This window comes from Trachypithecus francoisi, unplaced genomic scaffold (genome assembly GCF_009764315.1).
Source record: "Trachypithecus francoisi isolate TF-2019V2 unplaced genomic scaffold, Tfra_2.0 Lachesis_group3, whole genome shotgun sequence".
NCBI classification, from domain to species: Eukaryota; Metazoa; Chordata; class Mammalia; order Primates; family Cercopithecidae; genus Trachypithecus; species Trachypithecus francoisi.
In genome coordinates, this window is record NW_022681468.1 from 161329502 (window position 1) to 161473680 (window position 144179).

Below are 144179 nucleotides of genomic sequence, written 5' to 3' on the forward strand. Positions count from 1 at the left end.
TTCCAATCATGGTGGAAGGCAAAGGGGGAGCCGCCAAAGCAGGATGAAGAGAGGGAGTGGAGTGCTATACTTTTAAGCAACCAGACCTTGTGAGAACTCGCTCTCAGGAGAACACCACCAGTTGTGCTAAACCATTTATGAAAACTCACCCTCAGGATCCAATCACCTCCCACAAGATCCCCCCGCAAACACTGCAGATTATAATTTGACATGAGATTTGGTGGGGACAAAGATCCAATTTATTTTAGCGATGAAGTTGTATTATGTTCTCTTCTATGGATTTGGTCTGTTTGGCTCCTATACTTAGATGCATTGTTAATTTGAGTCAATCATGCATATGGTGCTAGGGAGGAGATAGCTTGCACATTGGTGTCCATTTGTCCCAGCAACACTGTGTGAGGAAATATTTCTTTATATTGCATTGATTTGGCAACCGTGTAAAATTGTTTTACCATGCATGTAAGAATTAATTTTTGACATTTGATTCTATTCCATTGATCTATATGTCTCTCCTTCTCACATAGTAGATACACACACACACACACACACACACACACACACACACACGGTACATGATATGTTTTGGTACGGGCATGTAATATGAAATAAGCACACATCATGGAGAATTGGACATCTGTCTCCACAAGCATTTATCCTTTGAGTTACAAACCATTCAATTATGCTTTTTAAGTTTTGTAAAAATAGACAATTATTATTGGCTTTTCTGGTTACCCTGTTATGCTATCAAATAGTATGTTTTCTTCATTCTTTGTCTTTGTTTTGTAACCAATAAACATCCCTACCTTCCCCCAGCCCCTGCTACCCTTCCCAGCCTCTGGTAACCATCCTTCTCCTCTCTGTGTCCATGAGTTCAATTGTTTTTATTTTTAGAAGCCATAAATAAGTAACAACGTGATATTTGTCTTTCTGTGCCTGGTTTATTTCACTGAAGATAGTGATCTCCAGTTTTATCCTTGTTGTTGCAAATGACTGGGTCTCTATTTTCTATGGCTTAATAGTACTCCACTGTTTATATGCACCGTATTTTCTTTATCCAACCATCTGTTGATGGACACCTAGATTGCTTCCAAATCTTAGCTGTTGTAAACAGTGCTGCAACAAGCATAGGCGTGCAGATATCTCTTTGATATACTGATTTCCTTTCTTTGGGGTATATATCCAGCAGCCTACTACTGGGTATGTTTGGTAGCTCAATTTTAGTTTTTTGAGGAACCTCCAAACTGTTCCCCATAGTGGTTGTACTAATTTGCATTCCCACCAACAGTGTACAAGGGTTGCTTTTCTCCACATCCTCACCAGCATTTGTTATTGCCTGTCTTTTGGATAAAAGCCATTTTATCTGGGGTGAGATGATGTCTCATTGTAGTTTTGCTTTGCATTTCTCTGATGATTAATGATTTTGAGCACCTTTTCATATGCTTATTTGCCATTTGTATGTCTTTGAGAAATGTTTATTCAAATATTTTGTCCTTTTTGGTTTGATTATTTGATTTTTTTCCCATACGGTTGTTTGAGCTGCCTATACATTCTAGTTATTAATCCATCAGATGGGTAGTTTTCAAATATTTTTTCACATTCTGTGGGTTGTCTCTTCACTTCGTCGATTATATCCTATCCTGCAGGAGCTTTTTAACTTGATATGATCTCATTTGCCCATTTTTGCATTGGTTGCCTATGCTTGTGGGATATTGGTCAAGAAATTTTCTCCTAGATCAACATACTAGAGAGTTTCCCTAATGTTTTCTTGTAGTAGTTTCATAGTTGGAGGTCTTCGATTTAAGTCTTTAATCCATTTTGATTTGATTTTTTGCATACAGTGAGAGACAGAGGTCTAGTTTCATTCTTCTGGATATGGATAACCAGTTTTCCCAGCACCATTTATTCAAGGGACTGGCTTTTTCTCCAGTTAATGTTCTTGGCAACTTTGTGAAAAACGAGATAACTGTAGGGTTGTGGATTTGTTCCTTGGTTCTCTATTCTGTTCCATAGGTCTATATGGGTATTTTTATGCCAGTACCATGCTGTTTCATTTACTATAGCTTTGTAGTATAATTTGAAGTCAGGTAATGTAATTCCTCTAGTTTTGTTCTTTCTGCTTAGGATAGCTATGGATATTCTGGGTCTTTAGTGGTTCCATATCCTTAACATAATTTTGATTACTATTACATTGTAGTAAGTTTTGAAATCAGAAAGTATGATTTTACTACACACGATTTGTTCTTTCTCAAAATTATTTTGTCTGTTCTGGAATTCTATTGCATTATATATGAATTTTAGAGTAAGATTGCCAATTTAGGAAGAAAATGTCACCTAGGATTTAGCTAGGGATTGCATTAGATCTATTTGGAAAGTATTACCAACCTAAAGATACTAAGCTTTCTGATCAATGAAAGCTCAATGTATTTAATTTATAATTTTATTAATTTTTTTGATATGTTTTGTAGTTCTCAATATGCATATCTTATACTTATTTTATTAAATTAATTAATAGGTATTTAACTTTTATGCCATTTTAAATGAAATGGTTTTTGAAATTTTGTTTTTAGATTGTTAAATGCTAATAAATAAAAATATAATTGATTTTGTATATTGACCTGTAGTAAGCTCTACTACAAGCTTGCTTAACCCTTTTTTCATTTTTTGTTATGTTTTATTAGAGTTTTTATGACGTGTATAGTTAGGATCATGTCATTTGTAGACATAATTTGACTTTCCATCCAATCTTACTGCTTCATATTTATTTTCTACACCAATTACCTTGGCCGCATCCTCCAATACAGTGTTGAATAAAACTGTGAAAGTGATATCCTTCTCTTGTTTCTAATTTTACAAGAAAGTTTTTGAGCTTCTCAGAAAATTTAGGACATCATGTGAGGTTTTTTATGCTTTCATGGTGAGGAAATTTCCCTTATTTGCCTAACTTGTTGCATGTTTTTATAATGAATGAAATTTGAATTTGGCAAGTGCTTATTGCTCATCTTTTAAGATGACCATGTGTATTGTTTCCCTTATTTCTTAATGTAGTTTATGGCACTAATTCTTTTTGTATGTTTAACAAAATTTGCATTCCTAAGATATATACCTTGGTCAAAATTTGTAAATTTTTACATGTCTGTTATTTGTTTTGATAGTATTTCCTTGAATTTTTGTGTTTATGTTCATAAGTCATATTGATCATAGTTTTTCTTTCTTGAGTAACTTTGTCTAGCTGTGGTATAAGGCTAACTGATAATTCACGTTGGAAAGTGATCTATTCTTTGTGTTGTTCTTACTTTTTTTATGTGAAAGATCTAATTTTATTTAGCACAGAGAGAACTGAACACATAGAAAGGAGAAAAAATGTACATTTTTTCAAGATAATTTTCAGACGTTGCAAACAGTTATATTGTATCAGTGAGTAAAACCAAATCAGATTAGTAAAGAGATGTAATTGGGCTACATAGATGGAGATCTACAATACACTAGAAAGGGAGAGAGGAAGGTGGGTGATAAATTACTGTTTTTAATATGATTTTCACTATTTTGCATATTTCTTTCTTTAGATGCACTACACACAAGTATAGACACAAAAATATGGATTTACAAACAGGTGTTCATTATTTAGAAGAAATAAAAAATTTTAATTCTGGTATTTCTTTAAGGTCAGTTTAGTTTGTATGCTCAGGAGACCTAACATGTAGACATTTGAAGGGACACATTTTGTGAGCCTTTATAAATATCTATAAAAAATAGAATATCAGAGTTTTTAAAAACTTAAAAGTTGAACAAAACAAGGATTTAAATATTATTATTAAAGTTGTCACCTATTCCCAGATGAGGACTTAGAGAAACAAACAGTTGGCAAGCCAGTGTAGCAGGTGTCTTCCATGAAGCCAGATGCACACCCTGGGAACTGGGCTGTTGCTGGAGCTGACACTGCTGTGCTGCATGTCTGGCTGCCACCAGTTGCCTCTCTCTCTGGGAAGTGGAATTTGAATTGCAGGTGCTGATGGCTGGTGGAAGAGGGACAAGACCACATTATCTGAAAATTCTTGACTGGATTGCTTGCTCCTCATTTCACTGCTGGGTGCCACAGGCTTGGGGTTAACTGTTTGTTTTCTGAAAAATATATGATAAATTGGTATGAATTATTTGAAGAGGTAAAATCATTCACTGGTAGTGTCTTCTTGACCAAGTCAGGGATTTTTTTTTTTCAGAGACAGAGTCTCACTCTGCATCCAGGCTGGAGCACAGTGGCATGAATGTAGCTCATTGCTACTTGAACTCCTTTTGCCTCAGCCACTTGAGTAGCTGGGGCCACCAGCACATGCCACCATATCTGGCAAATCTTTTTTCTTCTTTTCTTTTTTCTTCTCTTTTCTTTTCTTTTCTTTCTTTCTTTTTTTGTAGAAACAGGTTCTCACTATGTTGCCCAAGCTGGTCCTGAACCCCTAGCCTCAAGTAATCCTCCTGCCTTAACCTACCAAAGCATTGGGATTATAAGTTTGAGCCACCGTGATCAGTCCAGGGTAGGAAATGGAATCTTAACAACTGTCACATGAGCTTTGAGGGGATCCTTCTCCAGATGAGCCTTCACTTGAGACCTCAGCCTTGGACATCATCTACATCTGGATTCCTGACCCAGAGCAGCTGTAAGTAATGTGTGTATGGTTTTGAGCCAGCACACTGTGTGGTAATTTGTTGTGCAGCAACTGATAACTAAAACAAAAGATAGTACATTTAATTTATAATACTACCCTGGATTAGATTCTGGAACAGAAAAATGGCATTACTAGAAAACCTGGTAAACTCTGAAGAAAGTCTGTAGTTCAGTTAATAGTTTTGTACCACTGTCAATTTATTAGTTTTCATAAATACACTACGGGTATATAAGTAAGATGTTAACATTCTAGTAAACTCCTGGGTATGTAAAACTAGCTGTACTATGTTTGCATCTTTATGTATATGTAAAATTATTTTAAAATGAAATCTTTGATTTTTTATTTTTATTTTTAATTATAAAAGACAGGCATGCATATGTTATACCAGCTTCTGGGGAGGCTGACTTGGGAGGATTGCTTGAACCCAAGAGTTCCATGTTGAAGTGAGCCATGATTGTGTAACTGCACTCCATCTTGGGAATCCGAGTGAGATCATGACTCAAAAAAAAAAAAAAATGGCCTCAGGGATGAATGGACATATAGGAAAAAAATAGCCAAGCACATTTCCTCTTATGTTTACCCTTCCGTACATAAATGCATCCACTTCAGGAAGCCACCATCAAACTCAAGGAACGCTTGTCTGTATTGGACCTCCCCATCACACTCTTCATTTCCAAGTAACTTGTTTGAGTGTCAGTAACCTCTCTTTTCAGAGATACTTGCTTATGCCTCACATATCCCAGAAAGGGCCACTTTCAGATATCATTTAGGAGCATATCTGCAGGATCCCACTGAACACATTTTGTCAGACAAAGTTTCTGGATGCCAGAGACCAAGATTGAGAAATATTAGTGACAAGAAATATAAATTATATTTTCATGTTATGATTTTTTATTAATACAGGCTTAGTTTTCTAAAGATAACTCGCCTTCAAGCCTTGTTGGAATCCTGTGATAATTTCTTTTCACTCCACGTTCTCCATCAAGAATTCTGTGGAACTTTGTATTCTGTTGAATACCAGAATTATATCAGCAATTCCCAAGCCCCAAAGTCACCAAATGGGCATCATCATTGATATCAGGTGGGTGGAATACAAAAAATACATAACCATATATAGTGGTTGGTGGTTGTGACAGTTTCTACTTATCTGGACTTGGACAAAAAAATCTTTTCACACCAGATTTTTGGCAGCTGAGATTCAAAATAGGTTTTGCACAGGTGTGGAACACCTGATAGAGGCAAAACAACAGGCCAGGTGTGGTGGCTTATGCCTGTAATGCCAGCATATTGGGAGGCCAAAGTGGGTGGATTGCTTGAGTCCAGGAGTTCAAGACCAGTCTGGGAAACATGGAGAAACTGTCTCTACAAAAAATTAGAAAAATTAGCTTGGTATAATGGCACGCACCTGTGGTCCCAGCTACTCAGGAGGCTGAGGCGGGTGGATGGATTGAGCCCAAGAGGTCAAGGCTGCAGTGAGCCATGATTGTGTGACTGCACTGCAGCCTGAGCAATAAAGCAAGACCCTCTCAAGAAAGAAGAGCGAGAGAGAGAGAAAGGAAAGAGGGAAAGAAGGAAGTAAAGGAAGGAAGGAAGAAAATACAACATATCTCCAACCCTCCAGCAGTGATCTAAGAGATAGACACAGGCTGAGTGGTGATTCTGCGTATGTGCTGGTTAAACAAAAAATCCCACAGCAGGAAGGACTCTCCACTCACCCCACACACAAGTTCCTGTTCAACACACTGCTACACAGCACCAGGGTTGTTCCCAGGGACCATGCCTAAAAACCCACAAAGACATCAGACTTCATTCTGAACACCCATGGCCATGTATAATGTTGACTTGTTTTTTTGGTCTATAAAAATGGGGTGTATTGTCTACACCACAGTAATAGTGACAGTGAGAAAATGAGCTCCTGAGACCTAGAGACTTGGAAGAGACATTGAGCTTCATGGATATTGTTTCTCATTCTTAGATGAGGATAACTGTTCCTTAGGTGCTGTTATTTGAGCATTTGTAATTCAAGAAAACTAACTTCTTTAAGCTCATACTTTATTACTTAAGACATGAGAGCTTCATTTAAGATTCTCATTTTAAAACATGGTGGGTGCTTCCATTTATTTCATTTGAACTGAAGATACTATCATACTTAGGTGACTTCCCTAAGTTCCCCATGTTCAAATCCCTTTTTATCTTCATTTTGATGCATGCTTTCTAATCTATCATGATAAAGAGCGTGAACATTGTGCTTCACCAAACCAGGAAGCAACTGAAAAACAAAAAGCTAGAATGGCAAGCCATAAGTTAGACATAAGTAAATGCATACAACGTGTAACCCATCTCAATGTGGCATATCAGGGTGATGGAGACTGGAGAGATGAGGTTTAAAAGAAAACAGGCGGCCGGGCACGGTGGCTCAAGCCTGTAATCCCAGCACTTTGGGAGGCCGAGATGGGCGGATCACGAGGTCAGGAGATCGAGACCATCCTGGCTAACATGGTGAAACCCCATCTCTACTAAAAAATACAAAAAACTAGCCGGGCGAGGTGGAGGGCGCCAGAAGTCCCAGCTACTCGGGAGGCTGAGGCAGGAGAATGGCGTGAACCCGGGAGGCGGAGCTTGCAGTGAGCTGAGATCCCGGCCACTGCACTCCAGCCTGGGTGACAGAGCGAGACTCCGTCTCAAAAAAAAAAAAAAAAGAAAACAGGCACTAAACTCAAAGCTGTGCTAAATGATGTCACAGGCACAGATGTCATCCTGTGGGGCTCCAAGTTCCCAAACAACCTCTCTGACAGCACAAAAAATATGATTTCCCGTAATATACTAAGCTACCAGGTTTCAGAGTGGCTGTCCTGGACACTACAATTTTCAAAAAACTATCATTGCAAACAAGCCAAATTCTTAGACCTCTTCATGAGGCAAGTACCCAACACTCTTTCTCCATCCACACTTTAGAGTTAGAGTTCAATGGATGGATGGCTCATATATTTGAAATCATGATTTCATGTTCACTTTTTTTAGTCTCTCTGAAGCCTTAAATCTAGGTCAGGGAAACATTCATGTAACTCATTACAATTATGCCTCCTCCTCAATGGATTTCTAGGACCATCAGGTTTTTTTTTTTTTTTTTTTTTGAGACGGAGTCTCGCTCTGTCACCCAGGCTGGAGTGCAGTGGTGCGATCTTGGCTCACTGCAAGCTCCGCCTCCCGAGTTCACGCCATTCTCCTGCCTCAGCCCCCCAAGTAGCTGGGACTACAGACACCCGCCACCATGCCCGGCTAATTTTTTGTATTTTTAGTAGAGACAGGATTTCACCATGTTAGCCAGGATGGTCTTGATCTCCTGACCTCATGATCTGCCCACCTCGGCCCGCCAAAGTGCTGGGATTACAGGCGTGAGCCACCACGCCCGGCCAGGACCATCATTTTAAAAATTGCTTCAACATACGTAAAATAGGGATTTCAGTACTCTAGTAAAAGCTCTCCATTTTTAATAGTTAGCATTCCATGGAGGGCAGGTCTTTGGATACCTACCACCAAAATATGAGGAAGCCAAACAGCTGAAGATAGAGGCTGATATAACTAGTCTCTGAGAAAGAAACACTTAGTAGGGGTTTATGAAGAGATGTTAGAGTCACACGTAAGACTTGTATACCATGGGGAAGGAATATGTAGGAAAGCTGAAGTCTACCTGTCAGGGAAAGGCAGAAACACCATGTGAATCTAAGCACAGGATTTATAGTTGTGGTGGTTCTGACCTAAGGGCAGGATTGACAGAAAAATCATAATTTTCACAAGGAACAGTAGATACAATAGAAATTTTATCCCCTAGTATGCATATAAAGGGAAAAAAATTATACAGAAAGCTTAAGAGGCAGTCCCAGAACTGGGGAAAATCAGAAGTCAACATGGTGAATTAGCTTGCAAGATTGAGTTGTTTTTGCCTCCACTGCTAGGTAGAGGGTAAATGGAGTTGGTCAGCTAATGTGAAAGTGTAAGTCTGTTTCCTCAGTAATATATCGTAATAGAGAAGATGAGGCACCCCTGTTTCCAAATAGTCATTGGCAGTCGGAGAAAAGTGCCATATTCCCTTCCTCCTGTGGTACACGTGGAACTGAGTGCAGGTCTGGCTGATCTATGCATGCAAAAGCAATGACAAGGAGAACATGCAGGGTGAAAGGAAAGTGACTTTATTTTCCAAATCCAGCAGTGGGGAAATGACTGGATTATACCTCTATATACCAGTTTGGGCTGAGGGCACAGGTTTAAAGAAAGGGAAGCATGACATGGGAGGCATGCAGGAGTTGTGCAGATTCAGGGAGTCTATGTCTTACTCCAATGTGTATCTTGAGTTGTGGTCGACCTGGAGCCGCAGACTGATACCATCTCAATAGTGCCAGGTCATAGATACCCATCCTGAGGCAGTCTTCAGGGGAGAGACAGTTCCACAGCTGGGCCTTTATGTTTGGTTCATTTTAAATGAGCCTCTGGTATTTTGCTGACAGGCATATAGTTAGATAATTACGCATGGTGTGAGCTTAGCCAGCGAGGTAAATGTGTATAAGGCATGGACGTGCACAGTGGGAAACCGAAGGGGGTGTGGTTCCAAAGTATATTTCAAGGTTCTACTTGAAGACTAAGGCAATGGTTTCTGCAGTTTGCTTCAAGGTTACATCTCGAGACTGGGAAGAAAATAAAGAGAAAGAAAAAACTTAAATGTATTTTGAAGCTAAACGACTCGATTATAATCCTTCGCCATAAAAATCCATTCCATTTCCATGGAAAGTGGGCAACAGCATTCCATCTAGCTTCTTCCTGCTGAGAAGGGGCACAGTTAGAGGGTATCAGATTGGAATCTGTTTACCTGGAGTCAGAAATATTCGTGGGTTCCCAGACTAATACGAGAATGTGTTGGAACGTTATAGTGTGGGGACACAAAAGTTTCTGAAAAAGTTTTTCCTGCATCTCCATACAGTTTTGAAAAGCAACAAAACTGCAGCAACCAAACAGAACAGGGAGTAGAATACCAACTATACCATATATGAGAGTCTTCCATGGACCTGGAAGTCGACCAAACCATGACATTGTGGGATCCTGGTAGAGGACATTTATAGCAGAAATATGAGTATTCAGTGCATGCATAGCTTGGGTTATATTGTGAGAATAATCCGGTGTGTATACGCACCATTCAGTCTTAATGCACAAGTGTCACACTGGGCTATCTAAGGCCAAAGGGTTCTGTAGAGTCACTTGTCTAATCTGCGAGTTTTTTCAGTGAGAAGGGTAATGTTGGGTTAGGTGTTATGACAGGCAGCAGCTCTATACTTAGGATCTCTACTTATAATTCTACATCCACGTTTGCTGTCTGGGAGGAAAAGACGGTTAGTGAGTAGAACCAACAGGGTGCCCATTTTTGATGGTGTTGTCTGGCCTTCACATTTTCCCAGTTGTCAGAGAGAGAGTCCACATGGGACAGGATATGTCCTGGTAGGTAAGGGCTCCCCCAGGTGTACCTGCCGGTCCGGTGGTAAGGTAAGTAATACCAGCTATGACTGCCTCAGACCCATAGCTAACTCCAGGAGAAAGGATAGGCTCCACCATGTAGCTTGACGCTATTTTGCCATCCTAGCCACGTATTATTAGTTGATGGGTTTAGCCACGTTGCTAAGAGGTAACCATTCCGTAGCCTGGCTGCTAGTGTGGGGTGTGTTGCTCTCATGTTTTGGGATGCACAGAGGTGCAAGACACATTGCCTGAATTTGCACCATCATCAGTCATCCTGTGTTGTCATGTACAGCATAGTCTATAGAGGGGGTGACATTAACCTGCTTACGAGCCAGATGGAAGATAGGTTTCCGGGTTTCCCCAAACGTGGAGCACTCATGGTGAGTGGTACTATAATCATAGATGGGAAATGGGTGAGAATTTTTACTCTTGTCCTACATGTAAACATAACTCCAAGTGCTCGAGGTGGTAGCTTGGATGTGCTTGGATGTGCAATGGCAAGTCAGCAGGGGTACCTCCCCACAGAAAGGGGTACCTACCCCACAGACCCAGCAGTCTGTTTTGTTTTGGAGGAAAGCCACAGTCTACACCCATTCATGTAGTTTCAGCAAGATCACTATGTGCCAATTACTCTAGAATTAACTGAGAACTTCATGTTAACAAAAATGTATTGCTTATCTCTCCTCCTTTTTCTCTTAATTACTTCAGATCTTTCCTTGGCTCACATAACCAGGTAGGCATCTGAGTGAAGCCCACCTTTCAGTCTTTGAAGGGACTCAGCCCTTTGTACTACATCCTGTTAGGAGGGCTGCATTCTGTCCTGGGATCGTTTGTAGTGCACAAGATGCATCCTTGTGTAATTTTCTGAATGATATTTTGGAAGTGTGGGCTACTGAGATATGGTTGCACTAGGTTGGCGAGGGCATCTCTCCCATAGTGCGTTTCTTTATGTAGATGTTTTAAGACTGGATAAACCAAGGCCTTGGGGAGTATCATCATCCTGTAGCTGTCAGTTTTCCAGGGAAATTGGAATCTCTTTTCTCAAACCCCTGGTTCGGGCACGTTTGGAATCTTGTTCAGTGTAATGAGGTTTAAAATCTAGTAATTCCAAATGGAATATTCATGTCCCAGAATCTGTGCCACCCAAGCAGCTCATTTTGCAGCTTTGCCAGCTGCCTGGTAACCTTTGGTCGTGAATTATCTCTCTGGTGTTGGGGAAGTGCATGATGGAAGCCTGGGCCGGCAAGGCAATTGCCTCTACTAGGGACAGAATTTCTCTTGGGTGTTTAATATCTGTGTTTTCTGATTGCAAGCAGCCTCCTCTGTGTTTCCACATCACCCAATGGGCGTGCATTTCCAGGGATGCATATATGGAGTCAGAATAAATGTTTACTCCCTTTTCCTGGGACAGTTCTAGAGACTCTGGTAAGAGCAATTAACTCAACTCTTTGTGCAGAGGTAGCTGCAGGGAGGGCACGGTCTTCTATTACCCTTTTGGTAGTCACCGTGGCACATCCGGCTCTGGGCACATCTTTCATTAAGCTGCTCCCATCAGTGTAGTTCAAGTCCAGAACACTCATTGTCTGGTCTGACAGGTTCAGCTCGAATAAGCTGCATCGAGGATGTACAGTCCTGCTTTACCCAGGGTTGTGTTCAGTGGCTGAGAGCAGTGTGGCAGGGTTTAGAACCATGGTGGTTTGTAGGGAGATATTTGGATCATGTAAGAGGATGGCCTGGTATCTGCCCATTCACCCCACAGTGAGCCAGTAGCCTCCCTTTTGTTCTAGCAAAGTCAGCACCTGATGGGGCACAAACACGGTAACTGGCTGTCTCAGAGTAAATTTTTCTACTTCCTGTAGGACGTCACAGTGGGCACTTTTGCCCAGACTCAGGGGGCCATCCCTTCATCTTTGGCCTAATTGTTTAGAGAAATAGGCCACGGATTGTGGGGCATCTCCCAGCATTTAGATTAGCACGCCCAGACCTATGTTTTGTTTGTCTTGGATGCAGAATTTGAACAGCTTTTGGGAATTTGGTATCCCAGTGCAGGGGCTGATACCAGCTTTTCTTTGATGGTATAAAATGTTTGTTGGCCTTTAGATGTCCAGAGAAGGGCCTCGGAGTCTAGTCCCTTTAGGGATTCATAGAGGGTTTTAGTCATTAGTTCAAACTTAGGAATCCAAATCTGGCAGAATCTAACCCTTTATAAGAATCTCCGCGGTTGCCCCCATTCTCTGGGGCTTTATGGCTGCTATTGCCTGTTTTTGACCAGACCAGGTTCCTTTGGCCTTGTTTTAACCTAAAGCCAAGACAGGTTACCTCCTACTTACATATTTGGGCCTTCTTGGGAATACTTTGTATCCCTATTGTACCAGGTGATTTAGGACTAAGATGACCTCAGCTAAGCATTTCCTTTAGTTGTGGCTGGTATTAATTATCTGTGTGTTGTAGCCAGACTCCTTAATCTTGTTGTAGGTCTCCTAAGTCTTTTGCCAGTATTTCCCCAAAAATTGTTGGTGCGTTTTTTTTTTTAACACATTGAGGCCCCACTGTCCAACAGTATTGAGAGGTTGTTTTAGTCTCTGGGTTCTGTCATTTAAAAAAACAATAATAATTGTTGGGTCTTTTCTTCAATTGGAGGGCAGAAAAAAGCATCTTTTAGATCTAGCACTGAAAAGCATTCATAATATCTATATATAGCAGTCAGTAGAGTGTATGGGTTAGACACCATTGGATGAATATCCAAGACTGTTTTATTAACGGCTCCCACGTCTTGGGCAAATAGATGTTTGTTGAAGTGTAGCTTCCTTGCAGGCACAATAGGGCTATGATATGGGGATCTGCAAGGATGAATCAATCCATCTACTCAAATTTTTGCAAGACTGCCTTTATTCCTTCTAAGGGTTCCTTTATTAATGTATACTGATTGTTTTTTATTTGCCTCCCCCCAACCCCCACCCGGGGCACAGTAGCCCCTTCTATTTTTTTCTATATGCACTCACTGTGTGTTTCTTGTTTTTCCTGGGATTCTATCTGCCTATTCACAATTACCCATTCTCTCATAGACTTCTGAGGGAAAATTCTTTCTTCTTAAGGCAAGTGCATAACATCTTAGTTGCATCTTAGTTGCTTGCTCTAGCAGGACCTGTGGCCATAGTTATTTCTCTGGGGAGAAATTACTTGAGTATTTAATTTGCATAATAGGTCTTTTCCCAGCAAGGGAATTGGGCATTCTGGCATATGGAAATAGCAATGCCTTAGGTCCAAACGTTTTAGTTGGCATGCTAAAGGTTGTAGGAACGCCTTTTGTTGCATTCTTCTTGCAACTCCTGTCACAGGTACAATCATTTTGGTGCTTTTTGCTCCTAAGGTGTTAAGAACTGAATAGTTTGCCCAGTATCAGGCAGGAAATCAAATCACTTTTCCTCACTGTCAGTCATACCCAGGGTTCCTGTGGGGAAATTTTAATTGTCCCTGAGGGATTCAGAAGAGCCCCCAGGCATCCCTGTCCGTGGTCAGAGCAGTGACCCTGCTCCATTATTTGCCTGTGGACTTTTTCTTGGTCATATTCCTCCTTTTTCTGGCCCCTCTTCTGGGACAGTCATCCTTTCAGTGACCTTTCTCCTTACACTAGGCTCACTGGCTGTGTTCCAGAGGCTTGCTTCAGTTTTTCTGATGCAGAGGCTTCCTTGTTCTTTCCACATTTATGGTTGCATCTTCTGTTTCTTTGTCTCTCCAGCTGGGGAGGGGTCATTCCTAGTGAGGCTTCCTGTTTTGGTGCCCCCTTCCTGAGTCTAATCAGGATGAATGTTTGTGAATATTCCAGATGGGCCATGTCCCTTTATCAATTGGAGCCCCAATTAGGGTTTGCATCCAGAATGGTCCCTTCAGGTTTGGGGTATTTGGATTCGTTCCATGGAGGCACCAAGACTCTTGATCTTCTTTTGTCTGCAGTCAGAGGCGTATTTAGGAGAGACTGCACATCTGCTCAAGTACACTGGTGGGTAGCACAGACAGACACATAGAGATCAGTCATTTTCTGGGGATCCATTCTGTAAGGTGGAGATTTTCCGTTTCACAAGTTAGATGTTGAAAAATGGGCTGGAGGTCCGGTAATGTGTGACCGGTTGCCCACTGGCATCCAGGCCACCCATGGCCATCCTGGTCAATGGGAATTCCCTTGCTCCTGCCATGGCACTTCTTGCTAAACCATGTACCCTGACAAGCACTGGAGAGAGAGGTCATCTCTGTTCTCCCATTATACTGAGGTGGCAGAGTAGCTCCCTCTTATTAGTCTGATGCCTCACTTAGTAGCATCAAGGTCAATGTAGAGGCCAGCGCTAAAGGCCTCGTATGGCAGTACCGCAGTGGGAGCTGTTAGGGGTGGAGCAGAGGCCAGGTGCATTCTGGCTGTGGTGGTTGGAGCTGCTAAAACAGCTGGGTGTAGGACATTTAAAAGTCCTAATTCTTCTTCATTCCTTTCTGCCTGAGTTTGGCTCTCTGGCTTGTAAAGAGCCTTTTTTCCATTCTGTCCTTTGGTACAGCTAGCAGCTGGCATCTTCCCTCATGGTATGAATCCTGATTTTCGAAAAGCATGAAGGCTTGGACATATGGTATTTTTTTTTTTCTAATTTTCCAGACCTCTGACAAAATGAGTCTAACTGCATTAAAGACTAGTATTGGTTACATCCATTCAGAGGTCGAAATTTATAACCTAACTTGTGCATAGTCCAAACAGCGCTGCAATAATAGACCATTTTTCTCTTAGTCATGGGCTCATAGCTCTAGGCTCTACGGTTAGCTAGGATATGCTCCAGGGGCTTCCCAGAGGGGAGAGACGCCTCGTTTCCCCTCCTGGCTTGGTTTCTATGTCCACACTGCTCACCCCCGTTGGAACAGTGATGACAGCTTTTATTGGTTGTCTCTCTTCTGTTCTGCACTGCTCATAGCCTTCAACCAGAACTCCAGGGTCGGAAAGACTTTTCTAGCTTCATGTAAGCAGTGCACTTAATACCACCCATGGTCCTAAAAGGAACACTTGTGCAAATCTCACCACACAGCTGGGACAGCCAAAGAGATCAGAGAAGAAACTCCCTGGGCAGGCTGGTGATTAGCAGCAGCTAGCACAGCATTCCCCCGCCACCGACCCCCTACCCCGGTCCACCAGCCCATCAACTTCATCCCCAGTCCACATTCTGCTGTGCTTAGTACCCTAGTAGAGGGTCACCACATGGCAACCAATTAAATGGTAAATTAGGCAGACAAAAAGGGCAGAGGGGTTGGAGTCAGGACTGCCTACACACTTATTCCGTATGCTGGTAAGCTTTTTGTTTCACATAAACAACATTAAGCACCATGAGCATGGTGGCAAGCTCTTTAGATAACCTATGGCATAGTTCACATGCTTCCTTTCTCCATAAAAACTGGCACAGTTGTGAGAAGTACTCCAGGGTCCTAAGAAGAGTGACCCCTGCGAGGGCAGTGGAGGCTGTTTTCCTCCAGGGCTGGATCCTGGATGGAGTGGGGCTTCCGCAGATCACCTTGCAGAGGAAAGAAGGAGGAGGAGAGAGAGACAGACATGAGGGCCTGCATGTAGATTTTGCACACTTTGACAGTTGCAGATTCAGACTGCACAGGCCTGAGCAGATCCTCACCAATGGGCTGGGTCCAAGTCCTGAAACCTCATCTCAATTTCAGATGCCCTCCCGCCAATCAGCTGACTCCAAGTGGAGCAAAGCCCAGGTCTTGACTTAGCTACAGATACTATACACACCCAGATGACACCACAATCAGCTGTGTCTAAACAGAGCAGAGTTCAGGTGACATCACAGAACAGGTGGAGGCAGTTCAGGATGTATTCTGGTTGCCTTACCCAGCTCTGCAGGCTGTCAGCCTCTTCAGTTGTCACTTGCCCTGTGGTGGAGAGTATAGCAGGCAGCTGGTGCAGTGGCAAGAAGAGAAAGGAAGTTCCCCAAGACAAAGACATCGCGGCAGGTAAAGGGAAATTCCCTAGAGCCCCAGTCATGGGATCAGCTCGCTGGAAGCAGGTGGCATTTCTGGGTAGTTTCTTTCCCTTCCAGTGGCCTGAACGGTGAAGCCTTGGTGTGCTTGTGTGTCTGATTGCCCCATTCATCGGAAACCTGACCGATGGTTTCAGGAACTCTGAGTGTGTCGTTCCCCTCTATGTGTCCATGTGTTCTCATCATTTGGCTCCCACTTGTAAGTGAGAACATGCAGTATTTGGTTTTCTGTTCCTGTGTTACCTTGCTAAGGATAATGGAGTGCAGCTCCATTCGTGTCCCTGCAAAGGACATCATCTGGTTCTTCTTTATAGCTGCATGGTATTCCATGGTGTATATGTACCATATTTTCTTTATACAGTCTGTCGTTGATGGACGATTTAGGTTGATTGCATGTTTTTTCTATTGTGACTAGTGCTGCAGTGAACATATGTGTTCCTGTGTCTTTATAACAGAATCATTTATATTCCTTTGGATATATACTTAGAAATGGAATTGTTGGGTCAAATGGAAGTTCTGTCTTTAGGTCTTTTAGGAATCACCACACTGTCTTCCACAATGGTTGAACTAATTTACACTCCCACCAACCGTGTATAAGTGTTCCTTTTTCTCCACAATCTTGTCAGCCTCTGTTACTTGTTTGACTATTTGTTATTTGTTATTTTATGACTTTTTAAAATAGCCATTCTGACTGGTGTTAGATGATATTTCATTTTGGTTTTGATTTGCGTTACTCTAATAATGAGTGATGCTGAGAAGATTCAAATAAATGCAATCAGAAACAACAATGGTGATATTACCACCAACCCCACAGAAATATAAGCAACCATCAGAGAATATTATGAACACCTCCATGGACATAAACTGGAAAATCTAGAAGCAATGGAAAATTCCTGCACAAATACACCCTGCCAAGACTGAACCAGGGAGGAACTGAATCCTTGAACAGACCAAGAATGGCTCTGAAATTGAGGCAGTAATAAATAGTCTCAGTGACAAATTTTTTAAATGCCACTTAGAAAAATGTACACATAATTTTGGTCTATTCAGCACATATATTTAACAATCACTTTTAGGAAGGATGTTAAAATATTTTATTATTTTTTCTCATTTAGCTTAATATTTTAAAAATATTTTTCTGCTGGCAACTATTTAGATCTCCATTTTCATTGACATAGTCAATAATTTACTCACCTTTCTATTACATAATAGCAGATCAACTGATGTGTATTATACTGAACTTTGGGACTCTTGACATAATTCATATATGCATAGTCATCTGAATGTCTTGGCCAGTGAAGACGGGATTCATCAGCCAAGGTTGAACAGGAATTTGCTCACTTGAAAGCAGCAAGCAATACAAAAGCAAGAAAAGGGTAGAAGAAATTTAGGAGTCTCACAAGCAGTTGAGGATTTATTTAGGGCCTGAGAAGGTACAGGGACCCCTCATAGGGGCCTGTGGACCACCCCAAGCACGGAAATAAAAGAAAATCTTGAGTCTATTCACAGAAATCCCAGGCACCTCTCTACCTCTGAGAAGTACATGAGCCACTTGATAAGCAAGAAGGTAATAGTAAGTTAAAACGGTAGCAAGGAATTGAGAGTCATGAGAATATGGGGTTCCCTATAGAAACTAAAAATCAAAGCTTAACATATGTCCCTGAGTTTTTCAGAAACCTGCCCCTCTACCAAATGGATCCACTGGCACATAGACCTCAGATAAGAGGGATTTATGAAATGAACTCTGCCATTCTTTATTCTGAATTTCTTCTTGAGGGGTCTACAGGATGTTATGTCTATGAGCCAGACTTACCATTATTTTCTGCTGATCCCAAAATTTTCTGACGAATTTTAGTTCTTAAGTAATTACAAATCAGAAAATCTTTGAATCCCCCTATGACCTATAAGCTTCCACTTCAAGATACTTCATCCTTTTAGGCTAAAACCAATGTGTAACCTCAATATATTAATTTACGACTATGTCTAACCCCTGCCTCTGTGTCTTTAAAATCCCCTACCTGTAAACTGGTAGTTTTGGTCTTTATTTTATTTTATTTTTGAGATGGAGGTTTGCTCTTGTAGCCCAGGCTGGAGCACAATGGCTCCATCTCAGCTCGCTGCAACCTCTGCCTCCTGAGTTCAAGCGATTCTCCTGCCTCAGCCTCCTGAGTAGCCAGGATTACAGGTGGGTGCCACCATGCCCAGCTAATTTTTGCATTTTAGTAGAGATGGGGTTTCCCCATGTTGGCCAGGTTGGTCTCAAACTCCTAACCTCAAGTGATCCGCCCTCCTCAGCCTCCCATAGTGTCGGGATAACAGGTGTTAGCCATCATGCCCAGCCTGTCTGCGTATCTTCTTAAATGTTCTTTGACACTCCCATGCAAACTTCATGATGTTCTTGTGTTTCTCAAATTGTACCATGAATTTATTCTTTCTACCCCATCCCCCCGCCCTTGTTTTTTTTGATGCATTCTGTTCTTTAAGTAGTACATTTAGAACACTGACATTTGGCCGGGTGTGGTGGCTCACGCCTGTAATCCCAGCACTTTGGGAGGCCGAGGTGGGCGGATCACAAAATCAGGAGATCGAGACCATCCTGGCTAACACCGTGAAACCCCGTCTCTACTAAAAATACAAAAAATTAGCCGGGTGTGGCGGTGGGCACCTGTAGTCCCAGCTGCTGGGGAGGCTGAGGCCAGAGAATGGCGTGAAACCAGGAGGCAGAGCTTGCAGTGAGCCGAGATGGCACCACTGCACTCCAGCCTGGGTGACAGAGCGAGACTCCATCTCAAAAAAAGAAAAAAACCTTGACATTTAAAGTGATTATTGATATAGCTGGATTAAAAATCTACCAAAATTTATTACTAACTTTATTTGTTGATTTGTCTTTGTTCCTATTGTTGTATTTCACTCATTTTCTACCTTTTGTTGTTTTGAGCACTTTATATCAGTTCATCTTGTTTCTTAGCGTATCTTTTTTTTTTTTTTTTACCTTTTTAGTGGCTAATCTAGGTAATTTTATTCTCAATCTAACAAATATAACAGCTTGTTAAACACAATAGTAGTGTGAATATATTTGATTAGGTATGGTTAAATATGTATCATTGTGTGTACGTATATGTATTATATATATGTATATATGCATATATTATATATACATACGAATATATATATTATATATGTGTATATATGTGTGTATATGTGTATATATATTATATATATACATGCAAACATGCATTTATGCTTAAGTGAATAACTGCAATGAGTGACAGAAGGAAAGAATTAGGGTTATTCTGTTACTGTAAGGTGTTCATACTACATCTTAAGTGATGTTGTTACTTGAAAGGGGGCTTGGATTAGTTAGAAATGTGAATTGCAAACTGTAGGGCAGCCTCAGTTCCTTGCTGGCTATTGACCAGAGGCTGCATTCAGTTTCTTCCCACGTTGACTTCTCCCACATGGCAGAATGCTGTATCAAAGCCATCAAGTCAAAGAGCTAACAAGACAAAAAAAAAAAATCGCAAATTTACATCACATAATCGTGTGACATCTGATATTCTTGTATTTTTGTGTTGTATGAAAGCAAGTCACATTTCATGCCCATAGTCACAGGGAGAGGATTACAATACATGGCCATGCACCCTGGCAGGTGGGGATCACTGGGCACCATCTTAAGGTCTACCAACCACGTCAGGTCCTGTCTGATGTGCAGCAGTTTCCCAGTCTTCATTTATCCTGAAGAATCTTAGCCCTTATGAAAAGAACTGGTCAGGTATTTTATAGGAAGCATCACAGTGTGGATTCACCTGATGATTTCTCAATATTTGAATAGAATTATAGACTTATTTTGAACACCTTTATCTTAATTTGAAGACAATAAAAACGGAACAATATATTATTTAGAAATATAAACCTAGACATAAAAATAATATAAAAAGGAAATGACAAATAGGAAACTGAAAATAATAGTAACCTTCATGGGGGTAAAAAATGCCATGAAATGGTGGAGATGCACATTTGGGGCATCAACAATATTGGTAGTATTCAGTTTGTTAAGGTCAGCAGTGAATTTAAGAAAAAGAAAAGCTTTTCTATTTTACGTTAGCTTTGGACTTACAGAACAGTTGCATAGTCAGCATGGAGAGTTAACATGCAACCAACACAGAGTTTCCGTTATTATTCACCTCTTATATTAGCATGGTTATTTGTCACAATTAACACACTAACGTTATGCATTCTCATTCACTGATATCCACATATTATTCAGATTTCTTTTTTTCCTACTTAATGTCTGTTTTCTGTTCTAGGATCTCTTCCAGGACAACACATTTAGGTATCATATCTCCTTAAGCGTTTTTTGTCTCTGCAGTTTCTCTGAATGTCCATGTTTTTCATGGCATTGACATCCTCCATTTGGGATTTCTGTGATTGTTTTTACTAACAATTAGACTGAAGTTGTAGATGTGGAAGAAGAGACAGGGGTGAGTGTAATACTCATTATACCATGGGCATATATTATCAAAGTGCTTTTTATCACTGTTGATACTAATTTGAGCACCTCGATGAGGCAGTGTGGGTCCAGTTTCTCCACTGTGAAATTAATTTTTCCCCCTTTCCATGTCGCACTTTTTGAAAAAACATCACTATGCACAGCGCATACTTAACGAGTGGGGAATTACTCTTCACCTCCTCAGGGCAGAACTTCTGGAGTATCGTTTGTATTTCATTACCATAGGCAATGTATCTGTTCTCCAGCATTTATTTTACATTTAATTAATCAGTTATTTATATTATGTAGAATATTAGGCAAATAATAAATCTCTATTTCCACTGTAATTAGACTAGTTCATTGTAGTGTTCGAATTGCTCTGGTGCTGGTCATTAGAAGGCCATTCAGTCAGCTGCTTTACTACTTTGAAATACCCATTTTATTGCTATTTGATTTGGCTTGTATAGTGTGTTGGTTGGTTGTGTTGTTTAACTTTTCCTTACTTTCTGGCACTACAAGGTACTTAATAATGTTGATTCCCTGCCCAACCCTACCATGAACCATTTTCCCCCAAATTCCTAGTTCCTTTTTTGGTGAATTACATTAGAAACAAAGTTCTCGGCAGTGGTGTTCTCATTTCTGCTAGGCGTCTGTTAATTCCATGCTTTGTCATCTGACACAGCAAAGGATTATATGTATGTATGTAACTCACACTCACATATGTATGTGCATTTCTACATTTCTCCGTTTATAGCTATGTAAAGTTCAGCATGAATTCCTTTTCTTTTTTTTGAGACAGAATCTCACTCTTTTGCCCAGGCTGGAGTGCAGTGGCACGATCTCGGCTCACTGCAAGCTCTGCCTCCCAGGTTCACGCCATTCTCCTGCCTCAGCCTCCTGAGTAGCTGGGACTACAGGCGCCCACCACCATGCCCGGCTAATTTTTTATATTTTTAGTAGAGATGGGGTTTCACTGTGTCAGCCAGGATGGTCTCAATCTCCTGACCTTGTGATCCACCCACCTCAGCCTCCCAAAGTGCTGGGATTACAGGTGTGAGCCACCGTAATCCCTGGCCAGCATGAATTCTTATTAATGTTTCCAGCACCCATGATTTAATTCAAGACTACATGAATCAGTTTCCCCATTCCCACTACTTGTATGTAATCTCCCACACTAGCAGTGAGACAGTTGGCCTCCTTTAGTCAGTGAGTCCAAAATACATGCAGAGTAGTTTTAGAATTGGTAATTCATACCCCCATGGGAAAGAATGTTTCTAACTAAAGTAGAGAATGTACGTACAAATACTTTGACATTTAAACTAAGAATCTCTCCTTATTTTTTATATTTCTTAGGTTGGTCCCCTTTGTCCCCAAATGTCTATTTCTTTTTGACAGTATTTTAAATGGAATGGTTTTCTATGTTTTATTTTAGATTAATTGACAATATATACAAATACAATTGATTTTTATTGTCCTAGTATACTAAAGTGTCACTGAACTCAATTTTTGGTTCTAATCTTATTTTAGTGATTTCTTTAGAATTTTCTATACACAGGATTATGTCATTTATGAATAGAGAGAGCTTAACTTCATCCTTTTCATTCTAGAAGTCTTATATTTATGTTGCCTGCCTAATTACCCTGGCTGTATGTTCCAGTACAATACTGAATAAAAGCAGCAAGAGCATATATCCTTGTCCTGTTGCTCATTTTTTGAAGAAATTACTGAAACATTCATAATATGGTATGTTGTTGTGTGAGTTTTTCATAGATACCCTTTATCACTTAAGAAAATTTCCTTCTATGCCTAATTTGCTCAGCCTTGTTATCGTGAATGTGTTTTGGATTTTTCAACTGCTTATTCTGTATCTTTAGAAATAATTATGAAGCGTTTGTCCTTCATTCTATTAATATAATGTATTACACTAATCGTTTTGTATGTTTAACAAAACATATTTCAGGGACAAATCACCTTGCTCATAATGTACATTTTTATTAGGTTACTGGTTTATTTTGAAAATATTTCCTTCAGAATTTTTGCCTCGGTTTCATGGGGCATATTTTGTCTGTCATTTTCCTTTCTTGAAATCTCTTTGTCCAGTTGTGCTGTCAGGGAAAATGGGCTTCATGTGGTGCATTGGGAAGTGTTCTCTATTCCTCTGTTTTTATTTTTTTCTTGAAAGAATAATTAATAAAGGATTGTTATTAATTCTCAAAGGGGTTAGAGTAATTCACCAGCGACGTCATCTCAACCTAGAAAAAAACTGAATCCTACCAACACTAACATGAGCTGGGACAGGGATCCTTCCCCAGGGCAGGCTTCACTTGAAAACTCAGCCTGGGTCATCTGACCCAGGGAAACTGTTAACTAATGTTTATGTGTGGGTTTGAACATCTAAGCTGTACGGTTATATGTTATACAGCAATCAATAGGTAATATGCCAGACAGTAAATGTAATGAGGGTATCTTGTATTAGATCCTAGAACAGAAAATGACATTAGTGGAAAATCTGACAAAATATTAAGAAACTCTGTATTTTAGTTAATAGTTTTGTACCACTGTCAGTTTCTGAGTTTTCATAAATATATTATGGTTACATAAGTTATTAACATTTTGGGAAGCTGTAGATTATATAAAACTGCATTATGTTTGCAACTTTCTGTAAAACTAAAATTATTTTCAAGTAAAAGTTTTCTTAAAATGTATTATTTAGGAACAAAAAAAATACCAACACAGATGGACATAAACAACAAGAATCTTTGGCTCAGAGGATGAGTGGAGATGCAGGGAGTGACAGGCAAAGTAGCTTGCCTTATTATCCCCTGCACCTACACAGGGCACCTGCTTCAGAAAGACACCATCAACTCCAGGGACTCTCAGTCATTTTCTTCTTGCCCATCATGTGCTCCATTACATTGTCACCAACTCATACATCAGTAACCACTTTTTCAAAGAAAGGTACCTGCCCTACATATGTTAGCAGGCCCTATTTTCAGGTGCTTTGTGGTAGTGTCTTTGTAGGATCTCACTAAAGACATTTTGGAAGACATGACTTCCAGACAAGACTGAGAAACACTAGTGATGGGGAACATAAAATTCCCGTATTGGGAGTGTTTTCTTAGTTCAGAGATCGTTGTTTTCAAGTGTTAAAGTTTTTTTAAAGCCTTGGAGAATACCCTATGATAATTAAGTTCTCTTTCTGCAGACTCCATCGTGAATTTATGGCACCACACAGTCCCCTGACGCTCACATCGTGGATTTATTTTGTCCAATGAGATGCCCAAAAGCTGCAGCATAGACAATATCATCGTGTAGAAGGTTAACTCGGTATGAAAATAAAAGCTTATAATCATGGGGTTGTTGGCTAATTCCTGCTTACAGAGACCTGAAATGAACCTTTAGACACCAGGCATATGAAGGTGAGGCATGTTAGTGATACAGAGTCTGTTGTGCAGAGGTGGAAATAGCCTAATAGAAAAAAGGAAAAACAGCACAATACAATGTACACCAGCCCACCATGCAGCGATCTAAGAGATGGACACGGGCTGAGTGCTGACTCTGCATCTGTGCTGGCTAAACAAAGACCCCCACAGCAGGGAGGACTGTCCCCTCATCCTCCACACAGCTCCCCGTTCACTGGCCACACCGCTTCACGGGAGAGCACCAGGGTTGTTCCAGGAATGATGCTCACAAAGCTTACTAAGCCATGGGACTGCATACCACACTCCCAAGGACATCCACAAAGTCAGGACTTTTTGTTTTTCAGACCGTGATCACGGGCTACATTCTCCATACCAACTTCATAGCTCCAGTGAGAAACTCCTGCATCCAGGAGGCGTGGAGTAAGAGACACAGCTGACCTTGACCATATTCCTTACTTCCACGAAGATTGTAGCAGTAATTCAGGTACTATTATTTGGGGGCATTTATAATTCAATAAACGTTCTTACCCCTCTGAGCTTACAATTCACCCCATAGGAAGGACAGCCTCATTTACATTGACAATCTTAGGCCGGGCGCGGTGACTCATGCCTGTATTCCCAGTGCTTTGGGAGGCTGAGGTGGGCGGATCACGAGGTCAGGAGATGGAGACCATCCTGGCTAACACGGTGAAACCCCATCTCTAGTAAAAATACAAAAAATTAATTGGGCGTGGTGGCAGGCGCCTGTAATTCCAGCTACTCGGGAGGCTGAGGCAGGAGAATCGCTTGAACCCAAGAGGCAGAGGTTGCAGTGAGTTGAGATCATGCTACTGCACTCCAGCCTGGGCAACCATACGAGACTGTTTCAAAAAAAGAAAAAAAAAGTGGCAATCTTATTACATGGAAGTTTGCTCTTTTCATTTCATTATAAGAGGAGTTTCTATAAGGTATGTGACTTGTCAAATCCCATTTTTTCTATTCATTTCAATGCATACATACAGCCCGTTATGTGTGCTGTGAAGACCATTCATGACCAAATTATTTAGGAAAAAAAAATAATCACCAAGTGGCAGGCCATGAAGGAGATGGAAGTAACTGTGTAGAAGGAGATACTCATCTCTAGGAGGCAAGAGGGTCAATGAGTTCTGAGTGCCCAGGGTTAAGATAGGAAAGGTAAGAGGCACAAAACTGTGCTACCATGATATCCCAGGCACAGAGGACACAGTGCTGAGCACCGAGCTCCCAGACACTACCACCATAGCATGGAAGTTATAATTTCTCACAATATAGTAAACCACCTGTGACTACATTGTGCTGAGGCTGGATTGGCCACTAGAATTCTCAAAAAGATGCTATTGAAGACATCTCATTGTCTGACCACATCATGAGGCCTGAACCCAACCCTGTCTCCACCCTCTACCCTGAATAGAGAATACAGTTTAAAAAGAACATGACTCCTGTATTTGAAATTAGGGCTTCCTATTCACTGAATGGAGCCCTCACAGAAGCTGAAAAACTCTCAGTGCAAATATGCTCAGCATTCTAAATTATAAATTGTATGAGTTTCTTCTTCATGCAGTACAGTCTTCAGGGAACACCAAGGCCTGTTTCATTTTCCAAGTTATCAGCAAGTGGAGTTGACAAGAGAAACAAGTGTTCAGAGCAAAGCATTTCATGGCGACTGTAATGTGCCTGCGTCAGCAGCAGCTGCTTCCAGTGAGATTCACACGGCCGTCATTCATGAGATAGGAAGAATAAAAGGAGAGGGAGAAAAAGATAGGTAGTTGATCTAAATGAAGAATTGGATTTAGAAAGCAACTTAGAATAGTCTCTGCTTGTATTTCTGAGATTAAGGCAAACAGTCTCAAGATAAGTATTTCTGTCTTCAGAGAGCTGCACTCTGCAACTCGGCAAACTTTCAAGTAACACTTTACCATTTCTATCTTCCTTCTCCATGGGATCTTTGAGCCGTGATTTACAAAATTACCTCTACATCTATGTTGTATTTTTGTAGTATCTAATATTCTCTTGAGGTCTCTCTTGGGACAATGGCTTCAAATTATAACACTGCCCAGCAGGACTCCGGGAAATTAGTCCCGGAGGTTTACAGTGCACCTTTCATGGGATACTTCATTTATCCTGCAGATGACTCAATGCCTAATTGTCCAATCCTTGACCAGGCATCCTTCTTACTGTAATTTTTTTATTTCCATAGGTTATTGGGGAACAGGTGGTTTGGGTTACATGAGTAAGTTATTTAGTGGTGATTTGTGAGATTTTGGTGCACCCATCACCCAAGCAATATACACTGCACCCTATTTGTAGTTTTTTTATCCCTCACCCCCTTCCCACCCTTTTCTCCTGAGTCTCCAGAGTCCATTGTGTCATTCTTATGCCTTTGCATCCTCATAGCTTAGCTCCCACTTATGAGTGAGACCATATGATATTTGGTGTTCTATTCCTGAATTACTTCACTTAGAATAATAGTCTCTAATCTCACTCAGGTCGCTGCAAAAGCCATTAACTCATTCCTTTTTATGGTTGAGTGGTAGTGATATATATATATATATCTATATATATATACACATACACACACACACCCCACAGTTTTTTTATCCACTCATTGATATCAATCAATACAGTTTTATCAATTGTATCAATCCAATTGTATCAATCCAATACAGTTGGATTGGATTACTGTAAACTTCTAAAATACTGTCAGATGCCCTTATGGTACTTTTCAGACCTGTGACCACTACATTTCGTATCAAGACAACCACTTTCTAGGAGAACTCTGAATTGGAAAAATGTTAAGTTCAGGTGTGTTGGTCAAGTGAGACACAGAGGAGGTCACTCACCAAAGCACTTGAAATAACGTAAGCAGTGTATGTCTTACAGGTAAGGTTCACTGGACACCATCTTAGGGTCTACCTGACACATCAGGTATTCTCCAATCTGCAGATTTCTCAGTCTTCACTTATTTTTTGTGAACTTGACTTTTTTGAAAAGTGCAGGTCAGATATTTTGTAGGTTTTCCCACAATATGAATTTCCCATGATTTCTCATGATTAAACTAGGGACATAAATACATTAAACCCGTGCATATACGTTTGAAGGCAAGAAAATAAACATTATAGATATTAGAAATATAAACATAGAGGTAAATACAATCAACACAAATTAGAGAATAGCGAATAATTCACAGTAATAGCTACCTTCAGTGATTAGGGAAGGTGATGAAGCTAAGGAGAGGCACTAAGGGCCATCAAAAATATTGCCCATGTTGTTTTATAAGATCAGCCGTGACTTTAAAGATGAAGAAACCTTAGAAACTGAAGAATGGTTTCAGGTTTACAGAACAGTTGTAAATGTGGTATATCGAATTTCCATATATCCCATGAAGTTTCCATTTTTATTAAATTCTTACATTAATGTAGGACATTTGTCACAACCAATCAATTTTATAGCACTATCATTAACTCCTCTTCATACTTCATTCATTTTTTTTTTAAGTCTTCACTTAATGTCCTGTTTCTATTCCAGGATCTCATCCAGGATACCTCATCACAGGTACATGTCATGTCTCCTTACAATTCTCTGACTGTCACAGTTTCTCAGAGTTTCCTTATTTTTGCTGACATTAATATTACTAATGTGGGACTCGTCTGATGTTTCTCTCATGATAAGATGGGATTTGTGGGTGTAGGGGAGGAAGATCACAGAGGGAAAGTGTCATTTTTATTTATTTATTTAATTTTGAGACAGTGTCTCACTCTCTCACCCAGGCTGGAGTGCAGTGTCATGAGCTTGGCTCACTACAGCCTCCATCTTCTGGGCTTAAGGATCCTCCCTTCTCAACCTCCAGGGTGGCTGAGGCTACAGGTATGTGCCACCATTCTGGGCTAATTCATTGTTGTTGTTTGTTAGTTTTTTTGGCAGAGGCAAGGTTTCACCATGTTGCCCAGGCCAGGGTCAAACTCCTGGGCTCAAGGGATATTTATTTTTTTATAGAGATGGGGTCTCAGTATGGTAGCCAGGCTGGTCTGGGATTACAGGCGTGAGCCACTGTGCCTGGCCAAAAAGTGCCATTCTCATATCATATCATATCATATACTAAGAGTGCGAACTATCAACAAGAGTAGACATTCATTATTGGCAGAATGTCTACAAATTTCTTTAAATTTTCACCATAAATGTGTCTATTCTCTTCCAATTATTTTATGTGTATTTATTCATTTATATATGCATCATTTGTTTATATCATTGCCTAAATATGGATATTTATTTTACACTGCATATGTGCTATTTTGTTTTTGTTTTTGTTTTTTGTTTTGTTTTGAGACAGAGACTTGCTCTGTTGCCCCGGCTGGAGTGCAATGGCGTGATCTCGGCTCATTGAAACCTCTGCCCGTTGGGTTCAAGCGATTCTCGTGCCTCAGCCTCCCAAGCGGCTGGGATTACAGGCATGAGACGCTACACCTGGCTAAGTTTTGTATTTTTAGTAGAGACAGGGTTTCACCATGTTGGCCAGGCTGGTCTCAAACTGCATACCTCAGATGATCCACCCTCCTTGGCCTCCCAAAGTGCTGGGATTACAGGCATGAGCCACGGTGCTTGGACGGTATTTTTTTTTTTAATTGCACAAACTGCTCCAGTGTTGGCTAGTGGAAGGTTTTTAAGTTGTCTCTTGTATCCTTTTGAAATTCCTCCATAATGAAAGTTTGATGTTGTTGTGTGGTTGGTTGGTTTTGTTGTTGTTTGGCATTTTCTTTTGTTCAGTCACTACTATATGCTCCAGTCTGTGTGTTTAATTGTGCTCCAGGCTAATTGGGTAATTTTATAATTTCTACTAATGTTTCCAACATCAGGTGACCTAATCCAGCACCATCTCAATGGATCCACTCATTCTCCGTTGTATGTAATCTAGCACTCTCCCTGCAAGCAAGCTGACGTTGTTAATTTAATCATACTTCCTGAACGAGGTATGTTGCTATGTAAGAAAATACAAGTTGAAAAGGTCAAAATACTGTGTAATTCCATGTATATGACTCTCTTGAAAAGGAAAATGTGTAGTGATAGTAAAGAGTTCAGTGGTAACAAGGGGCTTGGGAGAGAGAAAGGTGAAATCAGTAAACTACCGAAGATTTCTTTTGGGCAGTGGAATTACTCTCCTTGATACTGTAATGGTGAATACATAATCATGTTTTCCAAATCCTGAAGAACTTTGTAACACAAAGAGTGTACCTAAATTACACAAATTAAAAACTCTATTTAGTCGGTAACAGGTTTGCCTTTTCACAGTATTTTACCTTTTCCAACTTATATTTTTTCACAATATGCTTTTTAGATTTTTGAAGTATACCTCATGGTTTTTAGATGTGCTTTCACCTAATTTTTGTAGGACAGGTGAGTCACAGAATTGGGGGTTATCCTGAGAGGGTTATTAGCTTTGTCCAGGAAAGAATTTAAGGGCAAGTGGGTGATGTTAGACTGCAATATTTTATTGAATGGTACTGCTCCTAGCAGAGCAGGGCTAACTCTTAATCAGTGTGTTCAGAGTTGGCAACATATAGGCCTCTTGGCAACTGTGTTTATATGCATTCAAACCCACTTTTAATTATATGCAAATTGAAGGGCAGGTCAATGCAAATTGAGGCAGGAAAGGGACAGTGACTTCTAGGTTGTCTGCATGGAAAGGGGAAGTAACATCTGAGTTGTGGCCATGGAATTTGTAAACAGTTATGTGGTTGGTAGGAGTGTCTTATGTGAGTGACAAATGAAGACTGCCAGGGATCACATTTGCCATGATGTACTGGCTTCTGCCAGTTTTTTCACTTGATCCTGTCTGGAGCAGATCTTGTTTTGGTCATCAAGGTTGTGAAACTGGAAAACAAGTCCTTCCAGTCTCCTACCTCATAATGACGAAAGACATTGGGCATATTTTCATGTGATTTTGGATATGACTATGGCTTTCTTTTGAGAATTGGCTTTTTAAGATTTTGCCATTTTTGTTTGGGATATTTGCCTTTTTAATTTTGAATTGTAAGACATTGCATATTCTGGATAGTAGACCATTATCACCTATGAAATTTGCAATTTTCAGATATTTTCTGCCATTCTTTTTTTTTTTTTTTTTTTTTTTTTTTGAGACGGCGTCTCGCTCTGTCGCCCAGGCTGGAGTGCAGTGGCCGGATCTCAGCTCACTGAAAGCTCCGCCTCCTGGGTTTATGCCATTCTCTCGCCTCAGCCTCCCGAGTAGCTGGGACTACAGGCGCCCGCCACATCGCCCGGCTATATTTTCTGCCATTCTTTGGGTGCCTGTTTATATTTGTTGGTGGACTTTAAATTGCAAAAGTTTAATTCTAATGAAGTTTAGTATTTCTATATTTTCTTCTTTCCTTTGTGCTTTCAGTGTCATATCTTAAAACATTGTTTAACCAGAGACCACAAAGACGTATTCCTATGTTCCTTTTTATGGGTGGGGCCTGTTTAGCTCTTATATTTAGATGGATGATCATTTTGAGTCTATTATGTTTCTGGTGTGAAGCAAGAGTCTAACTTGCATGCGGAGATGCACTTGCCCCAGAAACATTTGACAATAAAATTTTGCTTCATACCTAATTTATTTGGCCACATTATAAAAGCATTTCACCGTAAATGTAAGGATTCATTTTTGAGCATTATATTCTACTCCGTTGATCAATACATATAACCCTATACTAGTACCACAAGTCGTGATTACTATTACTTTGTAGTAAGTTTTGAAATCAGGAAGCATATGTCTACTATGGAAACCCTTTTTGTCCTTCTCAAGAGTATTTTGACTGCTCAGGATCTATATTATATATAATTTTAGGATGACCTTCTAAATTTAGGGGAAGGTAATGCCACCTGAGGTTTTGAGAGAAGTTGCATTAATTCTATAGATCCATTTGGAAAATACCACCTAGCTAACAATATTAACCCTTCTAAGCAATGAGCATTCAAAGATTTTCTTTTATTTTGTTCAATATGCGTTCTACAGTTTTTAGTGTACATATTTTGCGCTTAATTTGATAAGCTTATTCCTAAGTATTTTTGATGCCATCTCAATTGGAACGGTTTTCTGAGTTTTGTTTTTAGATTGTTAATTGCTAGCATCAAGACATTTAAAATATTTTATATTAACATTATATACTGCAAACTTTTTTGAACTCATCTTTAAATTCTAAACATATTTGATTAGAGTCCTTTGGACTTTTAATACATAAGATCATGTCATTTGCAAATAGAGTTTGACTTCCTTTCCATCCTAGAAACATTATATTTATTTTTTGAATGAATTGCCCTGTCTACATTCTCCAGTACAATGTTGCAAACAAGTGTCAACAGTGGAAATATTTGACTTGTTTCTAATATCAAAGAAATTAGTGAAGCTTTCAGATACTTATGATGATATGTGAGTTTTTCACAGATGCTCTTTGAAATGAAGGAAGTTCTCTTACCTGCCTAATTTGCTGCATGTTTTTATAATACTGAATCTGGGAATTTTCAAGTGCTTGTTTCACACGTTTACCGTCACCTAATTTTTTTGGACAGGTGAGTCACAGAACTGGGGTTTTTCCTGAGAGGGTTATTAGCTTCTCACATTAAGCTTTGAGATGATTGTGTAGTTTTTATTCTTTATTAATATAGTGTATGACATTAATTGTATCATATGTTGAACCAAATTTGCATTCCTGAGGTAAATACCCTTTGCCATAGTGTATAATACTTTCTACATGTTGCTGATTTCATTTGATATTTCCCTGGTGATTTTTGTCTCTATATTTATAAGGCATATTGGTCTTCATTTTCCTTATTTGAAATGTCTTTGTCTAGTTGTTCAATCAGGGTAAACTAATCCATAATATACAATGGTAAGTGATCTGTTTTCTACTTATTTATTATTGTTGTATTGTTTTGAAATATGTTTGATAAATTAGTATTAATTTTAAGTGATTTTAATAGCACACCAGTGAGTTCCTGATGAGGACGGGGAAGTGAATCCTAAGAACAATCATGTGAGTTTGGAAGGAGACCCTTCCCCAGCTGAGCCTTAGCCTGGGCCATCACCTACATCTGGACCGAAGACCCAGAGAAACTGTGAGTAGTATGTGTGTGGTTTTGAACCACTAAGGTATGTAGTAATTTGTTATGCACCAAGTAGTAAGTAATATACCTGACAGTAATTGTAAGGTGGTATTCTGGATTAGATCCTGGAACAGTTAAGTATATCATTATTAGAAAACCTGGTAAAATATGAAGGAAGTTTGTAGATCACTTAATAGTCTTGAAAAACAGTTAAATTCTGCTTTCATGAATATGCTATGTTATAACAGATATTAGCATTCTAGTTAGCTGAATGGTATATCAAACTGTCTGTACTTACCTATGTGCCTTTGTGTAAATCTGCAGTTATTTCAAAATAAATATGTTTTTAAGATTATTATTTTTTTTTTTAAAAAAGTAAGCAAGTAAAGACATAAGCAAAAAACTTTTGCCTCCAGATACAAGTGGGCATCTAGGGAGAGAATAGCAAACTAGCTTTTCTTATCTAGGCAGCATTTGAAACCCAGGCACCACTGCTTCAGGAAGGTACCATTAAGCTCCAAGAACTCTTATCCTCCTTCTCCTTCCCCACTACCCAGTCATTAGTGTCAGCATCCAGTTCTTCAAAGAAAGATGCCTGTTTTTCACGTATCCCAGAAAGCCCCATTTTAGGACATTATTTAGCAGAGTATATTCAGGATCCCACTAACCTTTTCAGAAGACATGACTTCCAGATGATATAAGGGAAAAATAAGAAATTTCAGTGACAGGGAACATAAATCGTATGTCTGCATTCAGGATCATGTTTTCTTGGTACGGAGATTTCTTCTTCAAGTTATCAAAAGATAACTTTACTTTCAAACCTTTCAGAAAACCTGTTCTAATTTAGTTCTCTTCATTCTACATTTTCCATCAGGAATTGTTCAGGACCATGCACTCTGTTGATACTCACATGGTGGAATTATGTTTCTCTTGGCCAACCCTAAAGGTATCAAAATAGCAGGTAAGCAGAGTACAAAAAATATTTCTAATAAGTTAGTTTAGGTCAGTCCCTGCTTCCAGAGGCCTGGGAATAAATCTTTACAACAGGTTTTTTTTTGCAGGTGAATGCCGCTGAGTGATATATACATGTTGTGCACAAGAAGAGAAATCTCAGTAGGCAAAAAAAAAAAAAAAAAAAACAGTGTACGGCATATCTCCAACCCTCCATGCAGTGATCTGAGAGACAGAAACAGGCTGGCTGATGACTCTGCGTGTGTACTGGCTGCCCACTAATTCTCCACACAGCTTCCTATTAAGAGGCATAATAGCAGCAGAGTTGTTTTCAGAAACCATGCCTAAAGGCCTCCAAAGCCATAGAACTACGTATTGAACTCCCATTGACATCCACAAATCTTGAATAGCATGATGTCACAGGCACAGATGACAAAGTGCTGAACACTGAGTCCCCAGACAAACTTTAACTGCATGGAAGATATGATTTCACCTAGTATCCTAAATCAACAGTTTTATAGAGGCTGGCTTGGACACCACAAGGCTACAAAAGATGCTATTGTAAGCAAACCAAATTTTTAGACCACATCATGAGGCAAATCCAATGCTCTGTCTCCACACTCTAACCTGATAAGAAGATTGAGTTCAAGGAAGGAATGTCTCATATATGTGATGGCATGACTTTGTGTTTACTTAATTCAACCTTCCTGGAGTCTAAAACTCTAGGTGAAATTTCAGTCAACCCCCTTAACTATGACCGTATGAGTTTTTTCTTCACTCAGTGTATTCATGAGGAGACACCAAAACCGATTCCAATATCCAAGTACCCAAAGTGGAGTTGACCAGAGTAGCAAAGGGACAGATCAAAATACCTTATAAAGACCATTATGCATTCACTTCTGCAGTGACTAATCATAAAGTGATTTCTGCAATCACCAGTCATATGATTAAAAGGACAAATGTGAATGAAGAAAAAGATACGCAAATGTTACAGCTGAAAGAATGGACTTTGTAATGAAGTTTACAGGAAGCATTGCTCATATTTCTAAGATTATAGTTTAAAGTTTCAAAATACAGCTTTTCCTAGGTCTTTAGAGAGCTACCATTCCGTGAATTTTTCAGATAACTCTTTACAATTTTCATCTTTGTCCTCAATGGATTTCTTAAACCATGGTTCATAGAACTATATTTCCGTGTATGACGTAAGAATTCTAGTACTCCACTAATAACTCTAATTTGTCTAAAAAATAGGTAGAATATAAATGCCATTTATAAATTTATGTGATAAGATTTAAGCATATTTCCTCAGTAACAAGAATATAGCCAATGAGCCACCATAATTTAACACTGAGAAACGAACAGTCACAGAGAAAACAGTGTATTCCATTCATCGTAGAGTGCACATTTTCACATCTATGAAACACAGATGCATCTTAAATTTGATAGTGTTGAAACACTATTGACGAGAAGGCAGTCGTCATGTGATTGTCCTCGTTTACCTGTATATGAGCTTGGTCTGCAGACCTCCTGTCGACATTTTTGGGCGATATCATCAACATCCACATCAAATCTTGCATAGGAGGATTCAGAAGGTTGAAAATATAAACTCGCAGGAGCAACATAGGAATCTCACAGGAAATGCAGCATCACCCAAGCTTCAGATTGGCACAGATGATGATAACATGGGGAACATCATGAGCAAGATGAAATGAAGAGTGATTCACGAGAGTTGGATCTGGATGAGCAAAAATTTAGGAAAACCTTTGTTGGTGTATTTTCCTCATATGTTCCATCCCGTGTAATCATAGGAGTGACAAAAGACAAGAAAAATATCCACATGTGTATGTCTTGAAGACAGCTTTTTTCCCCCAATAATTATGGTATAATGATGATATTATTATACAGTGTATTTCCACATGATAAAAGTATTAGTTTCATTGTTAGTGGTTTTGTTCTTTTATTCTGATATAGGAAATAGTGACACGTTACAACTGATGCCATCAATACATGTCACAGTTTATTAGAATATTTCTTTTTCAGGGTTAGTGTAGGCTTGGTAATATACTACATGCTTTATATGTTATCATTTCATACAATCCACCTGCCATCTCAGGAAGTAAGCACTATTCCCGCTCCTGTGATCCATTTCTAAATCTGAGGTAACTCTCAACAGGAGAGGCCGGAAGGAACCTTGAGTTTGATTCTGTATGCCCCCAGAGTCTTTGCTCGTATCAACTACGTAGAATAAGTTTTGTCTTATATGGTAAATGCTTTTCAGGTCTAGTTTCAGACAGCTTAGCCTACCTCGTAGTCTTGAAGTTATTTTCCTGAATTGTGTTCTGTATACTATAAATACTTTTATATTTTTGTCTATGAACCAACTATAATTTTGTGTGTAATGTCAGGTCATAGGTCAGACTTTAATTTCTCCCTGCGGATATTCAAGACCCTGGAACATTTTAATAAAAATCTATGTTTCCCCCATGCATCCACTTAAATATATGCTTGTATATGCATATGTCTGTTTTCATTTTTAAGTTATTGGTTGTTTATTATATATCTGTGCAAATACCACATTCTTATTATTAAGAGAGTCTATTTAGCCCAAGAATTTTCTCTCTAGCAATTGTTCAGTTTTTCTTTTTTAAGAGATAATTTTGTTTGTCACGCCAACTGGGGTACAGTGGCACACACATAGAACACATTCTCTGAGCTGCTGAACTCAAGAGATCCTCCCCGCTCAACCTCCTGAGTAGCTGGGACTACAGGTGCAAGCACCATGCATGGCTAGTTTTTAAATATTTTTGGTAGAGAGAAGGTCTCTCTTTGTTGCCCAGGCTGATCTAGAACTCCTGGCAATCCACCCTCCTTAGTCTCCCAAAGCATAGGGATTGCAAGCGTGATCCATTGTGCCTGGCCCAGGGCCTGTTGTTTTAACCACTGAGCTGCTCTATAATGAGGTGAAAAATGTTCAGACCTGCGTGCCTTGCACCTGCACCAGTACTTTCAGCTGTACCTTGAATAAGGCTGTGGATATACAACTTTAGAACATTGCTGTTGACTCTTAAATCTCTAATGTCCTTGTGATCTTAGGCAATCTCCTAACACCACTACCCACTTTATGTATTTAATATCTTTGACAACAGCCAGTGGTGTTGAAAACCTGGAGAGGCAGCCCTGACTGCCTCCTGCCCTGCTGTAGATGATCCTGTGAACAGGGTCCCCCTCCAGACCACGCCCAACAAAGGCAGGTTCACAGGGGAGCCTCTGAGCTCAGAGCCTCTCTGGGGGCTCTGCACGCACAAGGACAGCAGCTCCCAGCCTTGGCTGTGGGGTGAGATAGGGAATTCAAGTCTTTTTAAAAAGACTTGAGTTTGTTCAAAAACGATTCTGCTTGCTTACCAATGACACCTTAAGACTTTAGATTTTATATTGTGCTATTTCTCCTTTGTTTTGATTTAATTTGTTGTGCAAATGTCTTAAATGCTTGTGTATAAATATTCTGGGTTGTTTTGGTCATATAAACATCCTCTAAAGCCAAATGTTTATTTTTGTATTGTGTATTTAAGGCCTTTATTTTTCTGTTTTAAAGATGCATTTATAATTATTTTTCAATGAACCATATCAACTATTTTCATCTTTACTCCTGTTTCCCTTTCATAAATTGAGTGTTAATATCACTTTTATTAGCAACGACAGACGTTACACATTCTCTGCTTTATGATTTTCCAGAAATTTCCTCTTAAATAGCTCTGGTTAGAAAGAAGGACAGAAAACTATTCTGTAAGCCACAAGGCAAAATTGTCCCACATTAAAAAGATCTTCTTATGCTTAAAAAGATCTGTCAGACTTTCTATTCTATGGCTTAGTTTGCTGTACATGTGAGAGGTTAACAAGGTGTTGATTTGTGTGGCAGTAAAGTTAGACTTCACATCTGAACACAAAGAGCAACCTCTTCTTAACTATGCAGGTATGAACTTCATGATGCTGTTTCATTTTCTCCTTGTACAAAAGATTTAGACATTGACTGGACTCCATAATTCCTTCCACCTCACCTCCATGTACGTGTACGTGACAGTTCTCTGTACGGATCACCCATTCTATTAGATATGAGTTATTTTCTTATTTCTGATGAGTGATTATTAAACTCGTTTTTAGTTCTCAGTGATATAAAAAATACCAGTTAGGGGCCGGGCGCGGTGGCTCAAGCCTGTAATCCCAGCACTTTGGGAGGCCGAGACGGGCAGATCACGAGGTCAGGAGATCGAGACCATCCTGGCTAACACGGTGAAACCCCGTCTCTACTAAAAATACAAAAACTAGCCGGGCGAGGTGGCGGGCGCCTGTAGTCCCAGCTACTTGGAAGGCTGAGGCAGGAGAATGGCATAAACCCGGGAGGCGGAGCTTGCAGTGAGCTGAGATCTGGCCACTCCAGTCCGGGCGACAGAGCGAGACTCCGTCTCAAAAAAAAAAAAAATACCAGTTAGAAAACGTGTACATCATGTGCTGTAATCAGAAAATAGTTTTGTGCCATTAGCTTATAAAAAAGGAATTTCAGTCTTTTATTTATTATAATTTTCATCCAACTTAATAGTCTCAAAAGGTTTTCATACTTGTGCATTTTTTAGATTTTACTTTTGTTGTCTTAGTCAAAACTTAGGCAAAGATTGGAGACATTTGTTCAAGATGTGTGAGACATGAGCAATCAACAGAGCAAAAGCACTGATATTGTATGGGGACTTTTGTTCTATATTAATAGATGGGCACTTGTTCTGCTAGGTATAGCTGCAGTCAAAGTCTATAGGCTTTAATAGTGTAAACAGAAAATTTCATTTACAGATCCTGGTTTAAAAAAAAAAAAAGAAGTGCCCCTCATCTGTTATATTATAGTCTGGTACCATTTTGCTACAGAATGTAGGTTCCGCAGTGGCCACTTGTAAAATCAAATAATAAACAGAAGGGTGGGAAAAAGAAAGTGACTTTATTCCAGATTTTAGCAATGGGGAAGAGCTAGATTCATATCTCAAGAAGCCACTTCAGTTTTCATGGCAGAAAGCAGGATTGTAAGGAGAAATTTTGGTATACAGGACATGCAGAAGGAATGTGGAGGTGCAGGGTCTACATGACTTGCTAGAGGACTTATCTGTAATCATGGGTCATCCATTAGCCTGGCCAGCGTCATTCAAGACAGAGTCGGGTTGTGGATTAACTGATGTCTTGAGACAATCTGAAGCATGCCTGTTTTGGTTCAACATTTGGTAATTTCTAAGCAAACACATACTTAGATAAGCTGGCAATGCTTGCTGGTGGTCTCCCTGGTGGAAAGGACGGAGAGGAAAAGGTTATATTTGCATTTCTTAAGGAGCTAAATAACAGGTGAACATACAGGGGAAGAAAAAGACAAAGATGCTTTTTAGAAAAATGGGGTACTCAGTTACAATTTAACTTAATTTCACTGCATATAGAGAGTAACCCTATACTACATAGCCTGTGGCATGTACATAGTGAAAAGCAGAGAAAAATATTTCTCTAATGTTAAAGAAACTGGGTATTTTTAAGGGAAACCGATAAAGGTGGAAAACTTTATTGGTTTCTCCTACTTTAGGTGATGAACATGCTCTACTCTTGTAAGTAGAAAGCTATATTTTAATTGTTTTATAGTGCAGTGATTTTACCAGCAACAACTAACCAGGTAACATAGGAAAGACAGGTTGGTGTCCACATAGGGTGATTGAATCTACTTAACGCATCATTTGCTTCATTTCTAAGCAATAGCCATCCCTTCATCCTTGGACTTGTAAGATCACTGAGTCATGAAAAGCCTTGTCTTTTTGCAGTAGGAAATTAGATGAAAGGGTGAAGGTAAAGTTCATTCAAATTACTTCTCTTCGTATCTTTGCTTTGTGTTTCTGTACCGCTCCCGTACTCCTGTGAACCATGTCCCAGTGGAATAATGATGGCACCATAGTCCAGCCTGCATGGGTGTAGGCATGAGTGCTCTCTCCTGTTCTTACCACTGCACGTGGAGAATGGCTTTGTGAAATTAAGCCACTTTGTTCCTCAGACTCTCAATTCCATCTTCTCATTCAGGGTATTTTCTAGAGTCTGTGCCACACCATAGCCTGGAAATTCTTCCCAGGCAGTAACCTGAGGCAATAGTAACGCTTATATCATTGTTTCGCATCTCTCAGATGTCATTGTTTGACGTGCGCCGTCTTGCAGTCCATCATTCCAGATAAAGTGTCCATTTTTACGTGTGATAAGCCATATCTAATCCCAATAAATTTTTCCACAACATTTTGTTTCGTTCTTCGAGCAGTTCCTCTATCATTACTGGACCACCCTCTATGGATCTCGTTGCCCATATGAAGCTGAATAAGGAACAATGTGCGTCACACTCACAGAGAAAGATGGACAAGTGAGCTGGCCTTTGTATCACTAAAGGGAAAGTCAGATTGGTGAATACATAATGTCTGTAGTGTCTCGTTGGGAACATTCACTGTATGTCAATGAATCAAAGACGTAGAAGGATCTCAAAGAATAATATCTCCGTCAAACTATTATACACATAAAAGACTTATTTATACTTACTGAAAAAGTCCTTTTAGAATTTTGCATTTACAAGTTTTATTCATATAAAAATGAAAGTAATATTGAAATTATAAATTAAGTCGCACATATTTTGGTATTCTGATTATGGTTATTCTGAATTAGCTTTTTACCCAGAGCTACAGAAACCTTAACAACACCCTGTGTACCTGGAGAGATATGGGAAAGGCACACTTTTTCATAAAAACAGAGGCTGTACCATGGTAGGATTTGCACCTTTCTTATTGATACCCATTCTGGTAATTTTGATGATGGTGATCTTATGAGAAGTTGACGATATAAAATTTCAGGATGTATTCATCCATGTGCTGAAAAGTTGAATCATGTCATGGCTCACGCAAGTCTAGCAGTGACAGTGATGAAAAGCAGCAAACAAACAAAAAATCTCGCACACATAGTAACACATAGTAAAATTGATGAAATATGGTAACTAATAAAGATTTTGCAGTATTCACCAAAGGAGCCATATAAATAGAGCTAAATCTTGGTGAACAAGAATATTTTATTTAAACTAAGAGGGCAACACTGTCCAGAAGGACCAAAGAAGTACGGATAAGCCAAGAGGAGCAGGTCCCCTGAGAGGGTCTCTAGAGTGGATTGAGGATGGGGAGGCGGGAGAAGAAGCTTGGTGGTGGGGGAGGACTCAGGACTCACATCCTGTCATGAGAACAGAAGAGAGCAAAAGAAACGTGGTCATCTTCATGTTCAAACCTACTTCAAATTGAGAGAGAGAGTTTCTTGGGAAGTAGACAAGATTATAGGTGAGAGGTGTTTGAGAGGCATTAAATCCATTGGTGAAATTCAGTATGAAGGAGAATCTTCTGTGTTACTTATTGTCTACTACATGCGTGGGGCTCACAGGGGAATGACATAGACAACATTTCCAAAATCTCCAATATTTAAACCTAGTGGGGATTCAGAAAACTTAACAGAAACTAAACTGCAAGTGGAAGAGTTGCGCTTGGGACCTCACAGGACAGGCATCAGACCTAGGATGAGATGGACAATGGGGGCTTCCAGGAGGAGGATCATTTGGAGGAGATGCTGGAGAGTGAGGTGCAGTGAGTCCACCAGACAGGGGAGGGAAAGGGAAGAGGAAAACGTGTGTGTGGCACAGGCCAGGGCAAGAGAAGACGACAGTGGACTGGAAGGAACACTGGGATCAATAATACATGAGGAGGCAGGAGCAGGAAGGGCTGACCATGGAGGGACTGGTAATGATCGAGGGGCAACTTTTCTCCCTGGACATTACACATGTTCACATGCCTGTCTCTGCATGTTCTCTTACATGTTCTTTGATATTCTCATACAAAGTTCATGATGTCCTCATGTCTCTTGAGATTGTAACATGTGATATATATGAATTTATTCCCATATATATGTATATATGGGAGTGTGTGTGTGTGTGTGTGTGTGTGTGTGTGTTTGAGATGGGAGTTTCTCTCTTGTTGGCCAGGCAGGAGTGCAATGGTACAATCTCAGCTCACTAAACCTCCACCTTCCGGGTTAAAAGGATTCTCCCACCTCAGCCTCCTGAGTAGCTGGGATTACAGGCGCCCGCCACCACGCCCAGCTAATTTTTGTATTTTTAGTAGAGATGGGGTTTCACCATGTTGGCCAGGTTGGTCTCAAACTCTTGACCTCAGGTGATCTGCCCGCTTGGCCTCCCAAAGTAAGTGCTGGGATTACAGGCGTGAGTCACTTTCCCGAGCCCCCTTTTATATTTATAGCAATTGTTATCAACCTGAATATTTAGTGGTGGATTGTTTACATTAATATATTTAAAACTTAGTAAATAAAATCACTTAGTATGCCTTTATTTCATCACGTTTCAAAGCATCTGCTCATTTTAAGGGAGAGTCATGTCTGCAAGCAAGCATTGTGTCAGGGCTATTGTGTTTTCTTTATTAATTTTGGATACTTCTATGTTCTGGAAACTATTAAGCTATCAGTATTCTTTTAAACAATATTGTTGCTTCATCTTTTACTTTGTTTTTACTTATCTTGCAATAGTATGTCTTTTTTGCTGCTTGTTTTCCGTTTGATTTTCTCTCGTTCTCCTTTCCTATGCTGGAAACTTAGATGATGAAATTTAGTCTTTCTTTCAAACATACGTCTTCAATAGAATCTCCTTTAAACTCTACCTCTGTTACATCTATTAATTTTGTTAAGTTTTTTTCATTGCTATTTGGGTCAAAATATTTTTAATAAATCTTGAGATACCTTCTTTGGGCCATGTTGTGTATCGAAGTGTGTTGTTTAATCTCCATGTATTTGGGGATATTTCAGTTACCTTTCCGTTACTTACTTCTAGATTAATTTTCTCTTGGTCTGAGAGCAATCATTGTGTGATTCCTATTCTTTTAAATTTAATAAGTGGTGTTCTAAGTCCTATAATATGGTCAGTCTTGCCAGTCTTGCAGAGGGATCCTTATGGGCTAGGGAAGTATGTATATTATTCACATCATTGGAGTTAGTAGTTTAAAGATATAAGTTATATTGAGTTGACTGATTGTATAGTTGAGTGATAATTTGCCCTTGCTTGTATTTTACCTGCTGAATGTGTTGATTTTTGATAGAGAGGGTTGATGTCTCCAACAATAGTAGTGGACTCATCTCTTTCTTCTTCACATTCCCCCATCACCTAATTTAACACACCATTTTTAGGCTTATACCTATTGAGGAGAGTTATATTTTCTTAGAGAATCACCCCTTTTATCCTTAACTTATGCCTGTCTTTATTCTTCATCATTTTATTTGCTTTAAAGTCTGCTCTGTTGGAAATTAGTATCTGTGCACTTATTTTCTTTGATTAGTGGAGTATGTTATGTTTATCTCTTCATTGTTAATCCATGTGTGTCTTTATATTTAAATTGGCTTTCTTATGTAGTTGGGCCCTGTTTTTACATCTACTCTATCTGTGTTTTATAACTGGTACCTTAAGAACCCTGACATTCAAAGTGATTATTGGTATAGTTGGAATCATGTCCACTGTATTTGTTACTATCTTCTAGTTCTTGTACTGCCTTTGTTTCTATTTTTCTCATCCACTCGTTTTCTTCCTTGTGTGGTTTTCATTCAGCATTTCATATGATTTCATCTTTTTTTCTTTCTTAGCATGTAGGACATATTTCTTTTACACTATTTTATTGGTTACCCAAGGTAATAAAAACTTTTATTTTGTATATTCTTAATTGATCTTACATATAACACTGTTTGTTTGTTTGTTTGTTTTGTTCTGTTTTGGGACAGAGTCTCACTCTGTCGCCCAAGCTGGAGTGCAGTGGTGCCATCTCAGCTCACTGCAACCTCCGCCTCCCGGGTTCACACCATTCTCCTGCTTCAGCCTCCCGAGTGGCTGAGACTACAGGCGCCCACCACCACGCCCAGCTAATTTTTTGTATTTTTAGTAGAGATGGGGTTTCACGGTATTAGCCAGGATGGTCTCGATCTCTTGACCTCATGATCCACCCGCCTCGGCCTCCCAAAGTGCTGGGATTTGATTACATGCATGAGCCACCACGCCCAGCCATAACAGCTTAAAATAAAAATAGCATATGTATATGATTATATATGCATAAGTATAAGGTATACATATACATACATATATGCACAAGTCTTTTTACATGTAAGTGAAATGAAAGATAAAGATACAAGGGACAAAAGAAAGAAATACAAGAAAAAGGAGGAAATAATTAGGACTCTTCTGTTAATACAAGGTTGTCACTCGACTTCTGAAGTGATACACTCCTAAATGAAAGGGGCTCAGATTAGTGCTAACTGTAGATCGCAACCACCGGGGAAAGCTACTGAACCAAGGGCATCAATTCCTTGCTGCCTGTTGGACTGAGGCTGCATTCAGTTCCTTCCCACGCTGGCTTCTCCCTCATGGCAGAATGTGCCATCAAAGCCACCAAGGGAGAGGTTTTGCAGCAAGACAGAAATCACAGTCTTGGGGAACATGATCATCCAAGTGACATCCATCACATTGTAGTATTCTTTTGGCTCAAAGCAAGTCTCAGGTTCTCCCTAAATTCCCAAGGAAAGGATTGGAATACCGGGTTGTGTACACCAAGTCATGAGGATCACTGTGCACCATCTTAGAGCCTGCCTCCAACATTAGGTCCTGCCCAATCTGTAACAGGCGCTCAGTCTTCACTTATTTTGCTGACCTTGACCTTCGTGAGAACAGGTCACATATTTTGTACAATGTGTCAGTCTGGATTTCTCTGAAGTTTTCTCATAATTTTGATGAGCAGAATAGATAGACAAACACATTATTATCTACTTGTGAAGACAAGAAACACTGAACAAGATATTATTTGCAAATGCAAATTTAGAGAAAAAAACTTGAACAATTTGTGAATGGAAAAATGAAAACTTAAAACCTTCACCAGGATAAAAAAAAGAAGAGGATAGATATGGGAGATGCGTACATGGGACACAATATTGATAACCTTCTACTTATTAAACTCAATGGTGTACTTTAAAATACCTATTTTAGAATAGTTTTGCATTTACAGAACAGTTAGAAATAAATACAGTGAGATTATTTATACCCAACACACAGTTTCCCTTTTATTTAATTCTTATATTAGTATGGGACATTTGTCACAATTAATGAATCAATATTGTACATTATAATTCATCAACATCCACAATTAATCAGATGTCCTTTTTTCACTTAATGTACATATTCTGTTCCAGGATTATGTTCAGGACACCACACATTTAGGTATTGTGTGCTCCTTTTGGGCCTGCCAGTTTCTCAGATTTTTCTTGTTTCTAATGTAATTGAAATCTCTCCTTTGGGATTCATCTGATGTTTCGCTCATGATTAGGTGGCTGTTCTGGGGTTTGTGGAGGAAGACCGCTAAGGGAAAGTTTTATTCTCATGAAGTTGTTATATATTATGGGCATGCAATATTTCTTCCCTCCCCTCCCCTCCCCTCTCCTCCCCTCCCCGCTCCTCCCCGCTTCTCCCCTCCCCGCTTCTCCCCTCTCCTCTCTTTTTGACACAGTCTCCCTGTGTTGCCCAGGCTGGAGTGCAGTGGTGCAATCTAGGCTCACTGCAACCTCCACCTCCCGGGTTCAAACAATTCTCCTGCCTCAGCCTGCCGAGTAGCTGGGACTATAGCACATGCTACCACACTTTGGCTAATACATTTTTATTTTTTTGTAGAGGTGTAATGTCCCTATTTCCCAGCCTGGTTTCCAAGTCCTGACTTCAAATAATTCTCCCACCTTGGCATCCCAAGGTGCTGGGATTACAGTGACCCAGCCACTTTATCACTGTTAACGTTAGTTTTATTATCTGGATGAAGTAGTTTAGTTCGGTTTTCTCTACTACAAAAGTAGTAATTTTTCTCCCTCTTCATGATGTACTTGTTTGATAAAAAGTCACTATGAAAAGCACATACTTAAGAAGTAGAGAATCATCCTCCATCTCTGTAAGGGCAGAACTTTTGCAAATACCATTTGTAGTTTTTAAACAATTTTAGTGTTCTTTTGGCTGACCTGGATCAATTGCATTTTCCTGTACATGTTAAAATCAGTGATCCAATTATTTCAAAAAATTTTTTAAAAAAGTGCAAGCTAGAATTTCTGCAGGGACTATATTGAATCTGCAGATACATTTGGAAAGTATTAGCATCTTGGTTAATACTTAATAGCATTTTGATCAATGAAAATCTAATGTTTTATCATTTATTTAGGATTTCTTTAATACTTAAATATCTTTTTAAAGTTGCAGTGTATATATCTCACAGTTGTTATGTTAAATTTATTTTCAAATGTATTTCCTTTCTGCTGCTATGTTAAATGAAATCATGTTCTGAGTTTTATTTTTTGATTCCTTTGTATTGTGTAAGACCGTAGTTTTTTACATTGATCTTGCATACTACTGCATTACTGAACTTTTTGTTTTTGTTGTTATTTCAACCTTATTTTAGTGGATTCCTTAAGATTTTCCATGTACTAGATTATGTCACTGGCCAATAGAGATAGTTTGACTTCTTCCTTTTCAATCTGGAAGACTTATATTTATTTTCCTAGCCTCATTTTCTCAATTACATCCTCAAGCATAATGTTTAATAAAATTCACAGGAGTCAATAACTGTTTAGTGTTTCTAATCTTGGGGAAATTACTAAAAGTTACTTGATACCTTTTGGTGTTATGTGAGATTTTCATAGATGCCCTTTTTAGATAAAGAACATTCCCTTCTATGCAAAACTTAATGAGTATTTTTACTGTGAATGGGTCTTGGATCTGGATTTGTCAAGTGCTTATTCTGCATCTTTAGATGTGATAATGAGGCTTTTGTCATATAGTTTTTTTTTTTTAATATAGTGTATTACACTAATTCTTTTTATATGCTGTACCAAACTTGTGATCCTGAGTAAATAAATATCTTTGGTATTAGTATATAATCCTGTTTCATGATTCTGACTTACGTTGAAAGTATTTGCTTGAGGATTATTGCCTGGGTATCTATAAAGCATATTAGTTTATAGTTTTCCTTTTTTGGACTGTCTTTTTCTGGTTGTGGCATCAGAGGAAACTGCTTCATAGAAGGCATTGCACACCGATCTCTGTGGTTTGTATTTTTGTGGAGAACAGTTAGTGAAAATTGCTGTTGATATTTTAAAGGTTTGGAATAATACAATGGTGAAGTCTTCTTGAGCTGAGCAGTCATGTGAGCTTGGAAGAGGATCCTTCCCCAGCTGATCCTTCAGGTCAGACCTCAGACTTGGTCATCATCTACATCTGGATTCCTGACCCAGAGAAACTGTGAGTAATATGTGCGTGCTTTTGAGCCACTAAGCTACATGGTAATAGGCTATGCTGCAATAAACAATAGTACACTTGATGATAAATGTAATATGTTATCCTGAATTAGATCCAAAAACAGAAAAATGGAATTAGTGGAAAACCTGGAAAAATATGAAGACAGACAATACTTTAGTTAATAGTTTTGTACGTTTATCAATTTCTGAGTTTTCATAGATATTCTATGGTTATGTATAATATTAATATTATAGGAAATTGAAGGATGTATAAAACTTTATGTAAGAGCTTAGCACTGCTCTATAAATTTGAAATTATTTTAGAATAAATAGGAAGTGTAGACATGCTCATATATTTGAGGTCAGGACTTGCTGTTACTTAAATGAGCTTTTGTGGAACCCGAAACTTACGATGCAAGTGCAGTATCATTATTAAATATAAGTAATATGAGTTTCTATTTTATTCATTCTGTTCTTCTGGGAACAGCAAAGCCCATCTCTTTTCTCAAGTAGTATCCAAAAGTAGAATTGAGTCTAGTAACAAGTAAACAGCACAGAAGATTGTATGGAAACTATAATTCGTTTACATTTGCAGTAACTAATCATAAAATGACTTGCAGGATTATCATCACATTATTAGAATGACCATGGGAAAGACAAAAAAAATAGAAATGCAACTTTCTGAATTTAGAAACTGTATCTGAGCAAGTGTGGTGGCACACACCTATAGTTCCAGCTACTAGGGAGAGTGGGTAGAATGATCTCTTGACACCAGGAGTTTGAGGCTGTAATACACAAAGATTGTGCTTGTGTGGCCGGGCGCGGTGGCTCAAGCCTGTAATCCCAGCACTTTGGGAGGCCGAGACGGGCGGATCACGAGGTCAGGAGATGGAGACCATCCTGGCGAACACTGTGAAACCCCGTCTCTACTAAAAAATACAAAAAACTAGCCGGGCGAGGTGGCGGGCGTCTGTAATCCCAGCTACTCGGGAGGCTGAGGCAGGAGAATGGCATGAACCCGGGAGGCGGAGCTTGCAGTGAGCTGAGATCCGGCCACTGCACTCCAGCCCCGGTGACAGAGCAAGACTCCGTCTCAAAAAAAAAAAAAAGATTGTGCTTGTGAACAGCTACTGCACTCCAGCCTGGACAATACAGTAAGGCATCATCTCTTAAATAAATAAATACGTAATTGGATTTCTATTACAAGTTTCAGAGATTGTTGTTTATATTTCTATGATTAGGGCTGAAATTATCTAGATTTTTCTGTTTTCAGAGAGCTGCCATGATATGGTTTCGCTCTGTGTCCTCACCCAAGTCTCATCTCAAAGTGTAATCCTCATGTGTTGGAGGAGGGGCCTGGTGGGAGGTAAATGGATCGTGGGAGCAGATTTCCCCCTCGCTGTTCTTTTGATAGTGGATGAGTTCTCATGAGATTGGATGGTTTTGAAGTATGGCACCTCCCCCACAACTCCACCCCTCTCTCTCTTGCTGTGTGCCTTACTTCCCCTTTGCCTTCGGCCATGAGGCCATGACTGTTAAGTTTCCTGAGGCCTCCCCAGCCATGCAGTAATGTAAGTCACTTACACCTTTTCACTTCATGAATTACCCAGTCTCAGGTAGTTCTTTACAGCAGTGTGAAAATGGACTGCTAGAGAAAATTGGTTCGGAGAGAGTGGGGTACTGCTATGAAGATAACTGAAAATGTAGAAGCAACTTTTGAACTGGTAGCAGGCAGAGGTTGGAAGTTTTCAGAGCTCAGAAGAGGATAGGAAGATATGGGAAAGTTTGGAACAACCTAGATACTTGTGGAATGGTTTTGACCATGTGAACCCCAAATATCTGAGACAGGTCTCAGTCAATTTAGAAAGTTTATTTTACCAAGTTAAGGATACACCCATGACACAGCCTTAGGAAGTCTTGAGACATGTGCCCAAGGTGGTCAGGAGTACAGCTTGCTTTTACATTTTATACATTTTAGGGAGATATGAGACATCAATCAATATGTGTAAGGTACATTGGTTTGGTCCTGTAAGGTAGGACAACTCGAAGTAGGGGCTTCCAGGTTAGAAGTAGATAAGAGACAAAAAGGTTGCATTATTTTGAGTCCTTGATCAGCCTTCTGCTGAATACACAATTTAGTCTGACTCCGTGAATCTGTACTTTTACATAAACAATAGTCGAGAGGAAGCAATCAGATATGCATTTGTCTCAGGTAAGCCTCAAAGGGATGACTTTGAATAGAATGGGAGGCAGGTTTGCCCTAAGCAGTTCCCACCGTGACTTTTCCCTTTACCTTAGTCATTTTGGGGTGCCAAGATTTATTTTCCTGTCACAATCAAAGTGTTGATAGTGATATGGACAGTGAAGTACAGGCTGAATGGACTCAGATGGAGATGAGGAACTTATTGGGAACCAGAGAAAACGTCACTCTTGCTATGTGACTGGTGGCATTTTGCCCTGCCCTAAAGATCTGTGGAACTTTGAACTTAAGAGAGATGATTTAGGGTATCTGGCAGGAGACATTTCCAAGCAGCAGAGCATTTGACACGTGACCTGGCTGTTGCTAAAGTTGTATGTTCCTGTGCGTGAACAAAGAGATTACCTGAAACTGAAATATATTTCAAAGGGAAGCAAAGCATAAAACTGGAAAATTTGCAGCCCAACCAGTCCCCATTTTTATTGAAGACAAATTATAGTAGGACACAATTATCATCAAATTAAGTTTTAGTCTTATTATACTTAGCCTGATTATTTCCATAGAAAACGACCAGAATAATTATTTGCCATATAGGCTGTTTCTAATTTGGCTTTGCTGGAACCTTGTTCTATAAGGAATCTCTGATTGGCCTTTTTTTTTTTTTTTTTTTTTTTTTGAGACAGAGCCTCACTCTGTCACCCAGGCTGGAGTGCAATGACATGATCTTGGATCGCTGCAACCTCCACCTCCCAGGTTCAAGCAATTCTCCTGCCTCAGCCTCCTGAGTAGCTGGGATTACAAGCACCCACAACCATGCCCGGCTAATTTTTGTATTTTTAGTAGAGATGAATTTTCATCATGTTGGCCAGGCTGGCCTTGAATTCCTGACCTCAGGTGATCCACCCACCTTCACCTCCTAAAGTGCTGGAATTGCAGGCCTGAGTCCCCACGCCTAGCCGATTAAAAGCCTTGAGTCCACCTATGGATTTATTGGTGCCTACAAATACCTGTATAGATTGAGTGAATTCCTCTTTTCTTAAGGTCCCAAGATAAATTTAGGATTTTTAGAAAGTGATTTTTTACTTACCGCCAGTCAGGAACCCCATAAAAGAACTGTGTAGACAAGTTATGAGGGCAGTTTCCACAAGGAACTTTTGTCATTGTCATCTCTATAAGCGAGCTAATTCCTTAAGGCATCCCGTTTATATCTGAAAGTATGCCAGTCTGTGGGTAAAATACAACCATATCTTTGGTAAAATAACCGTTGCCTCTGCTTGTGTTCTGTTATAAAAGAAAAGAGATAAACAGATTCTTTTTTTTTTTGAGACAGAAAAAATGATTTACTCATTAACATAGATGCAAAAATCCTTTAAAAATATTGGCAAACAATCCAAGAATATATGAAAAATATAACACACCATGATAAATTTGCATTCATCCTATAAATGCAAAATATATTTTGCATTATAAGATCTAGCTTAATTCATGAAATTAACAAACTAAATAATTATTTCAATAGTATTAGATAAACTTTAAACATATGTGGTCTCCTATCTCTCCAAAGACCTCATACTAAAAGAATACTTTTTTTTTTTTTAAGAAGAATATTTTCTTTTTATTTTATTTTATTTTGTTTTTTTTTTTACTTTAAGTTCTAGGGTACATGTGCACAACATGCAGGTTTGTTACATATGTATACATGTGCCATGTTGGTGTGCTGCACCCATTAACTCGTCATTTACATTAGGTATATCTCCTAATGCTATCCCTCCCCCACTCCCTCCCCACAATAGGACCCAGTGTGTGATGTTCCCCTTCCTGTGTCCAAGTGATCTCATTGTTCAGTTCCCACCTATGAGTGAGAACATGCGGTATTTGGTGTTCTGTTCTTGCAATAGTTTGCTGAGAATGATGGTTTCCAGCTGCATCCATGTCCCTACAAAGGACACAAACTCATCCTTTTTTATGGCTGCATAGTATTCCATGGTGTATATGTGCCACATTTTCTTAATCCAGTCTGTCACTGATGGACATTTGGGTTGATTCCAAGTCTTTGCTATTGTGAATAGTGCAGCAATAAACATACATGTGCATGTGTCTTTATAGCAGCATGACTTATAATCCTTTGGGTATATCCCCAGTAATGGGATGGCTGGGTCAAATGGTATTTCTAGTTGTAGATCCTTGAGGAATCACCACACTGTTTTCCACAATGGTTGAACTAGTTTACAATCCCACCAACAGTGTAAAAGTGTTCCTATTTCTCCACATCCTCTCCAGCACCTGTTGTTGCCTGATTTTTTAATGATTGTCATTCTAACTGGTGTGAGATGGTATCTCATTGTGGTTTTGATTTGCATTTCTCTGATGGCGAGTGATGATGAGCATTTTTTCATGTGTCTGTTGGCTGTATGAATGTCTTCTTTTGAGAAGTGTCTGTTCATATCCTTTGCCCACTTTTTGATGGGGTTGTTTGTTTTTTTTCTTGTAAATTTGATTGAGTTCTTTATAGGTTCTGGATATTAGCCCTTCGTCAGATGAGTAGATTGCAAAAATTTTCTCACATTCTGTAGGTTGCCTGTTCACTCTGATGGTAGTTTCTTTTGCTGTGCAGAAACTCTTTAGTTTAATTTGATCCCGTTTGTCAATTTTGGCTTTTGTTGCCATTGCTTTTGGTGTTTTAGACATGAAGTTCTTGCCCATGCCTATGTCCTGAATGGTATTACCTAGGTTTTCTTCTAGGGTTTTTATGGTTTTAGGTCTAACATTTAAGTCTGTAATTCATCTTGAATTAATTTTCATATAAGGAAAAAGGAAAACATCCAGTTTCAGCTTTCTATTTATGGCTAGCCAATTTTCCCAGCACCATTTATTAAATAGGGAATCCTTTCCCCATTTCTTGTTTTTGTCAGGTTTGTCAAAGATTAGATGGCTATAGATGTGTGGTATTATTTCTGGGGGCTCTGTTCTGTTCCATTGGTCTATATCTGTGTTTTGGTACCAGTACCATGCTGTTTTGGTTACTGTAGCCTTGTAGTATAGTCTGAAGTCAGGTAGCGTGATGCCTCCAGCTTTGTTCTTTTGGCTTAGGATTGTGTTGGCAATGCAGGATTCTTTTTTGGTTCCATATGAACTTTAAAGCAGTTTTTTCCAATTCTGTGAAGAAACTCATTGGTAGCTTAATGGGGATGGCATTGAATCTATAAATTACCTTGGGCAGTATGGCCATTTTCACAATATTGATTCTTCCTATCCATGAGCATGGTATGTTCTTCATTTGTTTGTGTCCTCTTTTATTTCACTGAGCAGTGGTTTATAGTTCTCTTTGAAGAGGTCCTTTACATCCCTTGTAAGTTGAATTCCTAGGTATTTTATTCTCTTTGAAGCTATTGTGAATGGGAGTTCATTCATGATTTGGCTCTCTGTTTGTCTGTTACTGGTGTATAAGAATGCTTGTGATTTTTGCACATTGATTTTGTATCCTGAGACTTTGCTGAAGTTGCTTATCAGCTTAAGGAGATTTTGGGCTGAGACAATGGGGTTTTCTAAATATACAATCATGTCATCTGCAAACAGGGACAATTTGACTTCATCTTTTCCTAACTGAATACCCTTGATTTCTTTCTCTTGCCTGATTGCCCTAGCCAGAACTTCCAACACTATGTTGAATAGGAATGGTGAGAGAGGGCATCCCTGTCTTATGCCAGTTTTCAAAGGGAATGCTTCCAGTTTTTGCCCATTCAGTATGCTATTGGCTGTGGGTTTGTCATAAATAGTTCTTATTTTTTTGAGATACGTTCCATCAATACTGAATTTATTGAGAGTTTTTAGCATGAACGGCTGTTGAATTTTGTCAAAGGCCTTTTCTGCATCTATTGTGATAATCATGTGTTTTTTTTTTTTTTTTTTTTTTTTTGAGACGGAGTCTTGCTCTGTCACCCGGGCTGAAGTGCAGTGGCCGGATCTCAGCTCACTGCAAGCTCCGCCTCCCGGGTTTACACCATTCTCCTGCCTCAGCCTCCCGAGTAGCTGGGACTACAGGCGCCCGCCACCACGCCTGGCTAGTTTTTTTGTATTTTTTAGTAGAGACGGGGTTTCACCATGTTAGCCAGGATGGTCTCGATCTCCTGACCTCGTGATCCACCTGTCTCGGCCTCCCAAAGTGCTGGGATTACAGGCTTGAGCCACCGCACCCGGCCAATCATGTGGTTTTTGTCTTTGGTTCTGTTTATATGCTGGATTACTTTTATTGATTTGCATATGTTGAACCAGCCTTGCATCCCAGGGATGAAGCCCACTTGATCGTGGTGGATAAGCTTTTTGATGTGCTGCTGGATTCGATTTACCAGTATTTTATTGAGGATTTTTGCATCGATGTGCATCAGAGATATTGGTCTAAAATTCTCTTCTTTTTGTTGTATCTCTGTTAGGCTTTGGTATCAGGATGATGTTGGCCTCACAAAATGAGTTAGGATTCCCTCTTTTTCTGTTGATTGGAATAGTTTCAGAAGGAATGGTACCAACTCCTCCTTGTACCTCTGGTAGAATTCGGCTGTGAATCCGTCTGGTCCCGGACTTTTTTTTGATTGGCAGGCTATTAATTATTGCCTCAGTTTCAGAGCCTGCTATTGATCTATTCAGGTATTCAACCTCTTCCTGGTTTAGTCTTGGGAGAGTGTAAGTGTCCAGGAAATTACCCATTTCTTCTAGGTTTTCTAGTTTATTTGCGTAGAGGTGTTTATAGTATTCTCTGATGGTAGTTTGTATTTCTGTGGGGTCGGTGGTGATAGCCCCTTTACCATTTTTATTGCATCTATTTGATTCTTCTCTCTTTTCTTCTTTATTAGTCTTGCTAGGGGTCTATCAATTTTATCGATCTTTTCAAAAAACCAGCTCCTGGATTCATTGATTTTTTGAAGGGTTTTTTGTGTCTCTATCTCCTTCAGTTCTGCTCTGATCTTAGTTATTTCTTGCCTTCTGCTAGCTGTTGAATGTGTTTGCTCTTGCTTCTCTAGTTCTTTTAATTGTTATGTTAGGGTGTCAATTTTAGATCTTTCCTGCTTTCTCTTGTGGGCATTTAGTGCTATAAATTTCCCTCTACACACTGCTTTAAATGTGTCCCAGACATTCTGGTATGTTGTATCTTTGTTTTCATTGGTTTCAAAGAACATCTTTATTTCTGCCTTCATTTCGTTATGTACCCAGTAGTCATTCAGGAGCAGGTTGTTCAGTTTCCAGGTAGTTGAGCAGTTTTGATTGAGTTTCTTAGTCCTGAGTTCTGGTTTGATTGCACTGTGGTCTGAGAGACAGTTTGTTATAATTTCTGTTCTTTAACATTTGCTGAGGAGTGCTTTACTTCCAACTATGTGGTCAATTTTGGAATAAGTGCGATGTGGTGCTGAGAAGAATGTATATTCTGTTGATTTGGGGTAGAGAGTTCTGTAGATGTCTATTAGGTCCACTTGGTGCAGAGTTGAGTTCAATTCCTGGATATCCTTGTTAACTTTCTGTCTTGTTGATCTGTCTGATGTTGACAATGGGGTGTTAAAGTCTCCCATTATTATTGTATGGGAGTCTAAGTCTCTATGTAGGTTTCTAAGGACTTGCTTTATGAATCTGGGTGCTCCTGTATTGGGTGCATATATATTTAGGATAATTAGCTCTTCCTGATGAATTAATCCCTTTACCATTATGTAATGCCTTTCTTTGTCTCTTTTGATCTTTGATGGTTTAAAGTCTGTTTTATCAGAGACTAGGATTGCAACCCCTGCTTGTTTTTGTTTTCCGTTTACTTGGTAGATCTTCCTCCATCCCTTTATTTTGAGCCTGTGTGTGTCTCTGCATGTGAGATGGGTCTCCTGAATACAGCAAACTGATGGGTATTGACTCTTTATCCAATTTACCAGTCTGTGTCTTTTAATTGGAGCATTTAGTCCATTTACATTTAAGATTAATATTGTTACGTGTGAACTTGATCCTGTCATTATGATGTTAGCTGGTTATTTTGCTCGCTAGTTGATGCAGTTTCTTCCTAGCATCGATGGACTTTACATTTTGACATGTTTTTGCAATAGTGGTACCCGTTGTTCCTTTCCGTGGTTAGTGCTTCTTTCAGGATCTCTTGTAAGGCAGGCCTGGTGGTGACAAAATTTCTAAGCAGTTGCTTGTCTGTAAAGGATTTTATTTCTCCTTCACTAATGAAACTTAGTTTGGCTGGATATGAAATTCTGGGTTGAATATTCTTGTCTTTAAGAATGTTGAATATTGGCCCCCACTCTCTTCTGGCTTGTAGAGTTTCTGCCGAGAGATCTGCTGTTAGTCTGATGGGCTTCCCTTTGTGTGTAACCCGACCTTTCTCTCTGGCTGCCGTTAACATTTTTTCCTTCATTTCAACTTTGGTGAATCTGGCAATTATGTGTCTTGGAGTTGCTCTTCTTGAGGAGTATATTTGTGGCGTTCTCTGTATTTCCTGAATTTGAATGTTGGCCTGCCTTACTAGGTTGGGGAAGTTCTCCTGGATGATATCCTGCAGAGGGTTTTCCAACTTGGTTCCATTTTCCCCATCACTTTCAGGCACCCCAATCAGATGTAGATTTGGTCTTTTCACATAATCCCATATTTCTTGGAGGCTTTGTTCATTTCTTTTTAGTCTTTTTTCTCTACACTTCTCGCTTCATTTTATTCATTTGATCTTTAATTGCTGATACTCTCTTCCAGTTGATCAAGTCGGTTACTGAAGCTTGTACATTTGTCACGTAGTCCTCGTGTTGTGGTTTTCATCTCTATCAGTTCTTTTAAGGTCTTCTCTGCATTGATTATTCTAGTTATCCATTCATCCATTGTTTTTTCAAGGTTTTTAGTTTCTTTGCACTGGTTATATAGTTCCTCCTTTAGCTCTGAGAAGTTTGATCGACTGAAGCCTTATTCTCTCAACTTGTCAAAGTCATTCTCCATCCAGCTTTGTTCCGTTGCTGGTGATGAGCTGCATTCCTTTGGAGGGGGAGATGCGCTCTGATTTTTTGAATTTCCAGCTTTTCTGCCCTGCTTTTTCCCCATCTTTGTGGTTTTATCTGCCTTTGGTCTTTGATAATGGTGACATACGGACAGGGTTTTGGTGTGGATGTCCTTTCTGTTTGTTAGTTTTCCTTCTAACAGTCAGGACTCTCAGCTGTAGGTCTGTTGGAGTTTGCTTGAGGTCACTCCAGACCCTGTTTGCCTGGGTATCAGCAGCAGAGGCTGCAGAAGATAGAATATTGCTGAAAAGCGAGTGTTGCTGTCTGCTTCTTGCTCTGGAAACTTCGTCTCAGGGGTGTACCCTGCCATGTGAGGTGTAAGTCTGCACCTAGTGTCTGCCAGTTAGGCTACTCAGGGGTCAGGGACCCACATGAGCAGGCAGTCTGTCCATTCTCAGATCTCAACGTCCGTGCTGGGAGATCCACTGCTCTCTTCAAAGCTGTCAGACGGGACAATTACCTCTGCCGAGGTTTCTGCTGCTTTTTGTTTAGCTATGCCATGTCCCCAGAGGAGGAGTCTACAGAGGCAGGCAGGCCTCTTTGAGCTGTGGTGGTCTCCACCCAATGCGAGCTTCCCGGTGGCTTTGTTTACTCACTTAAGCCTCAGCAATGGTGGGCGCCCCTCCGCCAACCTTGCTGCTGCCTTGCTGTTAGATCTCAGACTGCTGTGCTAGCAATGAGGGAGGCTCCATGGGCATGGGACCCTCTGGGCCAGGTGTGGGATATAATCTCCTGGTGTGCCGTTTGCTAAGACTGTTGGTAAAGCGCAGTATTAGGGTGGGAGTTACCCGATTTTCCAGGTGTTGTGTGTCTCAATTTCCTTTGGCTAGGAAAAGGAATTCCCTTCCCCCTTGCGCTTCCCAGGTGAGGTGATACCTCGCCCTGCTTCAGCTCTCACTGGTTGGGCTGCACACATGGACCAGCGCCAACTGTCCTACACACCCAGTGAGATGAACCCGGTACCTCAGTTGAAAATGCAGAAATCACTCGTGTTCTGTGTTGCTCATGCTAAGAGCTGGAGGCTGGAGCTGTTCCTGTTCGGCCATCTTGGGCATGCCAAGAATTGATAAACAGATTCTTATTGCACTTATGTAAGTAACTGTGTGTGTATATGTTAAGAATATTCACAATAGTTTTCAAATTTTGGTGAAATCGGATAGAGAAAAAGAAAGATGCTCCACATTTTGCTCGCGAGTGTTTACCTTACTCAATTATTAAAAGCTATAATTAGCCCAAGAGAAAAATATTTTCTTTACTGTGAAAGCCAAAGCAAAAATAATCAGCATTTCAAACAAAAAGTCATAAATCTTCTATTAATAGATTCTAACTGAAACAAACAGTCAGTATTTCTGGCTCTGAACTTTACCAAAGGTAACTTCCCATGTGAAAGCCATAAGCCTTAACTAAGATTATGACTTAACCATGGACGCATGAGGTGTCTCAAAGAGATGCAAGCAGTTTTTAAAAGATTTAAAATATCCCCAAAGATAGCTCAGAGAGAGGAAAATTCAAGACAAAGAGTCAGAAGATGTCCATGCGGAGAAAGATAATCAGTAAGTGGTGAAAAGTCTGCAAATATCACACCAGAAATGGCTACTATTTGACCTGAGAATCAAATGCACACTGCTGCAATAAAAAGGCAAAACCATAGTTACTGGCTGCAGTGTGGGGCAATAACATTCGTGTTCCCAGTAACAATCTGGAAGAGGCAGCTCTGAGCTTGCAAATGATGTTACCTGTTCGAGAGAATATTAAGTCTAGCTATGACATTACTACTATGTGTCCTTTCAGATTGACTGCCTGACATGAACCCCAAAATCCCCACCCTCCATATGTGGAAGGCAAAGGAAGAGTACCCTTAAAGGGTTACAAAGTCAAGTTCCCAAAGACAAGAGGGAAATCTCATCTTGTTTATCAAGGACCCACAGCAAAGTTTGTAACTGACCTGTCTGCAGGACCAGCTTGAAGACCAGGCATATGGGAGTCCTAGGTCCGCATTCTATCCTGTGGTACTTCTCTCCATGACAGAATGACATAGAAAGACCAAAAGACTAAAAAGAAAAATCTTTTTCCCTATTAAGCAAACCTTGCAGAGGAGATCAGCAGTGATACTTACCATTAATTCGACTGGTTTGCACAGAGTGGCCAGATGCCTGGCTAATTAGTAATTCTTACCCTTTTTACCTCCTTGCCAGGTTTCCAGGTTAGCTTTCTCTGCAGCTTCCAGGAGAGTGGAGAGACTTTTGATGAGCCTGTTTGCTGCACCATAGCTGTGGGGACTAAGCTATGTTACAAAAGAAAATCCATTTTCATTTCATGAAACCATAGGCAAAAGCCTCTCAATTTTGCAATGTGCCTCCCCATGGGCTGCAAGGAGAACCAAATTAACGTCTTCCATTTTGACTGGAGCAAAACGCATGTGACAAAATGCAAACACTTGTCACCCCACTTAGCGCCCAAGTGTTAACCTGGCGAAGCTCAAACTTGTACCCATTGTCCCCTGTTGTCTGTGATCCTCTCAAAGTGGGGAGGGATGATTTCTGACCAGGAATTTCAATGGGTGGTCTCCAGGCAAGATGAAAGCATGGCTGGTCACCCGGAGTTAGATCTGTTCAGCTCCTGCTAACAATTCCTTAAGGGCTTCCCGAATGTGAGTGATCAAACTAGGCGAGCCTGCTATCAGCAGTTCCTTCAGAGATCTTCTCCCCATATACAAACACACACGATGAAGTAAAGAAAAACAGAGGGCCTTCCAAACCAACATTTCTGACTAGATTCCAAACCAGAGGAGTATTCCTCCAACAGATCCCCCATTTCCGTCCAAGTGGGGATTAGTCATCCAAAACCGAGATTCTCCCTACAATTTAGCAAGAGATGAACAGTCCCCTTGATGTGGCTGCTTTGCCTTGAAGGTCAACAGAGACTCTTTCTACAAACTTAGGGGGAGCTGCACAGTTTCCATGATGGAGCTGCAGTGCCTCTAAGGAGACCAACAAATCAGGAGAAGGGGAACACTCAGCAAACCAGGTTAAAAGGTGTCTTCCAGGAACTACCCATTGCAGTTTGATCCATGCACTATGGTCAACAGTAGCTTCCTGGTAGATAGTGTGCCAGAGGCAGTCTTGAGTTCGAGAGACCTAGGCAGACACTTGGGCTGGCCTCCAGATCTGCCACCGGTGAGGGGCTGCAGAAGCTTGGGCAGGTACCCACAAGGGCTATCCCAGATGAGCTCCTGAATTCATAATGGCCTGATGGGTTCATCTTGGCTGCTGCCCAGATAGAGGCAATTTATGAAGACGGGGAAATTGCTATAGAGAAAGAGTTTAATACACACAGAGGTGGCTAATGAAAGACCACAGTTTTTTATTACTCAAAACAGCCTCCCCAAAAATTCAGAGGCTCGGGTTTTATGTTGATAGTTTGGTGGGCAGGGAGCTAGAGAAAGGATAGTTTTTCTGGTTGGGTCAGGGTTGAAATCACAGGGAGCAACAGTTGTCGTCTTGCATTGAGTCAGTTCCTGGGCAGGGGCCACAAGTCCAGATGAGCCAGGTTACTGGTTTGGGTAGCACCAGCTGATTCATCAGAATGCAGGGTCTGAAAAATACTGCAAACACCAATCTTAGGTTTTACGGTATTATTGTTATCTCTAGGAACAACTGGGGAGGTTAGCAATCTTGTGGCCTCTGGCTGTATGACTCCTGAGCCATACTTTCTATTATTGTGGTTAATTTGTTGGTTTTACAAAGGCAGGCTGGTCCCCAAGCAATGAGCAGGTTTCTTTCACTGAGGGACTTTTATCATCTTTATTTCAAAGTTAAGCTAGAAACTAAATTCCTCTCAAAGTTAGTTTGGCCTTTGCCCAAGAATGAACAAGGGCAGCTTGGAAGTTAAAAGCAAGATGGAGTCAATTAGGTCATATCTCTTTGAATGTAATAATTTTCTCATTCATAAGTTTTTCAAAGGTGATTTCCAGATAAGCGTAATGTACACATTCCAAAAGAGAGAAATAGGCAAAAATAAGAATGTAACAGGTCCCAAGCAAGTTCAACCAGCAGGGTCAACATGACATGGTAAAGCTGGAATGTATTTTCTTCTCTGTGTCTGACTCCTGAGCACACTGGGGTGAGGGTTGGACTCACAAAACATCAGGCAGTGTCACTCTATGACTTTGCTTGGTAAAGTCCCTGTGGGTGCTGTGCTGGTTGCAGTCAGCTACCTCAGGTTCTTCCCAGGCAGGCATTGCCTGCAGACTCCACACTGCTGGGGTCCTGGCAGTGGTACCACTTTCTCTACTCCACTAGGCATTACTCATGTGAGGACTCTCCACAGGGACCTCACTTCTGTGGCTTCACTGGGCATTGTGCGGGTGAACTCTTTGCAGCAGTTTCAATTCCACATTTGTGCTTGATATCCCTCTATCAGGGCTCTCTTCAGTAGATCTGTCTTTACGACAAGTCTCTGTAGACTACCAGGCTTCTGAAGAAATCCTTTGAAATTTGTGGAGGCTGCCAAGACTCCACAGTTCATTTCTTTAAGCCTATATAATTATCACCACATGGTCATCTCTAAGGTCTGGGGCTGGTACCTTTCAGAGCCAGAGCACCTTGGGCATTTGAGCCAAAGCAGCTGGAATTAGCACCCTCAGGTGGTACAGGACAGTGGCCCAGCCTGTCCCCAGAAGTCCTTCTGTCTTCCTAGGCCACTGGGCCTGTCATGGGAAGAGCTGTCTGGAAGAAAACTGACCTGCTGTGTGGCCTCTGTCTCATTTTCTTGTCTATTAACAACTGGCTCCATTTTAGCCATGCTAATCTCTGTCAGGCTTTTTTTCTACGACACTCTTAAATTTTTCTCCTGCAAATGCTCTTTCATTCTCTCTACCATATGGCCAGGCTGCAATTTTTCACACATTTTTTATACTTACATTTTCTCTACCGGTTCGCCTTAAGCAGTTAGAAGTAACCACACTACCGCCTGAACACTTTGCAGCTTAGAAATTTCTTCTGCCGGATTCCCCAGTTCATCACTTTGAAGTTAGTCCTTTCACAAAGCCCTTAGACATGAACACAGTTCAGCCAAGTTATTTGCCATTTTTTTTTTCTTTTTTTTGAGACGGAGTCTCGCTCTGTCGCCCAGGCTGGAGTGCAGTGGCGCGATCTCGGCTCACTGCAGGCTCTGCCTCCCGGGTTCCCACCATTCTCCTGCCTCAGCCTCCTGAGTAGCTGGGACTACAGGCACCTGCCACCACGCCCAGCTAATTTTTTGTATTTTTAGTAGAGACAGGGTTTCACCATGTTAGCCAGGATGGTATTTGACTATTTTTAACAGAGATGTTCTTGACTCCAGTTTCTGATACTTTTTTCTTAGTTACATCAGAAACCTTGTCAAAATCGCCTTTACTCTCCATATTTTTATCAGCAGTCTGGTCACAACCACTTCATCAATCTCTAAGCTCTCCTAAATTTTTTCTAGTCTTCTTATCTTCTAAACCCTCACAAAAACACAGGCTTTTTATATTCTGCCTCTCCAGATTCTTCTAGTCTCTGCCCATCACTGAGTTTCAAAGGCACTTTCACATTTTCAGGTGTTCATTTTCAGCAAAGACCCACTAATTGTTACCAGTTTTCCATATTAGTCCCTTTTCTGTTGCTTGTAACCAAATGCAAAAACTGGGTAACTTGTAAAGAAAAAAATGTATTTCTTATAATTGTGGAGGCTGGTAAATCTAAGGTTTAGGGGCCACATCTGGTGAGGGCCTCATGCTGCTAGGGACTCTCAGAACAGTCCTTAGGCCATGCAGGATATCAGCTGATAAGGGTGCTGAGCATGCTAGTGAAGGTCTCTTTTTCTCTTATAAAGTCAACAGTTGCTCTCACATGATAACCCATTAATATATAAATCCATGAATGAATGGATTCATCCAGGAGGATATAACCCCTGCATCTTTTAAGTCCTTGATGGTGGTGGTAATCTCTGCAATCCTTCCAGGTATATGGTTATGAATGTGATTTTCCATTTTCCTAGGTAGAGGCAGCTCTAGTGCCTTCCATTTAGGCTCTCTCACCATACTAGCCCTCACTTCACAGGTCAGAGAACCAGTGGAGGAAATGTGCCAGGAGCTAAGTCTATTACAGCTGTGCATCTGGAACTGGGGAAATCACCAGAGTAAGTGTTTGGGGACCCACTAGACCCACTGTGATTTGATTTAAAACTTGATTAATCACTTAACCTCCATAATCACTTACTCTGACTGGGTGGTCCACGTGATGTTTTGGGTCTTCTGGAATCAATGTAAGTGCAGAGCCAGTGTCTAGTAGTCCCCTAAAAGGTGTTACTATATTCATTCCCATAAAACACATTTACCCTGGTTAAAGGTTGTGGGTTCCTTTGGGGAAGGATAGGAGAAAGACTAACAGTATAAAGTTTTCATGGTATACCTGGGTCCTTCATCAAGGGGACCTAGTTTCCACTTCATTCAAGGCATTCTTGACTGTAAACTGGCTCAAGTCTGGGATTTGAGTATGGGCTGTGTTTTCTCTACTTTTATGATATGAATTGGACTTTTGTTCACTTAACCTAAATGTTTTCAGTCTTTTCAGATCAGTTAAGAACTTCTTAGGCTTCTTACCGATTTCACTTCTAAGAACACCATGTGGCCAACACCGTAGGTCTACTTGAGTCAGATTAACCTGAACATTCCCTTACCTTTGATGACTATGATGACAACTATGCCAATCTTGACTTTGAAGGTTGACAGCTACCAAGTAGACCCAGGATCTCTGGGATCCAGTTATTCCCAGTGCATTTAAATTTTCCTGTTGAGTGACTGTGGTTCTCCTTATAAGATTCAGCCTAGAGAGAAGAGCAATCAGGAGGTTCTTCAGGGATGCTGGGGCTCCACTCACAAATCTGTTTCTCACAGTATTGGTGAAAGGTGTGTCTTTTGGCCCCTCCAGGTGTGGCTGAGTAGAATTGCAAATACCAAATGCACTCTAGAGTCCCATTCATTCTAAGCATTCGAATCTTTTCCTCTACATCGAGTCAAGGGAGATCAGGCATATCCAGCTGGATGAAGGAGGGTCACCTTTTGATTTGTGATTCAACCAACCAATCAAACAAACTGTTAGAGCCCTTTCTAACTACCCATGCAGCAACATTAAAACCAGACTCTTTGTATAATGGGCCCATATAAATAAATTTGGCTTGATCCAACTTTATGTTTCCTCCACCAATATCCCAACACTTAATATCGTTTTCCACACATGTCCCCCAGATTTGGCTATGCAAATTAGAAAACTGAAATTGTTTTCTTGGACTTTAATAACCTCCCATGGCTCACACATATAAGGTGTATCACCTTTAAAGGCCTATTGGAACTCAGGACTAATGATAGGTCTAGAAGGAAAAAGATATGGGTCCTGAGGAGAATCATCATTGCATTACTTGGCAACTGCCTCCGGAGAGTCCATTACGTTTTCTCAGTTAAGGATGGATTAATCCCTTCAGACAAAACTGCTTATACCAATGATGTTGATGGGGAGACCACTGCCAAGGGGGTGGGTTTAAGGAGCCACTTCTGCTGGCAAAGAAGACATCAGCATTTCAGAGCCCAATGTCTCCAGCCTCAACATGGTCTCCCCAGATGTTCCCAACCCAATTTACAGGGTCCCATTCTTTCCTAAACAGTGCTCTAAATTTATAGGAGACACCATGCTAGGCTGAAAGTGCAACTTTCATTGTAATTCAGCCAATTGCATGGTGTGGGATTGCATTTGATTTTCAGCATTTTCATCCCTGTGACTACAGGAGATAGAATTCTCACCTCGGAGCATACATAGAAGCTCTGTTTTTTATGTGGACCTGGATTCTGAATTTGAATCTTTTAGTGTATCTTTTTTATTTTTTCCTTTGCTCAGCAACACTAATAGCAGAGTCCTTAGTTTTCCATAGATGTTTGAAGATGTGCTATCAAGAGTCGCTAAATGCCTTACCTCTTATCGGTGGTTGATTTGGAGTGCCAAAGGCAGATGTTTGCATGTCACTTAAGCGGTTCATGATGTGGACTATCAGTGGTCTCCGTACTGTTAGAAGTAGAGTCTTCAGCATTTTTACTTATCAGGTTGGAGATCCAATTTTAGAAACCCCCAAAACAAATAAATAAAACATCCTTACAATTCTGGTTCTCTACCATCATTCATGGTTTAAAAAACACCTGTGTTAGTGTTCTCCAAAGAGACATACCAATTATGGCTTGACAGATGGTGGAGTAGCAGCATGGCTCATTCTAAGGCTGAAAGTCTCAGAATGAGAAAAGTTGACAGTGTAATTCTCAGTCTGAGATCAAAGGCCTGAGAACCTGAAGGGATGCAGAAGTAAGTCCTGGAATCCCAAGGACAGAGAGCCTGTAGTTAAGATGTCCAAGGGCAGGAGGTAGAGAATGTACCAGCTTCAGGGGAGAGGGAAAGCAAAATCATTCTCACTTCTTTTTTTTTGTTCCATCTGAGCCTCCATCCCACTGGATAGTGCTTACCCACATAGAGGGTGGACTGTCACAGAACCCAGCGCAGATCTGCTCACACAGTTATCTACACTGACATTTGTGGTGGGAGAAAAAGAGGTGTTCGGTTGAAGAGTGTCAAGCAAGGAGGATCAGGCAGGTAATGCTTAGATTCCAACCTCCCCAATGTCTTATACATAAGGGTTTTTAATAGCAGGGTAAATTTCAGTAAAGTAGAAGTTACTGGTAAAATTATAAATCAATACATGGAAGTTACACATTGGTTTTGGCCTAAAAGATTAGAATATCTTGAAGCAGGGGTCAAATGGGTTTATAGGTCATAGGCAGATTTTCTAACTTGCAATTGGTTAAAGAAGAGAAGCTTTGTTTTAAAATTTGGGGTCAGCAGAAAAAAAATGTTAACCATGACTCATGGATGTGATTCCCTCTAGGCCTTTCAGAAAGAAATTGAGGACAAAGAATGGCAGTCAGAGTTCAGTCTTCAAGTCCCCCTTATTTGAGGTCTACATATCAGCAGATCCATTTGATGGGGGCCTTGGTTTATGAAAAATGACTCAGGAATATATGTTAAGATGTTATCTTTGGTTTCTGCAGGGAACCAAACATCTCCTGACTCTAAAGTCCTTGGGCTACTGTTACCTTCTTGCTTATCACTTTCCTCATTTACTTCTTAGTGCTAGCTAGGTACATGGGATTTTCCTTGAAGGAACTTGAGATTTTCCTTTACTTCCCTGCTTGGGGAATCCAGAGGCTCCTCACAGGGGTCCTTGATCCATCACAGGATCTTTCCCACTCTGTCCACTGACTCACGTATCAGACTTTTATGATAAAACCCTCACAGACCCAGAAGTAATTCTCTGCCAGTGTTCTAGGTATTCCTTAATACAGGCAGTTGACTCCTAAAACTAAAGATTACAATTCAGTTTTGGAGTGTTACCTAAGCAGGTTTCTCATGAGGGGTTCAAATTGGTGAGTTAAGATCAAGCAAGCATGATTTCCAAAGACTCTGCTGTGCCTGAGAGGTGATTACTGCAGAATAATCTGTGCAGTTCCCACAGGGGTTAGTGTGGGTGAGATAAAGATTGTGTCCAGCTGTTCTACATGCAGTAGTCACCTGGAGGAGCTTTTATAAGGCGATATCTGGAATGACTACATTGAGGACTTAGAGGAGGGTACGTACAAAATGGAAACTGCCATGGATTTCTAAACCTTGTTTCTGCTATTAGCAAGTCAAACCTATATCCAAAATGAAGGACGAGGCATTATAAAATTAATATAAGTCACAGCAATATTTAAAATAGAAATCCTAGTAGTTCACTAATAACACTGATATCTCTAGTCCTGGGGTAGAAGTTAATTAAATCAAGTTGTTCAAGTTTTCCTCAATAATAGACCAGAATACATAAGATGAGACACCATGACTTTATACTAAGAAAGAGGCAGTCACAAAGAAAAATAGTGTGTTCCATTTGTTTTAAAGGACTTATTTGTACATCTTTCAAATAGAGATGTATCATAAAATTAATGTTGTAAAAACATGATTGGTCAGAAGACAGGCACAATTTGCTTTTTTGTGCACACACATAAACTTGGTGTAAAAACACTTCCATTTTCACGTTCTGGCGATATCTTTAAACATTAAAACTTGCAGAGGGATGTTGGTAGATCAGAAAGATAATCTAACAGGAAGTTTTATGGTACTCTCACAATAAGTGTGGCATCAAAAAAGCTTCTAGTCAGCAGAGATGATGCTAACATAGGAGAAATCATGGACAAGGTGAATTGAAAAGTGGCTCAGAAGAGTTTGATGTAAATATGTGACATTTTAGAAAATATTTATTACTTATTTTGCTTTCACTTTTTATCTTATGTGATCATAGGAGAGTGGCAATCATTAAAAAGTCAGGAAACAACAGGTGCTGGAGAGGATGTGGAGAAATAGGAACACTTTTACACTGTTGGTGGGATTGTAAACTAGTTCAACCATTGTGGAAAACAGTATGGCAATTCCTCAAGGATCTAGAACTAGATGTACCATATGACCCAGCCATCCCACTACTGGGTATATACCCAAAGGATTATAAATCATGCTGCTATAAAGACACATGCACACGTATGTTTATTGCGGCACTATTCACAATAGCAAAGACTTGGAATCAACCCAAATGTCCATCAGTGACAGACTGGATTAAGAAAATGTGGCACATATACACCATGGAGTACTATGCAGCCATAAAAAAGGATGACTTTGCGTCCTTTGTAGGGACATGGATGCAGCTGGAAACCATCATTCTTAGCAAACTATCACAAGAACAGAAAACCAAACACCGCATGTTCTCACTCATAGGTGGGAACTGAACAATGAGATCACTTGGACTCGGGAAGGGGAACATCACACACTGGGGCCTATCATGGGGAGGGGGGAGGGGGGAGGGATTGCACTGGGAGCTATACCTGATATAAATGATGAATTGATGGGTGCTGACGAGTTGATGGGTGCAGCACACCAACATGGCACAAGTATACATATGTAACAACCTGCACGTTATGCACATGTACCCTAGAACTTAATGTATAATAAAAAAAAAAATTAAAAAAAAAGAAGAAAGGAAAAAAAGACCATTACCCACATTTATTTAAATTCAAAATAATTATTTTCAATATATATGTATTTTCTAAGTGATAAAAAGTATTTGTGTTAACAGTTTTTCATGGTTTTATGTTTTCATTGTGACATAAAATAATGTTTAAAAAATAATTTTTGGCCAGGTGCAGTGGCTCACGCCTGTAATCTCAGCACTTTGGGAGGCCGAGGTGGGCGGATCACGAGGTCAGGAGATGGAGACCATCCTGGCTAACATGGTGAAACACCATCTCTACTAACAATACAAAAAATTAGCCGGGCGTGGTGGCGGGCACCTGTAGTCCCAGCTACTTGGCAGTCTGAGGCGGGAGAATGGCGTGAACCTGGGAGGCAGAGCTTGCAGTGAGTGGAGATTGTGCCACTGCACTCCAGCCTGGGCAACAGAGCAAGACTCCGTCTCAAAAAGTAATAATAATAATAGTAATAATAATTTTTATAATTGATGCAAATGATACTTACAGGTACTTGTGATAGCAACAAGAGGCAGAGAAATTCTAGGCAGACAGAGGTCCTTAGTAAAGCCCCACCCTCAAGCTGAAAAGCCTGAGACTGTGGTCCAAAGTGCAAACTTATATCCCTGTTTTCCTGCTTGAATGTTACCTTTTCCTAAACCACCCATGGCCCACCCCACCCCATCCTGTGCCTATAAAGACCCTAGACTCAGCTGACAGCGAGGAGAAGCAACTGGACATCAGGGACTATGGCTGGATGTAGGAGACAAGCAGCTGGACTTCAGAGGGACAGCTTGATGACATAGCTGCAGAGAACAATTCAGGTGGAGATGGCCAGACTTCAGGGGAAGATTACCTACCTCCCCATTCCCTCTTCAGCTCCCCTTCTCAATGAGAGCCATTTTCATCAGCAATAAAACCCCCCACATTTACCATCCTTCAATTTGTTTGTGCAACTTTATTTTTCCTGGATGCCACACAAGAGCTAGGGAGCCACAAGTGTGTACACAGAAGGCTGTCACACTGGCCCTTTGTCCTCGCTGGCGGAGGGCAGCCACCTCACATGAAAAGACAGAGGGCCCACTGAGCTATTAATACTTAGGCCACCCATGGACAGCAGAGCTTAAAGATAACTGTAACACACCCTCTGCGAAAAAAAAAGAAACACATTTTCACATGCTGTCCTTTAATTTTTTTTCTGAAAACACATCTTACTCTCCCTAAAACTTTGCATGTATCTAGTAGATTTAACTACATATGTTAATTGTAATTTTAACTGTCAACAACTCTGATTTTTAGTGAAAAACCTAGGAAGTAAGCAGTTTTTTATCAGATGCAAAGCCCAGGACAAAAGGCAGAGATGCAGGTAATGTCTCACCCTTTCCAGCACAGTCAGAGGGCACAGTTGGGCTAAGAACTCCACATATCCCCTGGACTTACTATGGCTACAAGCAAGACAAGTCAAATAATTATTACATATTAAATTCCTATTTAATTATATTTAATAGTAATAAATATTACATATTAAATTATTACATATTAAAGTCAAATATTAAACATATTAAAATCCCGTGATTAAAAATATCACGGGAGCAGTTTACAGCCTTAAAGCATCTAGCTAAAACAGTATCTGACCTGCCTGACTATTCAGACAAAATATTTAAAGAATTCTAAAGACATTTAAATTGTACTTTTACCTATGATTTTTTTTTTTTTTTGCCTTTAATTTTAGGTTCGGGGTACATGTGTAGGTTTATTATATAGGTAAATTGTGTGTTGTGGGGATGTGATGCACAGATCATTTCATTATCTTGGCAATAAGTGTGGTACCCAAAAGGTCGTTTTCCAATCTTCTCTCTCTTCTTACTTTGTACCCTCAGGTAAGCTGTAGTGTCTTTTGGTTCCTTCTTTGTGTCCACGTGTTCTCAAAGTTTAGGTCTCATTTATAATATGTGAGAACATGCAGTATTTGGTTTTATGCTCCTGTATTAGTTTGATGAGGATAATGATGTCCAGCTCCATCCATGTTGCTGCAGAGGACATGATCTATTCTTTTTATTGCTGCATTGTATTCCATGGTATATTCGTACCATATTTTCTCTATCCAGTCTTCCACTGATGGGTATTTAGGTTGATTCCATGTCTTTGCTGTTGTGAATAGTGCTGCAATGAACATACCCTGCATGCGTTTTCATGGTACAATGATTTATATTCCTTTGGCATATATCCAATAATGGGATTGCTGGGTCAAATGCCAATTCTGTTTTAAGTTCTTTGATAAATCACCACGCTGCTTTCCATAGTGGCTGTACTAGTTAACATTCCAGGCTGGGCGCGGTGGCTCAAGCCTGTAATCCCAGCACTTTGGGAGGCCGAGACGGGCGGATCACGAGGTCAGGAGATCGAGACCATCCTGGCTAACACGGTGAAACCCCGTCTCTACTAAAAATACAAAAAATTAGCCGGGCGAGGTGGCAGGCGCCTGTAGTCCTAGCTACTTGGGAGGCTGAGGCAGGAGAATGTCGCAAACCTGGGAGGCAGAGCTTGCAGTGAGCTGAGATCCGGCCACTGCACTCCAGCCTGGGCGACAGAGCAAGACTCCGTCTCAGAAAAAAAAAAAAAAACATTCCAACCAGCAGTGTATAAGCATCCCCTTTTCTCCACAACCTCACCAGCATCTGTTATTTTTTAACTCCTTAATAATAGTCATTTTGACTGGTGTGAGATAGTATCTTATTGTGGTTTTTGATTTGCATTTCTCTAATGATAAGTGATGTTGAGCATTTTTTTCCTATGCATGTTGGCTATGGGTATGTCTCCTTTTGAAAAGTGTCTGTTTATGCCCTCTGCCCTTTTAAAAAATTTTGTGTGTGTGTGAGGTAGAGTCTCACTCTGTCACCTAGGCTGGAATACAATGGTGCAATCATGACTCACTGCAACTTCAAATACCCATGCACCCAAGTGATCTTCCTACTTCAGCCTCCCAAAGAGCTATGCACCACCACACCTGGCTAATTTTATTTTTCTGTAGAGACTTTGTCTCACTATGTTGCTCAGGCTGCTCTCTGGACTCAAGCAATCCTCTTGCCTTGGCTTCTCAAACTTGACATTTTAGGTGAGAGCCACTACACTCAACCCTTTGCCCACTTTTTATGGGTGCATAGTTTGCAAATATTTTCTCTCATTCTACTCTGTTGATAGTTTCTTTTGCTGTGCAGAGGCTTTTTAGTTTAGTTACATTCCATTCATCAATTTTTATGGTTTTTTTGTAATTGCTTTTGGTGTCGTCATCATGAAATCTTTCCAAGATCAATGTTCAGAATAGTATTTCCTAGGTTATCTTCCTGAGTTTTTATAGTTTTGGGTTTTATATTTAAGTCATTTTTCCATCTTGAACTGATTTTAATATTAAACATATGATATAAAGAAGGGTCTAGTGTCCATCTTCTATATATGGCTAGCCAGTTACATTAGTACCATTTATTGAATGGGAAGTCCTTTCTCCATTGCTTGTTTTTGTCAACTTTGTTGAAGATTGTCTGGTTGTAGGTGTGCAGAATTTTTTCTGTGCCACTAATTTTTAAATTAGCTTTATTTACTAAAGATTGTTAAAGTCATTTGAACTAAAAGACATTTGAGTTATTTTTTATTTTTCTGATAAAATATTGGAGCTAAACACTTTTTATGACAATTAATTAAAACTCTTTTATATATTTTGCTAGTGAATCATCACATTTACATGACACTTACAAATTCATAGACAAACACATAGGCAGAAGCAGATCATAGAGATTTATGAAGAGTTTGTATTTGAAGTTTCTTTCACCTCCTTTAGATGAGCAATCTCTTTCAACTACCTATTTCATTGCCCTACGCAGTTATTGGCTAAGTAACCTTAAATTTGCGTTTCTAAAGGGATGACTCTTCGGTGAAGGAAGAGAGAATTTATGTCTTGATGACTTCATAACTTCTGCAGGTGCATAGATGAAGCTGGAAATAATGACTGAGACAGGTCTAAATCAATTTAGAGTTGGATTTTGCCAAGGTTGAGGATACACCCATGAAAAAGAAACACGAGTTACAGTAGGGTCTGTGGCCTGTGCTTTTTCCAAGTAGTTTCTGATGACTTCAGTATTTAAAGAGGAAAAAGTAGACAGTAGGGGAAGGAGGGAAAAAAGGAAAAAGTCGAGTAGGCAGTGAGGCAAGTGGTTACATTTTTGTGATGCATTAATTAGCACCCATTGAATCCACATTTTACGTTTCAAAATAGAGAAGTTGGGGGGAGGTCAATTATGCATTCATCTCATGTTCCGTAGATCGTTTTGCAAAAGATTAAGTAAATATGTATAATCACAGCTATCTGTTTTGCAACAAAAGGAAGTTTGTTTGCATGACTCAGTTCCCAAGCCTAATTTTCTCTTGAGCATAGTGAGTTTGATGTCCTTATATTTTCTTTTCCTTTCACACGTGCTATTAGTTTACACAATACCCAAAATGTGTAGACTAATAGCATACAACATCTCAAGAGGTTGACACTACTACCTTCTGAAAGTTGTAGCTCTGAATCAGAGCTAAGTCCCTACAGGAAAGGAAAAGAACAACCTTGAGGTTGACACGGTGTCCTTACTCATATCAACTATGTTAGAATAACATTTCTCTCATAGGCTTAATACTTTCCAGGTGCTTTTTAAGAATACCTACCTATTGTAATTAATTTATTTTCCTAAATTAAATTCTGAATACTCTATTGAATTCTTCTTTTTCATATATAGGTTATGATCCACCTGAAATTGATTTTGTGCATAAAATGAATTGGAAAGTAAATTTTATTTCTCCAGATGAATATTCAATATCCTGAAATGCATATTTAACATTCATCTATTTTCATTACTTTTTCTTTTGACTTTGTTTATATATGCGTGTGTCAATTTTTCAGCTCTGTTGTTGTGTTTTCATTAGTTGATTTCTACATCGGTCTCCAAATACTATACTCTTTTATTTTTTGAAGAGTTCCTTTCACACTCTCCAGAGCCCAGAATTTTCCCTCCAGAGCTGGTTCTCTTCATGACTGTGATACTGAAGACAGAAGAGTAAAAACTTGCATGCCTTGCTCCTGCACCAATACTGTCAGTTGTATTTTGAAAAAAGAGAAGGTTATAGAACATATGGAGACAGAAGTGGCCCATCTTGGATACTAATCCACCATGTTGACTTCTGATTAATGCCAGTCCCATAAACACCGTCTGATCACTCATTTATTTGTTTACTGTAAGATCATGTCAATCTGGATGTTATTGTATGAGTTTTAGGCTATGGCACAGGTAGCATCCTTGTCTGTTGTTTTTAATTGTCCTTCTGGAGCATGTATACCTTTTCTCTGTGGAGTATTAGCCCTGGGTGTGCAGAGTAACAGTGTGAACGTCTACCTGTAATGTGGCCACCCAAGGCTGTGCTTCTGTCTAGAAGATCCCCCAGTAAATTAACCAGTACTGACAAACTGGGTTTTCTGCCTCCGTGTTTGGTTTCTCTGCCCCTTTGATGTTTAATGCTCACTTTGTGCATATGGCCCTTTCACAGAACAAATGGTCGGCAAGGAGTAGTCAAGAAACCAAAGTGCATACAAGGGGAAAGAAGCAGCCACAGAGGAATCTTCAGGGGTGGCCTTGCTCATTCATGTTGGGTGGTGGTGCCCATTTGCTCTATGCTTGTGGACTACTGTGAAAACAGGAGTACCCCTAAAATGCCGGAGGATCTAGAAAGCTTGTTAGTAAAGTGTTGTTAAAAAGCGTGACTCACTGTGATAACAAAGGTTGCTGCACAGTGACAGCAGTGAGTTTGCTACTGTTATTTTCTATGCGAATGGTCACAAAAACACAGGTGCAGCTAAGGCGAGTGTAGGGAAACTGGGGAAAGAATCGCAGTAAGAAAGGGATGTGAGAACGTCCACGTCTGCGTTAATGTCTGGTTTTCTGGATAAGCTTGAAACTCAAGAGGCACCGTTGGAAATTGTACCTTGCCACTTTGTATGTCTGGGAGAGAGAAAGCTGTGCCAGCTGAATGTATGGGCTGTCCTTGTCAAACCAGGCTGGGTTGCAAATACCTGCAGTTCATGGGAAGCAACTAGATAATGAGGTTAACTCAAAAGTAGGAAGATCATTATTCTTCCCATCTGAGAGTGAACCTGTTCATGCAGTGGAAAGCAGAATTCCAACACACACAGACCTGGGCAGGATTATTGGACACAGCAAAAACTTTTAAACAGCTGCCGACACAAAGCTTTATGTCCATGAATGGTGCAGCTGTGGGACACTGGTGTGAATGGTATCTCCGCATATGAGAGTAAAGCTGAAAAAATGAGACAAAATGCCCCTGGGAATAGCATGTCCTCTTTTGTGGGGGACAAGATATGGGGAAAGCCATTTCTGATTTTGGAGAAACTAGTAAGGAAAGAGATGAGCTCTGACTGGTTACTGAAGAAATGAGAAGAAGGGAGAAACAGTCTGCTGGACTGAGAAAGGGAGGTCAAAAAGCCATTAGGGTTAATAGGAAACAAATGTGGTCTGATCTGATTTCAGCTGGGGTAGACAAAGATAATATGCATGGGTGGCCGGGTGCGGTGGCTCAAGCCTGTAATCCCAGCACTTTGGGAGGCCGAGACGGGCGGATCACAAGGTCAGGAGATCGAGACCATCCTGGCTAACCCGGTGAAACCCCGTCTCTACTAAAAAATACAAAAAACAACTAGCTGGGCGAGGTGGCGGGTGCCTGTAGTCCCAGCTACTTGGGAGGCTGAGGCAGGAGAATGGCGTAAACCCGGAAGGCAGAGCTTGCAGTGAGCTGAGATCTGGCCACTGCACTCCAGTCCTGGCGACAGAGTGAGACTCCGTCTCAAAAAAAAAAAAAAAAAAAAAAAAAAAAAAGGCCGGGCGCGGTGGCCCAAGCCTGTAATCTCAGCATTTTGGGAGGCTGAGATGGGCGGATCACAAGATCAGAAGATCGAGACCATCCTGGCTAACCTGGTGAAACCCCTCTCTACTAAAAAATACAAAAAACAACTAGTTGGGCGAGGTGGCGGGCGCCTGTAGTCCCAGCTACTCCAGAGGCTGAGGCAGGAGAATGGCGTAAACCCGGGAGGCGGAGCTTGCAGTGAGCTGAGATCCGGCCACTGTACTCCAGCCTGGGCGACAGAGCAAGACTCTGTCTCAAAAAAAAAAATGCATGGGCAACCCAGTGCCATATTGGTGGCCTTTGGAAAGTCCTGACTCCCAATCAACAGTTTAGACCCCTTCCTACTACCTACCAAAAAAGGGAGAATGAAAATAAGAAACCAAGTAAAAGAACACCAGTCTCTGCATTTAGGGGTGGACTCTGCAGCCTGGAGATCAAGGGGAGGGGGGGCAAGGCTACCTCTGTGTAAGAGCAATAGGGGGCAACCAGAGGCTCCCTTTGGAGCTGATTATCAAGAGTCCAAAAAAGCACAAAAAAGAACCTAAGCTTTAGTGGCCACAGGTGCAGATTGTTTCTTAAGGCATGGAAATCCAGAGAGACGCCCTGGCCCGTGGGGAGCTGGACATGGTTGTGGGGATAAAAATTCTGAGGGAAGCAAACTCCTCTCCTCAGTTTTGTCTGGAGTCCCTCCTTGCTTAGTCTCCTGTCTTTATCTCACTTCTTTCAGGAGACATCTTGGGTATGGATGTGCTTTTAGGAAGGACTTTACAAACACCTGTGGGGGGATTCTTCCTATGGGTTTGGACTGCTGTGCCGAGTATAACTCAAGTGATTGAGCAAATGATACAAAACATAGGCACTTCTCATGCTGGGTTAGGTTCAGCGAATGCCGTCTTTAGCACCCCTTCATCCTGACTCACCAGCCTGGTATCGATCATATTCTAACTTCTGCAGACTTTCATTGTTATAGCAACACCGAGGTGTTTTGTGCACCCTTCTTCAATCCAGAGGATGGGCCATCAACCCACAAAAGATACAGGGCCCAGAACTGGCTGCAAAGTTCCTCAGGGTCACTTGGTGAAGTAAGACACACCATTCCAGGCTCAGTCCTTGAGAAAATTCAACAGTTTTCCATGCCAAAAACAGTTCCACAGAGACAGTTTCCTGGACCTTTTGGGATACTGGTGGGCTTTCACCTCATATTTAGCTCAATGTTCACATCCCCTGTACTCACTAGTTAAGAGGGGATCTAGTTGGTTCTGGGATAAAGAACTAGAAGAAGCATTTGAGAAAGCTAAAATATGAGTGGCTTGGGCACAAGTCTTAAGTTTCCTTCTTACTGGGATACAAATATCTTTAGGTGTGACCAGAAACCCTGAGGGGATAAGAGAGATCCTCTGGCATGTTCAGCATAGCAAAGCAGTTCTTCTAGGATTCTGGTCACAGCCTATGGGAGTGTGCTGAAACTGTTCTCCAATTGAACAACAGGTCCTGGGAGTATGTAAAGCCTTCTAGCACATTGAACCTGTAACTGATCATTTGCCAGTAACAATGAGAACAGATCTCTCTATTAAGGGCTAGATAGAAGGGTTGTGTTTCAAGCCTGTAATAGTTATCTCTCAAGGCGCCACTTCACAAAAGTGGCATGCATCCCTGCAGCAATGCAGTGTCCTCTCCCTGGGTCCCTTGGGAGATGCATGCTCTCTTAGGGCCAGGATAGTGTGAGACCAGAGCTGCCCGTGTTGTGGAGCCACCACTGGAGACACCTCTAATGGTAGACACAGCCACAGCCCTTATTCTTGAAAACGCTTGGCACGTAGATAGTTGGAGCCGGGGTAACCATTGTGTATGCACGGCAGTAACTGCAATTGCAGACAAATACTACTGGGTTTGAGATGGGAATGCAGCAAAGCATTCAGTGCGCAAAACTCTGAGCTGCACAGTTGGCTTGTACTCATGAGCCGTGACTGACAGTGCTCTGTACAGATAGTTGGGCAGTATTAAACGGTCTTATGACTTCACTTGCTGAATAGGCCCTGGGTGAATAGCATGGACTTAAAAAAAAAAACCTTGTGGGGAGCTGCTATGTGGAAAGACATTTGGGAAAGGTTACAAGAACACACTGCAAGCCCAATCATGTATCATATTTTAGGAAACTAGTCAGATTCATTTTACCCTAGCAAAAATTAGAACACTCTATCTCAGTCTTCTGAGCTAGCTGGTTGGGCACACAAACATGATGGACATCACAGTGCATGAGTGGGCTGGCAAATAGCAAAGAGAAGGGACTTGCCCCTCTGCTCTGCAGATTTAATGGCAGTGGTAACAAATGGCTTAGTTTGCTCCTGCCTGCACCCCCTCTGCCTCCCACATATACCTGGACATCTCCATTAGAGAGCCACTCTTGTGAGGGACTGGGAAATAGACTACGTTGGACCACTGCCAGTAAGCTTGGGACAAAAATATGTGGAGATACTTCCTTAAGATTGTTGCAGGCCTTTCCTTGCAAAAGTGCAAAACTGACAAACTGGATTTGTTTGCTTCATCCTTTGGTTTCTTGGCTCCTTCAGCACTTGGGGGCTGCTTTGCATCTATGTCCCTTTCATGGAACAGAACTCTAAAACAATGCTGTTCATGCTTATCTCTAAGGTCCTTGTGCATCTTAGAAAATCCCCCACACCATTCCCTGTGTTATTTTATTAGTATATGCTAGATGAATTTCATTCAACTTCATGCCTCCTGATTTTATTTCTCTGCTTTCTGGAGTCTAGGAAAATTTCTTTGTAAGCAACAATAGTGAACAGGGCAGGAGTCTGTACAGATATCCCTGTGTGCCTCCTGCACAAGTGCAGAGGACGTATTAGGTGAGATCCTCCTCCTTCAGACTATGCCCACCAAAGGTTGTGGAGGAGAAGGCGGAGCTGAATCCATAGCCTTGCTGTGGGTCTGCAGGCCCAACTGCTTTCTTCCCTCCCTCTCAGGTTATTTAAGGATTTCCATTATTTTGTATAAAAATTGAGGCCATTTAACAATCATTCTGATTTCTGATCAATGACAAGCTTCCACTTCAGACAATTCCTTGAAATATTTGTTCTTGGTTTTAGGTTTTGCATGCAAATATCTTTAATATTTCTGTTTTTTGGTCAGAAACATTATCCACAGCCATATTTCTACTTTTGTACTGTGTATTAATACCTTTAATCTTGTGTCTAATGATTCATTCATAATTATATTATGAAATATATTTTCAACTATTTTCATCTTTTCATGCAGCAAGCTTTTCTAAATTAAGTGAGAATACTACTCTTTTAGTAAAGAAAGATTTTACACATTCTCTGTTTTAGTTTTTTCAGAAATTTTCTCAGAACTGCCTCTAGTTGTAAAGGAGAGGAACGGAGATTTCTGGGAACGACGAGACAAAAGTTGCTCAGAATCTCATGCTTACAGAGCTCTGTATGTCTCTGTTATGGGTGTAGTTTGTCTGAACTGTGAAAGACACAGAGAGCATTGATTCCCGTAGACAGTACACTGAGGTTCCTTTCTGGAACACAAAGCCCAGCCATTTTGTTAACATGAGAGTATGAACAAGTGTGTCCGTGGCACAGGCCAGGGCATCAGAAGAGGGCAGTGGGTTTGAAGGATGGCTGGGATGAGTAATATGTGAGGAGGCAGGAGCAGGAAGGGAAAACCACGGAGAGACTAGGCAGGGGAGGGAGGGAAGGTCAATAAATGAGGCAGGAGCAGCTCCTCCAAGAATGCATTCTGTGTGGAGTAATTTTAAATGTCTGGATCTATTTTCTTAAAATGTTACTCCGGCTCACTTGGTCTTGCTGTTAGAATGAAAGTCAGAACAATTGAGGATGGTAACTGCCCTCTGAGGATGTCCCTGAGAATTACCAGAGTTGGTTTGTCTCAAGAGGAACAAGGGAGGAGATAGGCAGGGACGTTTAGGCTGGCCAACTTGCGGTGTCATGGATTTGGATGCTTCTGTTTGCCTCCATTTCTCCATCATTCTAACACCCCACTTCACACCAAGTACAGATTCCTGTCAGGTATGGAGCACCATCGACATATGTGATTCCATCTTAGAAAAAGACTCCATCTTTTATTTCAAAAGACATATCATGCCAAAAAGAACCAGATGTTTACCTAATCAATAGAGACTACAGCCAACCAAATAAAGGCACAACCCTTTACTATAGGTCCACACAAGAGGAATCAAGAACCATTTTTGAAAAGCAGGACTTAATCATCTGGACACGGTTGTTTCCATACACACAATCTTGCTTCCACTCATGATCAGCATCTAACATCTGCCACCAAAGCCTCTGCTCAAATCAAGTCTTCTTACTTTCAAGACATTGAATACCTTCTGGATTAGTGCAAGACACTCTTGTTCATGTCACTATTCTTGAATGGGTTTGTTAACCCCTTTTCTATCTTCTTTTCTTTTGATGTTAAGTATTATTTTATGTGGGATGTTTGATCTATTACACCTGTTTATTGATTTAGTGTACTACTATATATGGGTTGCAATACTGACTGACTTGTGGATTGGCTTGAGACTCCATCATGGCTCTGACTATGGAATTAGTAGTAAGGAGATTTGCCTCCTTAGGAACTCCATGTAACTTGTGGCTTTTACAATTGGAACAGCATCAATGAATGTCTGACCTTGTGGAAAGTCACAAGTGTTCATGGCTCACTTTATGTCTGACCTTGTGCCACTCACAACAATTGACATAGTCAGCAACTGTTTTCCACAGTTAGACAAATTCCCAAAACTAAAATAAACTGGCATTTATAATGACATACCTATGATTGGCCACATTAAGGAAATTTCTAAAGCCAGGACCCTCATAAAACCTTAATTAGAAATCAAGTCATTTGGCCAAAGAAACTACCACACTGTCTAAAAAGAGATATAATCTCACTTAGTCTTGAAAGCCTGACTCCCCAAGGAAAACCTTAGATGATGAGATGGAACCCACCCATGTCATGCAAATACAAAATCTGACAAGGTCTTGGCTGATGCTAAGCTAGGAAGCTGGTGGAGCCCGAGGGCTCACACTAAGCCGGAACTTAACTTATCAGTAGAAGGCTGGCAAAACAAATTTTTTATTTGGTTGAAAGAAAGGGAAGTTAAGTATTGCAGTCCATTTGTGAAGTTGGTTAAGGTAATAAAGTATTTATTATGAAGAAACTATATAAATTTGCAACTAATATTGCATAATATGGGCGCTAGGACAGAAATTGAGCAGGCATGCCAGAGGACTCACAGGCCACACACAGTTCTCAGCGTTGAAGAACCCTGGTGCCCAATAGTTTTGGAAGCCAGGAAAGCTCTTACTGTACAAACTCCTGAGGATCTGTGGTCAGTCATGAGAAAGCCTGAACATGTAAAACTTTTGATAAGCAATACCCCAAGGGAAGAAATTCCTGAACTGTTCATGTAAATATCTCATGTATTGACAGGAGTCACCAGAAGGGCAAAGAGATAGCTCATATAATTTTAAGGAAAGTACATTATTCTCATATATCACATTCAATGAGGAATCCCTGGGATCAAAGCGCCCACAGCCAGAGGACTCAGTAGATGATGATGGTTCCTGGTGGGATTATGTGGCAAGGCCCATAATAACTAGAAAAAGAATCATAGATTGTAACCATGGAAATCACAGACCACAGTGTATCAGTGAGAACAAAGAATACACCAGAGAAGAATTTCAAAAATAAGAACAGATTCTTGCCAAAGACAAACCACAGACGCAGAATGGCCCGTCCATCTATGGGATAATGGACCGAACACCACAGTACTTTCAGGCACAGAAATGCATCGGATCACTACACTAGCAGAAAACCCATCTCTAAAGATGAAATATTAGAACTAACAAAAAAAATCACCCAGGGCATGACCTGTCTCTCTGGTAGTGAATCACATTAGCCTGGAGATCCATCCAACCATATTTAGACCCAACAATATTTGGAGATGGGCTCCAGTGCAACGATTTGCTATAAGGCACACAGAAATACAAGAAAATTAGCTATTTTTGGCTACCAATACACATCAGTTGGTATGTGATAGATACAACGAATATGCCACTCATTTGAAATTCTAGCTTCAAGTGAAGACATCACTTCTGAGTACCACCTAACCTGAAAGTCTCCTAAATTAACAGTCTCAGCACTGAGAACCATAAAAGATAGACTAGAAACATTCAAATTTTGGCAGACTCTTCAGGAACCCCTAAGGTAATATTTATAGCAAACTTAATAAAAACACTAAGAAATAAACCCAGGAAGGGACTGAAATTCTTTATATTCAAAACAAAAGTCTCAAAAATCATTAAAAATTGACCTAACGTACCTTTGCAAAATAAACCAAGGCAGACAAATTTGCAAGCCAGATACAAAATAATTCACAGCACAAACAAAATAATTGGCAACCAAGGACACAAGGAAACAGGGCCATTGAAGGCCCAGCCCAGATGCCAAAATAATGAGTAAAGACCTTCCAAACATCTAGCTGGGTGCGGTGGCTCATGCCTGCAATCCCAGAACTTGGGGAGGCCGAGGAGAGCAGATCACCTGAGGTCAGGAGTTCAAAACCAACCTGGCCAACATGGTGAAACCCCGTCCCTACTAAAAATACAAACATTATCTAGACATGGTGGCACACACCTGTAATCTCAGCTACTCAGGAGGCTGAGGCAGGAGAGGTTGCAGTGAGCCGAGACGAGATGGCACCATTGCACTTCAGCCTGGACAAGAGCGAAACGCCATCTCAAAAATAAAATAAAATAAAACCTTCCAATTGTCCAAAACAGAACCAACAAATTTAAAAAACAGAAACCACAAAAGACAGACAAAATTAAACAACTAGAAACGCCTCCTTCCAGGTATGGGCTAAAACACTCAAACCTAAGGGTAACAGAACAGGTACACAATAGCTATACAAATAAGTGTGCACATATATACACATTTCTTTTAGACACCAAATTACAAATAAACCTTATTACATACAATGCAGCACACTCTGACATAAACATCCATATAAAGTACTTTGAGGAAACAACCAGAGGCTCCTCAATTTCTGCTTCCATACAATCTATTAACTAAACTTACTGCTTGCACTTTATACTGTTTACCAAAATTAGAAAACATAATGGGAATGCATCTGATTCCAAAACTTTTTAACCTATGGTGGCCTATTAAGAAACTAAAGGAGGCCGGGCGTGATGACTCACGCCTGTAATCCCAGCACTTTGGGAGGCCGAGGCGGGCAGATCACAAGGTCAGGAGATCGAGACCGTCCTGGCTAGCACAGTGAAACCCTGTCTCTACTAAAACTACAAAAAATTAGCCAGGCGTGGTGGTGGGTGCCTGTAGTTGCAGCTGCTCAGGAGGCTGAGGCAGGAGAATGGAGTGAACCCAGGAGGCAGAGCTGGCAGTGAGCGGAGATCATGCCACTGCATTCGAGCCTGGGCAATAGAGACTCCGTCTCAAAAAAAAAAAAAAAAAAAAAAACTAAAGGAGTGAAAACTCTCAACCTATCGCAGACTAAAGTGGAACCTCTAACACTGTCTACAACCCACCAGGCTACATTAAGCAATAGACATTAAGGGAAGATATACAGAAGTTGTAGCAAAACTCTGGAAATCCTCAACATTATTACAATGGGCATTTCAAATTACTTTTCCCTTATGGCCTGTCCTGAAATCACGGGAGCTATTGACTAGAAAATTTTAAATCACGTCTCAACTAAAATGACAGGAGCATTACCAGATGTTGAAGAAGTCATTGATAAGATCACTGAGTACAATGGAAGCTACTGTGTAACCACAGATATTTCAGACATGCTCTTTGCCATGCCAATAGATAAAGCCGGGAATATACCACTTTTACCTACGAAGGCAGACAATACCAATTTAAAAGTTCACTACAAGGATATTTAAATAGCTCACTCCATTTTATCATTACCTATAAACCAATTGAAACACAGATCACTAATAACATAATACATAGCTTACATTACAGTGCTAAAACAATGACCAGCAGAATCTTAAACAGGAAACATGACAATTAGCAACATACTTAAGATCACTGAGATGGACTATTAATACAGGGAAAACCGTAGGCCTGGACACTAATTGTAAATTTTTAAGAGTACAATGGTCCTCAGAAGGGAGAAAAATAATGACCACAATGATAAAAGCCCTTAGGGGACCAATAAACAGGAAGCACAAAGAATAATAGGTTTTTATTTGGTAACTGGAGATAACATATATCCTCTCGAAACATCATCCTAAAACCAATATATAAGATAACTAGTAAATCCCAAAATTTCCCCTAGAGACAAGAACAAGCGTAAGCACTTGAACCACTCAAAGACTATGTTACCACATCCCAAGCTCTGCATTACGCATCTTCTGATTCACAACTTGGTTGGAAATTCTAATGAGTAATGAATGTAGAACACGGTCCATGGTCATCGTGTGAAAAGAAACCAGGTTCTAAAACCTTCCTACCAGTGGGATTTTGAACAATAAAATTCTCATACTCTAAGAACAAATTAAGCCCATTTGAAAGATGCATATGGCTTAGGCATGAAGCCTTAAGAAACAAGAAACGGAGCCTCTGACTGGCAACAACATCACAATTAGATGCCACATGGCTCTCCTTCCCTGGGTAAAATTGATCAACATTGCTTCCATAGAAATGGTAAATCCAGGGTGGAGACACTGGCTTTAAGGGTCAACCAGGTCTCCTCACGGAGGAGACTGTCAAGACTGAAATAGGCATGCTGGAAGGTATTCCAAGCACAGGGACACTCCATGCCAATCTAGGAAAATGAGGCCCCATCTTGTCTAAATGTCTTGCCCAACACCTGGTTTACAAATGGATCAGCCTCTGTGACCCAAGGCCAGACCCAATGGACAAAACAGCGCTCAGACCCCAGGACCACACAATCCTGAAGGAGGCAGGTCAATTACTCTCTGCACAGCATGCAGAATTGATTGCAGGTGTTCTAGCAGTCAGACATTCAGTGTGAGAAAATCAAAATAAAATTTACATTTCCACAGACTCATGACAGTTCTGAAAGGCATAACCCGGTGGTTACAAACATGGAAGCAAAATAATTTAAAAAATAATTCTAAAAGTATATGGTCCAAATTTTATTGGGAGGAACTATGTGAATTATGAAACAGAATTATGATATTTGACATACTTATATTGGTGCAGCAAAAAGATAATTCAGAAGCCACAAAATCATATAACCATGTAGATGCATTATCAGAAATCATAACCATTAACACACAAAACATACCCCAATTAAAGCTACACAGGCCGGGCGCGGTGGCTCAAGCCTGTAATCCCAGCACTTTGGGAGGCCGAGACGGGCGGATCACGAGGTCAGGAGATCGAGACCATCCTGGCTAACACGGTGAAACCTCGTCTCTACTAAAAAATACAAAAACTAGCTGGGTGAGGTGGCGGCGCCTGTAGTCCCAGCTACTCGGGAGGCTGAGGCAGGAGAATGGCATAATCCCGGGAGGCGGAGCTTGCAGTGAGCTGAGATCCGGCCACTGCACTCCAGTCCAGGCGACAGAGCGAGACTCCGCCTCAAAAAAATAAATAAATAAATAAAGCTACACAGAAAATCAGAAAGCTCATGATATTCAGTACTACATCTTCAACTCAAAAGAAAATAAGACAAGGAATGGGAAATACCACAGGTACCAAACAATTATAATGAAATAGGGAGATGACTTTAAAGTTAAGCACCGGAACTAGCCTACACTCCATAAAAACAACTATAACTACATAAGGAAAAAGAGATTAGATGTATGTTTAGTGTACAGGTGGCCATAAGAAACTGAAAGCAAGATGGCACCAAATTCAAAAGGCCAAAGGTAATTGTGAGCAATGTAAAGCTGATCTAAAGTAGAGCTGTTCTACAGCCATAGATAGGTACAAACCTAGCACCTTCAACCTGTGCTTCCAGATAAGATTTTATAGGATCATTAAATTATCCCTAGCCATAAAAATATGCAGTAACAATGGTTGATATGTACGCAGAGATTAACATAGTAATAGTGGTTAGCCATTCATCTGCCAAATATGCCATCTCAGCCTTAGAATATATGATAGCTCACTATGGAGCCCTAAAATAATTGAAAGTGATAAAGGAACTCATTTTGCATGAAGAATTACACAGCCATTGGCAGATAAATGGGATATAGAACAGACTTTTCACCTACTCTGTAATCCCACAGCAGCAGGATATATAGAGAGATTTAATTGACTACAATAAAAATAATTTAAAACTTTGGATAAAATGATTACATTTCAACAACCTATTAGCCTGACACGTTTTAATTTAAATCAACAAGAAAGTAAACAAGAGCAACTTCCAATCTTAATGAGATAACTTTAAGGCTCTTAAAGGATAAGGAAGAAAATGATACAAATATTATGCCTTACGGAGTGAACACTAGACTTAATGACACTACTGTCTCCCGTGAGGACATGGTGGCCAATGGACATGCAAATATTTATTGGACTGCAGGGAAAGAGGAGAGTTACAATTATACACAATCTCCAAACTTACTCCAAATTGTCACTAGACCTGGATTTGTTTCCACACTTTCTGCAAAATTGGTACTGCACTGCTTTTTTCTAGTCATTGCTGTTAATATAATTGAAACTGTATTCAATTTAATCTGATTTTACTTGCCACTAACATAATACATTTACATCACGATCACAAGAACAGCACCAAAAGGATGGTGATAAAGCATTCATGAGAAGTTGCCCCCATGATCCAATCTCCTCCCAGCAGGCCCCACCTCCAACATTGGAGATTATAATTTGACATGAGATTTGTTGTTGACACAGATCAAAACCTTATCATTCCACTCCTGGTCCCCCAATCTCATGTTCTCACTTTGCAAAATACAATTTTGCCTTCCTAACATTCCTGCAAAGTCTTAACTCATTCCAGCATTCACTCAGAATTCCAAAGTTCAAAGTCTCATCTGGGACAAGGCTAGTCCCTTTCACCTATGATTCTGTAAAATCAAAAACTAGTTAGGCTGGGCACAGTGGCTCATGCCTCTAATCTCAGCACTTTGGGAAGCCAAAGTGAGCAGATCACTTGAGGTCAGGGGTTTGAGACCAGCCTGGCCAACATAGTGAAACCCTGTCTCTACCAAAAAAAAAAAAAATTAGCCAGGCATGGCAGCACACACCTGTAATCCCAGCTACTCAGGAGGCTGAGACATGAGAGTTGCTTGAACCTAGGAGGCAGAGGTTGCAGTGAGCCAAGATCGCGCCTCTGTACTCCAGCCTGGGCAGACTGAGACTCTGTCTCAAAAAACAAACAAAACTAGCTAGTTACTTCCAAGATACAGTGGAACTATTGGCATTTGGTAAACATTCTTGTTCCAAAAGAGAGAAATCAGCCAAAAGAAAGAGGGTGTAGGCCCCATGAAAGTCTGAAACCCAGAAGGGTAGTCATTAAATCTTAAAGCTCCAAAATAATATCCTTTGACTCCAGATCCCATATCCAAGGCACACTGATACAAGGGATGGGCTCCCAAGGCCTTTCACAGCCATGGCCCTGTGGCTGCTCTCATGGACTGGTGTTGAGTGCCTGTGGCTTTTCCAGGCACAACATGCAAGCTTCAGTGGGCCTACAGTTTCAGAGTCTGGAGGAGTGTGGTCCCCTTCTCACAATTCCACTAGGCGAGGACTCTGCATTTGGACTCCAACCCAACATATCCCCTCTGCACTACCCTAGTGGTGGTTCTCTGCTGTGAGGGTTCTGCCTCTGCAGTAATCTTCTGCCTGGACACCTGGACTTTTCCATACATTCCATACATTCTCTGAAACCTATGTGGAGGCTGCCAAGCCTCAACTGTTGCACTCTGTGTACCTGCAGGCTTAACACCATGTGGAAGACAACAAGGCTTATAGCTCACACCCTCTGAAGCAGTGGCCTGAACTGGACTTAGATCCATTTAAACCATGGCTAAAGCTGAAACAGCTGGGATGCAGCAAGCAGAGGCTGTAAAGGGCAGCAGGACCCTGGGCCTGGCCCATGAAACCATTCTATCCTCCTAGGCTTCCAAGCCTGTGATGGGAGGGACTGCTACAAAGATCTCTAAAATGTATTCAAGGCCTTCTTGCAATTAATTATCTTGGCTATTAGCACTTAGCTCCTTTTTACTTAAGTAAATTTCTGCAGCCATCTTGAATTCCTCCCCTGAAAATCAGCTTTACTTTTCTATCATATGAGTAGGCTGCAAATTTTCCAAACTTTTACACTCTGCTTCCTCTTTAAATATAAGTGCCAACTTTAGGTCATTTTTTGCTCATGCGCATAGGCACAGGCTGTTAGAAGCAGGCAGGCCTCATGTTAAATGCTTTGCTACTTAGGTAGGTATTCCACCAGATACACTAAATCATCATTCTTAAGTTCAAAGTTTAGTTTTGCAGATCCCTAGGGCAGGGACACAGTGTGGCCAAGTTCTTTGCTAAGGCGTAACAAAAGTGATTTTTGCTTTAGTTCCCAATTAAGTTATTCATTTCCACCTGAGACGACATTAGCCTGGCCATCTCTGTTCATATGACTATCAGCATTTGGGTCACAATCATTCAAGTCTCTAAGAAGTTTCCAATTTTCCCTTATTTTCCTGTATTCTTCTGAGTCCTCTGAAGTCTTCCAACCTTTGCCCATTACCCAGTTCCAAAGCTGCTTCCATATTTTCAGGTATCTGTGGCAACGTCCCACTCCCCAGTAACAATTTTTATATTAGTTCATTCTCACATTGATATAAAGAGACTGGGTAATTTATGAAGAAGCAAGGTTTAATTGGCTTATGGTTCAGGTTGTGGCTTCTGCTTTTGGGGAGACTTCAGGAAGCTTCCAATCGTGGCAGAAGGCAAAGGAGGAACAGGCATCATACATGGTCAGAGAAGGAGCAACAGATAGAGAAGGAGAGATGCTCCGTATCTCATGATAACTCACTATCACAAGAACAGCACCAAGGGGATGATGCTAAACCATTCATGAGAAACCACCACCTACATTATCTAATCAACTCCAACCATTCCCCATCTCCAACACTGGGGACTACAATTCAACATGACATGTTGCGAGGTTACAGATCCAAACTATATCACAATCTTGTTTATTCTTTCCATGAAACAACTTCTAAATTTGTGTGGTTTTTCATATGGTTTTCCACATCCCAACTTCTTTCACTTCAGCTCTGATTTTGGTTATTTTTTGTGTTCTCCTACCTGTGGGGTTGGTTGTCCCTGTTTCTCTAGTCCCTCTAAGAGTGATGTTAGATTGTTAATTTGAGATATTTCTAACTTTTTGATGTGGGTGTTTAGTGTTATAAACTTATCCCTTAATGCTGCTTTAACTGTGTCCCAGAGATTCTGGTATGTTGTATATTTGTTCTCATTGGTTTCAAGGAATTTCTTGATTTCTGCCTTAATTTCATTATTTATTCAAAAATCGTTCAGAAGAAGATTGCTTAATTTCCATGTAACTGTATGGTTTTGAGTGATTTTCTTGGTATTGATTTCTATTCTGAGAATGTGGTTTGGATAATTTCAGTTTTTTAATTTGCTGAGGATTGTTTTATTGCTGAGTGCATGTTCAATTTTAGGGTATGTGCCATGTGTTCAGAAGAATGTATATTCTGTTGTTTGGGAGTGCACTGTTCCTTAGATGTCTATTAGGTCTATTTGGTTAAGTGTCAAGTTCAGGTCTTAAATATCTTCATCAGTTTTCCAAGTTGATGGTCTGTCTAATACAGTCAGTGGGGTTTTGGAAGTCTGCAGCTATTATTTTGTGATTATCAAAGTGTCTTCTAGGTCTCTAAGAACTTGCTTTATGAATCTGCGTCTTTCGGTGTTAGGTGTATATATGTATCATAGTTAGGTCTTCTTGTTAGATGGAACCCTTGACCCTTTCTTTGTCTTTTTATCTTTATTTTTTTAAGTCTTTCTTTGCCTGAAATTAGAACAGCAACCTCTGTGTTTTTCTATTTTCCGTTTGCTTGATAGATTTTCCTTCATCCCTTTACTTTGAGCCTGAGTGTCAGTACATATGAAGTGGATCTCTTGAAGCCAGCATACAGTTGAGTTTTCCTTCTGTACTTAACCTGCCACTCTGTACTTTTTAATTAGGGAATTTAGCCTGTTCACATCCAATATTAATATTGATATGTATAGATTTAATCCTGTGGTTGTGTTACCTGGTTATTATGCAGACTTTTTTGTGTGGTTACTTTATAGTGTTAATGCTTTATGTACTTAAGTGTGTTTCTGCAGTGACTGGTAATGGCCTTGCCATATTTAGCACTCCCATCAGGGTCTCCCGTAAGGCGGGTCTAATGGTAATGAATTATCTTAGCATTTGCTTGTCTGAAAATAATCTCATTTCTCCTTCACTTATGAAGCTTAGTTTGATTGGATGTGAAATTCCTGGTTTGATGGATTCTTAGTTTGATGGAAATTGTTTTCTTTAAGAATGCTAAATGCACATCCTGCCCCCACCTTCACCCCTACTTCCTGCAATCTCTTCAGGCTTGTAAGGTTTCTGCTGAAAAGTCCACTGTTAGTGTGGTGACATTCCCTTTTGTGGGTAACCTGCCCCTTCTGTCTAGTTGCCTTTAACATTGTTTCTTTCATTTCAACCTTGGAGAATCTGTTGACTAAGTGTCTTAGGGATGGTCATAGTGTAGTATCTGACAGAGTTTCTCTGAAGTTCCTGAATTTGAATGTTGGCCTCTCTAACGAGTTTGGGAAAGCTTATTGGATAATATCCTGGAATGTTTTCCAAGTGACTTTCTTTCACTCCTTCTCTTTCAGGGACACCAATAAGCCATAATTTGGTCTCTATATATAATCTCATATTTCTTAGAGGTTTTGTCTATTATTCTTTTACCTTTTTAAAAATTTTCATCTGAGGTATTTCAGAGAACAGGTCTTTAAGCTCTGAGATTCTGTGTTTTTTTTTAGACTGACTTTCACTCTGTCGCCCAGGCTGGAGTGCAGTGGCCGGATCTCAGCTCACTGCAAGCTCCGCCTCCCGGGTTTACGCCGTTCTCCTGCCTCAGCCTCCCGAGTAGCTGGGACTACAGGCGCCCGACACCACACCCGGCTAATTTTTTGTATTTTTAGCAGAGACAGGGTTTCACCATGTTAGTCAGGATCGTGTCGATCTCCTGGCCTTGTGATCCACCCACCTCCGCCTCTGAAAGTGCTGGGATTACAAGCCTGAGCCACTGCTCCCAGCCTCTGAGATTCTTTTCTATGTTTGGTTGATTCTCCTGTTAATAGTGGCCATTGTATTCTGAAATTCTTGAAGTGATTTTTTTCAGCTCTATGTAATCAATTTTGTTATGTCTTAAAATGCCAATTTTGTCTTTTATCTTTTGTATCATTTTATTTTATACCTTAGGATTGGGTTTTGACTTTCTTCTCAATATTGATTATCTTTGTTCTTATCCATGTTCTGAATTCTATTCTGTCATTTCAGCCGTTTCAGCCTGGTTAAGAACCAATTTTTGGGAAGTGGGCTGATGTTCCTTCAGTCTTTGTAATTATTGTCCTTTGGATGAGTTACTTTGCTTTTGTCTTCTTCGATGCCCCTGGGGGTTTGATTGTGGTATGTAGTGGGTTAAGTCAATTGGCTTTATATCTGGAAGGTTTTAGGCTGAATTCAGTACTCCTGGGATGTGTGCTCTAACTCTGTGGGGTTGATATCCAACCCCCAGCTTTGTTCTCTGTCCTGTCAAAGTTAGGAACCTGCTGCACTGGAAGGGCCAAGGTATTTACTAACGACTGGGTGAGGTCTGCCCACACGCACACGTGTGCTGGCAAAGTGGTAGCAAGGTGGCTGTGGGCAAGTGCATGCCAGCAAAGCAGCATGGGGGAGGCTGCAGTCGGGTTTGGGTGTAGGTGAACTTGGGTGTATGTAACAGGGACCACTCTGCTGGAGCCCCCTGACAGTCTAGCACAGTCTGCCAGTGAAGCAGGTATGATGTGGGCCCCTGGGAGGCACCTTAGTTAGGCATGTGAGGCTGCACTACAAGCGAGTGCAGCCAAGCTGGGGCTCTAGAAGCCAGCAGATACGGGTCACTGAGATTGGAATAGCCTCATCTCACAGGCAAGATCACCCTGCTGTGTTCTAGTCCAACAGTTCACCTAAGACTGAAGTCTCCTAGGGGAGCGTGGCAAGCTTTGGGTAATGGGCATCCCTGCTTGTGCTCCACTACAGACATTCCAGCGACAAACCCTCTGGGCTTTACACAGGCTGGAGTCCTGCCCTTACGACCTCTCTAAACAGCTCTCCCTGCAAGCTCAAGTGTCCTTCGTGGTCATGGGGTGCTGCCAGGATTCCAGATGGCGGTGGTAAGAGTAGATCACTCCTTGCCTGTTCAACTCACCCCTTCCTCAGAAATCACTGGGGGCCAGGAATGAGGCCCAGTGTACAGTCGCCTTGTACAGGATTCCCAACTATATTAAGTGGAATTGTTTTTGAGTTTCCGTTTTCAGTTTATTTGCAGTATAATAGAATGCAATTGTTTTTTATTGACCTTGTACACTACAACATTACTGAATTTTATGTTCTAATCTTATATTAGTGGATTCCTTAGGATTTTGTATATACTAGATCATTTTACTGGTACATAGAGACAATTTGATTTCTTTCATTTTTTTATTTTTTGATATGGAGTTTTGCTCTGTTGCCCAGGATGGAGTGCAGTGGTGCAGTCTCGGCTCATTGCAACCTTCACCTCCTAGGCTCAAGTGATTCTCCTTCCTCAGCCTCCCAAATAGCTGGGGTTACAGGCGCCTGCTACCATGCCTGGCTAATTTTTATATATTTTTAGTAGAGACGGGATTTCACCATGCCAGTCTGGTCTGGAACTTCCAAGCTCAGGTGATCCACCTTCCTTGGCCTCCCAAAGTGCTGGGATTACAGGCGTGAGCCACCGCACCCAGCCTGATTGATTTATTTTCATTCTGATAGTGTTATATTTATTTTTCTAGCATAATTTATTGACTGGATCCTCAATTACAATTTATAATAGAATGGTGGTAGTGGATAAGCTTTTTGAGTTTTTAATTTTGGAAAAATTACTGAGACTTTCTTGATACCAGTGTTATGTGAGCTTTTCATGGATGTCTGTTTCCAAGTAAAGAACATTTCCTTTCATGCATAATTTTTTCATGTTTTTACCATGAGTGGGTTTTGGATTTTTCAAATGCTTGTTACATATCCTTGGAGGTCATCATGAGGGTTTATTTTTTCATTTATTAATAAAATGTATTACACTCATTGTTTTTATATGTTTTAGTTTATCAAACTTACAATTCTGACATAAGTACTCTTCATCAGAGTGTATAAATGTGTTTTAAGAACCTGAATTGTTTATTTCTTTGAGGATTATTGCCTCAGTATTCATAAGACATATTGGTCTACAATTTTCCTTTCTCCTTCTTTTTTTTGAGATGGAGTCTCTCTCTGTTGCCCAGGATGGATGGAGTGCAGTGAGACAATCTTGGCTCACTGAATACTCCGCCTTCTGGATTCAAGCAATTCTTCTGCTTCAGCCTCCTGAGTAGCTGGGATTACAGGAACCTGCCACCACACTCGGCTAATTTTTATATTTTCAGTAGAGATAGGGTTTCACAATATTGGCCAGGCTGGTCTCAAATTCTTGACCTCAGATGATCCGCCCACGTCAGCCTCCCAAAGTACTGAGATTACAGACGTGAGCCACCATGCCCTTGCATTTTCCTTTCTTAAAGTATCTCTGTCTAGTTGTAGTATCAGAGTAATCTGCCTCTTTAGAATGCATTAGGCAGTAATCTCTTCTTCTCTGTTGTTTTTATTTTCTTTTATGAAGAATTAATGAAGAATCATTATTAAGTTGTTAATGGGTCAAGAGAAAGGTACCACTGAAGTCTTCTCTACCTGGGCAACAATTGACTCCTAACAACCACTATAAGCTTGAAAGATGATCCCTTCCCAGCTGATCCTTCAGGTGAGTCCTCGGCAACATCTACATCTGGATTCCTGACCCAGAGAAACTGTGAGTAATATGTGTGTGTCGGTTTTTTAGCCTCTGAGCTATGTGGTAATTGGCTATGGTGCAATAAATAATGCATCTGACAGTAAGTATAATGTGTTATCCTGGAGTGAATCCAAAAACTTAAAAATGATATCAGTAGAAAACCTGGTAAAATATGAATAAAGTCTGTACTTTAGTTGGTAGTTTAATACTGTCATCAATTTTCATGTTTTCATACGTATTCTATCTATGGTTATATAAGATGTCAACATTAAAGAAAGTTGCAGGGTAGATGAAATCCTGTGTAATCTTTTTATAACTTTCTGTAAATATAAATTTATTTCAAAATTAAAGAGTAAAGACATAATTCACATATTTGACATCACAACTTGGTCTAAACTTAATTGACTCTTCCTGGAACCTTAACCTCTGGGTGCAAATATAATAAACATGATAAATTATGAATTATATGAATTTATTTTTCGTTTACTCTATTATTTAAGGAGTACCAAAGCCCATTTATTTTCTCAATTATCCAAAAGTAGTGTTGGCCAGAGTAACAAGTGGGAAGAGCAGAATATTTTATGAATACCATAATGCATCTACACTTGCCTTGACTATTTATAAAGTGATGTGTATGATTATCATCTGTATGATCATAAAGACAAATGAGATAGAAAAATGTATAGATATGCAACTTTTCTGAATTTAAGAATAGGATCTAGCCAGGCATAGTAGCATGTGTCTGCAGTCCCAGCTGCTAGGAAGTGTGAGGCAGAAGGATCACTTGGGACCAGGTATTTGAGGTCATAGTTTGCTATGGTTGCATCTGTGAATAGCCATGGCACGCCAGGTTGGGCAAAATGGCATTACCCTGTCTCCAATAAATAAATGTTTGAGTTGGACTGTAATTTTTAGGTGTCTTTGTTCATATTTATATGATTAGGACTGAAATTCTCATGATACAGATTTTTCTGTTTTTAGAAAGCTACCACTGCAATACAAACTTTCATGTAACTCAGTGCCATGTCTGTCTTTCTCCTGAATGTATATCTTGAACTATAGACTAATTATCTCACCATATTTGTTTTATATCTGTCATTTGTTGTTTGCTTTTGAGGTTTCTCTCTGGATCATGGGTATAAACTATAGCCCTGCCCAACAAGACTCAAAGGTTTAATACTGAATTTTCACAGTCTGCTTTTCTTGGGATGCTTATTTATGCTGGTGGATGGCCTAATGTCTAATTGTCTGACCTGTAACCAGGTTTCTGTCTCACAGAATACTCACTTTTATTGGAATACATCCTTGTGGCTCCTTTCTGACCCATGTTCAGTTTATCCCTACCAAGGTAGACACTCTTTAAGAATACTGAGTGGGACAGCTGGGCACGGTGGCTCAAGCCTGTAATCCCAGCACTTTGGGAGGCCGAGACGGGCGGATCACGAGGTCAGGAGATCAAGACCATCCTGGCTAACACGGTGAAACCCTGTCTCTACTAAAAAATACAAAAAACTAGCCGGGCGAGGTGGCGGCGCCTGTAGTCCCAGCTACTCGGGAGGCTGAGGCAGGAGAATGGCGTAAACTCGGGAGGCGGAGCTTGCAGTGAGCTGAGATCCGGCCACTGCACTCCAGCCTGGGCGAAAGAGTGAGACCCCGTCTCAAAAAAAAAAAAAAAAAAGAATGCTGAGTGGGACAAAAACGTGAGGTCCAGGTGTGTTGGTCAAGTGAGACACCTAAGAGACAACACAACAAAAGGCATGAAATATCCCTCAGTGTATGACTAACAGATCCTGGAGATAAGAGGGCAGCATTCTTTGCAGGGCCAATGGGAAGCGGAGAACTCTCTGAAACGAACACTCCCAAGCAGCAGGGGTCAAGGGGAGCAAAGACAGAGAATGCGTGATGGACCAGCAGGCTGAAGCATTTACTGGTGTATAATGTGTGTTTTTCAGAGATACAGAACCAATAGATGATAGTTATAGATAGAAGATAGATAGATAGATAGATAGATAGATGAGAGGCAATTTATTAGGCATGGGCTCATGTGATTATAGAGACTGAGAAGTCCCAAGGCAGGCCATCCATAAGCTTAGGACCCTGAGATGGTGGTGGTGTGGCCCAGTCCAACATCATATCTTCAGAACCATGGAAGCCCTGGGGTAATTCTCAAATTTAAGGCCAAAAGCCTACAAATCTGAGTAAGCCGTGAGTTTCAAGGGCAGACATCTCTGATTTCTGTTGTCCAAGGGCAGGAAAAGAAATATCCTTCCTCCAGGAGAGACAGACAGGAAAAAAATTATGCCTTTTTGGTTGTATTTAGCCTCAAGGAGATTGGATGGTGCTTGTTTTTCTTGGGGGTGGATCTTTACCCCTCAGTCAAATGACACACACACCAAACTCCTCACTCATAGACTCAGAAGTAATGCTTTACCTGTCTTCTAAGTATTCATTAATACAGTCGATGTGATACATAAAATTAACCATCCCAAGCCCATCATTTTTCAACTTGGCACCTGATATTGTTTGGCTGTGTTCCCACCCAAGTCATCTTGAATTGTAGTTCCCATAATTCCCACATGCTGCAGGAGGGCCCCAGTGGGAGGTAATTGAATACTGGGGGCGATTACCTCCATGCTTCTGTTCTCATGATAGTAAGTGATTTCTCACAAGATCTGATGGTTTTATAAGGGGCTTTCTCCCCATTTTCTCGGCACTTGCCTTCCTGCCACCATGTGAAGAAGGACATGTTTGCTTTCCCTTCCACCATGATTGTAAGTTTCCTGAGGCCTCCCCAGCCATGCTGAACAGTAAGTCAATTAAACTGCTTTCTGTTATAAATTACCCAGTCTCAAGTAAGTCTTTATTAGCAGTATGAGAATGGACTAATACAGTAAATTAGTACCAGTAGTGGGGTACTGCTATAAAGATACCCCAAAATATGGAAGCGACTTTGGAACTGGGTAACAGGCAGAGGCTGAAACAGTTTGGAGGGCTTAGAAGAAGACAGGAAAATGTGGGAAAGTTTGGAACTTTCTGGAGACTTGTTGAATGCCTTTGATCAAAATGATGATAGTGGTACAAACAGTGAAGTCCAGGCTGAGGGGGTCTCAGATGGAGATGAGGAACTTGTTGGGTACTGAAGTAAAGGTCGCTCTTGCTATGCAAACAGACTGGTGGCATTTTGCTCCTGCCCTAGAGATCTGTGGAACTTTGAACTTGAGAGAGATGATTTAGGGTGTCTGGCAGAAGAACTTTATAAGCAGCAAAGCATTCAAGAGAAAGCACAACATAAAAGTTTGGGAAGTTTGCAGCCTGACAATGTGAAATAAAAGAAAACCTGATTTTCTGGGGAGAAATTCAAGCCAGCTGCAGAAATTTGCATCAGTAATGAGCCTAATATTAATCACCAAGACAACTGGGAAGTGTCTCCAGCGTATGTTAGAGAACTTTATGGCAGCCCCACCTATCACAGGCTGGAGACCTAAAGGGAAAAATGTTTTGTGGACTAGGCCCAGGCCCCCCTGCTCTGTGCAGCCTCAGGACATGGTGGCCTGCATCCCATCTGCTTTGGCTCCAGCTGCTCCAGCTAAAAGGGGCCAAGGTACAGCTCAGGCCATTGGTTCAGAGGGTGCAAGCCCCAGGCCTTGGTGATTTACACATAGTGTTGGGCCTGCAGGCACACAGAAGTCAAGAATTGAGGTCTGGGAACCTTTGCCTAGATTTCAGAGGATGTATGGAAATGCCTGGGTGTCCAGGTAGATGTTTGCTGCAGGGACAGAGCCCTCATGGAGAACCTCTGCTAAAGCACTGAGGAAGGGAAATGTGGGGTTGGAGCCCCCACACAGAGTACCCACTGTGGCACTGCCTAGTGGAGCTGTGAGAAGAGGGCCAACATCCTCCAGACCCTAGAATGGTAGATCCACCGACAGCTTGCACCATGTCCCTGGAAAAGCCACAGACACTCAATGCCAGATGCGAAAGCAGCTGGGAGGGGGTCTATGCCCTGCAAAGCCACAGGGGCAGAGCTGCCCAATGCCATGGGAGCCCACCTCTTGCATCAGCATGACCTGGATGTGAGACATGGAGTCAAAGGAGACATTTTGGAACCTCAAAGTTGAATGACTGCCTTCTTGGATTTTAACTTGCATGGGGCCTGTAGCACCTTCATTCTGGCCAATTTCTCCCACTTGGAACAGGTGTATTTATCCAACGCCTGTACCCACTGTATCTAGGAAGTAACTAACTTGCTTTTGATTTTACAGGCTCATAGGTAGAAGGGACTTGCCTTGTCTCAGATGAGACTTTGGACTTGGACTTTTGGGTTAATCCTGGAATGAGCTAAGACTTTTAGGGACTGTTCAAAAGGCATGATTGGTTTTGAAATATGAGGACATGAAATTTGGGAGGAGTCAAGGCAGGAAAGATAAGGTTTGGCTTTGTCCCCACCCAAATGTCATCTTGAATTATAGTTCCCATAATCCCTACATGTCATGGGAGAGACCTGGTGGGAGCTAATTGAATCATGATGGCACTTAACCCCATGCTGGTCTTCTTGGGATGATGGGGAACACAGTAAGACCAGTGAGCTTCGTGACCATAAGCCCACTGCTACAATACGTTGGTTGTGATTGGAGTTCCTTGATCAGAGCCAATGTTTTGTGGAATACCATGATGATAAAGCATGCTATTAGTCCATAAATTACCGTTTTGGCAGAAAGCTTATGTTCAAGGAAGTAAAATCCACATCTAGAGTCAATATCTATTCCAGGAAGGGCAAAACACTGCTCCTTTCTTGACGAAAGATACCCAACGTAATCATGCAAAAACTGGTGGTTTGCTGATCACCCTGGGGAACATTGTAATATCAGAGACTCAGTATTGGTCCCTGCAGCTGGCAGATGGGTCACTCGGACCCACAGCCAGGTTTGCTTTGGTGAGTGAAAGTCCTGTTGGTGTGAGCATGCATGATCTTCATCCCTGACACCATGGTCACTTTTGTTCATCAGCCTATGGTGCAATGACAGGTGTGGCTGGATAAAGGATAATGAGTATCTCGGAATGCATTATCCCATCCACTTGATTATTGCAGATGTCCTCTGCTGAGATAACACATTGGTGAACATTCACATGGAAACAACTGTCTTTACTTTTTTTGCCTCTTCACTAGTGACAAATCCATTATACTTTTTTTGTGGATAGACCGTGTTACAAACTTGTATAATAGGTCTCTTCAAGGGAGAATACAAGAAAGATGAACAGTATATAATGTTGGTAGTGTACCTGCATCCTTCTTTGAGGGGACCTGGCTGTTCTTTCTTACAGGGAGTTCTGGGACTGTAAACTGGCTCAAGTGTGAGAATTGAGTGTGGGGCTATGATTCTGTGCTTTTTCATAATTCCAGTTAGACTTTTGTTTACTTGAGCTGAATTTTTTCTGCTTCTTCAGACCAAGTAAGCCTTTAGAAAGCTTTCTATCTGTTTACTTTTTGAGAACACCATGGCTAATTAGCAAACATTACAGATATATAGGAGTCAGAACAATCTGATTGTTGCTTTACCTTTGCTGCTCATTTACATAATAGTACCCACTAGCCTTTGAAGGTTGATTGCTGCCACTTGGCCCCAAGGCCCCTTGAGATCCAACATTTCCATTGCACTTAAATATTTTAAGTGATGGTCTGCGGTTTCCATTATAAGATCTGGCCTACAGGGAAGAGAGATCACAGAGTTGTTAAGACACACTGGGGCTTCCCACACCAATCTGTTTCTCAAAGTATCATTAAAAAGTATGTCTTCTGGACCTTCTCTGTGTGGGTCAGTGACAAATCCACTCTAGCATTTCACTCTCCCCAAGTTTCTAAGTTCCTTCCTCAAATTTAAACAAAGAGAGATAGGGCATCTCCGACTTGTTCATGGTAAACAGTCTTAGAACTAGAATTCAGCAAACATTGCAGCAAACTACTAACATCATTCCTAAATCCCCAAGCTGTGACATTTGAAGCAGAATATTTGCTTAGTGGGCTCATATCAATAAACTTGTCCTCATGCAACTTTATGTTCCCTCTACCATTCTCCTGACTGTTAGAAGCAGATTTTTCAGTGCTGCGAAATAAAACAGCACCTGCATATGAATTTTCTCAGCAAGGCAAATTTACTCCTGCAGGAGGGTGCCCCTCATAGGTCTGGTCACTGTGAGAGCACACACGAACAAAGGAAAGCAGAGGTTTTTATTATCTCTAACACAGCTCGTCCCTGTGTACTGTGTCCTGCCTCCATTGGCTGGAGTTGGACCACACAAGTTAAGCTAAACCCGGCTGACTAACTTGAAAAGTGCAGGAATGCAGTTGTATACCAGTGGGAACGTGGGAAAATCTGTTTTGGCGAGAGTAACTGTTGCGATGGGAGGAGTAATTCACAGAGTGGGTAGCAGATGTGGAATGCGGGCTCTATAGATAAAGACTGGCAGGAAAGTTGTTTACCAGAGCAGGGGGAACACAGAGAGTAAGGAAGTCTGGCCTTGAAAGGGAACGAAGGACAAGGAAACATAAGCAAGCTAAACCTTTGAGGAAGAATTTCTTACTGTATTCGAAACTGACCCTAAATATCCATTTCCACAAACGTTCCCAGATTCTGCTCATATAAATTAGAAAGTTCAAGTAGTTTGTTTGAGTGTGGTGCACCTTCTCGTGGGTCATGCTTCATATATTACCTTTATGGCCTGCTAGGGCTTGAGTCTAGTTATAGGTCTGGAAGCAAAAAATGTGGCTGGAGTAAGGCCTGAAGAGAAGCAGCACTGTATTCCTTGGCAACAGCTTCAGGGAAGCTCATTACCTTTTCCTCATGCAATGCAGAGTTAATTTCCCCAGACAGAGGTGGAAGGGCCTATACATACACTGTTGGGGGGAAGGCCACTGCCATGGGGATGTGTGCGGGAGGCCACAAACAAGACTCATCAGAATTTCAGAGCTCAATGTCTCCAGCCTCATCAGTGTTTTCAGAGGTTTCCATTCCAGTTTAAAAGGTCCCATTCTTTCCCAACTAATGCCCTCAATTTATAGTAGGTCCCTTGCTAGACCAAGGGTTCAACAATGTAGCCAATTGTGTGAGTTGGGCTTGTCTTTGAATTTTAGCAGTTTGGGCGCTGTGGCTAAAGGTGAGATTATTCTTGTAACAGAGTAGCTTAGCTTCAAACTGCATTTTAAAACTTTTTTTTCTTTCCTCCTTTCTCTCCAGTCCCAAAATGTAGCTTTGAGACAAACTACAGATGTGTTTCACAGCCTCAGAATGTTTTTGTTCCTCCTTTCTTCCCAGTTTCATTATGTGGCTTTGAGAAAAACTTTACAAATATGCCTTCTTTCGTCTTGACGTACAGTCTCGGAATGTGCTGTGAGCCTCCGCTCCCTTTCTCTTTCTTGGCTTATGCTCCCAAGCATTATACACCTTTATTCACCTAGATGCTTGTTAAACACATATCATGCCTTCTCATTTGATATTTGTTTTAGGAGCTTCCGAGGCTGCATCCTGATACAGAGCAGACATCTCTGGAATTCCCTTTCTGACAAAAGATTACTTCAAGGCCAGAACCCACTCCTGGCTAAAGATTAACTGTAAGAGTGACTGCCATTGATTTGTAACCTGGTTGGGCCCACGAGGGCGCTGGTCCCTTTGCTAGATGGAACAATAATTCAAGACAAGCCGCTGGAGCAGGTCACATCACCTGACACCTCTTAATTCCTTGTTTCTCATGCATTCCAGACCCCTCTCTCCAAAAATTCCAGATTCCCTCCACAAATTGAAGAGTGGAACATTTTGGAAAGAATTCCACCCACTCTTCCCCTTGCTAGGACATATAATAAAGCTCACTCTCTTTCTGTGACACCTTACTCTTGTTATTTTGGCTTTTATCTGTAAGTGGTGAGCAGCTGGACCCTTTTGCTGGTTACAGTTTCACTTAGAGCACGCTTAGAACCTCTAAGTCTACTTACGTGGAGATGGATCTCAAAATTTATTTTTTCTTCGTCACTTTGCCTAGCAACATTAGAAACAACCAACTAACATAATTGTATTCCTTGGTTTTCCAAGTCTGATACGATCTCACATAAGTGTGGCATTATCAAAGGTCCTAATTAACAGAGATGATGATAATGGAGGAACACTCATGGACAAGATGAGTGAAAAGGTGATTCAGAAGAGTTTGACCTGACTGGCAGAAATTTTGGAATACTTTTGTTATTGTATTTTGCTTTTATATTCCATCACATATGATCATAGGAGTGTTTTAAGACAAATAGCCACATTTACAAAAGTTCAAAAGTTATTTTCAGTAATTACGAAATAATTATGCTGGCAGATGAAGCCGTCAGAGGGGGCCATAGCCAGGTTGGCCTTGGTGAAAGTCCCTGTTGGTGTGAGCATGCGTAATCTTCATCTCTGGCACTGTGATCACTGTATTCATTAGCAAATTGTGCAACGATAAGTGATAAGTGATAAGACATTTATGCTATACTTTTTCACTGGTTTTATGCTTGTGACATGAAATAATGACGTATTTATAAGTGACTCACATGATACTTCCTGCAAGTACTTGGAAAAAGCAGTCACTGTTAGCAAATGCTGATATAATGTGTACTATTGAACAATGATTAGGCTACACATTTTATGTATTATTAGTTCACTCAATCCTCACATCCTCTCAAGAGGCAGACAGACACTTTTAACTCCCTCAAGTTCTAGTTCTGAATCTGAACCAAAGTTCTATAGGAAGAGGAACAATAGAAGAGATTCTGAAGAATGAGAAGTGAGGCAAGCAAACAGGAAAAAGGAAAGAGAAGAGAAAAAGTGTGTCAGTGGCACAGGCTAGAGTGTGAGAAGAGGGCAGTGGTATTAGCAGACTGCTGGGTTCAGTGACATGTGAGGACTGCAGGAGCGGGAAGGGCAGATCATGGAGGGACTAAGCCAGTGAGAGAGGGCAGCTCAGGCAGTGGTGCAGCAGCAACTCAGAGAGGAATACATTCTGTATGGAGGAATTTTAAATGTCTAGATCTAGTTTTGTTTTTTTGAGACGGAGTCTCGCTCTGTCACCCAGACTGGAGTGCAGTGGCCTGATCTCAGCTCACTGCAAGCTCTACCTCCCAGGTTTATGCCATTCTCCTGCCTCAGCCTCCTGAGTAGCTGGGACTACAGGCACCCGCCACCTCACCCAGCTAGTTTTTTGTATTTTTTAGTAGAGACAGGGTTTCACTGTGTTAGCCAGGATGGTCTCGATCTCCTGACCCTGTGATCCACCCGTCTTGGCCTCCCAAAGTGCTGGGATTACAGGCGTGAGCCACCACGCCTGGCCTAGATCTACTTTCTTAAAATGTTACCTTAGCCCATATGGTCTGCCCATCAGGAAGACAGAACAATTGAGGATGGTTGCTGCCCTCTGGGGATAGACATGAGCACTCTCAGGAGGGTTTGAGTGTGGGGAGGACAAGGGTGAAGACAGGCAGAGAGGACCCTAGGCAGGCTGACTGACAGTATCATGGACTTGGATGTTCCTGTTCACTTCTCTTTCTCCATTACTCCAATCCCCCACTTCACCCCAAGTGCAAGTTCCTGTCCTGTGTAGAACACCATTGACATAAATGACTCCATCTTAGAAAAATACTCCACCGGGCAGCTTTGCATTTCTCTTTGAAGAAAATCCCAGAGACAGCCCACAACCTGCCTGCCGTTGCAGCTGCAGTGGTACTGCCCTAACTGCCCTCAGGCAGAGAAAGGAACAAATGGCCTAGGCCCTGCACTGGCACCTCCAGCACACTGCAGCCACCATGTGGAGAGGGGCGCAGTTTCTCTTCCTGTGAGTTCTCACCCCCTACTCTTCAACAGGCAAGGCCCTGGCTCAGGACCACAGAACAGGACCACCCATTATTGAGCATACCTACTGGTAGTGCTTCTGTGTTTCCCTGGGGAAGGACTCCCAGTGGCAACTGACAGCCCCCCTGCCACTGCCACAGCAATAGCACTGCCCTTACTTTCCTCAGTCTGGGGAAGAAACAAAGAGCCTGAGGGCTTCACCTGAGCTTCCAGCACACTACTGATGAACAGTAAGAAATCATCTGAAAGTACAGGAGGTCAGGAGATTGAGACCATCCGGGCTAACATGGTGAAACCCCATCTCTACTCAGAAATACAAAAAGTTAGCCAGGCATGGTGGCGGGCACCTGTAGTCCCAGCTACTCAGGAGGCTGAGGCAGAATGGCGTGAACCCGGTGGGGCGGAGCTTGCAGTGAGCCGAGATCATGCCACTATACTCCAGCCTGGGCGACAGAATGAGAATCTGTCTCAAATAAATAAATAAATAAATAAATAAAAATTAAATTAAAAAATGACTATATGCAACACACACTTAAGAAGTGGAGGGTCATGCTCCCCTTCTTTTGAGCAGGGTGTCTACAAAAGTTATTTAGAGCCCTCACCATGAGCATGTGTCTAGTCTCCTTTGCTTATTAAATATTTATTCAGTCATTTATTTATACTAATATGAAAACCTGGATATGTATTTGTTACTCTACCTATGCTAATGCATTTTTTTAAATTCTCATTGTTCCAGTAGTGGCCACTGGAATGTCTTTCGGTTAGATTCTCTCATTTAGAAATACCCTCATGATTAGGGTTTGATTTACTGTCGGTTTAGTGGGGTATTTGGATTGTGGCTGACATTTCTTTAGTTCTGGCACTACTAGATGCTCCAGGCTCGTTGTGTTTACTCCCTACCCAAGCCTAGTTTCTTTTAGTGGAAAATGAAATCACAAACTAAGATCTGGACGCCGGGTGTAGTCATTGCTCCTGACATTCCTCTCTTTCTTGCAGTTTTATCAATTTCTGCCTCCGGTAGTTTACACTCTGTTATTAGGTGCATATCTGTAAATTTTGTTATCTCTTGTTGGGTGTCTATTGATTTAAGGTCCTGTCAGCTGACAAAGCAAAGAAATATTTCTGTGTTTATTCATAAATATACACATAGGCATACATATTTCAACGTATATCTGTACATATCTATATGAAATTAAACATAAATTTATATTGCTTCCAGCACCACATGATCTAATTCATTACCCGATGAATCAGTCTACCTATGCATTTACTTGTATGTAGCCTCAAACTCTAACAGTGACCAAGATGATTCTGTTAACTTAATTATACCATATTTTTGTTCCCAAAGAACCTTAGTTGTGTTTTTGGTGAATGGTATTAGAAACAAAGTTTGGGGCAGTGGGTATACTCATTACTGCTAGGGATGAATTGATTCTATGATTTGTCATCTGAGAGAGCAAAGAAATGTATATGTGTCTATAGTAACACACACATACATGTTTGTGTGTGTGTGTGTATATGTATATATGTGTGTGTGTGTGTATATATATATATATGATATTATTTCTAATACCATTCACCAAAAATACCACTAAGATTCCAAAAAGATGGTATAATTAAGTTAACAGAACCAACTTGGCCACTGTTAAGAGTTTTAGGCTACACACAAGTAAATGAAGAGCTAGGTTGATTTATAGGGTACTGAATATATACATATATTTCTACATTTGTCCATATATATCTGGCTAGAATTAAGCATGAATTTCTAAAAATGTCTTCAGCACTACGTGAATATAATCTAGTAAACATTAATCTTTCTACCAATTCCCACTACTTGTTAGGTAACCTCTCTCTCTAACAGTGAGACAGTTGGCCAACTTTATGTAATCAATGAGTCCCAAAACACATGCCATGTGGTTTCAAAACTGGTAATTTATACCCTCATGGGAAAGAATATTACCAACTAGAGTGCTTATGTACAAATCCTTTGACCTTTAGACTTAGGAGACCTTATATTTTAAATTTCTTGGATTAGTCCCTTTCCCCCCATGCTCTTTAAAAGCCATCTTTATAAATTTGTTACACAATTATATTATTTTTTTCTTCATTGTTCCACGGGATCCTCCCACTTATGAAATAATGCTTATTGTTTCTGTAAAGTTTCACTCTTTCTGATGTAAATGTTTTCAGGATATGAAAAATAGTATCATTGCCACACCATTATAGCATCATAGAAAATAATTTTACTACACAAAAATAAAATGTGTATTTCACCTCTTTGACCTTCCCCCTTCGATACCCTACTAGCCACTATTTTATAAATATCTCTATAATTTCACCTTTTCGATAATATCATATTAATGGAATTATACAGTATATACTCTTTTCTAACTGGCTTCTAATTCTTAAGAATATGCTTAAGATTCCAGAGGTATTTATCTCTTGATGGTTTAGATTTGTATTTCACTAAGGTCTAAAGGTGTTGAAAATATTTTTATGTTCTTATTACACATTTGTATAGTTTCTCTGGAGAAATATTTATTTACTCAACTTTTAATGAGGGTATTTCCCTTTTTATTTTTAAACTGTAAGTGTTCTGTGTCTTCCAATAATCGTCCCCTCTCACTCATATGATTTGCACACATTGCTCCCATTCTTTGGGTTGTCTGGATTGTGTACTTTGAATCACAAAAGTTTTAATTCTAATAAAGTGAAGTTTACCCATTTTTTCTTCTCTCACTTTTATATTTGTATTAGGCCATTCTTGCACTGCTATAAAGAAATAACTGAGACTGGGAAATTTATGGAAATAAGGAGGGTTTAATTGGCTCAGGGGACTGCAAGCTATACAGTAAACATGGTGCTGACATCTGCTCATCTCCTGGGGGAGGCCTCAGGAAGCTTCCCGTCACAGTGGAAGGTGAAGAGGGAACAGGCTTGTCACATGGTGAAAGTAGGAGCTAGAGAGAGAGCCAGGAGCCATACTATTTTCAACAGCCAGATTGCTCAAGAAATCACTCACCATATTGAGGACAGCACCAAGAGGATGATGCTAAAACTCTACCTTTTCTTTTTTTTTTTTTTTCGAGGCCGAGTCCCACTCTGTCGCCCAGGCTGGAGTGCAGTGGCGCAATCTCAGCTCACTGCAGCCTCCGCCTCCTGGCTTCAAGCAATTCTCCTGCCTCAGCCTCCCGATTAGCTGGGACTACAGGCACCTGCCACCACACCAGCTATTTTTTGTATTTTTATTAGAGACAGGGTTTCACCATGATGGTCAGGATGGTCTTGATCTCCTGACCTCATGATCCGCTGCCTCCCAAAGTGCTGGGATTACAGGCGTGAGGCACTGTGCCCAGCCCACTCATGTTTTATTTTTTAATTTGCTCCTTTCCCAATAGCTATAGACATTGGCTGGAGTCTATGATTCCTTCCACAATACTTTCATAATTGTGTACATGATATTTCTTTGTACTCATCACCCATAGTGTAGACATGCTTTCTCTTCTTAATCTTTGTTGTTGTTGTTGTTGTTGAGGCAGAGTTTCGCTCTTGTTGCCCAGGTAGGAGTGCAGTGGTGCAATCCAGGCTCACTGCAGCCTCCGCCTCCTGGGTTCAAGCAATTCTCCTGCCTCAGCCTCCCGAGTAGCTGGGATTACAGGCATGCGCCATCACACCCAGCTAATTTTTTTATTTTTAGTTTCACCGTGTTAGCCAGGATGGTCTCGATCTCCTGACCTCGTGATCCACCCGCCTCGCCCTCCCAAAGTGCTGGGATTACAGGCGTGAGCCACCGTGCCCAGCCTCTTCTCACTCTTTAATGAGTGATTACTAAAATTGTTTTCAGGTTCTCAATGATGTAAAATAATGCTGCCTTAAAAATGTGTACCTACATGTGCTGTAGTCAGCCTACATTTTTATAATATTGGCTTGTAAAAAGGAAATTGCAACATTTTATTTATTTTCTTTTTTCATCTCGCATAATATTTTTAAAATATTTTCATGTTCCTGCCTTTTTAGATTTTCATTTTTGTTGACTTAGCCTATAATTTATCCTTCTCCCTATTATTTAACTGATCACTGATGTCAATTGTTTTAGGCTGAAATGTTAACACTCCTCTGACTTGGTTTATATGTGACTAGATGGCTAAGTGTCCTGGCTAGGGAAGATAGTACTGCTCAAACTAGGTTGAACAAGGGTTGTCGCATCTTAAACCACCGACAGACACAAAATTAAGAAGAGATCAGAAAAAAATCAGAACTCCAGCAAACCGACTGTGATTTCATTAGGGTTTACAATGTGGGTTGTCCTAATGACTGCATGATTAACTTCAGAGGAACACATTCTCCAGTGAAGGAAGCATTCCCTGGGTGGTTCTCTGAGATTCAGTAGAATATGGTTCCTGTGCAATTAATGCCATTTTCTCATTCTGGAAAATGGGGATATCGAGAAAGATATTCAAGATTTGTGAAACATGAGCAACCAAGAGAGCAGGACATTGATACTTCACAATAATACTTTTACTGCACATTAATCGGTGGGCATTTGTTTTTCCAAGTATGCCAGCAATCTGTCTGTGGGCTTCAATACTGTGCACAGGAAATTTTAAGGGCAAATATTGAAAACCAGAAAATTGTGTTAGAGCCTGGCACCATTTAATTTAATTTCACTGTATATAAAGAGCAGGCCTACACTCTGCAAAATCTATAGACTGTAACATTTATGTAGTGAGGAGCAAAGACAAGCTTGTTCTCAAATTTAAAAGAAACTGAAGGTTTTCTCGGCAACAAAGAGAGGAGATAGGCCTTACCAGTTTCCCCTTGTTAGAAATAATTGTGTTCTACTCTTACAGAAGCTCTGCTTGCATTATTTCACAATGTAGTGAGTTTATATGCCATACTTAAGACGACATAGCAAAGACGGGTTCATGTCACATGGGGTGGTTCAGTCTACTTACACACCTCATTCATCTAATTTCTAAGGAACATTCACTTATCCTTGGGCTGGTTGCAAGATTGCTGTATCGTATAACGGCCTCTGTCTTCTTGCAGTCTGGTATGAAATGAAAGTGTTGAAAGCCAAGTACATTCAAATGGCTTCCTTCTGTGTCTTTGCTTTTTCCTTCTAGTCTACTCCCATATTTCTGTGATCCATGTCTCAGTAATGACGGCAGATGGGAGCTGGCAAAAACGCTTTTCCCATTTGTTGACTGGATATGGAGAATGGCTTGATGACATCAGAAATATTCTCCAGACTCCAGAGGCAATAGAAGAGCTCATGTCATTGTTTGACAGTTCTCAGGTGTCTCTATTTTTTTGTTTTGTTTTGTTTTGTTTTGTTTTCACATGTGGTGAGGGATATATAATCCCTACCAGTTCCTCCAAAACGTCTTGATTCATTCTGCCTGCAACTATTCAATCATTTCTCTACACCTGGGTGTATACTTCTAGTTAACAATATTATGGTGAATAAGGAGTATTGTGGGTAAAACAGAGAAAGACAGATAAGGGAACTTTCATCTGTTATACTAAAGAGAATGTTGGAATTGACCAATGTACAATGTCTGTAGGAGGCTCATTGTGGGGACATACAGTGTATGTCAATGAGTTCAGCACTTAAGAAGAATCTAAAATATTTAAGGTGATGAATATCTTAATTACACTGATTTGATTATGCAAATATATCAAATATTCACGTGTACTCCATAAATATGTACCTTTAATATGGCAAGGGTATGGAATCCTTTGCATATCCTTTATATACGTCTAATATGGAAAGGATAATATCCCTGTCAGTTATACTATTATGCATGTAATATACTTATTTTGCACTTGTTGAAAAAAACACTTTTAGAATTATAAAGGAACAAGTTTATTCACACACAAATGAAAGCAATATTGTAGTTAAATCATAAATGACTTCACAGTATCCTGAAATTCTGATTCTTACTGTTTTAGGTCAGATTTTTCACAGAGCCATAGATGTCATCCTCTGTGGCATGAAGAATGATGGCAATAAAACATTTTTCAATATAGGAGGCTATACCATTGTCTGTAATTTTGGCTTGCCCTGTTGACACTCATTCTGCAAGTTTTGATGTAGGTGATCTTGCCAGAAGATGAAAGCAGACTTCAGGTGAAGTTCATCCACATGCAGACATTGAAAGCTGTCAAGGCTCCTACCAGGCTAACAGCAATTGTAAAACTTGAAAACAAAACATGGTAAAATAGGTAAAATACAATAAATAATAAAGATTTGAAAATATTTATTCAGGGAGACAAATTGATAGAGCTGAAACTTGGAACACAAAAATACTTTATTTTGTCAAAGAGGGTAATGCTGTCTAGAGATAGTACAAGTGCAGATGTAGAAGTAGCCTGGCCCATGAGAGGGCTAAGAGGCGGGAGAAGAGGCTGAGGGGAAGACAGGACTCACATCTTACCCTGACAACAGAAAGGAAGAAAAGAATCATGTTCACCTTCAAGTTAAAACCCTCTTCAGATTGAAAGAAATAGAGAGTTTATTGGGAAGTAGGCAAGTATATAGTTGAGGAGTTTGAGAGACTTATTAATTCATCAGTGAAATTCAATATAAAGGTGAATCTTCTGTGTTGCTATTTTCCACTACAGGGGGACAACACACACAACATTTTCATATTCTCTGATGTTTCAGTATATTGAAGGTTCAAAAAATGTAACTGAAATCTAAACCACAGGTGGAAGAGCTCCCCTTGGGAGCTGAGAGGACAAGCATCAGACCAGGGATGGAAAGGACAAGGAAGGCCTCCAGGAGAAGGAACACTGGAGGAGATTCTGAAGAATGAGTCAAGCAAACAAGGGAGGGAAAGAGAAGAGGAAAAAGTGTGCATGTGAAAAAATGCTCAACATCACTAATTGTTAGAGAAATGCAAATGAGAACCACAAAGAAATACTATCTCACACAAGTCAGAATGGCCATTATTCAAAAGTCAAAAATTGCAGATGCTGGCGAGGCTATGGAGGATAAAAAACACTTATACATTGCTACCGGGAATATAAGTTATTTTAACCACTGCAAAAAACAGTTCGCAGATTTCACAAAGAACTTAGAACTACCATTTGACCCAACAATCCCATTACTGGCTATATACCCACAGGAATATAAATGGTTCTACCATAAAGACACATGCATGCTTACATTCATTGCAGCACTATTTACAATAGCAGTGAAGTGGAATCAACCTAGGTGCCCAACTATGTTGGACTTGTTAAAGAAAATGTGGTACGTATACACCACGGAATACTATGCAGCCATAAAATGGAGGAGATCATATCCTTTGCAGCAACCTGGATGCACCTTGAGGCCATTATCTTAAGCAAACTAATGCAGAAACAGAAAACCAAATACCACATGTTCTCACTTATAAGTGGGAGCTAAACATTGTCTACACATTGACACAAAGAGGGAATAACTAAGACATTGGAGCTTAGTTCAGGTTGGAGGGTGGGAGGAGGATGAGAATAAAAAAAACTATCAAGTACTATGCTCACTGCCTGGGTGATGAAATCACTTGCTCAGCAAACCCAAGGACATGCAATTTACCCGTGTAACCAACCTGCATATGTGCCCCTGAACCAAAAAACAAATGTTAGAACAAAAACCCAAAATCAATCAATTAAAATTATGAGAAAGGCTACAGAAAAACTAAAACCCACATCCCGAATTCAGAGCCAGTCATTTTGTTAATATGCAAGTATGAATTTTACCATATTGTTTATTTCTTCCTGAAGAGCTATAGACATTGACTGAAGTCCGTGATTCTGTATGCCTTATTTTTTTTAAAAAATCTATATGACATTTACTTGTACAGTGAACCTATCATATACATATGTATTATTTTCTTTTTTATTAGTGATTAATAAAATTATTTTTGGCTTTCACTGAAGTAATAAATGCCACTCAGGAAATGTGTACTTACATTTCCACGGAGTCGATAGTTTTGTCACGTGGTCTTGTAGAAAGGGAATTGCAATCTTATTTTTTTCTTATAAACTAGCATAATATTTTAAAATTTGTGACTTTTTGTGCTTTTCAGCTTTTTATTTACCTTTACTAAGTCAATAATTTACCCACCTTCCTATTATTTTAGCCGATCTGTTGATATTCATTGTCTTAGGCTGGACTTTTGACACTTGTCTGACATGGTCTGTATGTGAATAGACGGCTGAGTGTCCTGGCTAGTGAAGAGGGCATTCCTCACCCTAAGTTGAGCAGTGTTTTCCTTACCTGAAATGATCAAGACACAACAGCAAGAAGAGAGTAGACATAATTCAGGATTCCACAGCAGATGAGAATTTGCCCGCAGTGTGGAGGGCCCTAAGGCCAACAGGACAGTGTCGAGAAGCACATACTCTCTTTTGAATGAAGCATTTCTACAGAGGGGTCTCTATGGCATATATTTGCTATACAATTAATAAAATCTTCAATCAAATAGCATACAAATCCTACTCGAGCGGCTGCATTTGCTCATGATTTATGAGATGTTAGCAAACAATACAGCAAGACAACTGATAGTTTATGGGTGTTTTTACTCCAGATTAACAGAGTAGCTTTTGTTTTGCCAGATATAGCTGTAATGAGGAGCTCTGTGTTTTAACACCGTATCATAATAATTTCAAGGCCAGATCTTGATCAAGAACGCATGTTTCGCCTATACATTGTGATGGCATTAGAACCAGACACTATTAACCAAAGTTTTACAGAATATGAAGAGCAATATACTCCATGCAAATAAAACAGCCTGTGGAATGTACATAGTGAAGGACAGAGGTAAGATGATTCTCAAGCAAACTGGATGTTTACCGGGGAAGCAAACAGAGTAGATATACATTAACATTTTCTTCTTCTTTTAATAATAATTGTGTTCTTATAAATTAAAAGCTGCACTTGCATTATTTGATATTATATTCAGTTTATTGGTGACATGTAACAAAATAACATAGAAGACCCAGGAGAGGGTCATATGAGGTGGTTCAGTCTATATATACATGTCATTTCTGACAACTCTAATGAATGGCCACTCATCCATGGGCTTGTTGCAAGACAGCCATGCTATGTCCAAGCATCTGTCTTTGTGCAGACAGGAATATGATGAAGGGTTCAAGGTCGAGTTTACTCAAACAGGTCTCTTGAGGTCTTTGCCTTTTGTTTCTGGAGTATTTTCGAAGTTCTGTAAACTATGTGTTGGTAGAGTAATTGCAACCCCACCTGTATGAGAGCTGGCATGATTACCCTCTCTCAATCTTACCACTGAATGTGGAGAATGGCTTGATATACCCCTGGCTGTATGCTTCCAGATGACAGTATTACGGTGAATATGAAACATATGAATGGAACCCACAGAGAAAGATAAATCAGTAAACTCACATTTGAAACCCTTAAAGGTAAAGTTAGAATCAGTCTATGCACAGTGCCTGTAGGAGTCTTGATGGAGGACGTCTCTACATATCATTGAATCAAAAATTTAGATGTATCTAAAGGAAAAGAAGATATCACCGTCAATTAGACTATTACACACATAATAGCATCATTTTATACTTACTGAAAAATGCTCCTAGAATTATGAAGGTATTTTTATTCACATAAAGATGAAAGCAACATTGAAAATATCCCTAAATGAATTCACAAATATCTTGACATTCTGATTCTAGTTGTTCTTAATTAGATTTGGACACAGAGATATGAGTATCTTAAGACATTACCTTCTGAGGCGAGAAGACTCATAGCCATAAACATTTCTTCGTAAGAAAAGGCCACAACCGTGCATGTTCATTGCAAGACTATTCACAGTAGCGAAGAAATGGAATCAATCTAAATGCCCATCAATAATAGACTGGACGAAGACAATGTGATACATATACACCATGGAATACTATACAGTCATAACAATGAGATCATGTCTTTTTCGGGACCATGGATGAAGCTGAAGGCCATTATCCTTCACAAAATAATGCAGGAACCAAAAAACAAATACCGCATGTTCTCATAAGTAGGAGCTAAGTGATGAGAACAAATGGCCATACAGAGGAGAACAACACACATTGAGGCCTATGGGAGGGTGGAAGGTAGGAGGAGAGAGAGGATAAAAAAATAATAACTAATAGGTACTAGGCTGAATACCTGGGTAATGAAATAATCTGTACAACAAATATTCACGACCACAAGTTTATCTATGTAACCAACCCGCACTTGTACCCCTGAACTTAAAAGTTTTTTAAAAGGCTGCATTATTGTCTGTGTGATTTCCGCCTTTCCTGTTGACAAAACATTCCGCATGTTTTGATGCTGGTAATCTTATTTAACATAAAGTGACAACAGAATATTTCAGGACTAGTTTGTCTGTGCAGTGCAAACTATGTTTTGGTGGCCACCAGACTAACAGTAATGGTGATTAAAAATTTGAATATTACATACAAAGTTGGTAAAATGTTAGTATGTAACTAAAATGTATTTGGAAATGTTTATCAATTGAGCCATGTTAATATACCTGACTCTCGAAGAACAAGACCTTCCTCAGTCAAGGGAACAAAACTGTTCAGAAGAAAAGAAGAGGTTCAGATGAGGTAGAAGCAGCAGGGCCCATGAGAGGGTCTCTACAGGGGATCGAGGATGGGGAGGCTGAGGGAGGCTGAAGAAGAGGTTGGCGGGAGGAGGTCGGGATTCATATGCTTTCTTGAGAACAGAAGGGAGTAACAGAAACAGGCTCATCTTCAAGTTCAAATTTTTTTCAGATAGGAGGAGACTTGGAATTTATTGGAAAGTAGCTAAGAATGTGGGTGAGAAGTTTGAAAGATTCATGAATGCATTTGCGAAATTTCAAATAAAGGTAAATGTTCTCTGCTGATCTTTGTTCACCATACTTTTTGGGCTCACAGGGAACAACAACATAGGCAAAGTTTCAATTTTCTTTGATATTCTGGTCTGGTGGGGACTCAGAAAACTTAACAGAAATCTAAATTACAGGTGGAAGAACTGCTCTTGGGAACTAAAAGGACAGGTTTCAGGCCTGGAATGGGATGGACAAGGGAGACCTCTAGAAGGAGAAGCACTGGAGGAGATTCTGGAGAGTGAGGAGCAGCAAGTCCAGCAGACAGGGGAGGGAAAGGGAAGAGGAAAACGTGTATCCGTGCACAGGCCAGGGCATGAGAAGAGGGCAGTGGATTGGAAGGACTGCTGGGATCACTCCATGGAGGGACTGGGTGATGATGCAGGGGGGACATTTTCAAGGAACACACATGTTCACACATCTGTGTCTATATGTCTTCTTACATTTTCTTTCATATTCTCACAAACATCATGATTTTCGTGTTTCTCAGAGGGTAACATGTATTTTGATTTTATTCTTTCTATCCTTTTGCATTTTGCATATAGTCATAGTTACTTTTCTAAATTTCTTTTTTTTTTTTATTTTTTTATTTGAGACAGGGTCTCACTCCTGTCGCCCAGGTTAGAGTAGTACAATCATGGCTCACTGAAGCCTTGAATTTCCAAGCTCAGTTGGTTCTTGCACCTGAGGTTCCCGAGTAGCTGTGACTACAGGTGTGTACCACACTCAAGTATTTTTTTTTTTTTTTTGGTAGAGACAGAGTTTCACCATGTTGCTCAGGCTGGTCTCAAACTCGTAGGCTCAAGCCATCCACCTGCCTTGGACTCCCAGAGCGCTAGGATTATAGGCATGAGCCACGGCACAGAGCCTACTTGCCTAAATTTTTTATCGGTGAATTATTCGTAGTTGAAGTATTTGCTAGCTAATTAAGCAAATGAAATTACCCCCTTTATATGTCTTTGGTTAATCATTTCTTAAAATCAGTATCCCCTCATTTTAGGGGAGAGTCACCACTTCATGTCCTTAAGCACGGATTTTGTTTGGGGTTCTGTTTTTCCTGTTGATTTTGGAAACTTCTACGTTTTGGAAACCAAGCCACATATTCATTTGAAAAATCCTGTCCCATTACCTTTTACTTTGTTCTTTACCTGTAAAATATCACATCGTTTGTTCTGCTTACCTTGAATTTAATTTGTACTTTTTTCAGGTTTGTAAGTAAGATGTTTAGATAATTGACTTTTAAATTTATTTGTTTTTACTTATTTTATTTTGTCTTTGAGACAGGGTCTGTCTCTTTCTCCCAACCTGGAGTACAGTGGTGCAATCTTGGCTCACTGTAACCTCCCGCTCCCAGGTTCAAATGATTCTGCTTCCTTAGCCTCCCATGTAGCTGGAATTACAGGTGCCTGCCATCATGCCAGGCTATTTTTTGTATTTTTAGTAAAGATGGGAATTTTCCATGTTGGTCAGGCTGGTCTTGAACTCCTGACCTCAAGTGATCCTCCTGCCTCAGCCTCCTAAAGTGCTGGGATTGCAGGTGTGAGCCACTGTGCCTGGACTTATTTTTAATATATAACTCTCAATGCCATAAATTTTCCACTAAGTTCTTTTGTGTTTCATACATTTTGATAAGTTTTGTTTTCATTTAAAGTTTGTTCAAAATATATTTAATTTTTTGCTAAGGTTTCTTTTTTGACCACACATTATTCCAAAGTTTGTTATTTAAGCTCCATGTATTTTAGGATTTTTCTGTTACCTTTCTGTTACTGATTTCTAGTTTAATTACTTTGTTGTCTGAGAACAGATGTTGCACACTTCCCATTCTTTTAAAGTCACTATGATTTATCTAAGAGAATGTGGTCTATCTTGCTGAATGTCCCCTAATGATTTGAGAAGAATGTGTACGCTGTCCATTGTTGGATGATGTAGTTTATAGATGTCAGTTATGTCCACTTGATTGATGGTGCTGTCCAGTTTCACTAGGTCTTTACGGAAAATCTGCCTTTGGGATTTGGCCATTTCTGACAAAGAGTGTCAAAGTCTTCAACAATAATTTTGGATTTATTTTTCCACCTAGTTCTATCAGTTTCTTCCTCACGTAGTTTGACACTCTGTTTTTAGGCATTTAGATTTTGAGGCTTGTTGTATCGTGTTGGAGAATTAATCTCTCTTTATCTTTATGTAATGCCCTTCTTCATCTGTGATAACTTGCTGTGCTTTGAAGTCTGCTCATTGTGAAATTCATATAGCTACTCCTGCTTTCTTTTAATTACTGTTAGCATTAACAGTTTTGTTAGGGATTTTTAGATCTATTTACTTTTAATTTATGGGTCTTTAATATGTTTGTATCATATACAACGTATAACGGGTTTTTTTTTCATCTGCTCTGGGAGTTTCTATTTTAAATTCTACAGTTACACCATTGGCATTTAGAATGCTCATTGAAATAGTTAGATTATTATCTACCTAATTTTCCTCTTTTCTATTTGTTGCCCTTGTTTTTTACAGCAATAACAAAATGGACTGGAGGAAGGAAATAAGATTATTTTCTTATAATCACATTATCTGTGAAATTATATACTATTATTTAAAAGGGGGCTTAGATTCATTGTAAATGCATACTGCAAAGTCTAGGGCAGGCTGTTCCACCAAAGGCCGCAGTTCCTTGCTGACTATTGGCCATAGACTGTGCTCAATCCTTCCCCTATCGGCTTCTCTCACATGGCAGCATGATTCATCAAAGCCATTAAGGGAGAGAGAGAGTTTACTAGCAAGATAGAAACGATAATATATGTGATGTAGTCACCTCAGTGACATCCCATCATGTTGTAGTATTCTACTCTTCATACGCAAGCCACATTACCTGACCACAGTCACTGGGAGGGGATTACGACACAAGGTTGTGCACACGAAGAGATGGGGATCATCAGGCTCCATCCTAGGGTCTACCTGACACATCAGGTCTTCTCCAATCTGCAGCAGTTTTTCAGTCTTCACTGATTTTCAGGATCTTGGCCTTTTTGAAAAGTATCAGTCAGGCATTTTGTATATTTCTCACAATATAAGTTTCTTTGCTGATTTCTCATGATGAGACTAGAGATACGGATTAAATTACACACTTATGTTTATCTAAGATGGAAAATAAGAAAACCAACATGATATATTATTTAGAAATACAGACTCATAGAGAAAGATAATGAAAAAATCAGGGAAGGACAAATAGGGAATTCAAAACACCTGTTCCCATCAGAGTATAAAGAGGCTGGAATTAGGGAGGTGCATTCATGGAGTGGAAACAGCATTGCTAATGATCTATTAATCTCAGCTGTTACTTTAACAAAAACGTTAGAGTGGTTTTGGATTTAAAGAACAGTAGCAGAGATAGTACAGATAATTTCCATATATCTGACACAAATTTCCAGTAATATGAACTTCTTTCATTAGTGAGTCCCATTTACCACCATTAGCAAACCAATGTTACACATTATCATTTACAAACATCTACATTCCAATTTTCTTAGATTTCACTTTTTTTCCCATTTTCTGTTCCAGGTTCCCATCCAGTATACAAGATCACATTTAGATGTCATGTCTGCTTAGGCTCCTTTGGCTGTGACAGTTTCTCACCCTTTCCTTGTTTTTCATCATATTAGCATATCTCATTTGGAATTTATGTAACGTTTTCCTCATGATTAGATGAGAGTTAAGGGTTCTGGGGACACAGAGAAAGTGCCACTCTCATCACATCACGTAAGGGTACACACTGTGAACATGTTGCTGTTGATGCTAATTGTTAATTTGATCCCTTTGTTAGATTTCTCCACTATAAAATTACTCTGTTTGCCCTTTCCATGTTACATTTTTTGAAACGAAGTCACTGGATAGCACATACTTAATAAGTGGGGAGTCATCATCTACATCTTCACAGGCAGAGAATCTATAAAAATTACTTGGAATCCTGCAGCATCGACAGTTTGTCTGCCTCTATTTATTGTATATTAATTCACTTATTTGTTTATATCATTCTGCATTATGGACATTTATTTTAAACTTTACTTATACTATTTTGTTTATTTTCATCCTCTAATTGTTCCAGTTTGACCATTGGAAAGAGTTTCAGTGGACTCCTGTGTCATTCTGAAACATCCACACCACTGCAATTAGATTATTTTTGTTTGGTTGGTTGTGTTGTTGATTAGCATTTTCTCACTTTCTGGCACTACATGATGCTCCTGGCTAACTGTGTAGATTTCCTTCCCATGCCTAGTATGCACCATTTTCTTTTTTCCTACTGACAAATAATTGTGTATATTTATAAAGTGCAGTGTGATGCTTTGATCTATGCACAACTGCAGAAAGATTTAACAAACTAAATAACATTTCAATCACCTCACCAACTTATTTTTTAGTACAATGAGAACATTAAAAAATCTATACTTTTAGCAATTTTGGAATATACAATACACTGTCATCAATAGTGATTACCATGTAGTGCAATAGATCATCAAACTTATTTCTCCAGTCTAACTGAAACATTCCACTCTGATCAACATCTTCCCATTCTTTGTCCCTTGCCAGCCTCCCCAGCCTCTGGTAACCACCTTTATTTATATTCTCTGTTCATATGAGATTACTTTTATTAGATTCCACAAATAAATGACATCATTCATTATTTGTTTTTCTGGACCTGACATATTTTGCTCAGTATAACATCCTTCAATTCCATCCTTGTCATGAATGACTAAATAGCCTTCATTTAAGAGGCAAAATAGTATTTATTAAATTTTATTTTGTTTTCATTTTCTTTATTCAATTGATGGACATTTAGTTTGCTCCCATGTCTTCACTGTTATGAATAATGCTGAAATGAACGTGGGAATGCAGATATCTCTCCCACATACCAATTTCAAATCTTTTGAATATATACCCAGAAGTAAGATTGTTGGATCATATGGTAGTTTTACTATTTAGTTTTTGAGGAACTCCTATACCATTTTTCCAAATACCATTTACTTCCCCAGCAACAATGTACAAGTGTTCCCTTTTCTCCACATCATTGCCAACACTGGTTAGCATTTGTCTTTTTGAAAATAGCCATTCTAACTGGTGTGAGATGATATCTCATTGTGGTTTTAATTTGCATTTTTCGGATCAAAGTTGTTGAGAATTTTTAATATTCATTTTCACCATTTGTAGGTTTTCTTTTGAGAAATGTCTTTTCAGATCATTGGAACTTTTTTTTTTTTTTGGTTTGTTTTCTTTGTTACTGAGTTGTTTTTGTCTCAGTCTGTAAGTTGTCTATTCACTGTTAATTTTTTCCTGTACTGTGCAGTCTTTAGTTTGATGCAGTTCCATTTGTCTATTTTTGCTATTATTACCTATGTTCTTGAGCTCATATGCAGAAACTAATCGCCCAAACCAATGTGATGAAGATTTTCCCCTATGTTTTATTCCATTAGCTTTACAGTTCCATGTATTTTATTTAAGTTTTTATCCATTTTGAGTGGGCTTTTTAAATATGGTATGCAATAAAGTGAAAGTGAAAGATACGGAAGTTCTTTTGGTAAGCAATTTCTTTCTCTTTTTTTGCTCATTATTTCTTTGCAGTTAGTAATTAGTGACCATATTTTGAAAGAACCGTCTGAGAGTGTGGTGAAGCAGGAGGGAAGATATGCTACCCATTTGTAAATCATTAGGTTCAAAGAAATTTAAAGGCTTGATATTTGAATGTTGTGGAATTTAGCCTCATTTCCCAGAGAGAAATGGGAACACACATGTTCTTATGTTATTTAAAATAAATCTACATATGTTGATAGAAGGCATCTTCTAGTTAGATATTGAGGGGAAAACAAGAGTTGTAAAACTTAGTCCTGACTTTAAGAAGTATACAACTTAGTTGGGGGAACAGCATTCAATGTCTAAGGAGGATAAGACTGATGCAGATGTTCCAAAAGTAAAACTGATAAACTTTGTTCCAAAATAGATGAGTCTACTTTTCTTCTATTAAAATCCTTAATTGCAGTGCCTAAAATCCTTAACTGCAAGGAATATAAGACTTAAAATTAACTAAAAGAAATTCTCAGGGGTGCTAATCATCAACTAGTCATCTATGACTGAGTAAGTGAAGGTGCTGACAGCTCCAAGAGGCTACTGTCCATTACATTCTTTCTTATTTGTGTTATTTTCCAGAATTAGCCACAATTTATGCTGAAATTGATGACATAAAAAAGGGGAAAAGTGAGAAACCCACTTTTCCTTTTAGTCCTTTCTTACTCATCAGTCAGCTGAAGATAGAGAGTTTGGGTAGAATGTGTGCATATTAAAAAGTGACATAAAAACAGTTGAATTATTTTTGTACAGCATTTCCACTGCAATGTTTAAACAAATAAAAAAGAAAAAAAAAACACATGGGCATATACAAGCTACAAAACAAATTGTGTGACTTTTTGGAAATTTTGCATATCAGATATATGTTCTTATATTTACATGTAAAACTAGCACTCTTTGATATAAAGAGGAATGTTAAAATTAATGCTAATAACTTTACATTATAATTGTTATTTACTTAAAAATATTAAATAGCAAATTTTTTAAAAACTCATATGAAAGTAGAGAGACTACAGAAGAAAAAGTGTCATGTTTTATTGACTGATTGATTGATGGATGGATTTTCTTAGTTACTTATCTTTTACAGACAGAGTCTCTCTCTTTCTGTGTACAGATTGGAGTGCAGTGGGACAACCATGGCTTAGTGCAGTCTCAAGCTCCTAGGTTCAAGAAATTCGGCCGGGCGCGGTGGCTCAAGCCTGTAATCCCAGCACTTTGGGAGGCCGAGACGGGCGGATCACGAGGTCAGGAGATCGAGACCACCCTGGCTAATACGGTGAAACCCCGTCTCTACTAAAGAATACAAAAAACTAGCCGGGCGACGAGGCGGGCGCCTGTAGTCCCAGCTACTTGGGAGGCAGAGGCAGGAGAATGGCGTGAACCTGGAAGGCGGAGCTTGCAGTGAGCTGAGATCCGGCCACTGCACTCCAGCCTGGGAGACAGAGCGAGACTCCGTCTCAAAAAAAAAAAAAAAAGAAAAAGAAAAAGAAATTCTCCCACCTCAGCCTCCCAAGTAGCTGGGACTCCAGGTGTATGCCACCACATCTGGGTCTTCATTTGTTAGTATTGTATTACTTTCCTAGGGCTTCCATAATAAAATACAGCAGTCGCTTGGTATCTGATGGTAATTGGTTCCAGAACCCCTGCAAATACCAAAGTCCACAAATGCTCAAGTCCTGTATATAAAATGTCTTAGTATTTACATATAACCCACATACATTCTCCTGTGTACTTAAAATCACCTTTAGATTACTTGTAATACCAAATACAATACAAATGCATTGTAAATAGATGTGACACTATATTTTTTCATTTGTAGTATTTTTCGTTGTAATTTTAGATTTCTAGTTGGTTGAATGTATGGATGTGGAACCTGTAGATATGAAGGATCAATTGTACCACAAACTATATGGCATAACCAATATAAATTTACTCCTTTACAGTTCTGGAGGATAAAAGTCTGAAAATCAATATGTTGGCAGGGTCATGTTCTCTCCAACGGCTCTGAGGAAGCATCGTTCCTTGCTTCTTTTGGTTTCTGATGGTTGTCAACAACCCTTGGCATCATTTGACGGTACATCTGCATCACTTCAATCTCTGCCTCCATCATCACATGGCTATCTTCCCTCTATTTGTATGTGTGTTTCCAAATCTCTTTCTCCTTTTAAGAATACAAGTTGTTAGTTCTTGTACCCTAACCCAGTGCAACTTCATCTTAACTTGATTTTATCTGGAAAAAAAATACTAACTCTATTTCCAGATAAGGTTACATTCACACATTCCAGCTGAACGTTAATTTGCAGAAATGCTATTCAACTCAGTGAAAATGCCTTTAACAGCACTTTTTTCCTTATATTTTGAACAAGGCACCCTGAATTTTCATTTTCCCTAGGGTTTACACATTCTGGCCAGCCCTGATTGTCACCTTTTTATTGATAGAGCCCATGTTGGAAAATATGGTTTAATGAGACAGACAAGTGAGTCTGCTAGCTGACCTCCAGAATTATACAGACTTGCCCACTCTATTGGAGCCAGTTCCTTCTAGACAGGCCCATGGGAGAGAGGCATGCCCATAAAAGACACATGCCTCTGTTGCATGGAGGAGCAGAGACTCTTGTCTCTATAGGAAGGCTTACTCCCAAGATGAAGAAAATGGAACAGAACAAAGCATGGCCAATTGTTCATTCCAACCTTCTCCTCATTTCATCTACCCAGGATTAGATACTAGTCAAATTCCCTTTACATGGAAGCAACATTAAAAATGAAAATAAAACTTTTTTTTTAACTAAAAATCCCCTGCTTTTGACTCTTTTAATTAATTGAACTATGCCTTTAAGCCTGTAACCAATGAAGTATGGGTATTTCCTTCAGAAAAAAAGAAGCAGAAGTTTACCAGGATATCACTGCTCTCATTTCATGGGGCTACTCATTTGGGTAGCCTCCTCAGACTGCTGGTGAGCAACCTGGATTTAAGTCCCTGAACTCTCTGAAATGGATAAGAAAATGCATCAATTCGATCAAATCCAATGTTGAAAATCACCCTTTTATTCTATTTGCCATCCTAAAATGCAGCTAGACACAGAAATATGACACTTGGTCATAGGGCATAATCCTTCTGATATGCTGATTAATTCACTCTGTTCATATTTTGTTGAATTTTTTTATTTGTACGTCAATCTTCATAAGAGATAGTGACCTGTAGTTTTCTTTTTCCCATATTATATTTGTCTGGCTTCAGCATCAGGGTAATGCTAGCCTCACAGGATAAGCTAGAAAGTTATTTCCTCCCTCTTCAACTTTTTAGAAGAGTCTGAGAAAGGCTGGCTTTGAGTTACTGTATAGCATCCTTCCATTTCAATCTGAAAGACTGCCTTTACCATTTCTTCTAAAGAAGATCAGTGATAATGAATCCTTTAGCGTTTTCGTGTCTGAAAATGTCTTAGTTTTCTCCTCCTCATGGTGGACATTTGTGGTAGGTATAGAATTCTCAGTTGACAAGTTGTTGTTTTTTTTTCCTTTTAACACTTTAAATATATCCTCCTACGAACTCTGGATTCCAAAGTTGCTGTCTGAGGAGCTGGTTGAGAGTCTTACTGACAGTGAGTTGCTTCTTTGTTGCTGCTTTCAAGAGTCTCTCTTTGTTTTTTGTCTTTCAACAGTTTGGTAATAATATGTTTGAGTGGAAGTGTCATTGGATCTGTCTTGGAGTTCACTGACCTTACTGGATCTGTAGATTCGTGTCTTTTATCACATTTGGAAGTTTTTAGTAATTATTTCTTTAAATATTCCCTTTGGCCTTTGTTCTCTTTCTTTGCCTTCCTGAACTCTCGTAATGCATAGAGGTCCCTTTGACGCTGTCCCACATTTACCTTAAGCTCTGTTCGCTTTCTGCATCCTCTTTTTCTGGACTCCTCAGGAATGGTTTCCGTCAGTTAAATTCGTTCCTTTAATTAGGTCATGTTTTTCCATTTCTTTGTGTGCCTTGTGATATGTCGTTGTTGAAAACTGGACATTTGGCTGGGTGCGGTGGCTCATGCCTATAATCCCAGCACTTTGGGAGGCCAAGGCAGGTGGATCACCTGAGGTCAGGAGTTCGAGACCAGCCTGGTCAACAAGGTGAAACTCTGTCTCTACTAAAAAATACAAAAAAAAAAAAAATTAGTCAGGCTTCGTGGCAGGTGCCTGTAGTCCCAGCTACTTGGAGGCTGAGGTGGAGAATTGCTTGAACCAGGAGGCAGAGGTTTCAGTAAGCCAAGATCACACCACTGCAGTCCAGCCTGGGAGACAGACCAAAAGTCTGTCTCAAAAAGAAAAAAAGAAAACTGGACATTTGAACAATAGCCACATATCCTATTTTTGCAGACTGGCTCTGTGCAGGGCAGTCCTTCACACATTAGCTGGACTCTCTCTGAGCCTAGGGACATCCATAGGTGAAAATTTAAGGTCTTCTTACGTCTTTTCTGAGTATGCATCTTTCCTGGGCCTGAAAGTGGCCTTCTCAACTCTCCCGTGTACATGGCTTCCATTGAATGTCTTAATTTTCCAGAGAGTCTCACCCTTGATTCCCCTCTGGGTCTTAGATGGTCTATTGTATATCTCCACCTGTAATCTTTATCCCAGGCATCAGGTCTGTAGTCTCCCTGTAGCTTTGACAAGCAGAAAGCTGACATTTTTTCCACCTGAAATCTGAGTTAGGAGAAATAGAAATCAGTCCTTCAAGCAGCACCCGGAGAGGTTAGAATATTGCAAATAAAATATTCTCTTCTGCGAGTTTGGGTGGGGGACTGGTAACTGGGCTGTCATCTCTCCCAGGCCAAGATGATGATACATGAGAAGGGAGATAGGCATTTGCGCAAAGCCAGGTGAAAGTAACACAACATTTGTTAACATTTGAAGGTGACTTTTTCCTGATTCATAGTGTGTTTGTTTGCTAAAAACTGTGACTGTTTTCCAGAGTTTCTATAAGGTTAGTAGAGCCAGTTTCTGTTTCTCTCTTTGGTGTTTTTGGTGTTTCCAGAGCTTGGAGCTTCCTAGTCTGACATTTTGTTTATGTCACTCTTGTTGATTAGTCTTTTCATTGAATCTTTTAATGTATTCTTCACATTCATTGATAACAAGGCAAAGACCATTCATTCTTCAATGCCATTATTTTTCACCCACATTTTAAAGCCAGTTTCTACCATACCACCAAAAAATTATTGTTTTTTTTTTGTTTGTTTGTTTTGTTTTTTTGAGACGGAGTCTCGCTCTGTCGCCCAGGCTGGAGTGCAGTGGCGCGATCTCGGCTCACTGCAAGCTCCACCTCCCAGGTTCCCGCCATTCTCCCGCCTCAGCCTCCGAGTAGCTGGGACTACAGGCGCCGCCACCTCGCCCAGCTAGTTTTTTGTATTTTTAGTAGAGACGGGATTTCACCGTGTTAGCCAGGAGGGTCTCGATCTCCTGACCTCGTGATCCACCCGCCTTGGCCTCCCAAAGTGCTGGGATTACAGGCTTGAGCCACCGCGCCCGGCCAAAAAATTATTGTTAAAGGCAACATAATAACACAGAAAAATCTTGGAGTTTAGAGTTCATCAGGACTTCATTGGAATTCCGGTCCACAATGTATTCGTTTTTGGATCTTGGACAACCATCCTAAGCTCTGCAAGTCTTAGTGTAGTGAGTTTATCCCATTACCTTCACCTGTAATATAATTTTGATTTAAACATTACAATTTTGATTTAAACTCAAGCTTAGGCCAAAAGCTAGGTTTTCTGTGACTTCTCCCCTGATTAACTCAAAAGCCATCTCTCCCTTCTTCAAATGACTTATCTTATGAAAATCCCATAACAGCTTTTATGCCTCCTTTGAATTAGTATAGTACTTCTTGTTTGTATCATTTATATGTCAGTTGCCACTTTGTAACTAGAAATAATTTTTTCTGTTTGTTCATGTCTTGGCACTTTCATAAGAATGTGTTCCTCTGGAAGAAAAGTCATGTCTCTATCTGCTAATTAACCTATTGCATATTTATTGACTGTTTCCTAAACATTGTGTTAAGTTCTGGTTATAGATGATAGTGAAATATAATTCGTCCTCAGAAAGTCACAGTCTTTTTGGGAAAATAGATAAATCCGGCAGCCTATGTATCAAATACTTTTGCATTTCCCACATATAATGTAATTAATAGGTACAATAAATTCATGTATCATAGGTAAATATTTAAATGCTTATTTGGTATTAAAATCCAGTTAACCACTTTTCTATTTTCTCCTTGGTTTGCTCCTTGCTATCTGGCATAAACTTCAGATAGCCAGAAGCAAACCTCAAGCGGTTCAGAACTTTAGTTCTGAGAAGTATCTAGAAGTTCAGGTGATTACTTGGCATTTATACAACTTGCTTTATGTGAAAATACAGCTGTAAATCTCACAAGGTTTGGTGATCTTTTAAGAATTTCATTATGTTCTGCTATTAGTTGGAAGACCTATAAGAATACCCCCCTTTAAAATGCAATTTAATATACAGCAGGCTATGTGTTAGGTAAGTGAGCTCAAGAAATGAAGGAAATACATTTTAGTTCCATCTGTTTTGGACCCCTAGTCAAACCATCCACTTCTGTTCTATCTCTGTCAGTTTATCTTCTATAAAATGGGGGAGGCTCTAAAGACATAGTTAAAGAGATGCTGCACAGCTTCATATTTAATTGTCTTTATTTGTTTTAGAATACCAATAACATATAAACAACTACTACAAAGAATCAAATATTTTTTGAGTCAAGTAGGACTCTGTCAAAACAAAGAGAAGTAAAGGAACCCCAAAATGACTATGACTTTTTCAAGGGGACACAATTATTTTTTGGTAGATCTGGAACAAGAACCTAGATATCCTCAATTCCACTTTATTGTTCTTTCATTGGGTTCTGAACACAGATAAATAAACAGAAAATAAAATTCTTCTCTTCTACGTAACTGGTTGCAGGTCCTGGCAAGATTGAAATTGGAGTACTAAGAAGTATCTGAAAAATTCTGAAAGCTAGATGATACATACCAGGTACATCCAGGTACATAGAAACAGGTAGTACCTGAAGATGGTTCTATAGGTGAGCACAGCTGGTAAGTCAATGTGTGCATGTACCGTAGTTTACAACAGGACAGTTAAATTTCATTTTCTGATACCTTGAAGGCTCCTCCCCAACATACAACACTAAATAAATTAAATATTTGAACTAGATCACATTTAGTTCTGCATGTTTATATACACCAATAAATAATTTATTGTCGTTACCTTGATTTTTAATTTATACTTGATTATTTCCAAACACAAAACAGAGTTGGACATAGGTATATGAGAGGCTGCAGAGATAAAGGAAGCTCACATCATTCACTGCCAAAATTAAGATCCTAATAACAACCTCTACATACCTGAATGTGTTCAGACCAACTATCTTCATTTTACAGGCAAGACTTCTGGAAAAATCAAGCTGAAGAATTCTGAATTGCCCAATGTCCCTTATCTGTTTCAATAAGTATAATTATGTAATATGGGAATTCTTCTGAGTGACAGAGAAGGGCAGTCTAGCTGAACATCCTCATGGCCATAATGCAGATATGATGGTCTCAAGCTATTTTAGAAAGACTGAAGCCTACTATTCCCATTACTTATCTTAATAGAGAATAACATTTAATATTCCCTATGTTTTGTGCTGGATAAATCTTTTTCCCTTTATTAAAATGAATAGCCCATAACTGAGTCCATAGTTTGTACATTGTTGGAAGCTGAATAAATCTCTGTGGGTTACCAGGATCTCATTAATAGGTCACAGCTTTCTAGAGAGGATGTGCTCAAAAACTCACAGTTTAGTTTTACATTTATAACTAAATTATGATATAACCTTGAGTGAGTTAAGCTCATCTGTAAATGAAGAATACTGATACTTGCTACTTCAAAGGGCTCTTTTATTCAATAAATTAATAGAGGTGTATAGGCATGCATATATTTTAATACTTATACATACTTTAAAAGAACCCTACAGAATCCATGACAAAAATTTTGTGATGTGTGTCCCTAAACTAGTTCCTAACTACCCTGTTAAAATTATTTAAAAGAACAAAAATCTATGTATTAAGATACACATCAGGGAACTCTAAATACTGCTTCTCACAGTACCTTTTCCCAACCGTGCTGCCTTCCTCTTCACACAAATCTTCAGTTCAGAAATCCTAGGGATTAATTCACTAATCCACTCACACCTTTATTCATTCAAGAAAATTACTGATACCCTACCAAATGTCAAGTACTGGTTTACAGGTATATTCAAGGAATATTAGCAGCGAAAAAAAAAAAAAAAAAAGGTAAATATTCCTACCTTCTATTTTGGTGGGGGATGGGGGCAAAAATAAACAGATGAATAAACAAATATATAAACATAAGTATACACATGTAAATTCAATTTAAATAAATAGGTAAAATAAATAGTATATCAGGTACATCCTAGAAAGAAATATAATGCAGGGAAGGGAGGTGAAGAGTGTCAGTTGGTGTGGGGGTTGCAATCTGAAATTATGTGGAAGGTAAAATTTAAGTAGAAGCATAATGGGATCCTAGGAAACAACAATGTGTATGTCTGGGAAATGAGTGTTAGAAAAGAAATGGTAAAGAAAACAGTCAGATGGGACGACCATGGGCAAAAGTGTTCATACAGTATTCAGGTAACAGAAAGGATGATGTCACTGTGTAGGGAAGAGAGGGATCCGAGTGGAGAGAAGGAAATGAAGTCAGAAAGGAAATGGAGACCTCTGATTGCTAGGGTTTTGGAGGCATTTTAAGGACTTTGGCTTTTGCTTTGAGTAAGCCATTGAAGAGGCTTGTGTGATATTATCTGACTTACGTTTCCACAGGATCTCTCTTGGATATCATTTTGATTAGAGACTGTAGGAAATTAAGGACAAGATTGGGGAGACTAGGCTGGGCGCATTGGCTCACACCAGTAATCTCAGCACTTTGGGAGGCTGAGGCGGGTGGATCATGAGGTCAGGAGTTCGAACCAGCCTGGCCAAGATGGTGAAATCCCGTCTCTACTAAAAATACAAAAATTAGCCGGGCATGATGGCAGTTGCCTGTAATCCCAGCTACTCAGAAGGCTGAGGCAGGGGCATCTCTTGAACCCGGGAGGTGGAGGTTGCAGTGAGCTGAGATCGCACCACTGCACTCTAGCCTAGACGACAGAGCAAGACTCAGTCTCAAAAAAAAAAAAAAGTGGGGAGACGAATAATCAATTCAAACAAGTGATTTACTCAAAGATGTGCCTTCTGCTCAGTAAAGACATAGATCGGGGTTAGCAAAAATGACCCACAGATCATTTTGTACGTCCTATGAGCGAATAATGATGATTACATTTTAAAAGGGTTCTTGAAGAATAAAAGAGAGGAGGTAAAAGAGGAAGAGGAGCTACAGAAACTGCATTTGGCCCACAAAGACTTAAATATTTAAAACCTAGAAAATGTTTGCCAAAACCTGAAATAAAGCATCTGACTGGAAGTAGGTCCTCAATAAAATTGGAAAGAGTAATACATGAGTAAGTTAGTTGCTGAAAATATTGTGAAGTAATAGATATCGAGACACATCTATGACTTCATCCCCACCCTCACAGACAATGCCATTCATTTCCATTGAGCTAATGAAAAATGCAGTTTGGTTTTCAAAACAGTTAACCAAAAAGCACTGTCTTACATAAAAACCGTCAAAGAAAAATTTATATAGTAACAAAAAATAAAAAGCATTTTCATAGTAATTAAAATTTTACAAAGCATTTCTATATTGATTATGTAATTTAATCTTCCAATCAGCTCCATGGGATAGGTATTATTTCCCCATACAGAAATTACCATATCCTAAATCCTTAGTGATTGATTCCTCAAGAAAAGTTAAAGTCTGGAATGCTACATCTGTTAATACTAAGGGTAGTTTTCTCCTATGGGAAGTTTGGCTTCCAGAATGAACAGGAACTTTCAGTTCAAGGTGACAGACCAAGAACACATATTTACTTTGTGTTCCTCCTGAAATTGTACTTAAATAAAAGTACACGAGTACCAAAATTTAGTAGACCAATGAAAGCCAAGAGATTGTGGAAGTCATCAACCATAGAAAGGTCTTGATACATTTCTGGAAAAAAGTTAACTGGAAGGGAAATAGATGAAACAACCAAGAAAAGGCTATGCTAAGAAAGAGCGGCACAAAGTCAGTCTGTCCTTGCTGAGCCCTGGTTACAGTAAAGGGCGGAAGAATGTGGACAAATGTGAACCTGGAGGAGCCAATTCTTCTTAATGAATCCTGTGTGGCTAACTGGGCCTAAATTTAAAATAGAGCCAAGAAGCCATTTGCGACTAGAGTTTATAACTGCACTGGCCAATTGGAACTAAGCCAATGTCTTTCTTTCTTTCTCTCTCTCTTTTTTTTTCCCTTTTTTTGAGACAGAGTCTTACTCTGTCACCCAGGCTGGAATGCAGTGGCATGATCTCGCCTCACTGCAACCTCTGCTACCTCACCTAGCGAAGTAGCTGGAATTACAGGTGTGTGCCACCACACCCGGCTAATTTTTTTTTTTTTTTTTTTCTGGAGTTTTAGTAGAGACGGGGTTTCACCGTGTTGCCCAGGCTGGTCTCAAACTCCTGATCTCAAGTGATCCACCCACCTGGGCTTCCCAAACTGCTGGGATTACAGATGTAAGCCACTGCACTAGGGCCAGAACTAAGCCAGTTTCAAACCTTCATTTGCCAAAAGAAACTTATGTGGGAACCTGGACAGGGAACTTTTGCTATAAAACCCAAGTCTTCCCTTTGTTTTCTGGAATGCACCTTTGTTTTGCACCAGAGGATGCAGTTTGCAAACCGTTCACCGGAATAAAGTCTCTTTCCTCCACATTCCACATTCTTTTTTCAGATAACTTTTCTTCACGAGAGAGGAGACCAAAATTATTTTAGGGAAAGAAGTTCATTTAATGAGGTTCATGAGTCAGTAAAGTGCAGAAGAATCAGTGTGTCCTCACATTACCTACGTATGACTTACAGTGGATTGTTGGCAAGATAGTTCAACCACAGGGTGCTAGGTATGGTTTATTGTCACTACCACAATTCTATACAAAGCTGGCCACCCAGAGATTCATTTGATATGATTGGAGATTGGTGCTTTAAAAAGTTATTAAATTACAAGTAATCTCACCTGGCAATTATAAATTGTTGCTATTATCATATTTATGTAATTATTAAATTAAATTTTTGGAAAATATTTTCACTTGACAGATTTCATCTCAACATGCTTGCTTCTGTCAAGTCAAATGATCTCAGAATAACCATTTGCCATCTAATGTTATTTTGCCTCACAAGGACAAGGAAGATTTTATATTCAAAAAAAAACATCTATTCCCATTTGACAAGAAAAATAAAGAGGTGGAATTTTCTGGAGTACCCTTGTCCAAATTTCCTTTTATTGTCCTGAAACCCCAATATTCATTATTTGTTTAATGAATTTTTCCCCTTTGGGGGAAAATGGCTGTAATTTATTGTTTTCAAATTAGCCTGACGTTTGATCATCTTGTTTCAGAGTTCTTGTAGGAAATCTTGGTCCAAAATTTGTACCAGATTATTTTTGTTCAAACAAATGAAATCAAGAGATTATTTTTTACTGAACTCTCCTCAAATGATATCAAGAGATTACAGTTAAATGCCATAACTTTAAACAATTTCTCTGTTCCCTGAGAGGTTAGGAAGGACTTATATATGTCTCTTCTTTTGAAACAAAATTTGGGTCTGAGCAAAACTTTGTGTCCTAGAGACATAAGCTTTGTTGGATATGGAAGCCCACATTTACTCTGACATACTACAAAATATATGAGCAGAGGGATAAAATGGATTTTGTAGTATGTTAACTCGGCTTGATGTTATTTTAAATTGATTTTTTGAACTAAAAAATACATTAAAATATTTTTTCTGATCTCTGATTCTTGGTTCTGAACCTTCCACGTGTCCTATATCTGGCACACAACATTAGCCCAAAGAGGGCAAAGCAGTCCAGTTAAATAAACCAAAGAAACAAGATTAAAACTAGATAAGGTCATGTGTAGGATTTTCCAGATCTTTCTTGTCATGCTGAAACTTCCAGCTCTTAAGACAGTAACACATATTTCCTTTGTCCTAACAACCAATATTAAGTCTCCATCCTTGGGCATACAAATATGTATAGTTATACTTAGGCGACAGTAATGTGTAGTAAAGAGTGGACCTCGCTGGCATGCTGACAATGACCAAATTGTGTTGATCATATTTTAATCAAATACATTGCTCCACTACTAACTTGCAAATTTCTAACATATTCCAAGAGGGCCAGAGAACTGGTTTATCCATTTGGTTTAATCCACTGGTGAATTTCTTTCAGGATAGGCCAAAATGGATCTGGACTATAATCTTTACATATTTAGATCCTTCAAACTAGATCAAAAAGGAAATCTGGGCTGCAAGCCTCAATTAGAAGAACAGTATGGGATGCTGCTTTGCTGACTGTTGGTGGTCACTGCCCCGTGTCTTCAGAGGAGACTGGAGCCCAGTGCCTGCCATGATCAACTTATGAGGTGAAGTAAGGGCTTCCCCCTAGGCATGCATGTGCTTAGTACAGATGTGCTGTGTGCTAGATACCCTAAGGACTACAGAAAATAATGAGAATACATGATGTGTCCATAACAAGGAGGCACACAGGCCAGAGCACAAGCTCTGGAATCACACAGCCCAGGTTCGAAGCCTGGCGAGGCCACTGCCATATCAATGACCTGAGGAGCAGCCTAAGGCTTAAATGTTGCTGCTGCTGTTTGGTGTGTGTGTGTGGTGTGTGTGTGTGTGTGTGTGTGTGTGTGTGTGTGGTTTGGTTTGAGACAGAGTTTTGCTCTGTCGCCCAGGCTGGAGTGCAGTGAGGTGATCTCGATTCACTACAACCTCCACCTCCTGCTTTCAAACGATTCTCCTGCCTCAGCCTCCCTAGTAACTGGGATTACAAGTGTGTGCCACCACGCCCAGTTAATTTTTGTATTTTTAGTGGAGACGGAGTTTCACCATGTTAGGCTGGTCTCAAACTCCTGACCTCAGGTGATCCACCCGCCTTGGCCTCACAAAGTGCTGGCATTAAAGGCATGAGCCACCGTGCCCAGCCTTAAATGTTTAAAACAAATTTGTGAAAAGAAAAGCACTGAAGAGGCCCCGCCTGTCAGGAAGAGATGTGGTAGGGCGTAACATCTACTCAGGACAAGGCACCATGTCCCCTCCTCGGAAACCCTCATGGCCTGGGTGGTGACCCTGGCGCCATAGAGAAGGCACACCTGGCTCCAGGCAGCACGGAGGCACTGCCAAGGTCCTGAAGGAGCCTGGCAGGATATGGGTTGTCTTGTGCTCAACTTCAAGCAGATGTACCCTCTGTGAACCGGGGAATGGGGACGGCCGACACAGGGCCACTGTGTGCGACAGCGCCGGGCCAGGGCTGAGGAACAAGCAGAGCCGGCGCCCAGGTGACGAGAGCTCTGGCGATGGGCCCGCAGGCCCCAGCAGTTCCCTCACAGAGGCCACGCGGTGCAACACCTGCCACCAGCAGCCGGGCTTCCGGGGGTCCTGGGGCAGCTGGGGCCGACAGGGCGTCACCCTTTGCCCTCTGACCCCTGCCTTTTGCGCCCCCGCTGGCGCGCCCTGGTTCTGTGAGGAACCTCGCGGAGGCGTCGCAGGCGCCCAGCCAGTCAGTTTGTGCTTCGTCGCCAGAGGAGGCGGTGGCTGAGGAGAGCCGAGTCCACTGCTCACCCTGTTGTACGGTAGGAGGCACGGCTAGCTCTAAATGGGCAATTTGCTTAGTAAATTTAGACCCGGGTGTCGCCGCCGGCCTGTACCACGGCCAGAGCGTGGCGCCCCCGCTCCCCTGGCCCGGGACGCCTCCCAGCCCGGCCGGGTTCATCCCGCAGCCACCCCGCGCCCTTTCCGTGGCTTGTTCCGCCGGAATGCCCGTCGCAGGCCTTCGCCAGGCGGCATCTTCGTCGCCCCTAAGAGGCTGTGTCCTCTCCCGCGGGCTGCAGCCGCCCCTCTGGGGGTCCTGCCGGCTGTGGGCTGGGGGCTGGCCACGAGGAAGACACCCGTGCTGCCTACTCGGAACCCCCCGAGGTTGGGACTCCCCAGCTCCGTGAGGATCCCTCCTCCCAGCCGCGCGTTCACCCTCCTGCTGCCTTCACCACCTGAGGCGGCGGTCACGGCCAGGAAGCCCATCCCAGCCACTCTCCCGGAGGAGACCGCGGTGCGGGCCCAAGAAGGGCCCAGAAGAGCGAAGAAGGATGAGGATCCGGTGCAGATCAAAGGGGAGGATGACGAGAAAAGGGCCCCCCTTAGCAGCGGAGAAGCATCGTCCACATCCAGGTCCCAGGACACCCAGGAAGACCTCGCCTCCTTCCTATGCAGCCCTGGGCCTCTGGAGGGAAATGTCCACCACAAGTTCTCAGAAAACAGCGTGAGTGAGAAGGCCCAGGCGTCTCCACCGAGCTCCGGCTTGGAAGGCCCTGCCACGCCCAGCCCACACAGCGAGGCCGGATGTGCCCGGCATCTTGGAAAGCCTGAGCCGGATGCAGCAGCGCCCCCTGAGCCAGGCGCGGGCTGCTCCCTGCTGCCGCAGAAGTTGGCCGGGGAAGTGCCCAGTGAAGAGCCACCGCCCAGCTCTCTAGGCTCGCCGACTCCGCTGATGTCCGGAACGAGGATGCCTGATGGGAAGCCTGTCGGTATTCCTCCAAGGCGCGCTGCTCCTCCCAGAGCTGCCCGCAACAGGCCCTGCAAAAGGAAAATGTCGATTCCACTGCTGCTGCCGCTGCCCCCTTCACTGCCATTGCTGTGGGATCGAGGTGAGCTTCCCCCACCTGCTAAGCTCCCCTGCCTGTCTGTTGAGGGAGCCCTACACACCTTGGAGAAGAGCCCTCAGTATAAAGGGAATAGCAGAATCTTGGAGGATAAAACAGAGACCATGACAAACAGCAGCATCACCCAACCTGCCCCTTCCTTCTCCCCACCTGTGGAGACTACAGACTCCCTGCCTCTTGCCACTTACACTGACACTTCGCAGGTCCCAGCTCCTTTGTCCATCCCTGACTTGGCTGACCTGGCTACTGGACCCCTCATTCTGCCTGTCCCTCCACTTTCCACCACACCAAAAATGGATGAGAAAATAGCATTCACAATCCCTAACTCTCCTCTGGCTCTTCCTGCTGACCTTGTTCCCCTTTTGAGGGATCAATCTAATGAGAAAGGAGGCTCTTGTCATTCAGTCGTAGGAGCAGCGCCTCCCACTTCTGACCCCCCAACACCTCCTAGCCTCACACCCTTCTTCAAGCCTCCGGTCAGAAGGGAGTCCCCAATATCTATGCATGTGGATTCCCCTCCTCCTCTTTCCTTCCTGACTCTTCTTCCAGCCCCTTCTACCAGGACCTCAGTTATCACCAGCAAGCCTATGAATTCCACATCAGTCATTTCCACTATCACAACAAATACATCTGGCCACCTAACCTCACAGACTGCGGTAGACCCTGAGGTAGTTAACATGGATACTACTGCCCCTTCTCAGGTTGTTATTTTCACATCTTCCCTAAGCTCCAGGGTGAGCTCGCTCCCAAATTCCCAAATACATTGCAGTGCAGAGCAGAGGCGCACAGGAAAGACATCAGTCTACGCATCCCCACTTCCATTTATATTCCACAATATTACCCCAAATTTTAACCAATTCTTTGGAAAAGAAGCCACCCCTCAGCCCAAATCTGGGGCTCCTGATGGGCAGCAGCAGAAAGCTTCTCTCCCCAGTGCCTGTGTTTTTCTGAGCCTTCCCCTCATTGCTCCTCCAGTCACCTCCACTTTAGTGAACAGTGCCTCTACAGCATCATCATCCAAGCCTCCCATTGAAACCAATCCTATGAATACCACTCCTCCCTCCAAGGGTGTCATCTTGCAGTCTGCCTCTGTCTCCAAGAAGAAGTACCTCCCATTTTACCTGGGGCTTCCTGGTTCTGGGAACACACGACCCAGTGGCAACATTGCCTCAGTCCAAGCTTCCACCAGTTTGCCTGCACAGGCAGTCAGGGGAACAACTACAACTTCCAACTATGCTTTAAATCCAGGAGCCACCCCTCAGCCCAAATTTGGGGCCCCTGATGGGCTACAGCAGAAAACCTCTCTCCCCAGTGCCCATGATTTTCTGAGCCTTCCTATCATGGTTCCTCCAGACGCCTCCACTTTAGTGAGCAATGCCTCTGCAGCATCATTAGCCAAGCCTGCCATTGACACCAGTGCTATGAATACCACCCCTCCTTCCAAAACTGTCATCTTGCAGTCTACCTTTGTCTCCAGGAAAGAGTACATCCGATTTTATGTGGGGCTTCCTGGTTCTGGGAACATACTACACAGTGACAACATTGCTTCAGCCCAAGTCTCCACCAGTTTTCCTGCACAGGCAGGCAGGAAACCAGTCACAACTTCCAGCCATCCTTTAAATACAGAATCCATCTCTCATTCCACACTTGGGGCCACTGATGGGCAGCAGAAGTCTGACAGTTCTTTTATTCTGGGGAATCCAGCAACCCCAGCACCAGCTATAGGCTTACCATCTCCCTCAGCCCAGCCACTGAGTGGCAGCATAATTCCACCAGGTTTTGCAGAGTTAACATCACCATATTCTGCATTGGGCACACCTATTAATGCCGAGCCAGCCAAGAGTCACAATGCAAGTGCTTTCCCCAGTGGCACAGCAAAGACTTCTGGATTTAGAGTTGCCACTGGGATGCCTGGCACTGGAGACAGCACCTCACTGGTTGGAAATACTATTCTAGGCCCACAAGTGATTATGGGACCTGGAACCCCTAAGGATGGTGGGAGCATTGGATTCACCATGTCTGCCCCAGGCCCCAGTTCCACATCAGGAGAATTCAGCACTGGACAAGAACAGAGTGGGACACCCAGCACCACTTCTGTTTTCCCATTTGGTCGAGTAGCCTGGGACCCAGCTGGCCACAGCATGGCTGCTGTACCACAAGGGGCTAACAACATTCCTGTATTTGGATATACTTCTGCTGCCACCTACATTCCTGGTTTGGACCCACCTACCCAGAATTCAGGCAGCGATATGGGAGGGGATGGCACCAAACCCATGGTTGGAGGCCCTTGTGTTCCTGCTTTTCAACAGTGCATCCTGCAGCACACATGGACAGAGAAAAAATTCTACACTTCAAACACCCACCACTATGAACAAGAAACATACGTTAGGAGACATGTCTGTTTCCAACTTCCATAAAAGCACCTGTGGTTCACCTGACCACACCACATCAGTTGTGGTTGTAAACACCAGCATTATCCCTTTGTATGGTCATGCTTCCAGTTTCACCTTCATGCCAAGCGCCTGCCATGTACCTCTCCAGAACTCAGGTTGTGCACCAGGAGGCGACAACAACATCCCTGTGGTTGGAGGCCCTTGTGCTCCCTTTCTCCATCAGTAAACATGGGGTCCACCTGGACAAAACACAGGTAGTACATCTGTAGTGAATGCCAACATATCTTTAATTGGAGGTCCTTGTGTATCCACCTACCAACAAAATACCTAGGGCCCATCTGGACAAAACACACAGATATACATCTTCCAGGAGTGCCAACATTCATTTGATGGGAGGCCCTCATGTGCCCATGTATCAGCAAATCACCTGGGGCCCACCTGGACAAAGCACAAACCATGCGATGAGAGACAGCAACCCAATGGCTGTGACTGGTTGTGCTTTTGGTCTCCCATTCACGCAAAGCACCTGAGACCCACCTGGCTAAATGCAGGTGGTGCAATAGGAGATAACCCCAGACATTCATAGGGAGAAACCTTTAGTCTCCCTTTAAGTAAAATACTATGGACCTGTCCAAGGTGCTCCTTTTGACTTTAGAGGAACCAGCATTGTTTTTGTTTTGTTGTTTGTTTGTTTGTTTGTTTGTGAGACAGAGGCTTCCCCCAGGCTGGAGTGCAGTGGCATGATCTTGGCTCACTGCAACCTCCACCTCCTGGGTTCAAGAAATTCTCCTTTCTTAGCCTCCGGAGTAGCTGGGAGTACAGGCACATGCCACCACACCTGGCTAATTTTTGTAATTGTGGCAGAGACGGGGTTCCACCTTATTGGTCACGCTGATCTCAAACTCCTGACCTCAGGTGATCCACCCGCCTCGGCCTCCCAAAGTGCTAGGATTACAGGCATGAGCCACTGTGCCCAGCCTAGAGGAGCCAGCATTGTTAGTTAAATACTTGTGTTTGGATGGCCCTGGTCAGAGCAACTGTGCCTGTGATGGAAAGCAGCTACTAGTGACACTTGTACCTGCCAAGGCCTTCATAGGAGCCACTAACTCATTTCTTACTTCTATCAGGGGTCTCAAGGAATAAGAAGCAATCTTCCTCCACATACAGTTCTCATAAATTGACATTTTTTCCAAGAGGAACAGGCTCAGTTCCCTCAAGTTAAACTCAACCTGCTCTCTCCCTGCAGAAGCTGGAGGCCCAAAACTACAGAGAGAGAGAGAGAGAGAGAGAGAAACAGAGAGAGAGAGAGAGTGTTTGTTGGTGAGTGGAGCAGATGAGCCCAGCAGAACCGCACTGTATTTTAGTGGTCTTCTACACTGTATAGAGGGTAGAGGAAACCTGTGTGTATCATCAGCTGTACCCTCTCTGGCTTGACTGTTAACTTGGCTGACCCTACCTCTGGGACAGTTCTCTCTAGTCATGGACAGAAAGGCAAAATTCCCAATTTTGTGGACCCTACATTCTAGTTGAAAGGGAGAGAAGAAGCAACAAACATGGAAATTATCTGGCAAATTAGCCTGTAACAAATGCTATGGAAAATAAAGAAGTACATGGTGGATTGAGATGGTAGATAGAGAAGCAGGGATTTCAGTTTACACTATGGACAAGCCTCACTGGGAAGGTAAATTTAAACTCTAGAGAGAAGCAGTTGAGCCAGATACATGAGCAAAGACCATTCCAGATAATAGGAGTGGTCATTGCAAAGGCTCAGAGGAAGGATCCCTGGTGTCCTCATGGAGCAGTTAGTAAGGAAAAGTGGCTGGAATGAAGTCAGCAAGTGGGAGGGAGGGATAGAGAAAAGGAGGACAGAGAATATATGAGTGGAATTCCTTCCTCCACTATTTACTAGTTGTGTATCAAGAGTCTCAGTGAAATCAGTACTTTTACTATGGCCTGTTTATCTCACAAGATTTTTGAAAGGATAAAATGAAATAATATGGAGAAATGACTTATAAGCCATTGTTGTAATTTGTTCTATACATAGGGATGGATAGATGGATGGATGGATAGATTAGATGCATAGATAGATAGATAGATAGATAGATGATAGAGTTGTGGACTGAATGTTTGTGTCCCTCCCAAAAATTCATATTTTGAAGCCCTAACTCCCAATGTGATGGTATTAGGAGGTGGGGCTTAAGGGAGGTGATTAAGTTTAGATGAAGTCATGAAGCTGAAACCCCCATGATGGGATTTGTGCCTTTATAAGAAGAAGAAGAAATACCAGTGCTTTCTCTAATTGCCATGTGAAGGTATACCAAGAAGGTAACTATCTGTAAGCCAGGAAAAGAGTTCTCACAAGAAACAGAATTTGCCTTTGTCTTGGACTTACCAACCTTTAGAATTGTAGAAAAAAATGTATATTGTTGAAGCTACCAGTCTATGGCATTTTTTGTAGCAATCAGAACTGAAGAAAGAAAGAAAGAAGAGAAAGAGAGAGAGAGAAGAAGGAAAAAGAAAGAGAAAGAAGGAAAGAAAGAAAGGAAGGAAGGAAAGAGAAAGATGATAGATGATAGATTGATAGATAATAGAGAATATACATATCTATGTATAGTCAATGACTCAGTTCCTTCGGCAATGGTGCCTTGATTGCCTTTATTAGGCAATTCAAATAGAAGAATAGAAGAACCCCTTTTTATTAGCATAAAAGCAGTTAGCATTTGTGAAGCAAACACGCGTAAAGATATGATAACAGAGACTAAAACATTTGTGAGATTAGGCCTGAAAGAAAACAATCACAGAGAAATTACTGAATTCCTCCTGTCACCCTGGGGCCTGATTCATTCACTCTGAGTTGTTTAGTACAGTTCCAGAGGATCAAAGCTCCTGTTTCCTGGCCAGATAATCACCTAACTTTTGTAATCAGAACTGCCTTTCAGAAGCAGAGTGGAAATCCAGTTTTCTTCTAATAGCCCTATACCCTTGCAGTATTACCAGGGACAAATTTTTAAAATTCATACTTCGTGACATTTTTTAGAAAGCCTCAAGCTAAATATTATGAGCCTGGTAAGACAAACTTTAAATAAATGTGTGAGAGATATAAAGATAATTTTTGTTTTCATGTTTTGATGTGCTTACACAACTGAAACTATTTCTAAACAAATAGAAATATTCTTTGATTTTTTATTAAAATAAAAAGTGAACATAATATCAATTTGAATAATACTGAAATTCAACCTTCCTACTGCAGTTTCCTCCTCCAGAGAGAGTTTTGCTACTTTCTACTCCTGTATTTCTGAGTTTGCTTTTTACTTCAACTATTATGTTACAGATGTCATTGTTTTTCCTAAAACTTGAAGTGCCTTCCTTTTTTTCTCCTTGAACTCTTTTCCCATAAAAAAAAAAAAAATTGTTTTTGGTTTTCTAAAATTTTCAGATAGTATTGTTTACTTGACTGCATCCCTTCCTTTTCCAGAAACCTTGAGCCTCCTCCACTGGTTTGGGAGCAGTAAGACCAAAGTAAGTGTAAAAAGTAAAGTAGAGGTTCCTCTTCAAAGACTTTCCTCCCCATCTAATAAGAAATAAATAGTAACTTCTCTTAGAAGCAAAATTTATTCAAAGACCTGTGCTAACATTCTTAAATATCTGCTAGCCGTAATAAAGAAATCAATGTACTTTATGCTCTTAGCTCCTACAATTTAGCCTAAATATTTGCCCTGGCATGTGTATTACTGGTCCAAGCATTAGGTCATAGCCTGTTCCTCTTCCCTATTTAAAAGTATTTTTACCTTTTCTCAGCATTCCACAAGTTAGTTCCTCCTTCCTTTGTTCTCCTCTACCTTTGCCTCTTTTAAAAAGTTCTAAGTTGCTAGCCAATCGGGACAAATGCAGAATGTGAGGTCCCGTTCCAGCCAATGGAAACCGGACACAGCAGTAGGGTGAACGCGTCAGGTTATAAATGACCCTGTCTCCTTTGTTCTGTATACTGTCATGGAAAAACTGCTGGCAAGTGTACCCTTTCTGCAGGAAGTAAAAATGGCCTTACTAAATAAATTTATGTTCAAGTGCTTTTTCTTTACGGCATCGAGGAACAAGCATTTCAAATATAAGGACATGGTCTCAGAAGAAAGAGGCCTAAAGGAGCCACCCAAACTGCTTTTAGTTTAGGCCAGAAATGCTCACTAATCACTAATTTTTCAAAAATATCTAATTCTGGCTGCATCGTCCTAATTTCCTGAATCTATGGTAGAGCCAGGAATCTGGATTTCAGGTAGCACTCTAGGGAAGTGTGATGCACAGTCCATGTTTCCTATTCTTCCAAACACTGCTTCACGCCTTACATGAGAGCTCACCAAAGTCCTCATTCATCTCGTAAGATTAAAAAATGTGTATAGGATGTGGTTCAAAGCCCTAATTAGTAATAAGTAAGAGTATTTTCCTCATATCTGTGTCTCATGAACTAGAAAATGGCCTGTGGAAAATTTGAGAATTTCCAACTCATGGATGCATGTCTTTCTTGCTCTAAATATCTTCACGTTAGAGGCCTAGAAACTGCACCCAACTGTGAAAAGCCTGTCCAGGACCTCCCTGAACCAGTCATTGCTGTGATCCCAGGGTTATGTGATACAATGAGGGCTTGCCAAACAGCAGTTCATTCTTTACCTGAGGCAGAGCTGGGAATGGCGCTCTCAGAAGTCTCAGGACAGGAGTGTCATGATCACATGTGCCTTCCAGATAGGAAAATTGAGGCTCATAAAATCAAACAGCTGCTAAGTTTTACAGCCATGGTCAAGATCCTGGATTTATCCAATGCGTGAAATGAGGTGTGGGAGGGACCACAAAAAAAAGAAGCCAAACAAAATATCTGCTAAAAAATTGTCTTAGGTAAACAGTACCTTTGCTTTAAATGCATACTAAGTTGTGAATGACTGATATCAGAGACTTTCTTGGAAGTAGGTTTTATAGGATGGAGGACAAATGAAAGTTTATGGGCAAAGAAAGAAGGGTCAGTGGGGTGGTGCATTGAAGTAAGTGGTTCCGAAAGCAAACTAGGTCAACTTTTTAACTGGCTAGTGAATATGGGGTTCCTCAGGCTGGGTTAAACAGAGGTTTCCTCAACTGAAACCACCAGAATACGAAAGCAAGGAGAAGACAGGAATAAATAGGGCTCCAACAGGCAGAATAGGATTTATTTAGGGCATGCAATGTGGAGGGCCCTAATGGGAACATGACAGTGTTTGAGAGGAGCCCCACTCTTGGGAATGAAGCATTCCTACAGGGAGGGTGTCTGAGACTTCCTAGCATATGTCTGCTGTGCAAGTAATTACATTGTCAATTTAATGGTTTAAAAAATATTCTGGTATGGGGAGGCATTAGTTCAAGACATGTTGAGATGTAACCAATCAACAGACCAGAAACATTGATACTTTATGGGTGCCTCAACTCCAAATTACTAAATGACCATGTTTTGCCATCTTTAAGCTACAGGGGTTCTGGGCTTCAATACTATATGCAGAGAATATTAACACCAGACATTGGTTGTTTAAAAATGATGATCAGGCTAGGCATGGCGTCTCGTGCCTGTAATCCCAGCACTTTGGGAGGCTGAAGTGGGCAGATCACCTGAGGTCAGGTGTTCAAAACCAGCCTGGCCAACATGGCGAAACCCCGTCTCTACTAAAAATACAAAAATTAGCTGGCTATGGTGGTGTGCACCTGTAATCCCAGCTACTCCAGAGGCTGAGGCATGAAAATCGCCTGAACCTGGGAGGTGGAGGTTGCAGTGAGCAGAGATCAAGCCACTGCACTCCAGCCTGGGCAACAACGAGACTCCATCTCAAAAAATAAAAAATAACAATAAAAAACGAACTTGTCATCCTTACTTTATTATATTGCATCCTGGCACCATTAACCATCATTTTACTGCATATAGAGGGCAACTCTATACTTCATGCAAACTACATAGACTAGCATTTTCTTTGTAAAGGGAAAGGCAAGACGATTGTCAAAAGGAAACTGGAGGAATTCTGGGGAAAAAATAGAGGAGATAAGTATTACTTGTTTCTCCTTCTTTGATGATAATTGTGTTCTGCTATTTTGTAAAGAAAGGTCTACATTAATTAATTCATAATGTAATTAGCTTATTAACCACATGTAACAAGAAATAAAAGAAAAGAACCACATAGGGTGGTTCAACTTACTTAGAAAGGTCATTTACATCACCTATAAAGGGTACCTCTTCATCCTTGGGCTGTTGCAAGATAGTTGTGTCATGCAAAAGCATCTGTTGTTTTTGCAGTCAGGAATTAGGTGAAAGGGTTGAAGGCCAGGCTTATAAAAATGACTTCTCCTTGTGTCTTCACACTTTTCTCATGTATTATTCCTACAGTTCTGTAACCCATGCCTCCGTAAAGTAATGACAGAATATAGCATCTCTGCCAGCATGAATGCTGCCATGATAACCCTGTCTCCTTCTTACCACTGGATATAAAGATTGGCTTGATGAAATTGGGACAAATTGTTCTCCAGAATACCAGGTCCATCTTCTCCATTCTCCTGCTTTCCCAGGTGCTTGCCACGGTACAGCCTGGGACTCTCTGAAAGCAGTAACCTGAGGCCTTACTAGGTCTTAATCATTGTTTCACATCACTCAGGTATTCTGCCTTTCATTGTCTTGTGTACAGTTTTCTGCAAACCGTTGTCTCATATCATCTTTCCATTTTTGCATGTGTTTATATGAGATAAGGTTTGTTCCAATGCTATATAGCTTTATCCACAACACCTTGGTTTCTTCCTTATACAATTACTCTATCATTACTTTACCTCTGGCTTGGCTATCTGCTTCCAGCTGGCAATATTAAGGTTAATAAAGAAGAAAGTGAATGAAATTTATAAAGACAGATAACTGCACTACCATTGTATTGCAAAGGGAAGGTCAGAATTAAATCAATGCACTGAGTCTTAAGAGTCTCCATGGGGTTGTCTATGTCGATGAATGAATGTTTTAAGAAAAATCTAACGCCGGGCGCGGTGGCTCAAGCCTGTAATCCCAGCACTTTGGGAGGCCGAGGCGGGTGGATCACGAGGTCAGAAGATCGAGACCCTCCTGGCTAACACAGTGAAACCCCGTCTCTACTAAAAATACAAAAAACTAGCCGGGCGAGGTGGCGGGTGCCTGTAGTCCCACCTACTAGGAGGTTGAGGCGGGAGAATGGCGGGAACCCGGGAGGCGGAGCTTGCAGTGAGCCGAGATCGCGCCACTGCACTCCAGCCTGGGCGACACAGTGAAACTCCGTCTCAAAAAAAAAAAAAGAAAAATCTAAAGGAAAGGATAATATATTTGCCAATCAATTACACATACAATAGCATTCTTTTATAATTACAATAAAATCCTTTATATAATTATAAAGTTTTATTTACATAAAAATTAAAGCAAAATTTAAATAATTCATAAATGAATCCATAAATATATTGGTAGCTGATTCTGATTGTTATGAATCGTGTTTTCATCCAGAGTTACAGGTGGTATAACATCACCCACTGGTATGAAGAGTTATAGCAATGAAACATTACTTTATAAAGGAGGCTGCACCGTTACCTGTGATTTCTGCCTTTCTTATTAGCACATTCTTCAAGTTGTAATTCAGGTGAACTTTATTTATGCAGCTGAACTTTCCAGAAGATGACACCATAAGATGTCACGGAAAATTGTTCCATGTGCAGACACTAAAAACTATGCCATGGCTGCCACCGGGGTAATAATAATTATGATAAAATGTGAAAAAAATACTGAAAGAGGTGAAATGTGGTAACTGATAAAGACACAAAAATATCTATCAAGAGAGCATATTGGTAAACTGAATCTTAGAGCACAAGAAGACTTTCCTTGATCTCAGAGGACAAACCTGTCCAAAAGGATAAGAAGTACAAATGGTTGAGAATTAGCATGGTCCATAGCAGGTCTCTATGGTGATTTGAGAATGGTGAGGCTGGAGAAGAGGCTGGCTGAGGGAAAAGACAGGGCTCACAACCTGTCCTCATAATAGAAGAAAGTAAAAAATATATATTAATCTTCAAGTTCAAAACCTCTTCAAATTGAAAGAATGTTGGAGTTTATTGGGAAAAATATAGGTGAGGAATTTGACAGATTCATTCATTAGTAAAATCCAGTATAAAGGATAATTTTCTGTTGTTCTTTGTCCACTACCTGTGTGGGGTTCACAAGGGAGCCACATCGAAAAAGTATTCATATGCTCTGGTATTTCGCTTCAGTGGGTATTGACAAAACTTAACAGAAATATGCACTATAGGTGAAAGAGCTGCCCTTGAGAACTCAGGGCAGAGGCATCAGACCTGGAATGGGATGAACAAAGGAGACCTCTAGGAGGAGGAACATTGGAGGTGATTCTGGAAAATGAGGAGCAGTGAGTCCAGCAAACGGGAGGCAAACAGAAGAGGAGAAAGTGTGTCTGTGGCACAGGCCAAGCCATGAGAAGGAGCAGTGGATTGGAAGGACTGCGAGGATCAGTAATATATGAGGACAGGAGCAGGAAGGACAGACCATGGAGGGACTGGGGATAGAGACAATGGATATGTTTCTTCATTAACACACACATGTTCACACATTTATGT

General features: G+C 40.6%; 1 protein-coding gene and 1 long non-coding RNA gene across 5 annotated transcripts; both read left to right on the top strand.

The window, feature by feature from the left end:
* Positions 1–4420: 4420 nt before the first annotated feature.
* On the top strand, positions 4421–107974 carry LOC117070969. 4 transcript variants are annotated; one of them, XR_004432116.1, is made up of 13 exons: positions 4421–4652; positions 5565–5742; positions 23881–24002; positions 24442–24581; positions 27641–27667; positions 27883–27979; positions 31551–31675; positions 32095–32221; positions 33084–33170; positions 39477–39578; positions 46419–46559; positions 91763–91900; positions 107743–107974. It is a non-coding gene; the product is annotated as an uncharacterized LOC117070969 (long non-coding RNA). The 4 variants fall into 4 exon arrangements; XR_004432118.1 differs by lacking the exon at positions 39477–39578; XR_004432117.1 differs by lacking the exons at positions 4421–4652; positions 5565–5742 and adding an exon at positions 16045–16160.
* A 24121-nt stretch (positions 107975–132095) lies between these two features.
* Positions 132096–135732, top strand: NPAP1 (nuclear pore associated protein 1). Its single transcript, XM_033187633.1, has one exon. The coding sequence runs from the start codon at positions 132096–132098 to the stop codon at positions 135570–135572; it is 3477 nt and encodes a 1158-aa protein (XP_033043524.1). The 3' UTR covers positions 135573–135732.
* The last annotated feature ends 8447 nt before the right edge of the window (positions 135733–144179 follow it).

Bases quoted from the DNA above. Each gene is read 5' to 3' on its own strand.
- NPAP1 (XM_033187633.1), top strand. From the start codon at position 132,096: ATGGGCAATTTGCTTAGTAAATTTAGACCCGGGTGTCGCCGCCGGCCT.